The following is a 111,853-nucleotide window of genomic DNA, read 5'->3' on the forward strand; positions in this document are numbered from 1 at the left end:
TCAGAAAAGTGACCCAGTATTTGAAAATGACAAGAACATAATTAAGCATGAGTAAAAGGCTTGGAGTCGTTCCCGTTCTCCATAAGGGGTGTTCACCAGCGTGACTGTTATTTTTGTGACTATCGCTTTATCTACATTTTGACTAGCACAGGGAACACTACCTCTGGGCAACCTAAATGAAAGCTTGTTTTCCAGGATGAAATAAATTGGCAGAAATTTCCATTGTTCATCAAATCTGGTGTAAATGGTTTGCCTGAGCTGGATATTTCTGGGTCCTGGGTGCACTCCTGAAGAAATAACTGCTGCTGTTCCAAGTAGAAAATGGTCGAGGAGACAGCTATTCCACACTTGCAGCTTTTATTTTCTATCACTGAGATGTGAAAAGATAGCCTAAACTATCTGAGAAGGAACAGCATTCAGCTATGCTGGATTTCCAGTGCTCCCCAGATTTTGTGCTATTAGCTTATTTTTTCCAACACTGCTCTATGATAACAATCCCCTCCTTCCCCTGCACTCCTGGCCCCTCACGATGTTTTATTATGGTCCTGCTGAAAGAAAAGGTGTCTGTGCATACTGTAGCGATTCATCTGGCGTCAGGGATTTCCCTTTGATTTGGAAAGAATAATCTTTCAAATTCCGCTATAAAATATACAGGAGGGAGAAAGATTAAGCTGCAGGAATGTGCACGGGTGTTGACATTTGTTCAGATAATGAGCTGAAGGTCATTTTTCTTTAATACCGCTCAGGTGAGTGATCAATGGCTCTAAAGTCTGCATTACCAGCCGTGCTGTTCACCACTGATTTATACAACGTGGTTTAACTTGGTCTCCATCCTTCCAGATATTCAAACGTAGCCAATATTCAGCAGGTACCTCCAAGACATCACGAGCAACTCCCCGGCCCCCTCCTTGCTCTCCCCCTGGTTCTGCCCGGAATGTTTATGGTGAATAGTCAGCTATCTCCTCCTTGGCAACCGTCCATGCTTTCCTGTAGCTGGAATTGCCCACATTCGCATTTGCAAACAGAGGCTCACTCAAGTGTTGCTAAAGGAGAGGGGTGGAGCCGAAAAGCTTTAAAAAGGAAAGGGGAGTCACTCTACTTTTCAAAAAGAGAAACCGTGTTTGGGGAGGAATCGTATGTCCATATTTCTTCTTTCAGCCTCATGAAGGGTCGTGGTTGGAACTTTCCACCAATTCTTTCCTTTTTTTTTTTCCTCTCTCTAGCCTTGGCCCTGCCGCTTTGCCTGTCACAGTGAAGTCCGCGGCAGGCCTCCAGTGCATGGCTGTTAAACTCCGCGAAATTTGTCATAAGGGTGTCAGGTATTTCTTACCGGCTTCCCAAAAACTTCGATAAAGAAATCTTTCCTTGGAGTGTCCCCTTCAGGCTGCATTTTGACGCTGTCTTGAGTTGAAGGAGAAGGAACTCGAGGGCAACAGGGCAGCAGAGGAAAAGATGCCCCAGGGCTGCAGGCCAACCCGGGTGGCCACGCTGGGGGTCAGACATACCCACTTTGCTCGGGCTATGCTCAAGCAGAGTCAGCTTATTTTCTATTGAGAGTTCAAGCCCGTCGAGATTATGCTGCTGTTCCTTATCATTCTGTTGCCGGTAGTTTTTAAATTTAGTTTTGTTAGCCTCTCAGCACTGCAGCGCTGGAGCTGTCCTGAAGGCTCTCCCTCGGGAAATGGGAATTCTACTTGTGTGGGTAAGTAACCGCATCAAAAGGAGTTCGCGTCTTCCCGGGAACTGCCCTCAGATACCTGTTCATTCCGTTTTGTATACTTGGGCATTTTTTTTTTTTTTTTGGTTTGTCTGTGGGCGTGTATATTTGCTTCCTTTTTGTTTTCTAATGCTGGCTGTTAGAGCTAATCTGCTACTAACGATAAAAATTCATGGCTCTCAAATTGTTCTTCTGTGTGTGAGTGAATAGGTCTCATTTTTAACTAGCTGAACATTTCACATAAACCTCCGTCTTGATTCTGACATGAGGAGTGATTAAATACTTAGTTGATTAGCTTTATACGGGAAACTGGGGAAACGGATTTTTTTTTTTTTTTTTTTGAGACTGTTTCTTAAGCCATGAAGGAAAAAATATCTTCCTTCGGATAAATTTGTTTAAGAACTCAGAGGCTGCTAACACCCAGTGACAAATGGGAAGGGAATTGGGCACAAAAGTGATTCTATCATTGTGAAAGTTAAGCTAAGTTTCAAGTTAAACCTCTTCCCATCCTCCCTCACTGCTGTTTCTGAAGCTCTGACGCAGCTCCAGTTTTTAGTAACAGGTGCATTGTAATTTTGGGAACTGCTAAGAAATGGTAATATGCCACAGCCCCTCCCATATTAAATGGGTTTTTAATCAAGAGTGAGTGGGAATTCTACTGAATGTAAAATAGCAATCCTGAGTAAGGACTTTGCCTGAAAAAATATCTCTTCCCCCTGCCCCCTCCTCGATTCATTTAATTTAATCCTTGGGTGTGTTCCCAACCTGCTGCTCAAACAAGTTAGACATTTCCATCCATTACAGACCATGAACTGCCCTGATATTCCTTTCTTGGCATTTTGCCCTTCTGAGAAGAGGGCTAGTTCCCAGAAAGAGGTAGATTGAAGGAATACAGTAAATTTTCCAGAAGAGAAGCCTCTGGAATATAGCACGAAATAGTGGGAATAAAGGGAACACTTCTGAGGCAAACACCTGTTGTTGGGCTCCTGTCCTGGCCATCCCGTAAAGGAAGTTACCAGTGAGGAAGTCGGGGGCCCTGTCACCAGGCAGCATTTACTGGAACAGGTGAGCAGAGCCCTAGGGTACTGGAAGGAAGGACTGCGTTCTAGTTATCTCCATGTCCCCAGCACCTAGAACATTTCTGCGCTCGTAGTATATGCTCAATAAATTCTTGCTGAATGAATAGAGTGTGTTTCCCTGGTCTGCTAATCAAGGCCCTAAAGAATAGCAATGAAAAGGGAATGACAAAAGACAAAAATGACCTCATGAGCCTGTGACACAGCTGTTGGAGACATAGCTTTACACATAGTCATGTCGAGTGGACTGGACCGCTTTGGGGTGGAAGTAGTTGGCAAGTGACCAGAGTCAGGCACTGCCATCTGCATGGGATGAGGGGAGATAGTGGGAGCCACTCAAGAAGCAGAACCTGAGACAGCAAAAATAGTACAAAAATGAACTTTTACTCATGGCTTTAGAGTCTCAGGGAACAACCCGATCCCTGCTAGCAAGTGAGTCTGCACCTCAGGCTTCTTGCACCCCCACCCCCACCCCACCAGTGGCTCAGAAGTGTCTTCACTGAGGCTGGTTGAAGACATAAACTTGAAGCCCAGGATAGAGACAATGAGTTAGGGGGACTGTGTCACAGAGTGGAAGGAACAGAGGTTTTAGAAGCAAACATACCTCATTTCAAATCCATGCTACCTACTTAATACTTGATCTACAGTGGAATATTGCTGAAAAATAATAATGCCCCCTTTCAGAATTGTTGTGTGGATTCCATGAGATAACACGGGAAATGCACCTGCCACGGAGGCTAGCAGATTGTGCTCAATAAACGTCCTCTGGGCTCCATATCTTGGCTAAATCTCTTTGATCAAATCCTATCACAAAATGCCTTACTTGAACACTGCAGTGACATGGCACAGACCCCACGGAGGGTGGAATGTCTGGATGCCACTTTGTGACTCTGTCTCTTTGCTCCCTTGTTCCTCGCAGGTCACAGGTTTAAAGCCCCTATTTTATACTCCGGGTCTCCTGTTAGCTACTAACTGCCTGGGTCACACCCTATGCCCCATGCGTTTCAGATGACAGTATTTCTCCTCTCTAGATAGATATGGTACCATCATCTATTTTTCCTCTAATTAAGTTCTCCTTGCCCCTGGCACTGAGACAGACCACCTGTAGCCAGCCTGACCCAGCAGGAAGAATGCTTTGTGATCTGATTCAGCTACTTCATGCAATGTCGTCTTGCATGTGACTGTGAGCCAGAGAAAATAAGTGATAACAACACAGAACTGGGTTTTCTTCATTTCTTCCCTCCCCTACACCTCCTGCTTTTTTTTTTTTTTTTTTTTTAATCAACTGTGTATTCTGTTAGCTTTTGTTTGAACTACAGTACATAAGGAGAGCAGTAAGGAAAACTGCTGGCCAGTGGCTTCTGAACTTTCAAGCCTATTTGCCCTGGAGGAGAAATAGCAGTTGAAAAGGAACTGTTCCTGTTTTATATCTGTACCTGCATTATTTATATGAACTTTCTTGGTAAATAGAGTGAAGAAGAAGTACAGGTCAAGCTTCAGAGAGCTGGCTGCAGGCTGGATCCTGGGGCACTAGTTAGCCAACTGGGGAGGTCACTTTTAGCAGCAAACAGTGAAATCACTGATTTCAGCACCGGTTAAGGCTTGGTCAGCTTCCCAGTCAAGTGCAAACCAGAGGAACTCCATGATCAAAATCTTGTTTGTTTTTTCAGCCAGAGTTATGCAAAAGCTTTTTCAAAATAGTCTAACTGCAGAGAAATTACAGGAATGATCTTTTATGCATACCATGTGAATAAAAGCATCACCTAAATACTCAGTGGTTTGTGGTCTTTGAGGGGTAGTAGAGCTCAGTGGTAAAGAGCTTAAATTTTGGAAACTGCCTGCCAGGGTTCGAATCCCAGTTCTGCTGCTTGTGAACTGTGTATCATTTTCCTCAGTATCAAGTAAAGATAACTACCCTCTCCTCCAAGGATTGTTGTCAGGATTGTGTTGAAGTAGTTGTTTTCAATGCTGGCTGTACATTAGAACCACCAATGGGATTAGCATCTGGTCGGTGTGAGTGAGTCAGAGTCCCTTCTGGAGGTGGAACCTGGGCATCTTTTTCTGTTACTCTCCCTTGGTGATTTCAACAGGCATAATGGGCAGCCTGGGTTTACGGCCACTCAGTTAATACATGTAAAGTGCACAAAACAGAGCCTGGCATGTAATAAGCACTCAATAAGTCTTAGCTGCTATTAGTATTTTTATTGTTGTTAACATTATTTTATTGGTGGGAATAGTGGTAATATCTTCTAAATATGGCTTAGTTTCTTCTATAATAATTGAATTTCTTTTACACATGGAAAAATGCCACATTGAAAAACCCAATGACAGTTTTATAACATTACAATTTGTAGTCAAAATAATTTCAACATACATAACTTGTATTTCTGTGCTCAAAAGAAATGTTTATTAAAAACACAAAACTGTATCATACTGGTTTGAGTGAGTGCCCTTGCGGAACTGCAGCTCCAATATTTGCCTTTTTGTGACATCAACTGATAAAAAATTCCAGTGCAAAGTAAGTCTGCTTGTTAGATTTCTTACCAGTAGTGATTTTAACAACAGCAAAAACAAGCCACTTGAAAGTATTTAAATTTCTTATGTATTTTTCCTTATGTTTGGAACCAATTTCCCTAAGATTTGTAAAGTTGTTGAGGGCATATAAAGGAATGATAAATTAGTTCTTCAAATGAATTTACATTTTGGGGCTAGTTGGGGGTTGTCCATTTTATTTGACATTCAATTTAGAAGTTGGAAGGTGAGACTTATTTGCTTATTTCAGAGTAGAGCAAATAATTTTTTCCCATCAAAAGTAAATGGACTAGTAATTTGTCTTAAGTAAATTCAGAATCTTACTTTATCATCTACAAATTTGCCTTCATAAAAGATCCATTTGAAATAATTCCTTGTATAGAATAAATGGTTGGGCTTTTTTTTTAAACATCAGTAGTCTCCAAACTCCATTCCATCTGTAAAAAAAAGTTAAAATGTGGACATACGTTCCCAAAACACATGTTTATTTATCAGTTACTTACATAATATATATACTGATATTGTGAACATTATACAACACATAAGATTTCTAACATTTTCTTTCCACACAATAATGAACCATCTTACAATCTCGAAGTGGTTACACATCCTACTTGAGAGAGACTGTTTCAGAGAACTAGTAAAATGATGGAATAAATGCTTCATCCTTCTTCCTTATTAGCTCAGCTCCTTTCACTTAAGCATGAAGAGAAAAGCAAAAAGGTTGCTAAGTTTTTTATAAAGTAAAGGGGAATTATTTATAGTGAATGACTTTTTTCAGAATATGTAATTGTAGAAATAAAAATTGATCTCGCCAGTTGGTTAACTTAGTGCCCCAGGATCCCTCCTGAAGTAGGGTTGTGCTGAAATTCTGCCATAAGGGCCAGAAGAACAGACCACATCCCTAAGGATGGGTTGGAGTTTCATAAATTCTAAAGCTCTATGGCCTGCTGGGGTCATAGTATCTTAGGATTTTTAAATAAAAATGGTCTGTGTCTCCATCTCATGTTCTGGAGAAACTCATTGTCTCCCTCCTCTATCCTGGAGGATTGCTGGGCGGGGACGGTGATGTGGAAGGAAAGGCTCTGTGTCCATTTGGTCCTTCCACTGAATTATTGACTACTGTGTGCCTTGCTTCCCTCACGCGCTGTCCCTTTCCCACACTCCATTACCTCACACCCACACCACCCTGTTTCACTTCTCAAAAGAGCCAGTGCCTTGGGCTGTGAGGGTACAAACTTTAACTGAAGGCTTGTGGCAAAAAAAAAAGTTATGGTCGGGGCTTCCCTGATGGCGCAGTGGTTGAGAGTCCGCCTGCCGATGCAGGGGACACGGGTTCGTGCCCCGGTCCGGGAAGATCCCACATGCCGCGGAGCGGCTGGGCCCGTGAGCCATGGCCGCTGAGCCTGCGCGTCCGGAGCCTGTGCGCCGCAATGGGAAAGGCCGCGACAGTGAGAGGCCCGCGTAAAAAAAAAAAAAAAGTCATGGTCACATCCTGATCCAGCACATCAAACAACTAGAACAAAATGTTTTTCATTCTTGTACTTAAAAGTTAAGTAATTGTTTTGTGTGGAAAAGCCTTACCCACCATCCTCTCTTGAGCGCCAGCTTCTCGCCACATTTAGCCACCCCTGTTTCTCAGTGACCTTGATCTACACCTAGTCCTCTTTTTCTCGGCCTCCATCTGTTTCAGGCAACCACTGTAGATTTATTACTCCTCCAATTCTGTTTGCTTGATCATATCCTAGGCCTCTCTTTATAAATAATAATTTAAAAACCTTAAAAAATTTCTAAATAGTACACTGGAGTGTTTTAGTAAAAACAAAACAGTTGTTTCTCAGAAGAGAAATTCTGGCCACAGGTGAAACCAATCTTTTCGCTTGTCTTTCCACAATGGGGGAGTGTTATGTTTGAGACAGAAGAGAAGACCAGGTGGTGGGAATGCCACGTGAAGCGGAGACTTTTCCTGAACTCTCAGGCTAGGAAGGGGCTGCGGAGTTCCAGGGTTAGGGGAGCCGTTTCTCTGGCCCGGTGGACACAGGTCAGAAGTGAGGTGGGGCACTGCCTTGAAAAGAGGCCTTCATAAGTCTGGTCTTGGCCAGCCATTGTAAGGTGGGTTGTTCTTCTTTTCTATTAATCACTAGTCATTAAGGAAGATCTGATTAAAAGTTAAAGATTGATCTCACTTGCGCTGAGGAAAATGAGCAAAAGGCCAGTCCCATGTTTCAGGTGAAATGGTAGAATGAGTGGCGGGTAGGAGGGACTGTCTTCCACAAGCACCGTGACTCCACAGTGATGTGGCTGGAATGGGAGGAGGACGGATGAGAGCCACCAGTGGGTGAAGGTGAGAGAGGCAGAATATTCCCCAGTCAGTGGTCTGCTATTAGGAGAATCAAATTGTTTGGATTACGAAGCAATTACGATGTCTCCTCTCTTATTTTTATCATTGACCTGTAGATTCTATTGTACTAATTTATTTAGATTAATTTATATATTGTCTCTTAATCCAGACGCTTAAAAAATCAAACATTAGACCTCAGATGAAAGGAAACAAAAATGCCCTACCTGGGAAACTCGTCTTCTAAAATCTGTTCAACATTCTTAACCTTATAGTCACTTTGATTATAGTGGAGAAAAATCGGAAAAGAAACTAGTGACTTTCCAATATGTGTAAATTGCCTGATCTAAGATATTTCAGCAATTACTTTAATGAAATAGTTTTGCAAACCTGTTCTGAGGAAAAAAATTAAAGACTCAGTAGCTAGCTGCAATAGCTGGAGAACTTTTTCAGAATGTCCTGGTCAGTTTTAAACAATGTACTTTCTTTCAAGGAATTTCTCAGTATTTTTCAAGAAGTTCTCAAATTCCACAAAGCAGTTTAGTGTTTAGTTAAGTTTTAGTAGTAACTCCAAATTTGAGCAATCCTAGAGCTAGGGGAACAAAATGTTAGTTTCACTGTGTTATAGTTTCTAATGTTAGAATTAACTTTAAGAAAGAACCAGGAACAAAAACAACAACAGCAACAAAGAAAACCTTGAGCATTGAAACATAATTGTCCCCAGTGTCTATTTACTTCTTGCCTACAGGTGAATACTTTCATCTAGAACGCTAATACTACTCACCATGAAGGGAGTATTACCTGGCTATTAGGTGAACCAGGAATGCAGATTTATTTTGTAGGGATTCTTTATTAACAATAATGTTAATACAAATATTAGCTTTGCATACCATCACTCCAGTCATGTCCCCAGCTGTCCCATTTGCTGGGACCCACAACAAGAAGATGACTGAGATCCAGGCCTGAAAGGATGTGTAATGTTTTTGTCAGGTGTAGAAGAAGAAAAAATTACATTACACAGAGGAGACCTTTATACTTCTTGAAAGATCTAGCCATATCTGAAAACACATTGTATTTTATATGGCGGATGTAACTAACCTCTGAGGGCGGTTGTGGAATAATACATGTAAATACACGTATGTCTTTCTTTAGGAGATCTTTTCCTTAACGTCATCATTCAAAATTTTCCTTTGATGCTGGAAATTAGTTAATGTATAAGAACTGCAGTCATTTTAGCCAAATGCAAGGCAGGAACTTCTGCTCTCATCACCTCTTGACCTTTCTAAGTCTGAAGTTTGAATTGGTGTGTGCATCTCTTTTCACTTATGACCTTGATTTTCATATTCTCCCAAGCCTGGCCATGCTAATGTGTTTGGATTTCCCAAGTATTTCCCAGGATACTTAGTACACTGGAGATTGTGTGAGAATGACGGTGATTCATGGTGGGCACTGATTTATTTGCAAAGTACCCTCCAGTATAGGATAGACGAAGCCTCTCAGAGAAAGGCACTACCTTCTTCCTCCATTCCGAGACACCTATCAGGGTGCTACGGACTAGCTTTGTGTGTAGTAAGTGGATTTCATTCATGGGGTGGTTCTTTTTGTGAGTAGTTTGTTGCTAGGATACACAGACAGTCCTAACAACTTCATGGCAGCTGTCTTGTTCTTTAGCACACGGTGTGTCTGTTGAGAAATAGTATTTTATTTTGTTCACTTCAGTGCTTTTCTGGTTAAAATTTCAGAAGCTTGAAGAAGGATATTTCTTCTTCCATAAACTATCCTTGTATAAACAGGCCAAAGATGGAAGACCCCATCAAACTCAACACTGTCATAATATATGGCTGTTGACACGAATCCTCTCATTTTGGGTCCTTCCCTTATGAGGTTTCAAAACATGCCTAGAGGTAGAAGCTACCAGGGATCTTCTGGTGGTTTTTTTCCTTCCCCCTGAAGCATGCAATTGTTCTGTTTACTACAGGAATTTAATCTTTCCTTGGTTTGCAAGGAAATTGCAAAGGTTACTATCATTAATGTTAATTTACCCGGTGTGTGGAAATGTATATCTTTTAGATTGAGGCAATGTTGTTGAGAATTTTAAAAGCTCTAAGTGGATCAAAAGTCTTATTATGTTTTGGGAAACATTTGAAAAATTTCTGAAAGTTTTATATTTCTTGGCTATTCTAATGAGTCATGGCAAAAATTTCATGTAAGAGGAAAAAAATAAGGTATGTGAAGAAAACTTTCCATCGTGAATCTTAATGCATTTGAAAAGTACCCAGTAATGCTCATGAGAGGTTGATTGGAGACTGTCTTTCAACATTGATGTGTTATCTTCTGGAACAGAAAGCTAAACAGAAGCACCTTCTGCATGGATATCCGTCTTTAATGCACACTGTGTTGATGCCTATAAAATGACCGGGTCTTTTTCCTTCCAATAGACAGAATAAAGTGCCATTTTTCAAACAGAGGATATATTTTTAGACAGAGTGAATTGTGGTTGGTGCTTTACACAAGTGGACTGATCTTGTCCCAGGAAAAACTGGAGCTGTTTTGGACACAGTTCCAGTGTCGCACTTGCTCGTTGCCTTGCTTTGCATGAAGGAGTCCTCTCGCGCCTAGTCAGTGCACTATGCATGGCAGGTTCTGATAGGCTGAAATGGACAAGGTCCAATTATGCGGCTGATATGAGCTGCTAATACCTCACAGGATTGTCATGAAGACTAAATAAATTAATTCGTGTGAGGTGCTTAGGATCTTGCCTGACACACGGTGAGTTCTCAGTAAATATTAGCTATTGCTCTACCAAATACCATAGCTAAGACATATTAGAAACACCTTTGCTTTGTGTAATTTTTCTAATACCTGTTTCTTCAGATTGTCAGCAGTTCTTAGAGAAATCTGAAGTTGGTTTCTTGGCATGAGGCAAGTCCTAACAATCATCTAGGGTATTCTCTATGATTTGTTACTATCCTTGATGATAAAGTATGGTACAAAATCCCCAATTAATGAATTTTTCTAAGTAATTATTCTTAGGGTTTGTCACATTTGCCTTCAACATTCCTAGAAACTTATATGAAGTATTTTTCTCTGTATTTATACAGCAATGCCTACAGCTAGGGCCCAGAAATTAGCACTGGTCAGGGTGGTATAATAAGAACAATGGAATTGGACTCAGGAAACATCTGAGTTCCAATACTTCTTCATTTTCTTTTCTTTCTGTCTGTTCGTCTAGAAACATTCAGAATTCAGTACCTATAGGCGAATATTTGTTTAGCCTTGCTATATGAGGAACATGATTGTAAAGGTAGGAAAAGGAGAAGATAATTGTGTTAGTTATAAATGAGACCAACACCAAATTTTGTACATTGAATAAAATTTTTACAGATTTAATCAATTGATTAATTTTGTAGACTTCTTTCAGAGAGTTGAGCTTTTGGTGTCACTTGGGGCAGGTTGTTTGCTTTAGGTTATTGCTTTATTTCCTTTATTAGAGCTCATAATGACACATTATTGATTTGGTACTTGAAGTTTAGAGAAGCAGAGAGATGGAAACATTTCACAGAAAATAGGGGTTAAGATGAATAACATCTATTTATGAATTTACCACAAGCTCAGGATTCTTTCAAAAATGCGGCAAACAAGGAAACTATTGAATTCTATAAGACAGGCGGGTTAGGAATTGATAAATGTTAGATTAGAAAGGACCTTCAAAATCATCTAGCCCAACTGCCTCATGTTACAGATGAGAGGTTGAAATCCAGAGGGATGAAGTAACTCACCAGGTTCCTAAGAGAACTGGAATTCAGGACCCTCAACTCATTTTACAATATATACCAAGCACATGTTACCTCCCACAATTGATGTTGAAAACCCACCAATGTAATGATTTTATTACTTCTTTCGATTGAAAAGTATTAATAATGTTAAGTTAGTGTGGGGAAAGTCTCTTACTAGCTCTCTATGTTGAAAGCGCTTTGAAAGTAGGACTGAGATTTCCTTTTATAAATACACCAATTATACCGATGAGTTAATTCAAATCAATTCAACAAATATTTATTGAACATCAGTTATGTGTTTGGACTGACAGTGATGACATCACTGGTCCAGATGCCCAGGGTATCCTGAGGGACAGTGAGGTTCTCAGCTTAGAGGGCGAGGTGTGGGTGGGCTGCAGTTTACCTGATGCCTTATGGACCATATTAGTTGGTTTTATCAAAGCTAACTCTTACAAAATCTAACAAGTGACTTAAAAACCCTCCTGCAGAGGAGGTAAAGATGGCAGACAATGCTAATAATGCAAAGCCCAAGAAGATAATGAGGAAAGAACAGCGCTGACCCCTTATTCTTAGAATGAGCTCTTTGTTGGCTGCATAAGGGATAAGAACATTCAGATCTGACAAAAAGGAGAAATTAACAAGAAGGAAGCCTGAGAAATGGACTTATGCTTACTACTATGATTAGTGATAAATCTCGAAACAAGCAAAAATTTGCCTCAAAATGTTACAGCTAATGAAGCCATCAGGACAAGCAAGATGTTTAAGAGTAAGTATCCAGGGCTTCCCTGGTGGCGCAGTGGTTGAGTCCGCCTGCCGATGCAGGGGACGCGGGTTCGTGCCCCGGTCCGGGAAGATCCCACATGCCGCGGAGTGGCTGGGCCCGTGAGCCATGGCTGTGGAGCCTGTGCTCCGCAACGGGAGAGGCCCCAACAGTTAGAGGCCCGCGTACCGCAAAAAAACAAACAAACAAAAGAATTAGTATCCAGAATGTGAAGATTAACTCTTTATGATTTTCACAGTTGTGTTCAAAGTTATGATATGCAAGACTACATACCGTAAGCTTACTGATAAAAAGTTAGAAGGCTCCCTTGAGGTTTCTGACATTACAGCAAAAATGGTAAAGCCTCTATACGTTGAAATATGTAATAACAAAACTTTTGTGACTGTTGCCTAAGTTTTTCAGTCATTAGGGCTAATGTGGTCTCTGGAAACAGGAGTTATAATCATCAATGTAAAAATAAACTCCCCTCACAAGTCTGGACTGCCAAAGGAAAAAAAAAAAAAAAAGGTAAAGCCTCACACTGTTAGTGAAATACTTGTCTTCCTCTTCCCTGCTGTGGTAAAACATGCCTAAAGTAATACATGGAAAACCACATGGCGACAGATTAAATGTGTTCTTCTGTCAGCAAATACTACTGAAAACTTCACAGAAGGCATTACTGAAATTTTAAAGAAGTAAGTATTAGAAAAATGATACAGTTTGAGTGAGAGTAAAGGTGTTTCTGCTATATCTCAGCTTATGGTGTTTTCTAGAGACTAAGAGTGAACATTTATTGAGAACTCACTATATGTAAGGGAAAATTCTAAGGTCTTGGCATGAATTTATTTAGTCTTCATAATCTATGAAGTTCTATTATCATTTCCATTTCCAAGATGAAGGAACCTATGCACAGAGAGGTTAAGTAATGAGCTGAAAGTCACACAGCTATTATAATTAATAGTGGAGCCAGTAAAGAGTCATCATGGGTATTCTGTCTCCAGTGCCAGTGATCTTAGTCGCTCTTGTATTTGCCTCTCTGTTTCAACAATGAAATGCACAAAGAACTGAGATACTTTTTTATAAGCCAATAAAAGAAAGATGCATCAGAGAAGAAATTTTCTCAGTAGTCAATGACTTCTTTATATATTAACAAATATATTGTGGAAAAAAAATGGTACGCATGTACTCAGTGGCAATGGAGCCACTGCATTTACTGCAACATCAACAAAAAGCGTTCTTGGGTGAGATGACAGTATAGTCTCCACAGTTTCACAGGGAATCAGGGCAGCACAATCACTGAAACTGGAATTGCACAAAGTGCAGTGGGGCATCACTGATGTCATTATTTCTATAAAAACAAGACTAAACTAGATTCTTTGTAATACTTTGTGTTGAATGGGGAGTAACCATGAAAATATTTGTCCCACATGCTTCCTGCAGAGTATCTGGAAGCAAAGCACTTATGACAATGATCAAATGTTACATATTTTTCTTTTTAAAAAGGGACAAGTTTTTCAAATTTTTTTACCTTTTCTGTGATGATAAATTGGTGTCAGTGGTATGCTACTCAAAAAGTAACTAAAACAACAGAACTTTATCCCTTCCAGTTAAAGGTGACATTCTAACGAGTTAGAAAGTGACTTGCTGATTGTAGGAAATTTATGTTGAAGAGAGTGGTTTGAAAACTGATGTTGGGAATGTTTCTATTGTCATGTGATTTGGTTGTTGAATCAATGTCAGTATGTCACTTATTAAAAACTCTCTCATCTACCTCAGGGCCTTTGCACTGGCTCTTCTTTCTGGTTGGAAGGCTCTTACCCCACATATCTACTTGGCCCACCCTGCTCTTCTGTCTTTTCTTAAGGTCACTTCCCCCATGAGGCCTTCTCTGACCACAGTTCTAACCTGCTCCACCCATCCTGTTACTGCCCACCCCTCTTTTTCTTTTTCTTTCTTTTTTTCTTCTGTGACACCTATCTGACCTCTGGTACACAGTACAATTTACTGATTTACTCTGAAAAAACAAGAAAACAAAACAAAACAAAAAAACTCTCATGTCTGCATTCTTAAAAAAAATTCCTGTAAAGAGTTTTCCAAACTGTTTTTAAAAACTTCTAAATTAAGAATCTTTGTCCTTTCAATTCCACTTGCTAAAAATATAAAATGCAACACCTGGTTAGTTTGCATTTACTGATTAAAATACAGGAAGGCAGAATTTTGCTAGTCTAATTCAATAAAATTTGTGAATAATTGATAGATGTAATTAAAAAGTATATTCTGTGATTTTGTAAATATAGCCAATGAAGCATTTCTTGTATTTGACATAGATATAATTGTGAAATATCTATTTCGTCATGACAGTTATCAAAGACTAAATATCAAAACATATTGAACTTTAAACCAAATTTTTGAACTCCTATATTAAATTCAATCTTTTCAATAGATGCAAATGAACGTTGCATAAACTCAATTTTTTTTTTTTATTTTGCGATACGCAGACCTCTCACTGCTGTGGCCTCTACCGTTGCGGAGCACAGGCTCTGGATGCGCAGGCTCAGCGGCCATGGCTCACGGGCCCAGCTGCTCCGTGGCACGTGGAATCTTCCCGGACTGGGGCACGAACCCGTGTCCCCTGCATTGGCAGGTGGACTCTCAACCACTGCACCACCAGGGAAGCCCCTGCATAAACTCAATTTTTAACATGCAGAGGGACTTTTGGGGCTGTGTGACATCTGCAACTGGAAATGTCCAGCAGAAAGTAGAAAATACAGAGGCAAAACTCAGAGGACAGGTCAAGATAGTGATTTCCGTGTGTGTGTGTGTGTGTGTGTGTGTGTGTGTGTGTGTGTGTGTGTTTGTGAGAAACATCTGGAAAAAACTTTTAATGTTGGAGAATGCATTTTAGTATGGTAACATTAATCTTTAAATAAAATTGAGCATAATTCATGCTGACAAGCTGAGGGATAAACATGCTTACTTAAGATGAAGGATTACCTACAGCACAGGAACCTTTTGACAGCATTCACTGTGCTGCAAAACTGCATTATTATGAGTTTTTAAAAAGTTGTAGTGAGGAATTCCCTGGTAGTCCACTTTCACTGCAGAGGGCACGGGTTCGATGCCTGGTCGGGGAACTAAGATCCCATGTACAGCACGGCCAAAAAAAAAAAAAAGTAATAGTGAGCTGTGGTATAAGCTGAGTGATAGACACATAAATTAATGGAACAGACTAGAAAGTCCAGAAATAGACTTACATAAATATGGTCATTTGATCTTTGACAAAGGTGCAAAAGCAATTCAATAGAGAAAGGATAGTCTTTTCAACGTATGATGTTGGATCAATTAGACATCCACGAGCAAAATAATCTCAACCTAAACCACACACCTTATACAAAGATTAACTCAAAATAGATTATAGATCTAAATTTAAGATGTAAAAGTTTAAAGCTTTTAGGAGAAAACATAGAAATCTTTATGTCCTGGAGTTGAGTTCTTAGAAATGACACCAAAAGTATGATATATAAAGGAAAAAAATTATAACTGGTACCTCATCAAAACTGAAACTTTTGCTCTGCCATAGACAATGTCAAGAGGATGAAAACACAAGCTGTGTGCTGGAAGAAAACAATTGCAAAACAGGTATCTGACAAAGGACTTGTATCCAACATATATTTTTTAGAAACCTTTCAAATGCAATAATAAGAAAATAAATAACCTAGTTTAAAATGGGCAAAGGATTTAAACAGATATATTCAACAAAAGGATATAAATCGTAAATAAATCCATGAAAAGATGTTCACCATTGTTAACTGTTTTAGGCTGAATATGGCCCCCCAATATATCTATGTCTTAATTCCTGGACCTTGTGAATGTGACCTTACATGGCAAAAGAGACTTCACAAATGTGATCTTGAAATGGGGTGATTATCCTGGATTATCTAGGTGGATCCTAAATGTACTCACCAGCATCCTTAAGAGAGGGAGGCCAGAATGTCAAAGGAGAAGGAAGACGATGGAAACAGAGAGACATTTGAAGATGATACACTGCTGGCTTTGAAGATGGAGAAAAGGGGGCCATGAGTCAAGGAGCCCAGGGAATACATTATATATGGAATGCAACATATTATAGAATTAGATATAAAAATATCCAGGTGATGTAATTATAGGAATCCACTGAAAGAGACCCAATTTCTAATTAGTTCCTGGAACATGGATGGATGCAGAGAATCCAGCCTTTTGGTCAGCTTCCTGAAGTGGGTTCCTTGACGGAGCTGAACTACAAGACGCTAAACAATGAGTTCCTGATGAATTCAGTCTGGGATAAGCATGATGTTTAAAAGCTAAATCTGTGATCAGAAAGACATGGCTTTAAATCCCCAGTTGGTTATTTATTGGACATGTGACTTGTAGCAAGTTAATGGCTCTAAACTTCAGTTTCTTCTTCTGTAAAATGAAGATGCCGGGAGCATCTACCTCCTAACGTTACCCAATTAAATCAAATAATGCATTTAATGTGCTACCCCCAGAGATAACACTCAAGATGTTGGCTGTTACTATTCTGATGGTATTTACCACCCACCTTCTTGGAGAATCAAAGTGTGTAATAGCACATTAAAGACTCTGAGTGGCTCTGTTGAAAAGAACGATTTTCTAGAACTTGCTAGCCTCAGGTACTACCCTGAGCACCTGGTAATGGATTCTCTTTAGCTTGATAATGAGAATGTGGCTGAGGGTCAGGAAGGGGCTATTTTTTGCTCCAGATGACTCATTTCTACCACCACTCAGCGACTAGGGTGGCAATCTTCACATTTTTCAGAGCTTTCCTTACAGAATTAAGGTTTTGTAACTGAGCAGGACCCTATGGGGCCGTCCCATGACAGACCCCTCCCCCCTCCCCTCTGCTTCAGCTCCTCTTTGTAGGACCCAGATAACAGTATTGGATGCACATTTCCTGAGTTGTTTTACAGATGCTAATACCCCCACCAAATGGAAGCAATTAACTACTTGATGACCGTGAGCACACAGCACTGCCCCCAACACACACCTGTTGGAGCCTAGGGTTGAATATCGTTAACCCCTGTGACGCCGCCCTGTTACCTCGCCATCAACCAATCAGAGAATTGTGCGCGAGCTGATCACACAGCCTGGGATGCCATTCCCTCACCTTCCTTTAAGAATGCTTTGCTGTAACCCATGGGGGAGTCCAAGGTTTCTGAGCACTAGCTGTCCTGGACTCCTTGTATGACTCCCTACAATAAACGCTGCACTTTCCTTCAAATCACAACCTGGTGTCTGTAGATTGGCTTTACTGTGCACAGGGCAAGAGGACCCAATTTTGGTTTGGTAGCAGTTTAAGTTCACATCTCCTGGCTCACCTTTCTAGATGTATTATTTCTTATTTAAAAAAAAAAATATTGATGTAGAGTCGATTTACAATGTTGTGTTAATTTCTGCTGTACAGCAAAGTGATTCACTTATACATATATATATATTTTTTCATATTCTTTTCCATTATGGTTTACCACAGGATATTGAATATAGTTCCCTGTGCTATACAGTAGGGCCCTGTTGTTTATCCATCCTATATATAATAGCTTGCATCTGTTAATCCCAAACTCCCAATTGTTCCCTCCTCCCTGGCCCCCTGCCCCTTGGCAACCACAAGCCTGTTCTCTATGTGAGTCTGTTTCTGTTTCATAGATATGTTCATTTGTGTAGTATTTGAGATTCCACATATAAGTGATGTCATATGGTATTTGTCTTTCTCTTTCAGACTTACTTTGCTTAGTATGATAATCTCTGGGTTCATCCATTTTGCTGCAAATGGCATGATTTCATTTTTTTATGGCTAATATTCCATTGTATATATGTACCACATCTTCTTTATCCATTTATCTGTTGATAGACATTTAGGTTGTTTCCATGTCTTGGTTATTGTGAATAGTGCTGCTATGAACATAGGGGTGCCTGTAGCTTTTTGAATTATAGACTTGTGTGGATATATGCCCAGGAGTGGGATTGCTGGATCATACGGTAATTCTATTTTTAGTTTTCTGAGGAACCTCCGTACTGTTCTCCATAGTGGCTGCACCAACTTACATTCCCACCACCAGTGTAGGAGGGTTGCCTTTTCTCCATACCCTCTCCAGAATTTGTTATTTGCAGACTTTTTGTTTTTTTAGTTTCTGCTTTATAACAAAGTGAATCAGCTATACATATACATATATCCCCATATCTCCTCCCTCTTGCGTCTCCCTCCCACGCTCCCTATCCCACCCCTCTAGGTGGTCACAAAGCACCGAGCTGATCTCCCTGTGCTATGCGGCTGCTTCCCACTAGCTATCTATTTTACATTTGGTAGTGTATATAAGTCCATGCCACTCTCTCACTTTGTCCCAGCTTACCCTTCCCCTCAAGTCCATTCTCTACATCTGTGTCTTTATTCCTGTCCTGCCCCTAGGTTCTTCAGAACCTTTTTTGGGTTTTTTTTTAGATTCCATATACATGTGTTAGCATACAGTATTTTTTTTTCTCTTTCTGACTTACTTCACTTTGTATGACAGACTCTAGGTCCATCCACCTCACTACAAATAAATAAAGTTCATTTCTTTTTTTATGGCTGAGTAATATTCTATTGTATATATGTGCCACATCTTCTTTATCCATTCATCTGTTGATGGACACTTAGGTTACTTCCATGCCCTGGCTATTGTAAATAGAGCTGCAATGAACATTGTGGTACATGACTCTTTTTGAATTATGGTTTTCTCAGGGTATATGCCCAGTAGTGGGATGGCTGGGTCGTATGGTAGTTCTGTTTTTAGTTTTTTTAAGGACCCTCCATACTGTTCTGCATAGTGGCTATATCAATTTACATTCCCACCAATAGTGCAGGAGGGTTCCCTTTTCTCTACACCCTCTCCAGCATTTATTGTTTGTAGATTTTTTGATGATGGCCATTCTGACTGGTGTGAGGTGATACCTCATTGTAGTTTTGATTTGCATTTCTCTAACAATTAGCGATGTTGAGCATTTTTCATGTGCTTTTTGGCCATTTATATGTCTTTTTTGGAGAAATGTCTCTTTAGATCTTCTGCCCATTTTTTGATTGGGTTGTTTTTTTGTTATTGAGTTGTATAAGCTGTTGGTATTCAGTATTATTTCTGAGTCACCTGGCTTCTATCTCACCTGTCCTGAATTTTGACCCTAATGAGTAAGCTGAGAAGAAAGCCGTGATTGCTCAAAAAGTAAATGTGTGCCCTTTTAGGAAAAGGAAAAGGAATTGAAAAAAAGAAGATGAGGATAGCCCTTTAGAGTGAAATAAAACTTTCTGCACTTCATAAAACCCAGATATTATTCAAGTCAGCCCCTTGGGAGGTAGGAATAAATGACTCCTATCAGGGGCTTAGGTAGGAGCAGGTGAGGAGGTGTCAGGCTTTCTTACATCAGGCCCGTCAGTTTAAATCTACATTCTTTTCTCATAGTGTCATTGAATCTTGAAAGTCCAGAGTTCCACATTCTCTTTTGTCCTGTGAGCCTTCCTCAGTCGGCCTCCAGATTTAGAGCAGGAAACCTGTGGCAGTGAGGGCAGGTGGCAGTGTTGGCCTGAGAAGACTAAGTGTAGGTGTGTCTTGCTAACATGCTTGCCAGTATCCTTGATGTGTAAACCAGGTCCCACGAGCTTTTGCCCCCAAGGCCCAAAGATGACAGTCAATTTCTCTTCTCATTTACCTGGGTGGGGCTGCTTCTCCAGACTCAGAGCAGCTGAAGGGGTGATGGTTGTGAAATATTCTGTTTCTGCCACCCATATCCCCACCCCTTTCAATCAAAAATTGCTTTTTATAATTGATCTCTGTGCTATGGAGGCCCCAGATCTTCAATGTGCTCCAAACATTCTGGACTCCTTTCTAATTGCTGAAGATCCCCTACTAATCCCCAGGTTGAGAAGTCAGAGGTTCCAATTGATTTGCTGTGACCTGTTTGCTGTCTTTGGGTTTGTATTCCTTAGACATGATGTTTGATTTTCTATGCACTTCCTTCTCACTGAACTGCACCCAAAATAAATGCTGCGGGTTTTGACATGGGAAAGTTTAGCTGTTCAAACATGCACACCCTGCTGACAAATCCACAGATTGTACCACACACCAGTGTTTATAGAAGCTTTGACAGGTTTGAAAAAACACTAACTTATTTATCATTTCCAGTGTCCTACAGTCTAATGACTATTTCACCAGGCCTGATTCTCAAAGTCTTTAACTTTCTTTTAAATCATATTACAATTCATTTTCACAAATATTCATCCCAGGCCCTGGTTTACACAAAATGATGCTGACAATGTAGGAATGGTGTTTTGAGGGAGGTGGAATAAAAATCTGTTACAGAAGTAAAATGAAGATCGTAATGTCTTGACACATAACCCAGAGCAATGCAGGAAAGAGTACTGCATGGGGAGGATAGTACATGGGTTCTAATTCCAGCTCTACCATCAACTGTAGGTGGGACTCTGGGAAGCGTCGCTGAATTTCCTCATCTGAACTAGATCTACAATTTCCAAATTCACCAAGATATGAGAATCACCTTGATTGTCTGTTCAGAAAACAGATTCCTAGTCCTCAACCCGGCCTTACTGAAATGGAATTTCCAGGGAAGGGATCTGCAAACGATACACACACACGCACACACACACACACACGCACACACGCACACACGCGTGCGCGCGCACAGAGCACCCTGTGTGATTTTTTTTTTTTTTTTTTTTGCGGTACGCGGGCCTCTCACTGCTGTGGCCTCTCCTGTTGCGGAGCACAGGCTCCGGACGCGCAGGCTCAGCGGCCATGGCTCACGGGCCCAGCCGCTCCGCGGCATGTGGGATCTTCCCGGACCGGGGCAGGAACCCGTGTCCCCTGCATCGGCAGGCGGACTCTCAACCACTGCGCCACCAGGGAAGCCCTGTGTGATTGTTTTGAACAAACAGTTTTGGGAAACACTGAACTAGGTAATGTCTAGGGTCTTCTAGTTCTGAGAGCTATGATAAAACATTGGATGCTAGGATTCACCCGTGGATGAGAAAAATCTGAAGATAAAATTTATTCATTATTCATACTTAGTATTTTCATAAATATTTGTTTTTTGAAAAGCTATTGAAGTTAATGCTATGGTCTGTGTTTTATGGATCTAAGTGTTTTTCAGATTTATTTTTTCTCTTTGATTCATTGACTGTAATAGCTGGACTGTCTAGCCCGTGGTGTTGTATTAAGGATAAATGAGACCAGGATGTGAAAGTTTGTTATTATTATTGTTGTTGTTAGTAAAATAACCACCATAGGATAGATTCTGCTTTTATGAATTTGATAGATCTTCTAGGGTCTATGTCTTCATTCATATTGGTAAAAAGCCCAGACAAATTAAAAAATACAATTATTTCTTCATTAATTTATTGATTTAGGAAAAAATTTAGAGTACTTACTATGTGCAAAGCATTATGCTGTGTTCTGTCTAAAATGTTTAGTGCTTTTCATTTCTCCTTTTTTTACCCGAAATCCTATTTAGTAGTACTTTGGAATGAATCAGATGTTTTATTGATCTCATCAATGTATCAATGCATTAGAAAATTAATAGCATGTATTGACACATCTATTCAGTTTACACAGGATGCATGATACACATTTCAAAGAGAGGACTCCTGGCAACAAATCCACAGGCCCGCAGCAATCTGTGGCCCACAGATTAGTAGCTATTAGTGTCTATTTAGGGTGTCTTTTCCTATGCCTTCCTTTTCTCCGTGATACATTGCTATAAGAGAAATGAGTTATAGCGACATTCCAGTCCACGGGTTCAAACCTGAACAATGGTACAACCCTACGTAGGGAGACCTCGGTTGTGGGAATAAGTAATGGCAAATCATATCTGTGTAGTGCTTCCCAAATAATGAAATAGTTTCATATCTATAATTTCATTTTCTTTCCCCAGTAGTCCTCTGATATGGGCTGGGGAGGTCTTGTGAGATGTCCAGAGAAACTAGTGAGCCAGGGCTGGAAACCAGGCCTCCTGGCTCTCAGTTTAATGCCCTTTCCATTTCTCCTGTGATACCTCTGATTCTACAGCTAGAATGGCAATGGAGAACGGGCTGTCCTACACGTCTCTGCCAGGGGTCTTGTGCTGTGAAAAAGATATGGGAAGGGTGATTTGAGCCAATTCTTTTAGACATTTATGAAGGCATCTGTTTCAAAACTCTCACGATCTTACACTTCTCCCTTCTCTTGTATCTCTATTCCAATATATTTTCTAAAGTGGAGCTAATGTTTCTGACTCTAGAACATAATCCCCAAGTAAGAGGATGTTAATTCATCATCATTTGAAATCCTTAGAACAGTAAACACATTTATTATGTCATATTAAGTTATTAAGGTTTAATATTAGAACGGAGTCAGCCCAGCAGGGCAGTGAGAATGTGTTAGAATTCTTCTGCAATTCCCCACTCATCCCAGTGGTTAACTGGGATAGTTATCTAAAGGCAGAATGGCAGAAGCCTCTTCATCCTCAGTCTGGAAAGACCAAGGAAACTAACCCTTGCTAACCGTGGCTGCAGAGTATGACACGGTGCCCTGACATCGTCTTGGAGAATTGTAGGCAAGCTCCATGTGGACGGCCAATAATTTCTGCTGAGATTTCCAAAGAGAGGGATCAGGTTCCCAAGCAGGTGTTGAGTACTTGGGAGTCTGAGTGGGTAGATGGTCATCACCTGGAACAGGACGGGACCCCAGGCATAGGGTTAGGATACAGGGCAAGGCCTTGTAGGAATCAAGAGATCCACTGAGGTCCACTACTCAGATTTGGCAAATAAAAGTTTAGGGCACTCAGTTACTTGAATTTTGAATTTCAGGTAAACTGAATAATTTTTTAGGGTAAAGGATGTCCCATGCAATATACATGCAATTCAAATTTAACTGGGAGCTGTAAATTTTATGTGGCAATGCTAACAGGGACAAAATATTTCAGAGCTTTCGTGGACAGCATTTCAATTTTTCCTGATTCCGCTCAAGACCTCTAGGTTTCACCATGTTCTTCTTTGTCAGTAACCTGGATGCTCTGTTCATAAGGTAAGACTAGAGGAGGGAGATCCATTTCCAAAACAGTAATATCTGAAATTTTATTTCCAATTTACGTAATGAGATTTGACATTCATACAGACCCTCTTTACAATAGAATACAGTAGGTAGTTTCTTTTTGAACATAAAAACATTATTAAGCTAGAAAGTGTCTTTCTCTTCAAATATTTCTTTTTTCATAATTTGTCAATGTTCACTTCTTACAATCAATTTGTGGAGAAAATGATTTACAAAATTAATTGTGAACATCTACAGGAAGTCTTTATTATCTAAACAATGGTATTTATTTAAAATATAAAAGCAGGACTTAAAAAATTAACTGTGGGAACTCCTCTGGCCGTCCAGTGGTTAAGACTCCAAACTTCCAAAGCAGGGGGCACGGGTTCGATACCTGGTTGGGGAAAATAAGATCCTACATGCCGTGCCATGCAGTGCAACCAAAAAAATTTAAAAACAAAACAAAACAAAAACCTAATTCTGCTTGTGCTATTTGTCATGGGGAAGTATTTTGTCTTAATCAGATAAAATATCATTGAAAATATACTGTTTGGTGTCTTTCTTCCCATGCAGGTCCTGCACCCTTCTTAATTTTCTCACATGGAAACAGGATCTTTAGGATTGACTTAGAAGGAACTAATCATGAGCAATTGGTGGCAGATGCTGGCATATCCATGATCATGGATTTTCATTACAATGAAGAAAGAATCTATTGGGTCGATCTAGAAAGACAACTTTTGCAAAGAGTTTTTCTGAATGGGACAAGCCAAGAGGTAAAGTACCATTTCCCATGGCATTTGAGGGATTTTTGAACAGGCTGTCAAATATGATATAGCAAATTCATAACATATAGATAAATAAAAATTACATTACATTGCACATACGTGTCTGGCATATGTAGGTATTTATTTAATCTGCATTTGTGGTATCATGTTACTGAACAAGCCCATACACGTGGCATTGATATTTGGAAGTCCCCAACAGGAGAAAGTGAGGATGTCAATGTAATTTTGAAAAGATGTAAGTTTATTAAGCCAGATCACCATTTTATGGTTAAAACAGATTATTTACATGATTATTTTCTACTCCAGGGGTTCTCAGCTGGTGGCAATTTTGCCCCTCAGGGGACATTTGGCAATGTCAAGAAATATTTTTGATTGTCACAACTGGACAGGGGAGAAGAGAAGATGTGCTAGAGGCCAGGGATGCTGCTAATCTTCCTACAATATGTAGGACAGTCCCTCACAACAAAGAATTACCAGGCCCCCAATGTCAGTCGTGCTGAGGTTGAGAAACCCTGTCTCATCTGTTTAAAATCTCTGTCATGGTTTTTTGTTTTTTTTTTTTAAATTAATTTTATTTTTTATTTATTTATTTATTTTTGGCTGCATTGCGTCTTCCTTGCTGCGTGCGTGCTTTCTCTAGTTGCAGTGAGCGGGGGCTACTCTTCGTTGCGGTGCATGGGCTTCTCATTGCGGTGGCTTCTCTTGTTGCGGAGCACAGGCTCTAGGCACGCGGGCTTCCGTAGTTGTGGCGCGTGGGCTCAGTTGTTGTAGCTCGCGGGCTCTAGAGCGCAGTCTCAGTAGTTGTGGCGCACGGGCTTCGTTGCTCCGTGGCATGTGGGAACTTCCCAGACCAGGGCTTGAACCCTTGTCCTCTGCATTGGCAGGCGGATTCTTAACCACTGCGCCACCAGGGAAGCCCTGTCATGGGTTTTTGCACCTAATATTTAGGAAGAAAATCTTTCTTCTTTTTATCCTCAAGGTGTTCACAGTCTGGAAAAAAATAATAAAGCAGGTGATAGATATAAAATATTTTGCTTCAATCACATACAAAAGATCTTTTATCTTTCTTCTTAATTAGTAGAACCCTTAAATGAGTCCCAGCAGGAATGGTCTCTCCTGGGAGATGGATTACAGAGAGCGGGTGGCCAGAGAAACCTTAAGCATTTATTCCCAACACAAAGTGCCCGCTGTTTGTTTTTTGGGTTTTTTTTTAAACACAACTTTCTCCCTCCAATTATTCTTAAAGCCTTCAATTAGGCACTAATCTGTTTTATCACATCTCTAATGCTTACTAATCTCACTTTTAACAAAGATGGCTACTCATTACTCTCCAGCCATCTGTAGACTAGTTTCAAAATCTTGAGTTTAAGAATTTGGAGGGTTTCCTGTCAGAGAACAGGAAAAAAACATTAAATAGTTGTGGAATTTGTGGCAAGTCATTAGGAAAGGATTGGCCTGAAGCCTAAAATCCACTAGTATTAGTCCCTGCTTTGGGTTAAAACATTGTTTAAAAAGGACAACCATTAAAAGGCAAACAATTTACCAGGGTGAACTAATATATTAGCAATTAATTAAATGGATTGGCTAGATTACTTTGTATGGGATGTAGATATAGCACAGACTCCTGAGACTGATTTCTGCCCAACTCTGTGTTTGCTGATTTCACATCGGTAGTTGAAAATCAGTGATTGTGGGAATATTTCCACCACATGGAAGTCTGCCATGGTACGAATCAGGACTTCCTCCAATCTCTCACCCTCCGCGTACCTAGAGGACTGGTTTACCTGCACATGCTGGAACTAGGAGATAACTGAGGTTTGGTTAAGTTGTTTTTATCACGAGAGAGCATAAAGAAAAGCCCTGCTATTCAGATCCTGGGGACAGAGCCTGAAGGCACTGAGGACTTTTAGAAAGGGAGGGACCTGGAAGGTCCCTTTATAAAGGGAGGAAGAGGGACCAGAAGAAATGAATCTACTTCATGTCCCTATGCACAAACTCCAAGGGAATCTTGCCAGACTTTAGCAAAGCTTGGAATTGGGTTCAGGTGAGAACCTGGAAAATTCCGTTAGCAAATGGAATTGAATAAACTAACCTTAAGGTAGCATGGAAATTCCACTGTTACTATAGTTGAAATAATTAATACTTTATGGCTGATTGCCTAATGTCAATAAATATAGAATAAACTTTCATCTCAAAGCTGTGATATAAATACTATGCCCAGAAATATTCACATGGGAGGATGAATATTGCTGCATCTGAATAATGGCACGGTATCTATGACTAGTTTATCATTTAAATTTTGGGAATGCACAAAAATGACAAGAACTTAAAAGAATAAACTTTGATACATAACAATAAAAACAATTTTGTTGTGAATGGGGAAATATTAATAACAATTTTAAAATTTGATTTTACAGAAAATATGCGAGATAGAGAAAAATGTTTCAGGAATGGCAATAAATTGGATCAGTGAAGAACTTATTTGGTCAAATCAACAGGAAGGAATCATCACAGTAACAGATATGAAAGGAAACAATTCCCGTGTTCTCTTAAGCGCCTTAAAATATCCTGCAAATATAGCAGTTGATCCAGTAGAAAGGTAAATGCTGCTGGTTTGGGACATTGAAATATATTTCAAAATCTGAAATTCATGGAATCATAACATTTTGACTTAAAGAGACCTCCTGATTGAGACCAAGACTCTCTTTTACAATGCACAAACACCATTTTCAATAGGGCGTTTGCCTGGGTTTGAACTGAGGCAGGCTTGCTCTACCAGTAGCACTCTTGACTACCATGGTTTCCTGCTAGAGAAGCGTAATTCTCCTTCTAACTTGAAATCACACGGAATTGCCATAACAGGGCAATAAATATTTGTTGAATTGAATTTTCATTCAAAATAGTCAAACTCGTCCTGTGCAGACATCCGGGGATTACTGAAAAACTGAGAGAAGTAAGCCATTTCAGTGACCTTACATTCAATTATGTGTCTATGTGATGTGCTTGCCCTCAGGTTTATGTTTTGGTCTTCAGAGGTGGCGGGCAGCCTTCACAGAGCGGATCTCGGTGGTGTGGAAGTGAAGCTTCTGTTAGAGACATCAGAGAAAATAACAGCTGTGTCCTTGGATGTGCTTGAGAAACGGCTCTTTTGGATTCAGTACCACAGAGAAAGAAGCAATTCTCGTATTTGTTCCTGTGATTACGATGGAGGTGCCGTCCATTTTAGCCAACATCACACACAGTAAGTTTTGCTTTTGGTATAAAATAACACAATTGCCATTTGAAGTTTGTGTGATCAATGAATGTTACTTTTGTCAGCTAAACTGGTGTAGTGGTTTAGTACAGATTTTGGAGTCCAAAACCTTGAGCTCAAGTCCCAGATTTACTGTTTATTAGGTGAGTGACTTGGGCAGGTTACACAACTTCTCTCATCCTGTTTCCTTTAATGTGGGTGTCGGAGTAGGGAGGGAACAAAAAGTGCCCACTGAACTGAAATGGTATTTTGAGACTGAACAACAAGGCAGGTGGCCCCATATAAGCAATGGATCAATATATTATAGGGTAACTTTCTCAGAGGGTGGGATTGGGTGGACAGTGATCCAGAGCATTTGTAGCTGCACTGCACACTCCCAAGGGGCCACTGAGACAATTTTACAGTTAACTTAGGGTATGGGGATATGTGCTTGGAAACAGGAAGTGCATTCCTCAGTCAAGATTTATTCCTAGGTCTTGTGGGTGCTGGAAATATGGCAGTGAAGGTCTTCATCATTTTATGTGGACTAAGAGAGCATAGAGGCCAGCCAATCCTAATGATTATTAATCAATATCTATTATTTACAAAGCCCTTGACAACGGAGAAGTTATCTACTGCACAGTACAGTCCTGGGTAGGGTCAGCGGAAGGATAGGAGGAATTGTACGGGCCCAAGATGGCATCAGTTATGCTGAGAGCCATACAGTGGGGATAATAATAGGACCTATTTCTTGGGATTATTGTGAAGATTAAGTAAAGAAATAAAAATAATTAACAGAGTATTTGGCATATAATAAATTTTCACATGCTGGTTATAGGTATTCATTTTGGAATTACCATGTCATATGTTTTGTGAAGCATCTGTCTTTCATTTGACTTGCTATCTTGCCAGCAACTGACTCTAGCTTGCGGCAAGAGGCAGCAATTAGTTGTGCAAAACGGATACAACCTGAAGTCCACTCTTTTGTTTTTTTGCGGTACACGGGCCTCTCACTGTCGTGGCCGCTCCCATTGCGGAGCACAGGCTCCAGACGTGCAGGCTCAGCGGCCATGGCTCATGGGCCCAGCCCCTCTGCAGCATGTGGGATCTTCCCGGACCGGGGCACGAACCCGTGTCCCCTGCATCGGCAGGCAGACTCAACCACTGCGCCACCAGGGAAGCCCTGAAGTCCACTCTTATCCTGTTCCTGCTTTCTTCCCTATTTTATTTTCACCACACTTATGTGCTGAGAGGCAAAAGAATGAGAATGGATCTGGACCTAAAAATCGTATCCTATTAATTCAGATTATGGCTACATAAAGAAAAATTTAAACTTAATATCTGTTTCTAACCCTAAATGAGAAACAATTGAAAACGTAGGTGATTAAAATTCAGACAATAAATTGAAATGAAGTGAAACTTTAATAAGCCCAGAAGATATGTTCTGCCACTCTTTATGTGTTTTTCCTGTTGTTTTTAGGCACAATATTTTTGCGATGTCCCGTTTTGGTGATCGTATTTTCTATTCAACATGGAAAAAGAAGACAATTTGGATAGCTAACAAGTACACTGGGAAGAATATGGTTAAAATTAACCTCAGTCCATCATTTGTACCACCTGGTGGAATTAAAGTAGTGCATCCACTCGTACAGCCCAAGGCAGAGGGTGATCCTTGGGCACCTGGTGAGTCATCTTTGACCTCAAACAGAGTCTGGCATAGTCCCCAACTGCCTACTTGCTCAAGATAGATACTTAGGAGTCATCCTTGATTTCTCCCACTGCCTCACCCTCAATTTCCAATGTACCGCCAAATCCTTTCCATTCTACCTCCTAAATACATCTCAAATGTCCACTCCCCCCCCGCCCCCCCCCCCCCAGCTGCCACCACCATAGTCCAAACAGCCAGCATATCTTGTCTGGCCTATTGTAGCAGCTGCTTAATTAATCTTTCTGTTTTGTCTTCTTGCCTTTACATAGTAAATCTGATCTGTTAACCCCCACTGCTTAAAATCTTTCAAAAGCTTTCCTTTGCATTTAGATCGAAATTTAACATTTAGCCAGGCCTACCAATATTTGACCAATTTGATCCAGCATCTTTTCCCCCTCCCCTCACTGGACTCTAACACAAGTCTTCCTGGAGTTCTTCAGACATGCCAAGCTCCTTCATACCTTCGGGATTTTGCAGTCACTCTTCTCTCTGCCTAGACTTCTCTCCAGTTCTGAGCTTAACTGTCATGTCCTCAGGTAGGCCTTCTCTGGTCCTCCGAGCAAAGTAGGCCCCTTCACCTCCTATCTTTCTCTCGATAGATATTCACTGAACTCATCAAACGTGGAATTACGTACCACTTTGCTTTCTTTTTGATTTTCTCTCCCACTTGATTATAAATGCCATGCATGCAGGGACCATATCTGACAGATGGATGGATGGACAGATTGATGTAAACCACCCTATATTCAGTGGTTATTTATTTATTTATAAAGAATTAGTAAAATAAATGGATTAATTGAATCTAGTCATAGTTCCAAATTTCTACATTCAAATGCAGTCTTCTCTGAATTCTGTTGAAGGACGAAGGGAACGAAAAGTGCCCATTGAACTGAGGAAGCATCTTAAAACCAAAAAATGAGGCAGGCAGCTCCGTATAATCAGTGGATTGATTTATTGTAGAGTAACTTACAGGGTGGGATTGGAATTGGGCAGACAACAATCTGGAAGCATTCACAGCTGTACTCTGCACTGCCGAGGGGCCACTGGGACAATTTTATAGTTAACCTGGGGTATGGGGGTGCGTGCTTGGAAACAATGTTTATGAATGGGTCACTAGACTCATGGGTGCCAGGAATATGTCAGGGAAGGTTTTCATCATTGTTTGGGGACTAAAAGAGTATAGAGGCTACCTGGTCCTTATGATTATTACCTACAAAGCCCTTGATGACAGAGAAGTGATTCACTGCACAGCACAGTCCTGGGTAGGGTCAGCAGAAGGACAGGAGAAACTGTAAGGGCCCAAGATGACGTCAGTTATGCTAACAGGCATACAAATTCCTTCACATATAATCTTTTTTTTTAGGTAGACTGTCTTGATATGGCTTATATACCACATAAATTATGTTACACTAACATCTGCCTTTATGTAAAAATTTTATTTCAAGAGGGCTTTAAAATATATTTAATTTCATCTGCAACTAGCCTTGTGAGTTTCCAAAATAAAGATGGAATTGTTTGTTTTCTCTCCTTTCTACCTGTCGGATGCCACTAGGATTTGGTAATAATGTGGGACATGGTAGGGACTATAAGTCCCTCCCACAATTAGCGTATAGATGGGTTTGTACCTGCCCTCGACTTAGCTCCTGAAGAGAGCTGAAGGGACTGAACAGAGAACAGGCGTGAGACTGTCAAAGGGAGGTTAGAAGCTAGGGGGAATTGACATTGTTATTTCTTATATCCTCAGGCTGGTAACTAATAGTACAAATGCTTTTAATCTATTTCTTTAAAAAACTTAGATAGAAACTATAATTTCACTTGTGTAATGACTATACTTTCAATGCAAGAGATGAGAAACTGCAAGGACAAATTCCTAGAGATGAAGCATTTGTTGAGGCAAGTTATTTTTTTTAACTCACTTATTTGAATTTAAAAAGCAAGAGTTGTGGTAAACAATTCAGCTGTGGCTTGAGCACAGCATTAAAGAACAACAACCAAGTAGCAAGACTATAGAATAGATGGTGACCATATTCCACACATAAAGGCAGTGCATCTGATATACTGCCAGTTACCTTACATGGGAAATTTCGACTCAAGGTCAGATACAACTTATTGTCCAAGTGGTGATGACTCACAATAAAATTAGAACCAACAACTATAATACTATGAATAAATAATTATTGGTCTCATTCACAGTAGTTAGAGATATCATCATCACTATCTCTTACATTTATATGTAACCTCATAATTTCCAAAGTATTTTCTCGGGCATTATCATATTGGTTTGTCACAGCAACATTGTGAGACAGAAAGGTCCTCAATTATTGTACTCATTTCATAATTGAAAAATATGAAGCCTAGAGAAATAGAGTGACTTTTCCAGGATTACACACCTTGTAAATGATGGATTCTGGAAAAAATTCCTGTCTGTCAGTTTAGTGTTCTTTCTACCATAAACAGGTAAGCTCTTCAGAGTCCTTCACTATTACTTGGCCTCTTTGATGGGGAGTTCAAATAGGATATTGAAAGCATGAATTTCAGGAGAAAATCTACAATGATGCACTATAGAACAATGTGGCAAATAATAGAATTTGATTGGAAAGACGGTGCCAGCGGCAGAGCTACAGGCAAACCTGGAATCTAGAAGGCAGTTGGCACTGGAGATACTGGCTTTAGTTATTGATCAAAGGATGGGCTTCATATGAGGTCCAAGTGCAAAGGACTTTCGATTTCAAGAGCACTGTTACTTTGGCTATCATCAAATAGGTTTAAATTGTTTTAGTGCCATGTACAGCAGAAATTCTTCACCTGAGATTTAGGGTTGTGAAGCCCTTGATTGTATACGTTAGATGAAGATATGCAATTGTCCGTCTAGGGAGATGGTACCTAACTTCCATCAGGTTCTCAAAGTACCTGATAGCCTTCACATTTAAAGATGTACTTCTGGGCTTCCCTGGTGGCGCAGTGGTTGAGAGTCTGCCTGCCGGTGCAGGGGACGCGGGTTCGTGCCCCAGTCCGGGAAGATCCCACATGCCGCGGAGTGGCTGGGCCTGTGAGCCATGGCCGCTGAGCCTGTGCGTCTGGAGCCTGTGCTCCGCGATGGGAGAGGCCACAGCGGTGAGAGGCCTGCGTATCGCAAAAAAAAAAAAAAAAAAAGATGTACTTTTCTGGAGGCTGGTTAATTCCTGCTGAAGAATAGGCTTACAACTGTAGCTCTTCTGGCAAAGTGAACAGTAGTAGTACCTTGGTTTGCAAGGCATTTAGTAGAGAGACTACTTCAGTGAGGAAATAGCTGAGAAAAATCATGTAACTTGGTTGATATTATTTTTGTTATAAAAAATATATATTTATACAAATAATAGGACCAACAAACTTACCTCATGAAAAATGCCTAAACTATCATTTATCAAAATGTTCTCCAAACACTAGTTCTGTAAGGGTTATTTGGAAGGAAGAAACATTTTAGGGTCAGATGATTCAGACAGACTGGGTTAAATAAAGTTAAGCAAGTTGATTTTTTTCTCAAGTGATTTCTCAGAACCACTCGGACGGTTCTGTGCACTGTTAATCTCTAAGGGCCGTATAACCTGTGGCATTTTTCTATTTTATTTCCTATGGTGTAGCCTGTTTGACTCCTGAATATATTATTTGTAGTCCAGACCTCTTTCTTGAGATATAGACAAATGAAGGGGGGGCGGTAACCTGAGGCACAGTGAGAGCTAAGCTGCAGAAAAAAGTGATTTCAAACATTGGGGATTTATTCATAATATACAAAAGGGAGCAGCCCTGATGAAGACCAAGGGCAAGGGTGGGGCTTACAAAGGCAAAGCCACAGAGCTCCACCAGGAAGAGTAATGTGTCAGTTTAAACAAGTGCATGTTTGTCCACGGCTTGTCCATTGGGATTGGCTGGTTATAGAGGAGTTCGATGCAGATTGATGAGCCCAAGTCGAGGTAGTAGGGCCACAGTTTCAGCATCAGGCTGGTTTTCTGATGATTCTGACCTATTTCCTGAGAGTAGTCACTCTGGTGCCTTCTCTTGCAGTCTGCTTCCTCCAGGATCAGGGTCCTGCTGGGGCCACGTCGGATGTACACATTCAGGCTCAGCACAAGTTTCCTTCTCAAGGCCCACATGTTCACCTGCCTTCTGAGCATTTCTACTTGGATTTCTTGCAAGTGCTTCAGGAGCAAAGGAAATAACTGACCCACTCACTTTCCCCTCCCTTCTCCCCAGCTTCTCTCCCTCCAGTGTCCCTACTTTGGTGAGTAGCATTCTACCTCCACCTCGACAGGCAGAAATCTAGGAGTTGCCCTTTCCTCCCTCCTTCTCGTTCCAACACCATGAAATCAGTCTCCAGCTCCTGACAATTCTACTACCTACCATCTAACCACTTGGGCCCCTCTCAGAGCTCTCCATCCCTGGTGCCCACTTCATTTGTGTCCCCCACCTCCCTTTGCCATGCTGCAGGGAGTATAACCCTTCAAAACGAAGAACCCAATCGTGTCGTTCCTGGGTTAAAATCAGTTGTCAATTCTCAATTGCCAATAATAAAACCCAGTCTTTGTATCTAACTGGTTCACGGGGTACCCCGTTCATTTCTCAGCTTCCACTCTCACCATTTTCTGCATTAAAGTCTGGGCTGCAGCCATCCTCAAAGATTTGATTTCCTCCAGGGAGGCACGCTTGCTCTTTCCTCCAGCCTTTCGGCATGTTCTGGAACGCTCTTTCTTTTTTTTTTTGGCCGCACGGCTTGCGGCTCTCAGTTCCTCAACCAGGGATTGAACCTGGGCCATGGCGGTGAAAGCCCTGAATCCTAACCACGAGGCCACCAGGGAACTCCCTGGAAGCAGTCTTTCTAATTCTCGGCAGTGGCTTACTCTTCATCCTCTGAGAAACAGCTCCAATATCACTTCTTTCAGGAACACTTTCCCTGACCTCAGAGCCTCAGTAGCTATTTGCAGAAAATAGCAGATTTCCCCTGTCACAGGGCACTTATCATGTTTTGCCATAATCGTCTGTCTTCCTCAACTTCCTTTGTCCTATGAGGACACAGAATACAACTCTCCATTGTACTCCCAGTGCCTAGAGGACATTTAATAAACCATAGTTGGAAAAAAAAAAAAGACTGAGAAAAACACCCTTTGGTACCCTCTCCCTGCTAAATAATACCACGAGGAACAAGTTCCAAAGATATTTAATATCTGAAGACGTGTTGCCTTTCTTCCATGTTGTAAGCCCCTGCCCTTGGCCAGACAGTGTTCAGCGAGCCTGCTCCCTTTTGTATAGTTATGAATAAATCCCAGTGTTTTAAATCAGTTTTCTCTGCAGCAGATCTTTGCAGCTTAACTCTAAGGAAAGTCTTTTTCAGAGTCTTTTAGACTCTTTTATGCTTCAGTCTTTTTCTTCTTTCTTTTCATTAAGTGGTCTAGGTTTCAGGAAAAAGGTCTGGGCTAGAAGTAATAGATTTGGGAATCACATGGGCTGCTGTGTAGGAAATAGAAAAATGGCACAGGTTGTATTGCTCTTAGAAATAATAGTCATGACCGTTGACTGGGTGCAGAATGATCTGGTCTGGGCTTCTCCTACATTATCTCATTTAATCTCCACAGCAACCCTACAAATTAAGTGTGATTATTAGTACCATTTTATAGATTACAAAGCTGAGGTTCAGAGATGTCACAGTCGCTTGTTCAAGGTCACACTGGGGTAGACATGAGATTTGAACTCAGGCAGACTGACACCATGCTGCCTCCCCAGCTACCCTCTCACTATTGTCTATAGTTTCCTATATTAGGTTTGCCTTAATTGTTTTGGAATAAGCTGTCATTTGGCATATTCTTGTCTATGCATGGCCTGCTGGTGGTTAAAAGCTTCAGTTTGCACAGATTATGGGGCCCAAACCTTATTTTTTTTCTCTTTTAAAATTTTTTTCCACTTCAGGAACTCAGAAAATCAATCTCTCTCTCTCTCCGTCTCTCTCTTTGTCTCTCTCTCTCAGTCACACACACACAAGCATACACACACACACACACACACGCACACACACTCCTCCTCTGGCGCTCTGAAAAGAGACACAGAGTTGGTCTCACATTTTTGTTGTCATGATTTAACTTATTAGGCAACAGTGTTCTCCTGGCTGCCCTGACACCTATACTGTTAGAGCTGTCCCTCAGTATCCACGGGGATTTGTTCGGACTCTGGCCAATACCAAAATCCGAGGGTGCACTAGTCCCTTATAAAATAGTGTAGTATTTGCATATTACCTAACGTCCTTCCTTATACTTTAAATCATCTCTAGATTACTTATCATACCTAACACAATATAAATACTATGTAAATGATTGTAAATACTATGTAAACAGTCTCTGGCACAAGGCAAATTCAAATTTTGTTTTTTGAAACTTTCTGGAATTGTTTTAAAGAATATTTTTGATCCACGGTTGGTTGAATATGCAGATGTGCAACTCATGGATACAAAGGCAGACTGTGTATGAATCTCAGAGCCAGTGTGGGAACTTCTTTGTATACAGTGTTAATGGCATTATTTCAAGCTCAACATTTAGAGAATTTGCAACTATAGTTTTACTGCTCGCAGATGTTCTTTTGTAAAAGGTGCAAACAATTTTGCTTTCTTCTGTGATTCTTTAAAATGTAGATTCCAGTTTTAAGCTCATAAGAGAATTTCAAAAGCGTCTTCTTTGGAAAATGAAGCACATCTGTCATCAACACTGTTTAAAATACTTTGCATTCATTTCATGCAGAAAAATATTGCTGAATTTCTTTAATTCTGAGAGTTCCTGAAGGAGAACTGTCTCCACCTAGAAATGTACCTGCTTATGGAAATGACTAGTGTAGCTAAAACTGCCCAGGTGGGACTCTAATTCACTTTGATTACATCATTGCTGGGGTTTCTACTGTAAAACCTTGGTTTTTTTGATACGTCTAGAAAAGAATCATCCTAGATATATGAATATTATTTTCACATAAGTTTTTCTTAAAATGTAAATATTGTGGTAAAGTACCCATAACATAAAATTTATCATCTTAGCCATATTTAAGTGTACAGTTAGGTGGCATTAAGTACATTCACAGTTTTTGTGCACCCATCACCACCATTAATCTCCATATATCTTATCATCTTGTAAAACTGAAACTCTACAGCCATTAAATGAGAACTCCCCACTTATGCCTGTCCTCAGCCCCTGGCAACCACCATTCTCCTTTCTGTCTCTGTGATTTTGACTACTACTCTAACGACCTCATATAAGTGTAATCATACAATATTCCTCTTTTTGTGACTGGTTTATTTCACTCAGCATAATGTCCTCAAGATACATCTGTTTTGTAGCATGTGTCAGAATTTCTTTTCTTTTTAAGGCTGAATAATAACCCACTGCATGTGTAGATCACATTTTGCTTATCTGTTTCTCCTTTGATAAACACTTGGGTTGCTTCCATGTTTTAGCTATTGGGAATAATGCTGCTACAAACATGGGTCTGCAAGTATCTTTTTGAGATGCTGCTTTTAATTCTTTTGAACATATACTCAGAAGTGAATTGTTGGATCATACGGTAATTTTACTTTTAATTTTTTGAAGGCCCATTATACTGTTTTCCACAGTGGCTGTACTAGTTTACATTTACACCAACAGTGCACAAGGATTCCAATCTCTCCATATCCTCATCTACACTTATATTCTGTTTTCATCTAGTTTAAATTATCAGTTCAAACACCCAAAGCTCTGTTATTTATTACAGAAATCTTAGCAAATTATGGATTTCTGTACTTCCTAACATATTTCTAGTTATTGACATTTTCTCAATGATGAGGGTCACATTTACAAAGATACACGTCATTGGGGCAAGAATAGGACTGATTTGAGGCAAAGCTGGGGTTTTTTAAAAATTAATTAATTAATTATTTTTGGCTGCGTTAGGTCTGTTGCTGCACATGGGCTTTCTCTAGTTGCGGTGAGCAGGGGCTACTCTTCGTTGCGGTGCGCAGGCTTCTCATTGTGGTGGCTTCTCTTGTTGTGGAGCACGGGCTCTAGGCATGCAGGCTTCAGTAGTTGTGGCACGTGGGCTCAGTAGTTGTGGCTTACAGGCTCTAGAGCTCAGGCTCAGTAGTTGTGGTGCACGGGCTTAGTTGCTCCACGGCATGTAGGATCTTCCCGGACCAGGGCTCGACCCCGTGTCCCCTGCATTGGCAGGCGGATTCTTAACCACTGTGCCACCAGGGAAGCCCAAAGCTGGGTTTTTAATGCAGGTTTGCCCTGACACCAAATGGCTGCCATGGGAAGTGCCTTTTAAATACTTGGAATGGCTCTTTATCAATTTTCTATCTTTCTTGCTGTTGTCTCTTGCTTCTTGCTGGTTTCCATAAGCCTGGCTCTGGCCTCTTTAGTTTGAGACTTTTTCCTGCCATTCATTTGTTGAGGAACCCAGATCATTTGTCCCTTAGAGTTTCCCACATTCTGGAGTTTTCAGATTCTATCCCCGTGGTGTCATTTAACATGATTCTGTTTTTCCTATACACTGGTAGTTTTAGCCTAGAAGCCTTATCAGATTCAGATTTTTTGCAAGAGTACTTTATAGGTGGTACTGCGGGTAGTACCGCATGCTTCCTAGTGACCACGCCAGAGGGCATGTAGTGGCTGGGTCTCCATTCTTTTTGTGATGTTCAAGATTCATCAGTGGTTCAGGTGTTGCCAGCCTGGTCTGTCCATTATAGTGTTTCCAATCAGCCTTTTGTGTAATGACAAGTTATTAATTGTCATTGCTTAGAGGCATTTTTTCGTTAGAGGTTTGAAGTAATGACATTCTAATTCTATCATTGCTTATTAGTTGAATAACTTTTCCACATCAGCTCTATGATTTCCCTGAGGAGCATCTTTTATAGGAAAGGTAAATTAAATGCTTGATTTAATCTTTCCCTTAATTTATCTGTTTTCAGAATAAAGGGTTAGTGTATCCTCCAGAGGTGACCTTCTTTTAAAAAAAGCGTCTTTATAAATTCAAGGATGTAAAAAATATTTGAAATGTTTTTATTCATTGCAGTTATTATCATTTTCACACTCAGATTATGCCGTCTTTCTCCAGGAGGAGCCCTGAGATAAGACTTCTAGTTGTGGGAAAGATGACCAGTAACTAACCCTTGGTGGTCTAGAATGCTGGGCTGAGGCTGTGTCTGGACTCAGCAAGAAAGAACATCGAAATCATGTAGCCACTCCTGCTAGTGGGGAATGCACTGCGGATGGGGGTGGTAACAATGGGAGCGGAGGCCTCCACACCTTGTGTTTGCATCTTCGTGCTGTGGACTGGCCAAGCTCCTCAGAAATAGGTCTGAAATAAGGAAAGACTGAGTGGGCCTGAGGGTTGCATCTGAGAGTAAAAGGCATTTATTTTTTAACTGCTCAGAGGCTGTTGATTTGTTTACTTTCTTTTTGTTTTTAACATTTTTTTTAAGTGGTCCATTTTTAAAATCTTTATCGAATTTGTTACAATATTGCTTCTGTTTTATGTGTTGTTTTTTTGGCCACTGATGCATGTGGGATCTTAGCTCCCTGACCAGGATCAAACCCACACCCCCTGCACTGGAAGGAGAAGTCTTAACCACTGGACCACCAGGGAAGTCTCTATTTCTTTACTTTCTGATTCTTAGGTTTAGATGGATAAGGATACCAAGTAGCTAAGTTCTGGCTAAGTGATTTTTTTTTTTTTAACTATAATTAGGAATTCCAATAGCACAGAATAACCATTCTCGTTTCTTCCTTCTTATTTTCTATTAACAAAGAAGAATAAACTTCTATATTACACAGTTTGGGAAGTTTTTTGGGGAAGGTGAGGGAGTCATTTATTCAGGGAACTCACTAATGAAAAAGACAATAAATAAATAAAACAAAAATCATAGACATTTATAGAAAAATATATTGTATATATAATTTATATATTTTATTATACATAAAGTATATAGCATAACATATTAATGTTAATATATTAACTTTATTATGTATCAGTATATAATGGTCTATATTAATACATAATATGAATAATATAAATATATATTTCTATAAAAACCCATAATTATGTTTTATATATATACATAAGTATATACATATACACAAACACACATATTATATACCTTAAAGAGATGAGGTCTGTCATTGAAGACTCGAGCTCGAGTCCCACCCCTACCCCTTATTACCTCTATGTGATTCTTAAGATACTATTTCCTAATCTGTAAAATGGAAGACAACAATTACTCTGCGTAGCTCAAGGGCTTGTTATAAAAATTACATGTGATAACGTAAATGCTTTATAAAATGTTATTCAAATTTTTAACTATTGGGGGCGCTAAATATTTAGTTAAAAGAATGATTCAAGTGAATGGGTTCAAATGGAAGAGACTAGAAAGGCTTTGTTGATGAGGTGAGTCTGACACTGAATTTGAGGTAGAGAGAAAGGTGTGGTCAGCGGAAAGAAGCAGGCTCAGGAATCCCACGTGTGTTGTTTCAGAAGTGCGCCCGGGTGAAATCTATCGTTTGCTTGGCTATAGCAAAGCTCCTGAGAGCTTGTGAGTTGGGCAGTTATTGAAGGCGCAGTTGGTGGTGGACATTCAACTCCATGATTTAGGGGCTTTAATTTGATCTCAAAGATTATTAGGCTCCACTGCTGGGCTCTGGGAGGGGGGTTATCTGAGGTCAGCAGCAGCATTCTGAGTGCTAGCTTCCAGCCTCATTTGAAGCTAAAGAACAGCAGATTAAGGAGATTAAACAAAATACAGCCCTCAATCCTCTATGTTTTGCCTCTTCCTAAAATGACCTTTTAAGTGTTTAGTGTCTGAATTGGGGTCACATCATCAGCACAGCCATTCAGAGACAAATAGTGATTGCTTTCCTGCCTATGTTCATCATTGAATAGTAATGTATGTTGTTAATAAGTATCATTAAAGCCATCATCAGTATGGGATAGTGGAAAGAATACTGACCATCTATTTGAGTTCTAACTCTGAGGTTGACTGGAAATTCAAGGAGAAACCAAATAAAGGAGTTAAGTTGCAGGTTTCATGATCACAGGTTTTTGTGCATGTATTCCAGATGTTTGTAGCACCCCTGTGTTGTAAAAGGCACCAGGTTAGGTGCTATTGGGACTATGAATGTGAATGGGATGCATGCTTTATCCTCAAAAGCTTACTGATTAATGTACATGTATATATAGAATTATGATGATGTTGATAATAAGAACACACAGAAGAACAGGTAAGAGGTTGTAGAAAAGTACAAAAAAAGATAAATAACATTGGATCTAGATGAAGAACAGAGCAATCTCCTGTACCCTAGACACTAATTGTTTTCTCCATAAGTCAGTTTGAATCTCCATTAACATATCATAAGCAGGTATTAAGGTTTGAGAATCTTTAGAGGTATAAATTTAGAGGAATTTACAACAAACATTTGATTCTGTATAGAACCATATATTTTTAAGTGAGGGATCTCAGAGAATATCTACTTCAACACTTTTATTTCACGGAAACTGAAGTCAAAGGGATAAGGTGATTTTATGTAAAAGGCAGAACTCAGTTTCCCCAATTCTTAATGCAGTGGTCGTCTATCATACTGGGTTTGGAAAGATTTTTATAAGGGATATTTACAGGAAGCATAATCTCTCACTTTTTGGTTACCTCAAGAAAGTAGTAGCACTTTGGTGCTATTAAAAGGCTATTAAAAGGTGCTATTAATCAGGCCTTTCTGGATTTTTTGTTGTTGTTAATTTGTAAACGTTATAAAAAATACAGTTAAAACAATCACATGTTCTTTTTTAGAAATTTGAATTAGGTACATTTTGTCTCCAGTACATTTGTGAGTTTCTGACTTTAGTCCTTTAAAAATTGGGGTCATTTTGTTTTTAATTTTCTTAATTAAAATTTTGATATGTGAAGCATGTAGGAAGCATGTAGGAAGCATGTGAAGCATGTAGAAAAACAATGTTACTAAACATGCATAATTGGCCTAAAAACCATGGACAAGAAACAAAATGTTTGGAATCAATATCCAAAAACTATTCAGTGTAGGGCTTCCCTGGTGGCAGAGCGGATAGGAATCTTCCTGCCAATGCAGGGGATACGGGTTCGTTCCCTGGTCCGGGAAGATCCCACATGCCACGGAGCAGCTAGGCCAGTGCACCACAACTACTGAGCCTGCGCTCTAGAGCCCACGAGCCACAACTACTGAAGCTGTGCCCCTAGAACCCGTGCTCCGCAACGGGAGGGGCCGCCGCAGTGAGGGACCCGCGCGCCGCGGGGAAGAGTAACCCCTGCTCACCGCAACTAGAGAGAGCCCGCGCACAGCAACGAAGATCCAACGCAGCCAAAAATAAATAACTTAAAAAAAATTATTTTTAATTATAAAAAAAACTATTCAGTGTAAATCTTAACTGACTTAGTTGATAATATTCCAACAGTATTAAATAATTGCGCAGGTAATTCTATCAAGAGATCTGAATAAACAAGTTTAAAATAACTGAAGAAATAACACAGATTAGCTAAAAGGAGGCATACATAACTGAGGTGAAAGTGGGATATTCCATTAGTACTTTAGGTCAGTCTCTCTCAAAGTGTGGTGTAAAGACTCCAGTGTCAGAATCATTCCAGAATCCGGTAAAAGTGAGCCTTTCCCTTGATGTATCAAATCAGAATCTCTAGAGGGTGACGTGCCCTCCAGGTGGTCTCAAGGTACATTAGAAACATTTTCAAGGGGGCAAGAATACGTTTCTAATGTGTGATGCTTTGTCGGTCAAGAAAAGTGTTTAGTAACTTGAAGTAGAAGGAAAGGGGTAGAGTCAGAGTGAGGGGCACCTTTCTAAGTAGACAGAGACCAGAGAAACAGACCTGCATGGGGGACGGTCTCAGCCTCGTGCACTACTGTGCTCAGGCTCTCGCTGGCTTGTTTCTTGTGTCTTTCACGGCAAGGCTGTGTTTTTAGTGGACTCCTCCCCTTACTCACAGGCTCTCAGTGATCTCAGTTATGCCAGGTCTCCTGGTGCCTGACCCCGGTCCTCTTCCCCTGCCGTCACCTACTGCCAGAGCTCTGGCCTCCATAACTACATGCACCTTGAGAGCTGCCCTCAAATTCAAGCTTACCTCTGTATTTCCAGAGCATTTCACAAAGTCATTATTAAAATTGGCAAAACTGAGAAGGAACAAAATTCGAACAGGGATATATGTGTTACTAGTTTAGCCCTTGACTCTGGCTTTGAAAAGCAAAGGTACCAAGTTGGCCATCTGTTGTTCAATGTATTATTTGGCTAATTTCATCCAAGCACCTACCTTACTGAGCAGATTTTACTATTTGCCCTGGGCTATTTTGTCACACATAGAATGCCGGCAGCAATAAACTCAGAAACTTGGGGATAAGACATATGGCAGTGGTATACACTGTCTGAAAGAAGTTGTTCTTTACATAATGATCCTAAAAACATAAATATATAGATCTGACCTATAAATATTATACTTAAGAAGAGATGTTCTTCATTTTGCAGCCTTTTCTGCTTCTTAAACAGATATTTCGTTTTCAGCATTTCTGTTTATTGCCTTATTTATTTTTTAAATAAATAAATACTTTTGATAAAAGCAGGTCAAAAAGAAAAAGCTATTAAGTTGTGCTTAGTGTTCGTAACCCAAGGAACAACATCTCCAGGTAATTAGGACGTCCTATCCCGAGAGCTACTGTAGGAGAGATACAACTAGAGAAATAAATGGGCTTCGGAATGCCGAGTGATTTGGGCTAATGTTCGACCCTAGAGCAGTGCCACCTCTGTGAGGCAACACCCCTGCTGATGTCACGGGAAGATTAGAGTTCTTAGGAGCCGTGAGGGGATCGTGCACTGCCCCTGTCAAAACACACGTCCACTCCAAATTAACCGCCTTCTCTTTTAGATCAGAAACTCTGCAAACTGAGGAAAGGTAACTGCAGAAGCAGCACGTGTGGGCAAGAGCCTAAGTCCCATGTGTGCATGTGTGCAGAGGGATACGCTTTAAGCCAAGATGGAAAGAACTGTGAAGGTAATGTGTGGTGAGCGAACACAGCCCACCTGGGCCAGTGGCTGGTCTTCCGTGGGCAATCCAGAACCTCCATGTGGAACCAATTTCAAGTTGCCTCCTTTTTTCCCCCAGAAAAGCAATTTTATTTTTTCCCCAATTTTAAGCCCCTGTAACACTTTCAGGTCTCCTTTATATCTTGTGTTCCCAGATCAGATACTTTCAGAGGCTATTCAGGGATGGATATAAGGCAGGGATTCTCTGAGTGGACTCTATGGAGTTCTGTGGGTTTGACGGTGTGCAAAATGTCAGTATTGTCAGATTTTTTAGGGGAGTAGTTCCGTAGCTCTCATAAGATCCTCAAAGGGTATGTGACTCCCACATCTCATCCCATAACTGTTTGGTAGGAATCTTGAGAAACGGCACCTTGTCTGGTTATCTTGGGCTCGTCCTATTGTGAGACTCCAGGCCCGATGTACTTAACCCAAGGAGAAATGCCATGTCCTTTCTCCTGGGACGTCCAGTGAGTTACCGATGAAAAGAATCCAATGAATACATTGAGTGGAATAAGTTGGGGTGAGACTTCAGGTAAACCTGGCATCTGCCTGTTAACTGCAGTCCCCAGCTTACATGGGACCAGTGGGCGAGAGCCATAGCATAGAACAGTGATCTGGAAGCTAGGGAATGCTCCCATATTCAGGTGAGGGCCTCCTGTCAACATTGAGAAAGTGAAGAGCAAAGCAGGGGGATGTCCTGCCCTTGTCAAGAACTTTCTAGGGTGCTTGCCTTAAATGGCTATACCTTTTCAGGGGAAATAGTACTACTTTATTCCAGGAGTAATTTTAACATGAAAATCTGTATTTGAAAGTATAAACTGTGACAGTTTAAGCCATGGCTTTCATGATAATTGAACTAATTTCTTTCACTCTTTGTTAGAGTAGCAAAAACAGTCTTGCCGTGGTCAGTTACAGCAGATCGAGGTGTGAGATACCCTACTTTTTGCTGACTTATTAGTGATACTACAATTTATTTTCAAAAAACCCATCTGACTGTTTTACTGTTGTTATGGTGTAGATGTCAACGAGTGTGCCTTTTGGAATCATGGCTGTACTCTTGGGTGTGAAAACATCCCTGGATCCTATTATTGCACATGCCCTGTAGGATTTGTTCTGCTTCCTGATGGGAAACGGTGTCACCGTAAGTCACAACGAGTATTTATTGCATTATTTCCTCCATTTGCACTGATGCTTCTAAGGTGGCTGTGATCTGGGTTGGTGGTCCTCGATCAACAGCATGCATCAGGAGTACCTTGGAGTTTTATTTTGGTTTGTTTTTTTTTTTTTTTTTTTGGTTTGTTTTTTAAAATGTGAATGACCAGACTCTATCCCAGACCTGTTAAATCAAAACCTCCAACAAGCATGTATTTATATATTTTACTGTTTATTTATCCATATTTCATTATATTTCATTATATATCTCTGAAAGGTAAGCATGTAAAAAACATGATCATGATACACTATTACATCTAAAAAACTAGCTCGAATTCCCTAATATCTAATACCCAGTCAGTTTTCAGGTATAACCACGATACCATTATCACAACTAAAAAAAATTAACAATAATTCCCTAATAACATCAAATATCTAGTCAGTTTTCAAATTATCTTAAAAAGTTTTCAACAGTTGATTTGTTTGACTAGGTATCCAAACAAGCTCCGTGTGTTATGCTGATATTAGCTGATACCTCTCTCTCTTATCCTACAGATTCCCTCTCCTCTTTTTTTCCCCTTGCAAGTAGTTGCTGAAGAAACTGTTTTTTTCCTGCAGAATTTCTCACACTCTGGATTTTACTGAACACACTTCTAAGATGTCCCTGTCCTTCTCAAACTTGTAGTTAGATCTGCAGGCTTGATCAGATTAGGCTTTGAAATTTTGACAATAATACTTCATTGGTATGCTTATACTTCCATCAGGAGACACATAACATCTGGTTGTTTCTCCCTCTGTCATCCGTTCTAAAGTTCCCCAATGGTCTTCTTCTTTCTTAAAAAAACAACTCTGGACAGTTTTACTGAAGAAAAAATATGCACGATTTACTTTTCACCAGTCCATTCTGGCATTCTTCTAGTGCTGTCAGAATCACCTGGGTCAATATTAGCCAGTGTGCATGTTACTGACCCTTTCCAGTCAGTCCTCACAAGGGTCCTCCTGCCCGGCATCGCTAGTGCCAATAGGACGAGACCGAGTTTGGTTCAGAAGCAAAGGAAAGCTTTATTACTGGACCAGAGATTGGAGAGAGATGAGCTCACCTCCATAGTACCCGCTCCCCTGACAGGCCGTGGGCAGGGCTGCTTTATAGGGTTCTCCACAGCTGGGAGGGGGCGTAGTTCCCACTGGGCACACACAAGCGCGCTGCTCAGGCTCCAGATCGCAGTGCTGGGTGCAGGGTCTCTGCACACGGCTGTCGCTGCCATGTTGAATCGAGGTGTCGAGCACAGTGCTTCTGCATACAGCCCACTGAGCTGCAGTAACAGGTGCGGCAGTTCTGCGCTGGGAACTCTGATCCCATGTGTTAGATGCAAGGCCTCTGCACACAGCCCCCTACATGCAACTGAAACGAGACTAAGCCCAAAGAAGAGGTTAGACCTTATCACCTAGATTCCATCTTATTTTTCCCGAGGACCCTAGTGGGCTTTGCCAGTGACATACATACTCTAGTATTTTCCACATGCTGTGCCCAATTCAATATTATTGCCACTGTAGTGGTGGCCACCAGTTTGCGCCAACATGGTGTAGTACTCTATTTCAGATTTCCACAAGGCTGGGCATTTGTTGGTGAGGATGACCAGTTTCTCTTTGCCTTGTCTGAACATTTCCAGAATCTGCTTGTACCTGCAGCACTTACCTTCCACTTTCTATAATGAGTTGGAGCGTAGAGGTCATCAGGCCCAGCAACTTTTTCGTCTTCTTTTCGGCCACCATTTTTCTGCCTTAGGGTAGGACTGCCCCCAACCCAGAGCAGCTGCGAAGACTGCTGGGAGCAAGAAAGAGCCCAGTCATCTTTCAGGGAATGGTTGTAGTGGCCATTAACACTCATTTCCTAGATTCATTATTTCATCAGGGGATTTGAATGATGATATCTAGTTCTAATATTTCTTTTTAATCATGAATTGTAATACCTTTATAAAAAGAATGTTCTCTCATTAACTGTTTGGTGACTTCAAGATGCAATTCTTACAGTTAAGGCAGTATAAATGATGCACTGTTTTCTCCTTGTTTACTTATATTTAGGATAATGGGTTGTTTCTTTAACACCTTCCAAAGGTGGCCAATGGGGTTTTTTAATTTTATTTTTTATTGAAGTATAGTTGATGTGTAATATCACATTAGTTTCAAGTATACAGCAAAGTGATTCAGTTATACACATATATATGTATATATCTATATTCTTTTTTAAAAATTCTTTTCCATTGTAGTTTGTTGGGTATTGAGATATTGAATATAACTCTCTGTGCTTGTTGTTTATTTTATATATGGTAGTGTGCATCTGTTAATTCCATATTATGTCAAATAGAAGTGGTGAAAGGTAGGCATCCTTGTCTTGTTCCAGATTTTAATGGGAAGGCTTTCAGCTTTTCACCATTGAGTATTATATTGGCTGTGGGTTTGTCATAAATGGCTTTTATTATATTGAGATGTATTCCTTCTGTACCCACTTTGGAAAGAGTTTTTATCATAAATGGATATTGAATTTTATCAAATGCTTTCTCTGCATCTATCGAGATGATCATGTAGTTTTTGTCCTTTCTTTTGTTGATGTGGTGTATCATATCGATCGATTTGCATATGTTGAACCATCCTTGTGACCCTGGAATGAATCCAACGTGATCATGATGTATGATCCTTTCTATGTGCTTTTGCATCTGGTTTGCTAATATTTTCTTGAGCATTTTGCATCTATATTCATTAAAGATATTGGCCTGTAATGTCTCTGTCTGGTTTTGGCATCAGCGTGATGGTGACTTCAATGACTTTGGGAGATTTGTTTTTTGTAAGTATTATTATGAACTCCTGGATTTTTAACATTTTTTATATGTTTCAACCCATTGCAGTTATTATTCTTACTGATGAACAAGTTGTCTCCTCTTTGGCTGGTGGGAGAATCTTCAAATGGGTTCCAGACCCCAGTAGTCTTTGATAGTTTTCTCTTACCTGGTAGGACATATTTTCCAGGCTTGTCTTGTACATTCCATGTTCTAGACCTAGAATCAGCAATCTCTCAAGGCCACTGCTTCCTTTTTATGAGAAATTGTATTTAGAAAACATAACCTGCTTCAAAGTCAGTTATTGTTCTGAGTGTTTTAGGGCATCAGAGTTAGGAAAACACTTTTTAAAAAGAGAAATACATTATGAGTTTATATGAATATTCTCAGTTCAAATTTAGGATTACATACTCAGATACCTTCTTATAGGTTTCTTATTGAATCTACCAACATAGCTAAGTAGAAACGAATGTTTAAAATCATGTGGGAATTCCTTGGAGTCTAGTGGTTAGGACTTGGCGCTCTTACTGCCAGGGGCCAGGTTTCAATCCCTCGTCAGTGAACTAAGGTTCCACAAGCCACGCAGTGCGGCCAAAAAAGAAAAAAAAAAATATCATGTATATTGTCTAGTACTGCTTCACAGATGATGGAGAATATGTTAGTCTGGATGTTATATGTGCTTGTGAAACAAGGCACAGAAAAATGGATGGATGGTAATGAAGTTCTTGGAAATTACCCACTACCTTCGTGATTGTTTATGGAATTTGCCCTTCTTCTAATACCATGTGGTTTATCTGTGAGCAGATATACTCAAGTGCATGATGTTAATATGTTAGAGTCCATTATGTGTCAAGTAGGACACACATAATCTCACTTGATTGTCAAAACTGCTAGAACTTCTATGGTATATATTTTACATTTTAATATTTGATTTACTTGGAACTTATTTTGATGTGTGGTTTATGGTAGGGATTTAGCTTTTGCCTCAAAGCATTACTCATTTATTTCTCTACCATTTACTGGATGACACATGCTCAATGATTTAAAATACCTTTATCACATACTGTATTCTTATGTGTACTTGAGTCTTTTCTAAAATGAGCTTTCCAATCTTTCCTATAACTGTATTTCATTTATAAGGTATATTCTGAAAAACTTATAATAATACCTGCTTTAATACTATCAGGGAATATTTTGATGCAAAAAAAATCCACGTAAGTTTACATAAAATAATTTTCAAGTGCAAAAAATGCTTTCACAATAACTATCTTCCATTGAAATAAATCTTCATTTTTTTAAGGTAATGATGTAAACTGGAGCCTTGTTCTTTGAAAATAATATCTTAATTTAAAAAGTTAAAGAAACTGTAAAACGTTGTGCTTGACATAAACCTTGACATTTAGACTGGGGCAATCTGAATTCTATCTATAGCTGTCCAGAATCATAAGCAAATGAGTTATCAGATATCTACAAAGTTCCTGACAAACCAAACCATTGAGAAACTGTTTGGTAGATAAGTAAATTTGTTAGTTAAGTGCAAAACTGCTAATTTCATTTGAAATTGTGACAAAATAAATTTTACAAATTGCAAAAAAATAAAATGAACTTTCTGTCTGGTTCTATTGATATTATCCTCTTGGTCTATTCCTGTACTCATTACCCACTGTTTTAATTATTGCATCTTTGTGATACATTTTATATTTGTTTAGAGCCTCTCATTCTCTTCTTACACCTAACCATAGTTACACAATGTTTTTAGTTTTCTTACACATGTAATTTGTTTTCCAGATGAACTTGAGAATCATTTGCCCAAGTTCCATTTAAAATATTTTGGAATTTTGATGACTAATAACATAAAAAGTATTAATTGCCAGAGAAGAAACTTTGAGGAAACTAGAGTCATTTTCCAAAATTAGAACTCCTTCTTTAATTTGTTTTAGAATTGAAACTTTTTCTTTATTTTTATATCTCTATTACCACAGCAATTCATAAATGTTCAATCTTTATTTAATTTATGCTTTTCAGGATATCATTTTTTTTGTTAGCAACTGAATTTACCAAATTTCCACAAATCTGATTTAACACTAATCTTGACCTTATTTTTCATTAATTAGAATTAATTTCCTGCCCAAGCAATGTGTCTGAATGCAGTCATGATTGTGTTCTGACATCAGACGGTCCCATATGTTTCTGTCCTGAAGGCTCAGTGCTTGAGACAGATGGGAAAACCTGTAGTGGTAAGTTTATCTGCCTATCGTTTGCTTGAGTACCAAAATGTTCATTGCAGCTCTATTTACGATAGCCCGGAGATGGAAACAACCTAAGTGCCCATCATCGGATGAATGGATAAAGAAGATGTGGCACGTATATACAATGGAATATTACTCAGCCATAAAAGGAAACGAAATTGAGCTACTTGTAATGAGGTGGATAGACCTAGAGTCTGTCATACAGAGTGAAGTAAGTCAGAAAGAGAAAGACAAATACCGTATACTAACACATATATATGAAATTTAAGGGAAAAAAATGTCATGAAGAGCCTAGGGGTAAGACAGGAATAAAGACACAGACCTACTAGAGAATGGACTTGAGGATATGGGGAGGGGGATGGGTGAGCTGTGACAAAGTGAGAGAGAGGCATGGACACATATACACTACCAAACGTAAGGTAGATAGCTAGTGGGAAGCAGCCGCATGGCACAGGGAGATCAGCTCGGTGCTTTGTGACCACCTAGAGGGGTGGGATAGGGAGGGTGGGAGGGAGACCCAAGAGGGAAGAGATATGGGAACATATGTATATGTATAACTGATTCACTTTGTTATAAAGCAGAAACTAACACACCATTGTAAAGCAATTTTACCGCAATAAAGATGTTAAAAAAAAAAACATTCATTTTCTAACTGACACCTAAAAATCCATCTACTGACAAAGGAGAATAGATTTTCCAACATTACACATTGAAAGATATTTACATAATGGATTAACATATGGATTTAAATAAGATTTTTGTGTTTTCTTTTTAGATAGCATAGTGTAGTGGTTATGAGCAAGAGCTTTGAAGCTAGACAGCCCTGAGATAGCATTACCAGTTACTAGCAGTGTAGTTTTGGACTAGTTACTTGCCCTCTTTTGGTCTCAGTTTCCTCATCTGTAGAGGTTAATGATACCTGCCTCCTGGATTTGTGACCAGCATTAAACAAGGTGGTGGATGTGGAGCGCTTAGCCTGTTCCTTGCACCTATGAATACCTCCCTACTTTTATCTTCATAGAGACTTAAGCATATAGAGTGAAGGCTATAACTCAAAATTAGCAAAGAGTTATGTGTGACATTTTTTTAAATAAAAAGAGCAAAAGAAGTCAAGAGACCAAAAATGTGAGAGAGAAAAAAATATGTTAATCACTAGGAAGAATTAGACCAGCTGCCAATCTCATCAAAATGCACTTTTTATTCCAGCCAGCTGCCAGTGTGCTTGTTCACAAATTCAGTGATAGAACAAGAAGACAAGGGTCATTGGGATGTGAAGGATTAACACTGAAGCTGTCAGGTTATAGGGAAGTAGAGTATGGTGACATTTTCCTCCTAATCTCTGAAAAATAAGCTTGATTGTGACAGTATGAATGATTGTGGAAATGGTTTTAAAAAGCAACATATATTTGGTTCACCTTAATATTTTGATGAAAACATGATATTTTTTTAATACCATAGCATCATTACCAAGGAATTGTTTTTTGTAGGTTGTTCATCTCCCGATAATGGTGGATGTAGCCAGCTCTGCATCCCTCTTAGCCCAGTATCCTGGGAATGTGGCTGCATTCCGGGCTATGACCTACAACTGGACAAAAAGAGCTGTACAGCCTCAGGTTAGTGCTGTGAACATTTGAAAGTGTGTCTCTGCAAAAAAGATTATGTGAAAAACAACATTTTATTTAGAAAGTGTTAAATTGCTCTTGGCTTCTGCATAGAAAGTCTGATTTTTTAATTTTTGGAAATGGAAAACAAATCACATTATAAATATAAATAACAAATTAATATTATATAAATAATAATTCTGTGTTTGAGGAACATTTTGAAGTTAATTAGCGTTAAGCAAAGATTTACTATAACATCAGGTATGGCATTCCAGTATATGTGAAAGTCATAACCAGAATAGTCTTAAAACACTTTATAGTTAAGGGGCATTTAATAAATATTTGTTGATTGATTTGATTTTTATCTCTCTGGTGAATGTAATAATCATAATACTTTGACAAGTTCTGTCCTTTTCATGACAAAATTTAATATGAAGTTGTATGCTTCAACTATTTTTTCATCTTCTGATATTACATCTCATGTCCTTCAACAGCCTTGGAAATCCTAGATTTATGCCAAATTGATTTAATCTCTCCTGAGGTTCATTATGCCTGTAATCTGGGATAACATAATGATGAGCCTACAGAGCTTGCCTTAGACCCCAGTACTCTTAACTTCTCAGGGCCTTAGTTAATATAGCATAATCTGAGCTCTGAAAATTATCAGGGGTCTAGTTATTAACTCACATAATCATACCTCCATTTTAAAACTGTCCAGACCAGAGAAGGGTATTTTTTGGACATGAATTAATACAGTCTGCTAATATTAATGTTTCAATATGTGTGAATCAAGGAGATTACACAGCATAAGACTTACATCATTTAGTTAAGATGTTTGTTACTTAATACTGTCTCTTTCTATAAGTAATTTGCATTTTAAAAGCAGGCACCTAGACAGGGAGGAAACCAGCGATGAAATTCTGGCCGTATATCGCCTCATGGAAAAGGAAGTCTTCTTGCCTCTCTTAACCTACACCGTACTGGTGGGAAATTAAGAAACAAGTACTGCAGAAATTAAGGAAGAGAGTACAATGAACGGGAAGGGTCAGAAGTGCCTTTTGGGTTCCAAGGCATATTTTAAATGCAACCATATTTAAATTTGGTTATTAGGACCACCACCGTTTTTGCTGTTTGCCAATTCTCAAGATATTCGACACATGCATTTTGACGGAACAGATTATGGAACCCTGCTCAGCCAGCAGATAGGAATGGTTTTTGCCCTAGATCATGACCCTGTGGAAAATAAGGTACGGTTTTGCTGCCTGAAGAGATGTGGCTGTGCTTTAAGGACAGAGTAGAGGATTTTATCCTAACAGATGACCTGGGTTACTTGAAAATCCTCTGCTAAGCTCAGAACAATTAGGCAAAGAAAAATTTAAATGTAGATATTAAAACATCACTTGAGAAAGTTTTAAGGATGTTTCTGTTATCATAACCCTACCCTGTTCCTTGCTGTGATTCAGCCATTTTATTGGGGATAATTTGAACAGAATCTGAAGTTTAGTTTCCTCTTTGGAAATGAGAATAGGAAGCTGGCACAGTGCCATACACACAGGAAGAGCACCATAAATAGGTTTTTATTTATTTGTGTTTTGGGAGAAATAGGAGGTTGAGGTGCAGCATAGGAAGTATGGATTACTAATTTGCATTTAATACATGTCCTTAAGGGAGGAAATTCAGTGACCTCCTAACCATGAAAACCAAGAAACATAAGTTTTACAGCTCATGTGTGAATGGCAGTCTAACACAACATTATTTACATAATAATTTTACATGAAGATTTTTTTTGTATAAACATTAGAATTTCTAAATTATCAACCCAATCAGCTGACCATTTGGTCTTTAATTTCTTGTTATCTTTATGCTAGGTTAGAATGTGCTTGAAATGATATGTTACAGTAACTTCTGGAGATGAATCAGCCAATAATTATGAAGTTACATAGTTATTTATCTCCCTCCATAATGACTTAGTTGTTACTAGATGGTGCATTAATTCCTAGAATTTTAAAACTTGTGCTTTTGTTTCTTCCTGATTTGAAGCATTCTGGTAAATGGCCAAAAGAGATAGAGTGAAGCAAATTGATTGTGTGTTTAATTGGTCTGGATTGATAGGTGAATATAACTACTTTTGCAAATAGAAGTTTTGTAATTAAATACTAGCAAACAATTCTTTTTTTTTTCTGTGAACTGAATCTATTTGACTCCATAGAAGAATTATATTAACAGGAAAAAATTAATAGAATCAGTTCAAGATTCATTTATTACCAAATCAGTTTTTTCCCACACAGTCAGTATTTTTTACAACTAGGTGAATAAGGAAACCTAAAATGAACTTTAAGTCATGTGGCTTATTCATGGTTTTTCATTTCTCTGGTCAATGTTCTCATTTTCTTGCTTCCCAAACTGTGGTCCTTAGACCAGTGACATCAACATGGCCTGGAGCGTGTTAGAACTGCAGATTCTCAGGCTCCACTGCGACCACTGAATCAGAATCTGCATTTTAACGAGATTCCCAGGTGATTCAGGTACACATGTGAATTTGAGAAGCAGTGCACCAGCAGAGTATTTTTTAATATAAGAAGTGCCCATTTTTGTATTATGGAATAGAACCTTTTCTAGAGAGATGATAATCCTTTATTTAATTACCATTTTATGAATATTCTCATTATTGATGATAGGTTTATGTACATATATGTACTCACAGTTAATATTCCACATATGCTGTCATTAAATTGTCAGCTAACCCATAGCAATTTTTTATTCTTGTACCTGTTCGATAGTCTGCATACTAGACTGAAAAAGAACTTTGCATCTTCAAGGTATGTTCTGTTGGACAAAATCTATTAATTAAAATGAAATTATCTGCAGTTAGAGATGAAAGGAACTTTAGCAAATACCTAGTCTGACTTTGTTATTTTTATAGCTGAGAAAATTGAGATTAAATGACTTAACCATGTACACTGTTATTGAGAATGTAAATTGGTGCAGCCACTGTGGAAAACAGTATGGAGGGTTCTCAATAAACTAAAAATAAACCCAGCAATATAACCCAGCAGTTCCACTCCTGGGTATATATCAGAAAAAAACAAAAACACTAATTCAAAAAGATACATGCACCCCATGTTCATAGCAGAATTATCTACAGTCTCCAAGATATGGAAGCAACCTAAGTATCCATCAGCAGATGAATGGATAAAGAAGATGTGGTACCTACACACACACACACACACACACACACACACACACACATACACACAATGGAATACTACTCAGCCATAAAAAAGAGTGAAATTTTGCCACTTGAAGCAACATGGATAGACTTGGAGGGTATTATACTCAGTGAAATAAGCCAGACAGAAGAAGACAAATACTGTATGTTATCACTTATATGTGGAATCCAAAAAATACAACAAACCAGTGAATATAAAAAGAAAGAAGCAGACTCACAGATATAGAGAACAAACTAGTAATTACCAGTAGGGAGAAGGAAGTGGGGAGGGGCAATATAGGTGGAGGGGATTAAGAGGTACAAAGTATTATGTACAAAATAAGCTACAAGGATATATTGTACAACACAGGGAATATAGCCAGTATTTTATAATAACTATAAATGGAACATAAGCTTTAAAAATTGTGAATCATTATATTATATACCTTATATACCTTAACTTATATAATATTGTACATCAACTACACTTCAATTTTAAAATAAATAAATAAATAAAAATGATTTAACCAAGGCAATCAAACAAATAAGTGTCAAAACTGGGAGGGGCAGCTGTGTCTCCTGACTTGCAGCGAAGTGGAATCCTGTGGATCAAGCAGTAGAAGTTAAAGCTCAGCTTGCAGCCCCCATTAAACTGCTCATCTTTGTTCCCTTTCAGGCTGTAGAAGCCGTTAGAGTTCAAGTATGATGGCTTTGTTATTGACCAATGATCAAAGATAAGCAAATTACCCACAGCAATAGAAGTATGTGCCAGGCACAAGGCTAAGAACTTATATATATAAAACTAATGCGCTTCATAGTATCATCCCCATTTTACCAAAGAGGAAACTGAGCCTCTGAGACACTGATAAACTTGCTTAAGTTTACACATATCTGGGAAGCAACCGAGGTGGAGTTCAGTTCCAGGTGTGTCTATCTCCAAAGCCCAGCTCTTAACTATTGTACTGTATAATATAAAGATTTACTAACCTCATTTGTATATATTCCACATTAAGTTTTTAAACAAATCAAACTGAAATGCCTGTGTTCTCTTTTGTAGATATACTTTGCCCATACAGCCCTAAAGTGGATAGAGAGAGCAAATATGGATGGTTCCCAGCGAGAAAGGCTTATTGAGGAAGAAGTAGGTGTGCCAGAAGGTCTTGCTGTAGACTGGATTGGCCGTAAATTCTATTGGACAGACAGACGGTAGGTTTCCTCTTTCAGTTTTAAGCCACATGGGAGGGGGTGATTGGATGGGTAATACAGCTGGCTTCATCCTCCACTTTGAACACAGGAAAATATTGCTGGGCACCTGACTGGGATCGGAGGAAAGATGCCCCCAGTGCTGTCCACAGTCCCTCAACCCTCTCCCCACCACCAAACAGGACATTCCTCCTTTTAATCAAGACTATCTTTCATCAAGGTCTGTAGGCATGGGCAAGTTTTGAGGACCAAGAAAACAGCATGTATTTTTGCATTTCAGGCTTTTGCATTTCATGTATTTTATGTTTCAGGGAAACACAAAAACCTGTCTGGATATAATCAACAAGCATTCTCTGAGCATCTGCTGTGGATCAGGCTCTCTCCTAGGTAGCATGGGAGATACACAGGAGCCTGAGAAGCACTCCATGTTTCCAGTCACCTTACGGTTTAGCCAGGGAGATAAGACACATGTACACAGGGAAAACTAATACAAATGCTTGGTCTAAATCTCGGTACAAGAAATATCATAAGGTCATGCATAAATAATTGCCAAATGAAGGATGGATACTCCCAGAGGGGGCTCTGGAAGGGGCTTCAGGGATCAACTTCCCCTTCATTTTACAGGTGGGGAAACGAAGGCTCAGAAAGGCTAAGTGATTTATTCAAGGTTGCACAACATTTAAATGACAAGTCTTTCTAGAACCCATATGTTGGCTCTCAGGGTGGGAGAGATGGCCTGTTTCCCTCTGATGGGCAACAACAGGACCAGAGAGAAGTTGTGGTGTGTCTGTCCTCTGGGCACACTGCTCTTGGGGCTGCAGGAAGCACCGCTGCACTTGGTGTGTATGTGTGTGTGTTTGTGTGTGTGTGTGTGCGTGTGTGGCCTTGTCAGCCCCAGGAACGGGGTAGGAGAAGGGGGAAGAAGGAAGCGGCTGCATCCCTTGTGTGTGCTGATGAGAGCCCACTTCCTGCTTCTGAGCAAGAAGGAGCCAGCCACGGAGTACGTCACAGAAGAAGGTTAGAGATTCCGTGCTCTGGGATACTCTCTCAGAGTAACTTAGAGCTATGGCGTGACCTGGTGGCCAACCCAAACCTCTGACAGCTCTGCAACCTTGTTAAACTAAAAGAAGAGAGAATTAATTAGGGTTTCACCTCTGAAATCAGTGGTCCCAACATAGAGGAAGAAGTCTCAGGGAGTGGATTTATATGCTTGAGGGTAGGCTTTCTACGTCCCAGAAAATCTCTTCTGGTCTGGATAACCCGTGGGAAACAAACAGGCTTTTAAACATGAGCCAGATGCTTGATGTGGTGCCCAGTTATCAATAATATGGCATTTCTAGAACCAGAGTGAGTATATTTTAAATGATTCAATCATTTGTTCATTCATTTAACCATACCTTCATTCCATTCCTTTATCCTTTGGGTTTTTTTTTTTTCTTTTTTTTGTGGTACACGGGCCTCTCACTGTTGTGGCCTCTCCTGTTGCGGAGCACAGGCTCCAGACGCGCAGGCTCAGCGGCCATGGCTCACGGGCCCAGCCGCTCCGCGGCACGTGGGATCTTCCCGGACCGGGGCACGAACCCGTGTCCCCTGCATCAGCAGGCAGACTCTCAACCACTGCGCCACCAGGGAAGCCCATATCCTTTGGGTATTTATTCATTTATTGAATAACTGAAATGCACCAGCTACTGCACTAAAGCTTTATATCCATATTGACTCCCCAAAAGGTAAGTCTTCTTATCCCCAATTTAAAGATTAAAAAATTGAGAATCAAAGAGGTAAAATAACTTTCCTGAGGTCAAGCAGCCAGCAAGTACTGGATCTGGAATTTGAACTCAAGGATGACCATTTCCGAAGCTTGTGTTTTTCATAATCATAGTACGTACTGCCCTCTACAACCAGGGTCAGTTAAATGTCCTCGACCCAGTGTCACGTAACAAATGAAAGTCAACTTCAGTCATAACAATGCTAAAAATATTAATAATGGCCTTCTCTGCTTTGAACCTACTTAAAAGGACATTTAAAATTTTAGCTGCACATAATAACAGAGTTTGTACACGGCTGTTTTAGGAAACGTTGATTAGGACAGCAGATGTCTGGCACTTTGGGCCCCTCTAAGCATGCCGGGTCTCCTCATATTTCCCACATTTGCACGGCACCTCTAATTTCACGTGTTTGATTAATAGCACCATAGTACCTAATGCTGAGGCAATGCCTTCAGGAGATAGACAGGCACCACCGTATCCTGAAGGATCAGACCTCAAATTCTCTAGCTCACTGACTTGAGTAATAACGAGCCCTTCTCATGTTCTCGGCAGCTGCTAAGAGAAAACCCTTAATTTGTCTGGAAATGAGAGGTTTCTAGTTTGAAAACCTTAATATTAGCTAGAAATTGGATTTGAATAACTGGGGTTCCAAGCTTGTGATATTAGATTATATAGTAACTCTTAACCAAGTCAAAGAACCAGAATGGATGCTTACAGTTTACGTTGGCTTAGGAAAAGACAGATTCAGATTAACATCTAACTGTAGGAAGGAAGCAGATTGATCATTCCACTGGCAGTGCTAGTATTTAGTATTAAGGAATCCTGGTTCGCAAAGTCAAATGCCTAGTAAAAAGAATCAAGAGGGAAACAGTGTATCTGTTTGCTCATCCTTTTGAGGTAACAAAAACTACCATGAGGTAAAAAAATCACTCTTCTGGGGTTCTGGATGGACAACCCTTGCCCTGGAAATAGGGTGGGTTTAGAGGATCCCAGTGGTGGCACTGAGACCAATTAGATAACAAATATGAAGAGAGAGGTACTCCACTAGATTGAGGGTTACGCTTGAACTCACGTGAACCCAAATGTCCGCCCTTGTCTTTGCTGTCTCATGACCAACACCGGAGTTCAAGGTGTGCTTTGTGGCTGAATCAAATAGAAGTGTGTTATTGGGTGACCCCCTTGGGGAGCTTTCAGAGGAAATTCCAGCAATCCTGCCCGAGACAGCTCCAGAGTCAGGAGCTTATGTCGGTCTCAATTCTCATCACCTTACTCCTGCTCAGAACAGTAAGAATTTAGAGATGATGTAACAATGAGATCAGAACTGACAGTTTTATTTCCCCTGGTCACAAGCAAGTGGCTTCAGAATTCCTTCCCTCAAGGGAACAGGCACAGTGACAGTTGTGACTGAGTGAATTTGACACATTGAGTTCAAAAATACCTTCCACTTCATCTGGGAATAAAATTATCTTTTAAAAGTGGCGCTGGCGGCTTCCCTGGTGGCGCAGTGGTTGAGAGTCCGCCTGCCGATGCAGGGGACACGGGTTCGTGCCCCGGTCCGGGAAGATCCCACGTGCCGCGGAGCGGCTGGGCCCGTGAGCCATGGCCACTGAGCCTGCGCGTCCGGAGCCTGTGCTCCGCAACGGGAGAGGCCACAACAGTGAGAGGCCCGCGTACCGCAAAAAAAAAAAAAAAGTGGCGCTGGAGTATAAATGATTTCAAATTATCCACTGCCCTGAGTTGCTAGTTTGCAAAGTGTATTGGGCCCAGCCCAGGCCCTGAGCCAATTTTACCTTTATATCCCTCCTGCATATGGCCCATGAGGAAGAATAGATCAAGCCCCGGCCCCCAGTCTAGAAAGGGCACTTGAACAAGCCACCTGCAGAAGGTCTCCTGAGTGTTTTGTAGCACAGGGTGGAGGGACCGGTCTTGCTCTGTGTTTCTGGGCAGATGGCACGAGGTGGGGAAGGGAGGTTATTTTATTTATTTTTTTGCGGTACGTGGGCCTCTCACTGCTGTGGCCTCTCCCGTTGCGGAGCACAGGCTCCGCACGCGCAGGCTCAGCGGCCGTGGCTCACGGGCCCAGCCGCTCCGCGGCATGTGGGATCTTCCCGGACCGGGGCACCAACCCGTGTCCCCTGCAACGGTAGGCGGACTCTCAACCACTGCGCCACCAGGGAAGCCCAGGGAGGTTCTTTTTAATCTCCTCTGTTGTGGTCCTGCCTGCTCAGGGAACCTGCTGGGGCTCATCCAGTGCTTAGGTCAATCCCTGACACAGCCCTTAGGGGCTGAGGAAGTGTCTATTTGATCATCAAGATTTGTTTGACAAATAAATGGAAAAATTAGAAAGCAAGAATTTTCTCCCCTGCCAGATTCCAAAGAGTTATTATTATTTTTTAATGGAACGGGTAGCAAAGAGTATTTCAGTACTCCCATTTGTCTTAGAATCAGATGGAAGAAAATTAAAGCCAGTGTAAGTCTTCTCCTACTGTCCTTGTGTTGGTTGTCTCTGTGGCCCTTCGAGGTCTACTCTCCTTCCTCCCTGTGATCTGTGAACACCAGGCGGAGGCTTTTATTGGTTCCACCAGGAGCTGGGAGGTTGTGAAGAGAAGGGGATGGTGGCATTTGTACTTCCTGGCTTTATCCCTCCAGGCCACTGACACAGAACCCTCTTACCTTACCCTTTCACGGTGTGTTTTAATTGCTTGGGATAAATATTGGGAAACTAATTTAAACACTGTGTTAAAAAAAAAAAATAGACTTTGCGTAAGTGTTACTCCTGACGCGTGTGTGTTCATGTGCACACCTGTGATAGGGGAGTTTAGAATGCCTATTTTGCTTTTCAGTAAGCAACAGGGAAAACAAATATTTTTGTTTAAAAAGTAAAGTTGATATAACAAGCCCCTTTATATTACATGCATTTTAGGAAATCTCTCATTGAAGGGAGTGATTTAAATGGGAAGTATCGTGAAATAATCATTAAGGAGGACATCTCTCAGCCACGAGGACTTGCTGTTCATCCAATGGCCAAGTAAGTATTTGTGAAAATAAGGCCCTTTCTGTGGAGGTCATAGGACAGTTTATGTTTGATGTGCTAGTGTCCGAAATTTGTCTTAAGACCTCAGGTGGTCAGTGGAATCAGAAACCAAGAAAATCCATGAGATTTGTTCAAATGTTCAGAAATGGTATGGCTAGCATAACTTCCTCGTCCTTTTAATGTCTTTTGATTTGTTTTTCCTATAGAAAACTTTATTGTTTTGATACCCTTTCATTTTAAGCAAATTCAATTTCTTTTTGAAAGGAAGTGGGTTGTAATTCATTCATCAACGATGCATAAGCCCTTTACACTATGTACTTTCTTTAAAAACTATATTGTTTCTTGAGAGAGGATGATATTTGGATTGCATGGCTTATGAATTCTATTTAGAAAAATCATGAGTTCCAGTGATAGGTCATTCCTAGATTTAGGGAAGAGGAAAGAGAAATCGTGAAATATTAGGAGGCTCTCTGTTGTTAATTGTGAATTAGTGACAAATGTGGGTTTAAGTTAGAGAATTAAGGAGAATAATTCCTTCCTAGTTAAAAATCAAGGATAAAAGCTCATCCTATTTTATTTATAATGGAAATTTTATGATGGCCTGTGGGAAATAATAAACTGGTAGAAATAGATAATTAATTTGGAGCCAGCCACATGATTCAAACCATGAGAATGTAACCATCTCTAAACAAGCCAGTGAAAAGATACTGAACCATATTGAGTTCAAAAAATGTGCCTCAGCACCTGCTTTACAGAACTGAAAATGGACCAAGTTAACTGAGCACATAGTATAAAACAGGATAATAGATAAATATGCTCTTCCCTTTACGTTGTAATTTTACATATACAGCAAGTTTTACATATGCATATCAGAGGGACAGGCTAGCAAGATTCCATTGCCTTTTGTAGCATGAAACGCTGATTTAAGAATATGCACTCAAACACCTTTGATTAGTAATACACTACAAGTGTTTAAACTAAGAATTCCTTTCTTATCCAATCGTCTGAGCCTTAATTCAGCATTTTCTGTCCACGTTGCTGTACATAGAGAAGGTAATTTTTTGCTTTTGAAAATTATGTGTCCAATACTCAGTGCTCTACTTTCTCTTTCTGTATTCCTTGCTGTACCACTTTAGTTTATCCTAAAGTGACTTACATTGATGTTTTTAATAATGAAAGAATGAAAGAAGTGTTTTTCCTTGCAAGTTTTATTTGTTGTATGCTTTCTTGATTAAAGGAGATTATTCTGGACTGAGATGGGGATTAATCCACGAATTGAAAGCTCTTCCCTTCAAGGCATTGGCCGACTGGTTATAGCTAGCTCGGATCTGGTCTGGCCCAGTGGAATAACAATTGATTACTTAACTGACAAGTTGTATTGGTGCGATGCCAAGCAGTCTGTGATTGAAATGTCCAATCTGGATGGTTCAAAACGCCAAAGACTTGCCCAGAACGATGTAGGTGAGGCTTTGGAATGGGTGATTTCTTCAACTTGATTGAGTGTTGATGAGTGTTAAATACAAAATGTGTTTACACACACACACATACACTCACTCACCACCCCCCCACACACACACCCTTAAACATATGGTGAGAAAGGAATACAGACAAACAGACTAACAGATTTCTCCAGAGATTTATGAGCTACAAAGATTAACATTGGAATATTGGATAAAAAATAGTGATGCATAATCATTTCTCTTTGCCAAGATTTCTTAAAATCAGAATGAAAATATTAACCATTTTAAAACTTCTTTAAGAATAAGAACTTATTCAGCTACTACCATTTCTTACGTTTTCTCAAATGTCATTTTCACAAGTGATAGTATCATCTTTAGCCATTCATGTGCAAAGGTTAATACAGTTTTCCCTCCTATTATATTTTCAGATTTTGCATGGGGTGTCATGTATTTTCATAAAGAGTTTTGAAACACTGTAGCCTATGCTAACTGTTAAAAGAGAAGTACAAACTGTTATGACATTATATAGCAGTAGGAGATTCATTTTGACTCAGGGAATCTGCAAAGACAGTATTTGAACTGGGCCATGTGGTAAATAGAAGGTGATAAAACACTATCATTTGAGATAAGGCTGCAAAAATTGGTCTTTGTAGGTTAGTACTGCCAGAATATGTTAACTGAAATGAATTCTGAACGTACTAGGGAGCCATTGCATATTCTTAAGCAGGAAATGTATCTGATAATATTGGTATATCAGGATAACCACTTAGGTAACAGTGTAAGTGTTGGATTGGAATGTGGAGAGAAGGAAGTGAGTTAGGAGGTTATGACAATTGTTCAGTCAACAGTTAATAAAGGCCTGAGCTAGAAGATTACCATTTAAAACGTAGAATGGAGGATTAGAATATTACAAAAATCACTGTGAATGAAAAACCAAGAGGATTTGGTAACAGATTGGATGCCGAAATGAAAGCCAGGGTGATGTTAGAGATGCTTTGGGAATTTAGAAACTGGTTGGTTGGGAAGATGAAAAACATGGTCTCTCTTTTTTAGGAAGAAGCTAACAAACTAATAATCCATGTAAGGTATTTATTTTGCCCTTTCTGTTTGGTAATGAACTTCTAGGTTTGTATTATACATTAAATAGATCAAGATAAATATAATTAAAAATTTTACATACTTCCAAGCTTCTTTAAAAATTGACATACTTCACGATAAATTATAAACTTGTGTACAATTGTAGACTTTCATCATCCATGTACCATTATAGGAAGTGGAAATACAGTGGAGAGTAAAACAATTATGGTTCCTGTGAAGTTATGGAGTCAGTAGGGGAGACGTACATTGTTAAAAAATACATCTCCCAAATAAATGTAAAGTTATAGCTTTGATATTTGGAGGTATAAAGGGATTTGGAAATTCCTAACTAGAATGTAAAGACATCATATTCTAAACCAAAAAAAGCATAGGAGATATTTTGTAAATAATTTGTATTGCTATAATCTGTGACTAATGCAACTTACTATTAGATACAAATACAAATAATCTGGTATGTGTACATCTAAATAACCGTTCCCACCATTACAGTGCCATCTACTGGTAGTTCAACTGTGGCTCTCCTGTAAACAAAAAATAAGGAAGATTATATCTAGTGTGGGGTTTGTGTTGAAAAACGATAGCTAATTCTGACACATACTACAACATAGATGAACCCTGAGGACGTTTTGCTAAATGAAATATGCCAGTCACAGAAGACAAATATTGTATGATTCTACTTACTTAGGGTATCTAGAACAGGCACACTTATAGAAACAGAAAGTAGTATAGTATTTGCCAGGGCCTAGGGGGAGGGGGAAACAGGAAGTTGTTTAATGGGTATAGATTTTCAGTTTTGCAAGATGAAAAAATTTCTGGAAATTGGTTGCACAACAATGTGAATGTATTTAACATTACTGAAACTGTGGGTTAAGTCTTAGGCTTAGATGGTAAATTTTGTATTATGCGTTTTTTTATCACAACAAACAAAACAAAACAATAACTATATAGGAAATTCCCTTCCTGCCTTTATGGCTTTAATTTGGGACAAAGGCTAGAGACCCAAATGAATCTTAATGGCCCTGGTCAATAATGATGGGTGGAGATTCATTACACCGGGAAAAATCGTTTGAGTTTGCTGCCAGTAGGGGGAGACATTCACCCTAATCCACCAAATCCATTTTTCATTAGCAAAAAGACTGGCCTGGGGAATGTGACTGGATGTGATAAAAGCTTCCAAACCTAGGGGTCCTTAGCTTTGGCCTCTAACCACTTGAGATAGTATATTAAAACATTTCCCAGCTTACTAAATACTGGAATATCTTATCAGAGCAGTTTCAGTGGCATGGAGAGGCGGGTTTAGTTGAGGTAGGATCAGAAGAGGCCACTTAGGGGTTGATTGGAGCCATGAAAATGGAAGCAGCAGATAATAAATAACTTCCAAAAAACTTGTCTGAGAAGGGAAGGAAAGAGACAAAAAGAAGTTAGAGGGGTCAAGGGGATGAGGGAATTAAGATAGGAGAGACCTGAACATATTAATCAGCTAAGGGAAAGAAGCTGGTAAGATGAAGAGACTAGAAGAGAATTAATGTAAATGAAAGGAGTAATTGACAGAACAAGGTCCTAGAGAAGGCAGGAGCGCAGTCAATGGACTAATTTTAGTTAAGAGGAGAGATAGGAAAGGAAATGTATTGGTGGAGATGGGAATTTGAGGAGGCTGTTATTCAATTACCTTAGATTTTTTTAAATGTTGTAAAAATCTCAATTTACAGCAACCTGTAAATTTAGTCTACTACTTATTACTGCCATTCAAAAGACAAGGAACCTAAGACAAAGAGGGGTAAAATAACTTACCCAACTTACCCAGTCAAGTTGTTTAGTCTATAAATAGTGACAGAATCACTGAACATGGAAACATTCCTGCCCTGGTCGCCTTCTTTTTTTTGCGGTACGCGGGCCTCTCACTGTTGTGGCCTCTCCCATTGCGGAGCACAGGCTCCACAGCCATGGCTCACTGGGCCCAGCCGCTCCGCGGCATGTGGGACCCTCCCGGACCGGGGCACGAACCCGTGTCTCCTGCATCGGCAGGCGGACTCTCAACCACTGAGCCACCAGGGAAGCTCTGGTCCTCTTCTTATTGGTGGTATTATGTCAGTCACCCACATTCTCCCACTCTCTGAATGCTCGATGACCATGGGCTTTGCTAGGACTTCATACCACCAGGCTCCCGTTCTAAGAAGAGGTTCCCTCACCATGTGGATTCTCCTTGATGTAGGTGGCTCAAGGAAGTGGCTCATACATTGCTTAGCAGCTGTATTAAAGAATTGACTTAGTGTAGGAATTGGGTATATGTTTCAGGCCTTGTCCTTTTAAAACTATTCATGGCAAAGACAAGATGTTTATAATGGATCTCAACTGCTTCCAGGTCACCCATTTGCTGTGGCTGTGTTTGAGGATCATTTGTGGTTCTCTGATTGGGCTATGCCATCGGTAATAAGGGTGAACAAGAGGACTGGCAAAAATAGGGTACGTCTCCGAGGCAGCATGCTGAAGCCCTCATCACTGGTTGTAGTTCATCCATTGGCAAAACCAGGTACACTGGACACAGTCTTTCTTTGACTGGCATCTGCAACTATTTTAATTGTTTGACGGCAGGGAAGGGGGTGTGTGTTGCACTTCTCACTAATTTGGGTAGATGTTAAGATCTCCTGAGATTTGGATTTCGTTTAAACTAAGATAGTCTGGTAATAAGTTTGGGCTTTATCCCTCCAACCTCAACTTTTCTTCTCCTGAGTAGCTTTTACTTATTTGCTTCTTTTCAAAGACTTTTGGGTTAAAGGCACTAAGGGCAGGGGCAGGGATGGGTGGGGGGAGCGATTTAGAAACCCGCAGTGGAAGCTTCTGCCTACACTGGGCTTTTCCCCACCTCCTGAGAATGCAAGTGAGTGAGCTTCAGCCAGGAGTAGGTAAGCAGATGGAAAAGGCACTTAGTTTCCCACAATAACTCTTCTTTCTGAATCACCCTTTGTCAGTCTGACTAGATTATAAGTCAGGAAATAGGAGTCCTATCTTCCCAAGTAGCTTCTTGAACAAAGGTACTGGCTAAACTCAATACTCCTAAGGTAATCACATTCTGAGCTTATCTTAGAACCAGTGGCTCTTTATAGGAACTCTTCTGAAATAGCTCTTGATATAAACAGCTCCATTTAGATAGTTTCTTTCTCCCAAAGCTGTACACTGATTTTACACCTTTTCATCTCCAAGCCCATCTGTGAATGTACCTCCTCTCTGCTAGGAGCAGATGCCTGCTTACATCAAAACGGAGGCTGTGAACATATTTGCGAAGAGAGGTTTGGAACTGCTCAGTGTTTGTGTCGTGAAGGTTTCGTGAAAGCTCCAGATGGAAGAACGTGTCTGGCTCTGAATGGCCATCAGATGTTGGCAGGTAATATGATAAACTATGGCCATCAGATGTTGGCAGGTAATATGATAAACTATGGCCATCAGATATTGGCAGGTAATATGATAAACTATGTGGCCAAATTGTCCTACTTTAGCTCAGGAATATTGTCCTACATTGATTTTTATGCTTGTGCTAATTTTTAATATTTTGTATTCTTAAAAGCTCCCTTGCTTTTAGCGATGCCAAGCTGTCTTCCACCCCAACCCCCCGCACCGATGAGTTTGGCCTCCTCATTACAAACTAAATTCAATTGACTTCTTCTAGCTGTAAAATTAATGAACAAAAGATCATATTCCAAGTCTTAAGTTCCAGTGCTCCAGGCCCCCATTTTTGGTGGAGTAGCCCATCCTTGGAAATAAATGCCAGTATTTTACCAATTCAGGGAAGGTTCAAAGACATTTTGTTTAGAAGTTTTATGGCCTCGATTTTAGAGGTAGTCATATATAAACCCCCTGCCACATGACTGTCTTTATATGAAAAGCAAAGTCCTTTGTAATAAATAAGTTTAGGATACCAAACAGGTGTAGGGAATCCAGCTCGACAAGGCTTGTGATCCACGTTTTTAAAAACTAAACGTAGGGCTTCTCTGGTGGCGCAGTGGTTGAGAGTCCGCCTGCCGATGCAGGGCACACGGGTTTGTGCCCCGGTCCGGGAAGATCCCACATGCCGCGGAGCGGCTGGGCCCGTGAGCCATGGCCGCTGAGCCTGCGTGTCCGGAGCCTGTGCTCCGCAACGGGAGAGGGCACAGCAGTGAGAGGCCCGCGTACAGCAAAACAAAACAAAAAGCTAAACGTGACTTTGAGGGAAGAGATCTAATATGACATGTAAACAGTAGTACTGATTTACTTCCCTTGAATGTGCATCCAAACAGGTAAGTTGTATTTGGATTCATCTCTTGATACCTTATACCAAAGAGAACTTAAATTTTATTTTAGATGTTTTTTAAAAATTCATATTTATCCAATAGGCATGATATGTTAGGTGACATTGACAGCAAATAAATGGATTAATTTATCCATGGACCAGAATTGAATAGTTTGGATTTTCTGAACTTTCTACCAATGGTTGCCTTAGGATAACAGTTCTCAATCTTTTTGGTTTTGGAGCCTTTTTACACTCTTAAAAATGATTGAAAAACTCGAGTCTTTGTGTGGGTTATATTTATCAAGATTTATGGTATTAGAAATTAAGACTAAAAATTTTAGGATCTCTATTAAAGTTACAGTAATATTCCATTATATGGGAACATGTTTTTATGAAAATAAATGAAATAACTCTATTTTTCCAAACAAAACTATGTAGTAAGAAGAATGGCATTGTTTTACGTGTATATCTTTAATATCTGACTTAATAGAGGGCAGCCAGATTCTCCCATCTGCCCCTCTGTTAAAGCTGTTGGTGTGTTGTTTTGTTTGAAGTCTATGAAGAAAATCAGACACACATGGAGCTGGAAAAGGGAAGATTGCTTAATAGCCTTTTCAGAGGACTTTTTTGTATATCTTCTTTTGATATTATATATATCAGAACTAGACAGGTGGTAGTTTCTCAGAGTTAGTTGCAATGTTGAATCTGAAGCCATATCAATGAACATTTTGTCCTCTGCTATGTTAAAACCCAGTGTTCTGTTTTGTACTTTGAGTGGATCTTTCGCCATGCATGATTTTGTTGCATCATGTTTTGGTCATTTAAAAATATTGATTGACTGAGTTACACAAGTCTGCCGAATATCACATTAATATACCTACAATAACATTAACTAATTATTATTATCAAACTCATCAGCAAAGTCTTTGAGTGTCTGGATTTTGTTAAAATTTTTTTGTGGAAAATTTTCCAGAATTCTACTTTCCACTTGAAAGCTTAAATTTTATTACTGGCAACAAGCACCGTGAGCTAATTTTCCTTGAAGTGACAGCATCACTTCATTCATTGTTGAGAAAATATCAAATCCCCAAATGTTAATGACATAGTTTATCAAACATTCTTTCAGGTAAAAATCATATTCAATGAAAAAAAAAAAGAGCCTAGTTTTAGCTTGTATCTCTGAGAGTTCACAGGTGCCTTTCCTCCAGCTTCAGTGTGTGCACAGTGTTTTATGTGTTGCTTCCCATTTCATTACGCAGAAGATTAAAGAGCCAGGTAGTCTATGGTCAAGATTTTTAAAAATTAGTAATTTTGCTGCTCCATCATGGGCTTTTAAAGGTGAAACTGGAGTGTGAGAGTGTGTGTGTGTGTGTGTGTGTGTGTGTGTGTGTGTGTAGGTGGCTGTGAAGAACATGACTGCAGTAGAGAACATGCTACTAGTATCATGACGATTCACGCTAAAGCACCACACTTTCACCCATGTCTGCTTTTGCCCCATCGCTCATCAATGTTGACAGTGAAAATAACAATAGTTATTTGCCTTTTATGAAAATAGTTTTGACCTTCTGGATGCCATGCAGTGAGACCCCAGGGATCCATGGCCCACACTTAGAGGATACACAGTGTTTTAGGGGATCCATTTCTTCCATGTTCTGGGGAGTTGCATGGGTCCCATGCCTATGTTAAATTATAGCTTGTTTATGCCCTTCCACATTTCTAAATACTGGCAAAATCAGGCTAAAATAAATGTTATAAGCAGCTTAAAGGAGAAGGGGTATATAGGAAAGGCAGGTTGGGGAGATCATCTCACTAATTTGTCTTCAGTAATGGCGAGCAGTGATTATGAGCTGATTATGTTCATAAGGATTTTGGTATTCTACTTTGACTGTTTTTGCCAGTACAGAGAAGAGTCCTGTCTTTCTTCCCTACTGGCTCTCCCCACCCTCAATTATAAGTGCATGGAGTGAAGCTGAGAGGGTGTAGTGTAGCAGAGAAGGTTTTCTACGCCACCGAGACCCTGGCAGTTTTTCTGAATCCTCCGACTCTAAGAAAGAGTCTGAACTCACACAAACAGCCATAAATATAAATTAACTCAAACATTTCTTGAATCACAAAAGGTAAATTAATTGTATCCGTTGGCCTTCAATAGGTAGTGGAGCAGATCTGAGTAATGGAATAATACCGTTGGACATCTTACCCAGCAGTAGAGAGCTTGAAGATAATATTACAGAATCTCAGCATATGCTAGTGGCTGAAATCATGGTGTCAGGTATGAATAATGAGTTCTCCAATACAGCTTTGGTTCCAATAATTTCCATCCTACTAATTAGAAATTCTGAATGAACTCTCTAACTTAATGTTGACTAAATCTACACAAAGCTAGCGAAGACAGACTTTGGACTCAAGCTTCGGTCCTTCTCTTCTGAATGGTTTATCTGAGGAAGACGGCTCCATATTAGACTGGACATGAACTTTACTCATTGAGGGTCATTGGACTGAATCGTTTTTGAAGAAATCTAACTTGGAAAAAAAAGTGAAAAATAGGCCAGGACAGATTTGGGTGTATCCCCATCCATGCCTAGTATTTTTGGTGTTTGGCCCATTTAGCTTTACTTCTGTCAGTGTGAAAAGCAGATGGTAGCTGATAAGCAAATATAGGCTGGTTGCTTCAGCTGCTCCAGAAAGTCCACAAACAGCAAATGTTAGATTTTTTTTTCTTCTATAATATATTGCCCATTTATCAGCAAGATGCTAAATAATTTATTCAGTATGTAACGACTTTAGGAAACCTAATTCTTTTAGAGTCTGTGTTCACTCATGAAGCCAGTGGTTTTCAAACTGGGCTTAGCTCAGCCCTAAAGCTTCTGCAAACCCCACCTCTTCTTCATGCTAAGTGTCTGCCTTTCAATCAGTGCAGCTCTGCTTTGAAGCATTTTATTTATTTATATTTCGGAGTGAGACTTAATTTTAACACTATGTGGCTAAAAATAAATTTGAGAACTCCACATTAGGGCATTATATGCACTTAACCACAGCTTTTGTGGTCAGCAAACTACAATTTTCGAGGCCCTGGGACCTCTTACCCCTTCTTAGAGGATTTTATCAGTGTGATTTTTGATAAAATACAAAGAGGTGAATATTTTTAGTAATAATAATTTTTACAGAACTTTAGAGTTTACCAGGTCCTTTAAGTATATCCTCTAATTTGACCCTTATCACAATCATTTTACAGATTTGAAAACTAAGAGATGTGAAGTTAGTGACCCGACCAAAGATTTTGAAAATTATGACCAAGTAATTAATTCATATCAAGAAAAGAATGACTGGAAACATGGTCATGTTAGGAATATTATTCATTTGGTGACTATTTATTTGCCATACACCGTGCTAAATGCTGGTGATACCATACTTAGCTAAATATAGCCCCAGCCTCCAAGGTCATAGTCAGATGTGGAGACAATGTGGTCGAATAAAACAATATACATAATATATATTAGCAGTATAGAGAACCTTTTCAAAGTCACTAGGGATCCCTAGAGGTTCACAGAGGCTATTTTGAAAGGCTAATGTTTGGGGGACTCAAAGACCAAGGTGAATGACAGACAGTAAATTAGGCCACGTGGGTGGCATGGGGGGGGTGACAAAATGGCTAAAGATTTGGAATACATATATAACAGGCTGTGTTTGGCTTCATGCCTGGAGACGGTTCTCTGCCTCGTGCGGAATAAATGTCTTGGTGAAGATCACCTCATCTTTCCCTCCCTGGATTGTGTTCTATTTTGTCTTAGCCTGTAAAGTTTTAGTTCTACCTGTGTTAGGCAAAGGGGTCTTATTTATATTTTGTTGTGAAATTTCATTTCAAACAAGTATCTGTACTAAAAAAAAATTGAAAACTTTATGTTAGATTTTAGGTCCATATCTTTTTATTCTCCAAAGACACAGAGTCACATGGAGCAAGCAGATCTGTGTACAACATGGCAAAGAGGTTCAATCCTAAAAAGTTTCATTGTCAAATTCACTAAAATCACGAATTCTTCTAAATTCATGAATAAAATGTAAAATTCTTAACGTAGCCTGTTGAGCCCTGGAGAAACTAGCCTGTACCCACCTCACCAGCCTCAATTTGTGCCCTTCTATCCCCAGCTTTCTATGGCCTGCTTCCATTACCTGGGCCTTGCCTATAACATGCGGGTGTTGTTTTCTCGGCCTACAGTGCTCTTTTTAACCCCACCTCCCCAAGTCCTGTGTATCCTTCAGATCTCAGCTTAATATGCTCTTTCGCAGCAAGCCTTTCCTAGTCTCCTGACCAGGTGAGGCGAGAGTTGTTTCAGCTCTCTTGGAACCCAGTACTTTTTCTTGATTGTGCTTATTACACCTATACTTCAATAAATAATCATGTAAGAAAACAGAGCCCTTGTCTATGTGCTCCACCACCGTATTTTGGGCCCTCATAAGGCTCTGGCACATAGTAGGTACCTCAAAATGAATTAATTTTGTTAATTTTACAAACAGACCCTAGAGTCTTTTCTAGCGTGATAAGGCTAATTCTGATTCAGGCTGTCACAATACTCTTCTTCTTTATCATTTTTATCTAGATATGTAGATAAAATATTTTATAGTTCTCAAAAGATTCTTTTAAAAATCACTTCTTCAAGTGCTTACAACAAGCATGTGAAGTAGACCGGACAGAATCTGTCATCTGCATTTTAGAGAAGAGGCGCGTGAAGCATAAGCAGGCCTTCCTTGTGGAGCTTAGTTTGTGGCAGAAGGAGCTTTGGTTGTGGCTCATCCCTCCTGCAACTGCACATCCATTGCTTTTCAGTATGCAAAGCTGCCTCGGGGTTTGCAAGCTACCAAATAAATCCTGAATCATGTGTTAATTTAAGATAATTCCGCAAATGATTAAAAATGTCTTGGGTAATTTGATACTGTCCACCATATACTCTGAACAGGCCTTGTGATTTGGGAGCTCGTCTTCCAAATAAATGCTGAATCCAATGGATAATTGATTTGGTCTGAACTTATCCATCTCAAAGAGTCATGAGTGACAGGAGGTGACCAAGCAAACATGAAAGGCCCGTGTTCCCACAAGAAAAATCTTCTCACTCAAATAGCTAAACAAATCAAACGCCATTAGCTGATGTCTGCATTCACATGGCACCTGACTCCTATTTAGATCATTTAACTTTCTTTAATTTATGGGCAACTTTGGAGGGTTTCTTGACCTCTTCTATACTCAGATGAGCAAATTTACGAGTGAAAAGACAGAAGATAGTTTATGTCCTACTGTGGTATGTCAGGTACCCCCAACTCCAACAGAGAGGAGGCATTTGGAGAATGATTATATACATAAGTAGCTAAAGGAAAAAAAAAAACTTGCTCACGTTTATGGCTCAAAAGGCAACTCTGTCTTCTGGGGCATTTGCATTTCATTGGAGTACGAAATGAAATGATCCTTTTACAGCATTTAGTTTGTATGGTTCATGACTCTGTAAAAGTGCTTTGAGGTGGGGCTTCCCTGGTGACGCAGTGGTTAAGAATCCGCTTGCCAATGCAGGGGACACGGGTTCGAGCCCTGGTCCGGGAAGATCCCACATGCCACAGAGCAGCTAAGCCTGTGTGCCACAACTACTGAGCCTGTGCTCTAGAGGCCATGAGCCACAACTACTGAAGCCCACGCACCTAGAGCCCATGCTATGCAACAAGAGAAGCCACCGCAATGAGAAGCCTGCGCGCTGCAACGAAGAGTAGCCCCCGCTTGCCGCAACTAGAGAAAGCCCGCACACAGTAACAAAGACCCAAGACAGCCAAAAATAATAAATTTGAAAAAAAAAAAAAAGTGCCTTGAGGTTTGCAAGTCACGGCATAAATCTTGATAATAAACATACATTTTGACATATACATTCTATTATATATCAAACATAATTTTAGTAAATTGACAATAAATCTTTTTATGGTTAAATCTCTTTGCCATGTTGGTACACAGATCTACTTGCTACATATTAGTTGCGTATCTTTGAGAGGTAAGAATATATTGACCCCTTTTGTATGTCACAACGGTTGGGAATTCTCAAATAAAGCAATACAATTTTTGAAGTTTGAGTCCATTTAGTCCTAGAAATTGTACAGTTCAAATTTGCAAATGCTTTAAAAAATTATAAATAAGTTCACACGGGGGTCTTTGAACACCACATAATTCTTTAAGACTAAAGATTTGTTGAGAGCATGTAAACAGAAACATATGGTTTGTGGATCCTTTAATATAGATATAGCTTGCAGATCAGCACAGTGTTTCTATTTGGAGGTTAACCTGCCCCAGACCTTGAGAAAGGAAGTACTGGAATTTTCGGTAGAATGCAAAACATTGAAGTCCATTTTCTTCTCTGAGGTCTGGAAATAATCCTGTGGGGTTCTCGCTGTTTGCAGATGATGATGACTGTAGTGCCTTGGGATGCAGTACACAGGCTTGGTGTGTTTCAGAGGGAGAGAATGTCACGTGTCGGTGTTTGAAAGGATTTGCTGGAGATGGAAAACTGTGTTCTGGTAAGAGCAAAATCCAAATACACACAATATCTGGAAAATAGTGAATCAGAAACATTCTCTCAGATCATACTGATTCAAAATCTCCAGAAGGATTTATGTTACCCTCAGGATTGAATACATTATTTGATATTAGCTAAAAAGGTAATGGGTGTATGAATAGAAAATAAGAAATATAACATATTGTTATATTACATTGAGTTATATTAAAATTCCATGATATAGACAATTGACATTAAGGAGAAGAATTTTTTTAATATAATTGATTTTTTAAAAATATTTATTTCATTTACTTTATTTTTGGCTGTGTTGGGTCTTTGTTGCTGCATGCAGACTCTCTAGTCTTTGCGAGCGGGGGCTACTCTTCATTGCGGTGCATGGGCTTCTCATCACAGTGGCTTCTCTTGCTGCGGAGCACAGGCTCTAGGCACGTGGGCTTCAGTAGTTGTGGCACGCGGGCCCAGTAGTTGTGGCTCGTGGGCTATAGAGCACAGGCTCAGTAGTTGTGGCACATGGGCTTAGTTGCTCCACGGCATGTGGGATCTTCCCGGATCAGGGCTCAAACCTGTGTCCCCTGCATTGGCAGGCGGATTCTTCACCACTGCGCCACCAGGGAAGCCCCAAGGAGAAGAATTTATAATTAGCTTTAAAAGCATGAATTTGAGTTCAAGTCAAATTAGAAACTCCCCAATTCCAATAAAAACACAGCTTCCCCCCCCCCCCAAAGGCTTAGGTCATAAGTTTTAGTTTATTAAATAGGTTTTGCTGGATGGGTTACTATTTTACATTGATAGCCATTATTGTAAATGTTCTTATGGTCTGAAACTCTGGCACAAAGTGATTTACTTACACTAATGAAACACTGAGAAATCTGTAAAAATTGATTCAGAAATGAACTTTAAGTCCAAGATGGAGGGTTTGCATCACGTTTGCAAGCAGTACCTGTAAATGGCTGGATGATTGTATGTAAGATTATACTATCCTTTCCTACTCTTTTCCTTTATACCAGGATTGCCTATGTATTTCACTAGCTCATCATTTTGCCCACAGATATAGATGAATGTCAGATGGGTATCTCAGTTTGCCCTCCCACCTCCTCCAAGTGCATCAATACTGAAGGTGGCCATGTCTGCCGGTGCTCAGAAGGCTACCAGGGAGATGGGATCCACTGCCTCGGTAAGAGAGCTGTGTGCAGAGGGCCAAGGGTGAAGGCAGGCCTTGGAGAATCACCAAACACTGGGTGTGGCGGGCCAAGAAAAGACAGGAGAGAATTGCGCTGACACACATCACATGTTAAGACTGAAAGAGGAGTTGTGTGATCTGTTCAAACTGACATATTTCAGTTTGGGGTAAATAGTCAATTTCGTGCCCTTTGGCCATGACCGCACTAGTCAGCTTCTACACTCTGCAGAGGCTGTTTTCCCCTCTGCCTTTCTAATTCTTTCTCCAGGGGTTGAGTGACATCAGTGCCTCATCGATAACTCCACACCTCGAGCCATCATGGGGGGAACTGGGCAGCATTTTCTTTGTCACTGAATTTGGCAATTGAACCGTGGTGAACTGCAGGGCTGATGTGGGTTTGTTGGAGGTCACGGCTGTGTGTAAAGGGAAGGAGGCGTGGTTCTGTGAAAGGGCTCACAGCTGGCTCTTGATAAGTTCAAGCCGTTGACATTTAGAATCAAGCAAGGAATGATTAAGACTCTTTCATAATCACCATCCTCTGCCAAGGTCTGGGTGTGGCTTGCTGGGTTGGGAGTTCACCTAGTGGATGTCATGTACCATTCCAGGTGTAACACAATGTCACGGTACAAGTGAAGACCTGCCTGAAGCCATCTTGGCCCGGTAAAATAGTTATCTCAAGTGTTATGGGGCTTTAACATGTCTCTTTCAGTATTTTCCTTTCCTTCTGAAAACATAAAAATCTTTTCGCTGTGAGGGGCAGATGCCTTGATAACAAACTAAAATGGCATTGCTTTCTCGCACGTGTTGAGGTTAAAGATGAAATATCAGTCGTAACTACCAATTTTCTGGACCTGGTTGGTTTAAATCAGACGTTTATCAGATTAGTTTTGTGGAGTCCACAGACATCTGTAAAGGCTCTTTTCAGCACATATTTGGCTGTCAATTGGGAAAATGTCACTGCTCTAATTAAGCAGGCTCCTAGATAATTTAGACAAACAGGCTTTATATTTAATTTACTTTGAAGAAAAAGGAAGGTATACTTTCTTGGATGTTTAAACTCATTATACTCTGGATTCTCACTCTGTTACTCACGCATCTCAATCCATGGAGCAGAGTGTCATGGCCCAGCCTGCCTGGTTGGCGTGGCGTCTCGGGCCACATGGAAGCCCTGAGCTTGTTCTTGTTCTCCGCACTGCCCCCCAGCCCCATGTATATACAGTAGATATAGAGATGTAGTAGATACAGTGCTTTGAACCATGCCCGGCACACAATAAGTGCTATATAAAACTGTTGTTGTTATTCTTAAGAGTAGCTGTGTTTCTTGGCCAACAGTACATCATTTTTGCTTCTCTCTCATTCTCAAGGTGATGGTTCATAGAGATTGCAGTAGGATGTCAGTTTAAAAAAAAAAAAAAGACTCCCTTTGGGCTATTCAGGTTAGCGATTCAATGTGGCAAATATTTAATTGACCCCTATTAGTGCAAAGACACAGTACTGGGATCTGTGAGGAATGCCGAGATGAGGAAGGCATGGAGAATATGATCTAAAAGAAATGCAACTGTGATAAGGGGTGAAGAAAGGTATGCATCATACGAGAAGTAAAAACTAAGTGGAAGTTCAGAACCGGTAGACATATCTGTTTGAGGTATTGGGAAAGACTTCATGGAGGAAGTTTCGTTTTGGATGGAACTGGGGGCATAAGTACATTTTTATTATGCAGAAATGTGAAGGAGTGGGGAACACTGCAGGCATGAACATATCACAGGTCTTATTTGGGGGGGGTAGAGAAAAGCCTAGAGCCTTAAGTATAGACTGTGTGTCTATACTTGTGTGAAGGAGAACAGAAACTGGGTCTGGCAAGGTGATGTCTCCATCTGCTCTGGCTACCATCAAAAGTACTGTGTAGACTGGGTGGCCTAAACAACAGACATTTATTTTCTTAGAGTTCTGGAGGCCAGGAGTCCCAAATTAAGGTGCTGGCAGATTTGGTTCCTGGTGAGGACTCTTCCTGGCTTGCAGACGGCCCCCTTCTTACTCCACACTCACCTGCCCTTTCCTCTGTGGCTTGTGGAGAGAGTGAGAGAGGGAGAGAGAGATACCTCTGGTATCTCTTCCTCTTCTTAGAAGGACATCAATCCCGTTGGATTAGGGCCTCACTCTTATGACTTCATATAAGCTTGATTGCTTCCTTATAGGTCCTGTCTCCAAATATAGTCACTCTGGGGGTTAGGGCTTCAACATATGAATTTTGGGGAGATGCAATTCAGTCCATAACAGGTAAGTTGAGTTATATTTGTGGAAAACTAGAATCTGAAAGTCAGGCATTGGGGTTTTACTTCTCTAGACCAGCACCATCCAGTAGAAATATAATGTCAGTCACATATATAATTTTAAATTTTTTGTAGCTACATTACAAAAAGCAAAAAGAAACAGGTGAACTTAATTTTAATAATATTTTATTTAATTCAATATATATCCCAAATATTAACAGCTTAATGTATAATCAATATAAAAAAGTATCATCATTATTTTAAAATTGGAGTATAGTTGCTTTACAGTGTTGTGTTAGTTTCTGCTGTACAGCAAAGTGAGTCAGCTATACGTATACATATATCCCCTCTTTTTTGGATTTCCTTCCTATTTAGGTCACCACAGAGCACTGAGTAGAGTTCCCTGTGCTATACAGTTGGTTCTCATTAGCTATCTATAATATAAAAATTACTGATATATTTTATGTTCTTTCATAGTTGGTACTACGTCCACAAAATCTGGCGTGTGTTTTACACTTACAGTACATTTCAGTGTGGACTAGCTGCAGTTCAGGTGCTCAGTACCTACATATGGCGATGGCTACCATATGAGGCAGCACAGCTCTAGGAAACAGACAACTACTGGCAGCATCTGAGTCGAGTGGTGCAGTGACGGGAGACGTGGTTCGGGAAGATTAATGTGGCACTGGTGTTTAGGAGAGAAGTGGAGGAGAGATGGGATGCAGGGAATGTTGTAAGGCTGCTCCTCTTACAGCAATGGAAAATTGAAGAGAAGAAGGACCTAAAGGTTAGGGTGGTGGTAACTGAGAAAATAAAAGATGGGTAGTTGGGAAAAAAGTGATGACTTTGTTCATATTTATGTAAAAAAGGCAAAAATGTTGAATTTGATATGATCTGAACTACTAAATGTTTACCTAGAGATAGTTTACCATCTCCAACTTTCCCACTGAGCTACATGTGCTGGGAAATTTCCTTTCTTTCCAAGCAGTAGGAAAACTTCCAGCCTCATGTCAGGAGTTTACCTGCATGGGCAAGGAGCCAAGGGGCCCAGTCCATCTCTCTCTCCAACATTTATAATAGAATTTTTGAATCTAAAAATGTATAGAGCTCTGAGAACATGTGGCATGACAGAAGTTGAAGATGCTCCCTTTCCAGAATATTGGAGTTTCCAATTATACCACCCTCTGTCTCCTCTGCACCCTACTTTTCTCTTTCCTACTCCCCTTTCCTGACAGATATTGATGAGTGCCAACTGGGTGTGCACACCTGTGGGGAAAATGCCGCCTGTACAAATACGGAGGGAAACTACACCTGCACATGTGCTGGCAACTCATCTGAACCTGGACGGATTTGCCCTGGTAGGTTGGTGGGTGGTCCAGATCCAAGGGGAGGGACTCGATTCTGAAAAAATCAGTACCCAAGTGTATTTCCATTAGAGCTTCTAGAAATCATTCAGTTCAATCAGGCTGGTGAGTTTACTTTCCTGATTAGATTGATGCTGTGGTTGAGAATGTGAAATGGCCCAAGTTTTCTTAATTTAATAGCATCTGGAATAAATCCTTTTTTATTATTCACAATTCAATAAAGGTGGGAACACAGGTGGTTCTCTTTAACTATGCAGCTAATGTCCTGATTTGTAGTGTTGATTTTGGGGGCTGCTGGGAAAGCTCTGCAGGGCTAGACAGGTTGGGGAGGATGTCCGGACTCTTAGCATTTTGAATCACTTTCAAGGATTTTAAAATAAGCTTTTTCTGAACTTAAAAATTTTAATCTAAAGATAGAATCCCATTTTTAATGAACTTAAAGAAGTAGCAGAATCACTATTTTTTTTTTCCCATTCCTTTAGGAAATAGCTGTTGCCAAAGTGAAGAGGTAGATACTATTTCGTCTTGTTATATAAGGGGGAATATGGTTTGCAGAGGAATTGTTTTTTTAAATAAAGTTGGAGTTACAAGGGATATCAGTGTTCATCTATGCCATCTCTCCAGTTTCAAAATGGTCCTATTCCATTCTAGAAATTTGACATATGTCATTTGAAATTCTTAATAAAATTGCATTTAATTTTTTTTTAAGTCAGTATTTCTTGATCTGAATCAGAACTTCAAAAATGTTAATAATTGTCGCTTCCTTCTTCCTGAACCCTCCCCCATAACAGCAGTATCTTCTTACCATCAGCACCCAGAAGGGGAGCTGGCTTCATAGACCCTAGAAGCCAGGGTCAGCTAAGTCATCGCCAGCTATTTACCTGTCTCAGCTCTGCAAGCAGAAAACATCCTGAGAAAGGAAGGTTCTGCACTTGCTCGGGTCTCTGTTTTTTTAGCATATTATTTTCTCAAATAATTTGCTGTTCTTAAAGGTACTGAAAGACTCCTAATATTTATGTAGTCAGCTACACACCCTAATGTTTTCCTTTTCAAGAGCAGCAAACCATTCAATAAAACGGACTTCCCCACTTTGGCATCCCCTCTGTTATGGTAACATTTCCTTTCTGTCAAAGTTGCTAATCTTGTCTTTGAGGGCTCCCCTACAACTTAAATAGTTTTTAGAAGAAAGTCTCGTGTGGGAGAAATTTTTGAGACTCCCAGGAAACTAGTGGTAGTGGACTGTGTAGCGGTAGGTGGTTTATAAGTCATCAAGAGATACTGTTGTTCAGTGAGACGCTCTTAAGCTAACTGCTGTTTTTGGATGATGGATGTGCTTTTATAATGAGATCTGCACTCGGAATTCATATGGTCTTAGGATTGACCATTCTCTTACAGCTTCCAACATGCTTTATGTCAAATAATACTGAACCTAAGGAAAGAATGGCTGGCTCCATGGTGAAGGACACGAGGTCTGGTTAAGAAAGTGAAACTATTGTTCTCTATCACAACTATTGGTCTATCTCACAAATTGTTCACGGAAACTACTTCCTGATATCGATATCTGAAAGACCCCGATCACTTCAGAAAGTAAAAGAAATGCCTTTGCTTCTTCTAGACTCAACTCCACCCTCTCATCCCAGGGAGGATGGCCGCTCTCCTGGGAGAAATATTTACCCCGAATGTCCCCGGTCCCACGATGGGTACTGCCTCCATGGCGGCGTGTGTATGTATCTTGCAGCGGTCGACAGCTATGCCTGCAAGTAAGTCAAGCTATTTTTCTGATGGCACAGAGATATGATATCGCAGCCCATAACTTTTAGCAGATTCAGAAAACTTATACTGCGATTTTTCTATAATTAGGCGTTTCCATAGGGAAAAATAGATAATTTATACATGTAACCCTTTATTTACATATATAACTTCTGTGTGTGTATTACACCTTTCCTGCATATTTCACCAGCCCCTGCCCCTAACCCGGTGCTAGTGGTAAATATTAAATGTAAGGAACTGGTTATTTTCCCTCTTATTTAAATAACTTGATGTTACTACTGGTATAGGCTGGGGATTAAACTGAGAGAATTTCTTAAAACTTTGATTTATTTTCTGCCAAATAGATGGAGCGCATCAATGCTATGTTTCTGAATTTTAAAAAGTGTTATATATGTTCACACTGGACTTCTTGCCTTCAATGCTCAAAACTAACATATTTTTTCCCTCTTTACTTCCTAATAGTTGGCATTTACTTTTTTTTTTTTTTTTTTTTTTTTTTGCGTTACGCGGGCCTCTCCCGTCGCGGGGCACAGGCTCCGGACGCGCAGGCTCAGTGGCCATGGCTCACGGGCCCAGCCGCTCCGCGGCATGTGGGATCTTCCCGGACCGGGGCACGAACCCGTGTCCCCTGAATCGGGCAGGCGGACTCTCAACCACTGCGCCACCAGGGAAGCCCGGCATTTACATTTTTGTTGTTTGGTAACAACTGCTGGATGCAGCCATGGCTGCCTTTGCTCTGCTTTTGTCCCTGTGATGGTTTCAGTGGGCTAAGTGTCAACCTGAAGAGAGGGTTCAAGGAAGCCCTGGAACTATGAGGTGTTCCCACCGCACTCACTCAGAAACCATGCCCCTCAGTTTTTAGTAAAAACCACACCCAGAAGATCTAGTTTTGTATCAAATCTTACTTTTAATTACTTTCATAATTTGAAGGCAATCGGAGGGAATTGATAGATACTGAAAAATGAATAGGTCTCCTATGGCTGGACTCCTGACTCATTGATAATTTTCTCTGTGCCTAGTGAAGGAATGATGAAATACTTCGATCCTCATGAATAGATGCTATGAGCTTAGAGGCTTTGATTATTTTATCGCTAATAATCAGCGGAAACATAGTCTAAATTATAAGAAGAGTAAGTTATATTCTGTGACAAAGTAATGGCCTTGCATTATAAATCACATCAGCCTGACACAAACAGTGAAAAATGCTCATGAATATTAGCAAAAATGACTCAGTTCTAATAGAAATCTTCTTTCATAGTCATATTTCATGCTGTGATTTTCTAACCTAAGATAAATTTAGTACTTAATGATAATCATCCTTGATTTTGATAATAAGAATCAAATTGTTTTTACCTGTTCCTGGCTTCTTATTGTTACAGATAATGGAATTATGAAAACAAGTGTCCTAGCAATGGTTTGTGTTTCTCTCTGATACTTTAACCTTGGGTTATTAAAGACATTATAGACCTAGAGTCTGTCATACAAAGTGAAGTAAGTCAGAAAGAGAAAAACAAATACCATATGCTAACACATATATATGGAATCTAAAAAAAAAAAAATGGTTCTAATGAACCTGGGGCAGGACAGGAATAAAGACTCAGATGTAGAGAATGGACTTGAGGACATGGGGAAGGGGAAGGGGAAGCTGTGATGAAGTGAGAGGGTGGCATGGACATATATACACTACCAAATGTAAAGTAGATAGCTAGTGGGAAGCAGCTGCATAGCACAGGGAGATCAGCTCGGTGCTTTGTGACCACCTAGAGGGGTGGGATAGGGAGGGTGGGAGGGAGACGCAAGAGGGAGGGTATATGGGGATATATGTATATGTATAGCTGATTCACTTTGTTATACAGCAGAAACTAACACACCATTGTAAAGCAATTATACTCCAATAAAGATGTAAAAAAAAAAGAGGACATTATAATAATAAGAAGGGTACTGCAGGGTTGCCTATTGCAGTCAGCACGTTAATTTCATTTGGCCCTCATAGCAGCAATTCATTAAATGATTTGTGAACTCTTTAGCACACTGCTTTCCTTTCTGTCATTAAATCCTGATGAATATATCATATTCCCCTAATAATGTTTCAAACACGAGTTGCTCCAAAATGACAATTAAGCAGGATCTAACACTTAAATTTAAGGACCTTTAATCAAAAGCAGCATTTAAAATATCACCAGAGTTCCCATTAATCTGGATCATAACTTTGTTTTTGAATTCTATATTTAATAAAAGTGTGGTTTAATCAGATGTCCAACCCTTCCCTCCTTCCCCGCCCCAATGACCTCACCTTGTAGTTTTTTAATTCCATCATAACACATCTCTAAGGAGTGCTTCCCAGTCCAGCTTTTATTAGAAACACTTCACAGGCATCATTCCACACAGAGTGTTCTTAACGTTGTGAGCACGTTAATAAAGGAATGCACTTCCTTCCTTGTTTGGAGGCAACGAAAGCTCCCCTCAGATGCAAGACCCGCTGGCTGCCCCGGGGATGCAGAGGATGTGGGAACTGGAAGTCTCCACACCCAAGGTCCTCCTCACAGATTCCCCACTCTGGGGATTCTCAGAGGACCCCAAACCTCCTGAGCACAGAAGAGGTCCTCATTCATTCTGGTTTGTCTTTGAACCAACCCACACCCTATGGGGCAGGTCTTCTTCAGCCCAAGTTCTCCCAACAACAGTGCTGTGAAATGTTTCATGAAAAAAGGGTTGTGAATGGGCAGAAGACCTAAACAGACATTTCTCCAAAAACGATATACAGATTGCCAACAAACACATGAAAGGATTCTCAACATCACTAATCATTAGAGAAATGCAAATCAAAACCACAGTGAGGTATCACCTCACACTGATCAGAATGGCCATCATCAAAATATCTACAAACAATAATGCTGAAGAGGATGTGGAAAAAAGGGAACCCTCTTGCACTGTTGGTGGGAATGTAAATTGATACAGCCACTATGGAGAACAGTATGGAGGGTCCTTAAAAAACTAAAAATAGAATTACCATATGACCCAGCAATCCCACTACTGGGCATATACCCTGAGAAAACCATAATTCAAAAAAGTCATGTACCACAATGTTTATTACAGCACAATTTACAATAGGCAGGACATGGAAGCAACCTAAGTGTCCATCGACAGACGAATGGATAAAGATGTGGCACATATATACAATGGAATATTAGCCATACAAAGAAACGAAATTGAGTTATTTGTAGTGAAGTGGATGGACCTCAAGTCTGTCATAACAAAGTGAAGTAAGTCAGAAAGAGAAAAACAAATACCATATGCTGACGTATATATGTGGCATCTAAAAAAAAAAAAAGGTTCTGAAGAACCTAGAGGCAGGACAGGAATAAAGACGCAGATGTAGAGAATGGACTTGAGGACAAGGGGAGGGGGAAGGGTAAGCTGGGACAAAGTGAGAGAGTGGCATTGACATATATACACTACCAAATGTAAAATAGATAGCTAGTGGAAAGCAGCCACATAGCACAGGGAGATCAGCTCGGTGCTTTATGTCCACCTAGAGGGGCGGGATAGGGAGGGTGGGAGGGAGGGAGATGCAAGAGGGAAGAGATATGGGAACATAGGTGTATGTATAACTGATTCACTTTGTTATAAAGCAGAAACTAACACACCATTGTAAAGCAATTATACTCCAATAAAGATGTAAAAAACAAAACAAAACAAAACCTGAAGAACTAGTGGAGTGTGGCCTGCCCTTGTGAAATTCTGGCTGATTGCTCTGGACCTTATAAGGCTGAGAGGCTTTGATATTGCAGCCTCCTTGGCTCCCAGTTCTCCTGTCACGTGCGTGGCATATTCCTTGAGACCCTAAGATCTATGAGAGGATTGGAAGTGTGGCCTATTAATATCCAACAGTTTAAAAGTGGCTGCTAGGGGCATCCCTGGTGGCGCAGTGGTTGAGAGTCCGCCTGCCGATGCAGGGGATGCGGGTTCGTGCCCCGGTCCGGGAAGATCCCACATGCCGCGGAGTGGCTGGGTCTGTGAGCCATGGCCATTGAGCCTGCGCGTCCGGAGCCTGTGCTCCGCAACGGGAGAGGCCACAACAGTGAGAGGCCCGCGTACCGCAAAAAAAAAAAAAAAAAAAAAGTGGCTGCTAGGCGTTGATAGTAAACGTCTGTAACCAAGGACAGCTAGAATTAAAACAGCATACAGGAAAGCCGGGAATAACCTGATGGTCCTTTATACTTCCTACACTCAGATCCTGCATTCTCTGGTAGGATCACTTCTAGAAGAATAGTTTTTCAGAGGTGCCTGGAACTTAAAACTCTTTTTGGAAGTGGCCCAATGTAGTAGAAAGAACACAGACTTTGAAATCAGAGAACCATTTGAATCAAACCTGCCATTCACGAGCCGTGTGAAAAATTTACTTAACTCCTTTGAATCTCACTTTCCTCATCTATAAAATGGGAATATGCCATCAAAAATAAAATGAATAAAATTGCCTAGTACAATATCGGAAACGTAAGGTGCATAACAAACACTAGTTACTTTCCCTCCTGTCTTTGAAAGTGACTCGCCAAAGCTCCTATAACCAACTCAGGTAGAACTAGGACTAGACTTGAGACCTTCTGGGCCTTCAGCCATGATGCATGCTTCGTCTAATGCTTTTCCCTTGCTGCCTCTTCCCCCCATGGGGACTGGTATCAGTCCTCTGTGTATTCATTCCTTTACCTCCTTTTGGAACAAAGTGGGGACATGGATATACATACAGAGAGTGGATCCAGAGCCAGGGTGAAGAAATTCCTAACAAGTGAGCAACACAAAATTTCTAACAGAATATTTTTAAAGTTTATGCTCTTGCAAAGAATAATAGAATGTAGTTCTACCCAAGCTCCTGAGAGATTCTGGAAGCGTGTATTCCCAGTAGATGGCAGCATTGTTTCATTTACTTTCATCTAAAGGTTCGCAGGCTGCGTTGCCCGCTGGTAACTCCAGTAACAATTTCACTAATGAAACAGCAGGATGTTGGTGAATGCCTCTTTTCCTCCACTTAATTCTTCTCCCTTGAAGAAGTAGGCGAATGCTTGTGTGTCACCACCGAGTCCTTTTGAGTCTGTGATTTTAAAAAAGAAGGAAAAATGGTTTCCTCTGCAGACTAGTCTATGCTTCCAGTTCAGAGACTACTCAACATTCTTTTACAACCTGGTCTCAAGTGAAAGACTGCTTTGAATTCTTCTTCCTTCCTCTGACCTATACTCATTGCAGTCTGGCTGAACATTTGTTCGAAAACTCCCTTGGCACTTAGGGCAGGGTTGCTTTATGTTGGTCTTAGAGGAAGCTTCACAGGATTTTAGCCTAACAGAAATTGATCTTTAATCAATGTTCTGCAGTGCCTTATAGAGGCGGTATGCAAATAATCCCCCATTAATCCCAGGGCCAACAGACCAATGGGGGAAGTCTGTGTTGCATTAACTTGTAAATTAGAGTGCTTTCAACTGACCCCTGATGGATTTTCCATATGTCCAAAGAGCTGAAGCTGAAATGCAGAGGTTGAGAGACGGCTGGATATTGAGTGCAAAAATATAAGCGTTTTCGGCCTTGGCTCACTGCTGACCTCTGTTTGTATGTTGTCACAGCTGTGTCGTTGGCTACGTCGGGGAGCGATGTCAGCACCGAGACTTGAAGTGGTGGGAACTGCGCCATGCCGGCCACGGGCGGCAGCGGAGCGTCACCGCGGTGGCTGCCTGCGTGGTGGTGCTGCTTCTGCTACTGCTCCTGGGGCTGTGCGGGGCTCAGAAATACAGGTGACTTTGCTTCCATTGGAACTTTCAACCTCCTTCTAGCTCCTCCCAGGGGCTTCTTGAGATGAGCTGCTTCTACACACTTATTTCATTTAAAAACTGGAATAACAGTAAAAGAAAACAAAAAACGGTCCAGGATTTCATTGCTCTAAAACATCAGTGGATTTATTGTTCCATTCCAGACTTTGCCCATAAACCTATGTAGTTTACTGGGTTGTTATTTAACCTCACACGTTTTTTGTTTGTTTGTTTTGTTTTGTTTTGTTTTGTTTGCGGCATCCGGGCCTCTCACTGTTGTGGCCTCTCCCGTTGCGGAGCACAGGCTCCGGACGCGCAGGCTCAGCGTCCATGGCTCACGGGCCCAGCCGCTCCGCGGCATGTGGGATCCTCCCGGACCGGGGCACGAACACGCGTCCCCCGCATCGGCAGGCAGACGCTCAACCAGTGCGCCACCAGGGAAGCCCCCCTCACACGTTTTTATATTCCACTTTTTTTCTGTTAGCAGCATGTGCTTCCTCTCACGCCATCCCCGGCCTGTATAACTATAATTTTCATGGGTGCCATCCATTGAGTTGATTTCCCAGAAAGCATTAACTTCTGTTCAAGAAACTCAGTTATCTTCTCTAACTTGGAAGGAAGTTTCGGGTCCTTGGAGTTTATGTTTTTAGTCATTTCAAGTTAAAAGTTCAGAACTGTGGAACGATGATATTTACACATTTATTTAAAAAAAAAAACCCACTACATTAGGGTGAAGAAATGGGCATCACATTGTTTGCTCATTTTCCACTTTCTTAAAAAGTAAGCCAGCATCCTCCACCATCCTCAATACAGAAAAGCATTTTAGGCACTGTTGTAGTTTGTCTGGCATATATGACTTAATAAGCGCTTTTTGTTATTGCTATGATTTTCCATGAACCGTAATCTTCCCCAAGGAGTCACACGTTCCAAATCCTTTTCTATCTTGAGACACAGGATTCTCAGGCAAAAACTTGAAATTTTAATTCAGTGGTTCATCAGTAACCATTGTACTTTTTAGCCTGGTGTTCAATCAGCATCTTGGATATTTGTAGGAAGAATATTGAATAATCAGCGTTTCATCCCATTGGACAGAATCCCAAAAGGAAAGTAGATGATTGGCAAATAATGTAGAAAAAAATGGAAGGAAGAAACAAGTCCAAGTGTACTGTAATTATTAGGTGTTTTTTCTTACTCTATGGACTATGACATAGTAAGTAATATGCTGCTAAGTTCAAATTAGAACTGCCAGTTTAAATATTGCCACGTCACTCATGTACACCAATAAATACAGACCTAGCATTGGGTTTATCAGTTAGGTGTGTTTAGCAATTTTCTGTAAAGAGTTAAAATCAGTTATTCCTCCCTTCGTGTCAATCTGACCTGTTTTGTCTAGATTGACTGTCCGACACTATTTGTCCTGTGTATCTCTGAAAAGATTGTTTGTGGAGCTAAATAATTTTAAAAGTATTGTACTATTATTACTTCATAAAACTTGTTGGGGACTTCCCTGGCGGTCCAGTGGTTAAGACTTTGCCTTCCAATGCAGGGGATGTGGGTTTGATCCCTGGTCAGGGAGCTAAGATCCCACATGCCTTGCGGCCAAAACATAAAACAGAAGCAATATTGTAACAAATTAAATAAGAAAGACTTTAAAAAATATAAAAAAATAAAACTGTTTCTTGGAAGGACCGCTTTGTAAAAAAATCAACAGGAAGTATTATGTCACAAACTATAACTTGCAACTTTGGAACTGTTTATATTAACCACTTCAATTTTTTTCCTTGATGCTTTTGATTAAAAATAATAACCCACACTGTTTCCTGATGGGGTTCCATCCGTCTCATGGAATTCACAGCTCCTGGGATGGGGCTTCCACAGCAGCCCCTACCTTCCTTATTGCCCTTCCTCTGATGGCCAGACAGGCCTGTTTGACGGAGGGTTACACTCCTAGAGGGAATTAAGATGCCATCTGCCCCGAGATAGCAGCACTATTTTGGAATCTTGAGGCTGGCTGGTGGTCTCCCCACCACCTTTCCTTCATTGGTTTCCCTTAAATGGCTGCTCAGTATGTGATGTACGTGTCTCTCTCCCTCTCAAGGCTATGCTTTGAGGACAGGGATCCCACTTTCATGTTAGATCTCCCTCCCTTTCACCCCCTCCCCCAGGGCATGACACCATGCCTTGCATAGACCTGGAAGGAGCCTAGGCTTTGCATCCGTCGACTGAAAAAAAAAAAAAGCACAACGTGAGAGTTATGAGTTAAGTTTATTTGGGGCAAAATGAGGACTATAGCCCGGAAGACGGCATTTCAGATAGCTCTGAGAAACTGCTCCAAAGAGGTAGGGGGTGAGGTCAGTATATATGTGACTTTGGTGAAGGGGCAGTACAGGCCATCAAGCACATAGTTTTTGCAGAATGTTGCTGCTAGTCTCGTGAAGGTTACTGCTACTCATGAGGGGGAGACGTCAACGTGAAGGGTTTTAGTGCTTTGCTAGATACAAGGAGATGCAAGAATTGGGCTCATAAAATCTTTTCCTGAGAATATCTAATTATCTGAAGACCTGTTCTGCCAGTTTTTCGCAGAGCACAGGGTGCCTCATTCCTGATCTCCGCACTGAACTCCTTTCAGTGGGTGTTGAAGGTCAGCAGCTGCTGCAGCTTGTGATATAATCCTTGTAGAGGTAGACGGCAGGTGCCAATACGTAGTTGGCACAGCATTGTGACCCGGCTCCTGGGCTGCCCTTGGTAGCTGTGTGCCTTGGGTTCATCACTACTATCTTCCAATCCCACTGGCTTCACTTGTAAAATGAAGCTAATATAGTGTGTGTCACACAATTGCTGTGGTACTATTTCCATGGGCACCCCCTCCTCACAAATTCTAAGTCCATTTAGGTAGAGATTTTGTTGTGTTTTTTTCCATTCCTATGTCTCCAGTACTAGGACAGGGCCTAGGATATAGTTAGTACTCAATCGATATGTCCACGAATAAATGAATGAATGCATGCATGGCTTCCCGCCCACCCCATGCCCTCCTACCCCTTGTCACGGTACCTTGGAAAGAGTGAAGCATCATCTGGAAAGTAATGCAGGTAAGGATACCTTAAAACCCAAAGTTAGGCTCCTAGTTTCCTTAATACTTCTTCTGTCCCATGCATTTTAAGTACCAAAATTTCAGTAGCAAAAGTAGTTGTCCTTGACCATCACTGAGTAGGCTACGGTTTTATTTTGTTTTGAGATTGTGTGATATTTTGGCTCTATGGCAGGACTCAGAAGCTGCTATCGAAAAATCCGAAGAATCCGTATGAAGAGTCGAGCAGAGATGCGAGCAGTACCAGGCCTGCAGATGAGGAGGCTGGGATGTCCTCTTACCCCCAACCTTGGGTAATGTGACCACAGTACATGAAGCAAGAAATTAAATACATGAAGCAAGAAATGTAAAGCAATAAAGCTTTACGTTAATCCCAGTTCATTTTTTTTTCTCATTCTTCGCTGAGTTCAGAGAGACTGGAATCTATTATAGCTTCCAGCTGGTGTTAATGTTACCTAACACCACAAGAAGTGGGAGGTCCTGGGTGGGCAGTGAGGGTGGGGGAACTGTGTCCTAAATTAAAGTAATCAGATAAGCTAAACTAGTGCCATAATGTAATGCACGAGACATTTATGGGATCTTTTTTCTAGCATGTACTTTCTTGCTATAACTTAGCTTTTTATGTGTTTGTGGAAAGTCTTTCCCCATTTTTCGGCGATCCCTTTCAGATGGATGCCTTAAAAACCCAAGATTATGCTCCTAATTTTGTTAAAATTTCTTTTCTCACACACATTTTAACTCCTTAAACTTCAGCAGCAAAACAGTTGCCAGATTTAGCCAATAAAAATACAGGACACCTAGTTAAATTCATGCTAATACTGAAAGTTCAATTTTAAATTCAGATTTTACTGGGTATCCTGTATTTTATCTGGCAGCCCTGTATATTTTCCAAAAAGCATAGTAACTGCGAAGTTCAAAATGCTTCATAGATCATCCACTTCAGTAATTGATCTTAGAACACTAGAGGGCAGACTTGGGACAGGCTCTCTTGAAATTGCTGGAATTTCCATTTTCAGAATCCCGTCAGAGATAATCTGACTGGTTCCGTGTGTGTGTGTGTGTGTGTGTGTGTGTGTGTGTGTGTGTGTGTGTGTGTGTGTTGTTGGTATCATTTGTGGTATATGTTGTGGAAGAGGCTGGACTATATGGCAGATCCGTGGGGAATTGAAACCTGTGGGCACATAGGGAAAAGGCTGTTAGGGAGAGGTTGTCAAGGGGCAAAGGTATCATTTGGGGTCCTTCACACACCACTTCTCCCACTCCCCAGCCTCTACTTCATGTGCATTTCAGAGAACAGCTTTCCTGTGGCTATGCTTTTGACTAACAAGTGAACATCTGTCTCTGCTTGTTGTAGGCATTCAGCGTATACTTATTTTTTGGTGGAACTTGAGTACAGAAATACAATAAGAAATGTGAATTCTGGCTTTACTCTTCTAACCAGTTGGCTAATTTTCAGCAAGTCACTGAACCCTTGTTTCTTCATCAGGACTCCAAGGCGTTTGGATTACATGAGCTCTAAGATCCCCCCTGTCTCTGGAGATTCCCTAAGTGTGTGGTTCTGGGTGGACTTAGTTATAGAATGTCCTCAGTTCTTTGAAGCTTCATGACTTGTGGACTTTTTAATTTTCCAGATCTCATTGTCAGCCTGTATGGTACTTCCTTCAGGTTTTGGGTAGCAAGTTTAGTTCATCTTATTTAAATCATGGGAGAGAAGGAGAAACACAATCTGTATCTTATTTCTTAAAAAATCAAAAACACTTGCTGCTGTCACGAGCAGCATGCTGTCTCAGGGCTGTGGTGAGAGGCTCAGTCTCCCAGCCGTCAGATCTGTCATTGACACCAACTGCTGCTGCAGATATCGGTGCGAGTGGGAGAGAGCTGAGCACCCAAGCTAGGAGGAGAAGCAGCAGAAACAAATTTGGTTCCATCAGCTGCCTTCCCCAACCCAGGCCAGAATCCTGGAACCTATGTTCTTCTGGCAGAGAGGCATGTGGTTGGAAAACTGGCAGTGCGGTGGGCTGGATTTTAACTTGAGCCAGAAGAATGGGCCTGTGCCCATAAACAGTGGGTCATGTATTAGTTTTGCAATGAGTTACTTTGGGAGACCATCAGTGAGGAAGAGGTGGAGAAGGGTGATTAGTGTTGTAGAAAATAAGAAAATGAAAACATGTTCAGAGGATCCACCATTCTCTCACCAACATTTCTCTCCCTAATCGACTCTACTCATTTTTATTCCTATACTTTTCTCAAGGAGAAATATGACCAAGGAGATTTTTTTCTATTCTCTCTTCCTCATTGTATTTCTCAGCTATGGGCTCTTTATGTGGAGGGTACGTTTCTGAACCAGTAGAGCATTGGTTCAGAACCTTGGGGCAGTCTCTCTGCTGGGTTACTGATTGGCAAGGAAGGACTTCCCCAAACTGCATCCTTCATCCTGGGGCATGGGGTCACTTCTTTTCTCTCCTTTTATCTTTGATCTGCTTTAATCTCTAATCTATCTGGTGTGAATGTGAGCCAGTGAACTCTGGTTAGCCTGCATTGCAAGTACCCAATCGAATGTGGACAGTACAAACAATGACAAAAATAATCATTTTGTTGACCGAAGAGAAATAATGTTGTTTTCTGAGCCTGCCTTTTAGAATTCTGGTTCCCAAGCTGTTCAAGCATGAAAAGACATTTCATGGATCCCTGCAAAATAGTAGTTGCATTATTAGTTCTTATTACCCACTAATGAGCCCAAATTATTCAGAACTTGATAGCATGTTTAAGTGAATTTTCCTAATTAAGCACACACACATATTTGAAAAGTTGGAGCACATACATGTGCGAGATATTATTTGTCTGGCCTGTGGGCAATGCTTAGAACACTTGTGGATTCATGTATGGGTAGTGCTAGTTGCTTTAATAGAGAGTAACAGAAGCTTTCTAACTGAAAACTGAATCTTTCATTAGCCAGAGAGACAAATTTGACAGGGCCTTTCTTTTGGCTTTTACCTTCTATAAGGTGGACATGAAGCCATAGATTTTATTTAACGTATGTTGAGATAATTCATGGATTTTAACAATGTCCTCTCTCTCCCTTTTGTTTGCTGCAGTTTGTGGTTATAAAGGAACATCAAAACGTAAGCAATGGGAGTCCACCTGTAGCCCTCAAGGACGGCCTTGTGGCAGATGTTGGCCAGTTTTCTTCCCTGGAGCCTGGTGAATGATTATCTTTCCCTGGATCGTGAATGTTTCCCTGAATGTGAAAAGTCTCATCTACACACAGAAACAGTGAATAGTGAAATTGTATAAGCTGTGTGAGCAGCTGGCTGTATTGGAATGCCATAGAACTTTAGAGAAATATGTTTAGACTAGATTCCTGTTTACCTGAGGTTACCACATCCACTCAAAACTCTGGTCACATAGCAGTCTTCTAGGTCCGCTTAAGCAAGCACACAACAAGTCACTCCTTATTTTGATTTAGGTTGGGTTTTGAGGTCATTCTTGGGGTTCGGGATCTGTATGGGCAGCTGTAGGCATGGTTCCAGTGAAATTGCAAGTGGCTCCAAGAAAACGTGTTCCATGTTTTGGAAGGAAGGATGCTTGTGAATTTAAGTTGATCTGGGGGTTCTCCTAGGGATTTGGGAATATTTAAGTCTTATCAGGAGCTAGCCCTCAACCAGATGCCTGGCCGTCTGTGAAATCCAGCCAGACCCCTGCGACAGGGGCTGTAAAATCAACCCACATTTTCAGGCTGTTTTGGAACTCAATCTGCTTCCAGTAGAAATGGAGTTACGTATGATTCGACATAATACTTTTGTCAAGAGTTGTATTAAGATAAATTTCTTGGGCTTGGGTCTCAGATATCATAGTTGCATTTCCTAACTCAGAGGATGAGGTTGAATATGCTTTTTGTATCATAAACCTTCAGAAAGGTTCAGAGAAACTTTGAGCCGACAAAACCAGTTCCTCTGCTAATGAGAGGTGCTTCAGCTCCACTTATACTTTCTGATATTTCTCCTTCATAAATATGCTTATTACCATTCTCTTCTCCTCAGACTTCCTCGTAGAGAGAACATAGGCTTCTTGTTTTGAAAAACTCACTCCAAATCCCCCTCTCATACATGTGTTGCCACGTAACCCAAATTCAGTATAACTTTCTTTCCTAATTTGAGGAAGGCTCTGGATATTAAGGTATACTTCAGAATTGAATATTAAAACTACAATAAATATTATATATATATGTATATATCATTACAAGTGTTGTTAATCGGGATAATGAAAGCATTTAGCATTTTCAAATGTTGCGTGGTTTTTTGTTGTTAGTAGTAGCATTTTTTGAATGTAATGGAATATCTTGTTTTACATAGTACTTTTTCTTGAGGAGCTAAAAGCAAATAATTCTTTGTTATGAAAATAATCTCCTTTAGAGGTATATATAATGTAATTTTGTAAGATATTCAGTAGCACAATTAAAAGAGTATGGTTAAACTCAGACAAGAACTAAGGACTCAGTTAGCTGAATACTCAGGAATAAATTAGAATCTCTCTCTTTTTACTCATTCTATTGCAAACAGTTTTTGACCAATTCTCCATGAGCTACTCATAATACCTGTCTCCCAATATGAGTGATCATATCCCCAGTCATGTCCAGCCATCTCATAAATGCCTGTTGTGAAAGTGCATGTGGAGATTGGAGGTGGGGAGGTAGAGTGGGAAATGAGATAAAAGATCAAGATTGGCTCTGAGCCAATTCTTTCTCTACCCTGGAAAACCCATTAAGCCACAGGCTATACTAGTGGTGCCCCCACAGAACCATATTCATTGACCTCAGCCAACATCAACTGGTGCAAGTTAAGTGCAGAGTATCATGCTAGGGGATAAGAATGCAAGTGCATTTAAAACCCGAGCTCTGTTCTCAAGTCATTTATGGGCCAAATGGGGACAGTGGAGTTACACAGAGAAAGCTAAGTAGCAATGTCAGGTAGCACAGTCCTTTGAATCATCTTACTAACCAAAACTATTTAAAATTTTTAAAAATTGGGTCCAGAATGGTTTAAAAATGGGTTCATTTGTGTCTCATATTTCAGGTCTACTCTCCAGCCACTACTATTAGGGTCTGTCTTGCTGGACATTGTGAGTGATGTGAATACTGAAATGTCTTTTTTCTCTTGTATAGGGTCATTGCAACCAACATCATGGAGAAAGGAGCCCCAGATGTATATGGGCACAGAACAAGGATGCTGTGTTTCATCATCCAGTGATAAAGGCTCTAGTCACCAGAGAATGAAGTGTAGCTTTCATCTCCCCTCCTATGGGGCATGGCCCATTGCTGGGGGAGTTGAGAAGTCCCATTCTCTCCCAGCAGCTTACCCATTATGGCAACAAAGAGCTCCGGATCCACCACACCAAATGGAGCTGACTCAGTGAAAGCTGGAATTAAAAGTAAGATCAAGAGGAACAAACTGTATTGATGGATAGTCATACTTCATTTCAAAAAGTAGAGGAAAAAATACAGATTTTCATTCTACAATCTCTACAACTAATCACCTACTCAGCGTCGGAGACAAATACGTATTGTGCTTTTGCTTCTTCCTTCAAGCAGTCTCACTGCAGATTTTCAAGTAAAAGTGACCTGGAGAATCACTGGGTAACTCATTAGAAACTAAAATGGGGAAAGTAGTGCTTTGTAAACTGTGTTGTCTTCAATATTCAATACAGACAGATTTTTTTTTCCTGCAGCCCCAGAAGATATTTGGGGTTAAAACAATCAATCATACAGGTTGGGTCAGTTATAAAGTAATTTCTCTTATCTGGACAGAACATTTAGCTAAATTTTATGAAATGGTTAGAATATTAAAATTATTGTTATTGATATAATACATTGGTAGGCATTTACCTTATCATTGGTGTGGTCCATGCTGGGAATTTTGCAGAATGAATTTTGATAAATTAATGAAAAATGTACTAACTTAGAACCAATTTGGATGGCTTATTTTTTCTTTAAAAATCTTTGAATGAAAACATTAAATTTTTAAAACATTACCCAAGAGACTTCTGTGTTTCTGACATTACTATTCTTTCCCCCACATATTTTTTTCTCTAATGAAAATGGTAAATTCTCCCTTTGTATGTTTGCACAGAATTTTTACTTATTTTCAACATATGAGATTGTAAGCAAATTGCCTGATTTATTTTAATTTTGGACAGCAATCAATTTCTTCTACTTATTTAAATAAAATCAGCATAAACATTTTATCGTACACCTGGTTAAGTAATAAATTATAGTTTAAGGGGATGTTAGAGTTGAAGCAAAGTGATTTTCTAAGCTTGCTATTGTTACTTTACCAAAAAAAATCGTATTTGAAATCTTTCTAACGTTATAAAGTAAATTTTCACAGTGTTCCAATTAAATATCATTCTTGCAGCCAAGACATTGTTACTACAAATTACACAACCTAATACTGTAACTGGATTGTTTGGGGCTTTGGATTATTCAGTTTATGCATTAACTAGTCCTTTTGCTTATCTTTTCTTTCCTTTCTCTTGAACTCCTTGGACTTTGGTTACACCAGAAGTCAGCATGAAAAGGCGTTGAAGCCCATTTCAAGTAGATACTTCTTAGAAGTTTTGGTAAAGATGTTGTGGCGGAGTTAATTCAGATTTTTCTGTATTCAGTTTTGCTTTAATTGGTAGTTGATAACCTGGAGGATCAGAAGATCTGTCTTTTGTTTCTAATGAGTGAACTGACCTCAGAAAAAATGCAGTCATAATTCTCCCAATGATGGGAAAATTATATTTGTAAGTGTGAATATTTTTTCTTCTTCCAAAAGTGGACATGTTGGAAGCTTTAAGTATTTAGATTACGTTTTTGTATTTTGGCACCTCGTTTAGGATTCCAGCGATAACATGAGACCACCATAGCCCATAACATAGCATTATCTTTGAACCGTTATCTTCAAGCTGTGCAGTGAATCTGATACCTCATAAACTAGGACCCTGTGTCCTTGATCAGGATCTAACACTGTCTCCCTGGTCAAAGTAGAGAGAAAACACACTTTGTGTCCTTCGCAAGTCACCCTGAAAGAGTATTTTCCTTTGCTGAGGCTCCCACGTCTCTGCCAGAAATATCCTCCTTTAAGAATCTATTTTTTTTAAAAGAGCATTTTCATCTAAGATATTCAGTTTGGAAAAAATGCAAATCAAATATTTTTATTTCCTAAATCTCATGGTCTCCTTGTGCACAATGCCTGATTGTGATCCTATTGGACTAAACGTCACCTGCTACATAACATGAGCATTCTGCCCTCTTTTCTAGCACCTAATAGAGGGCTTAGCATACTCTATTCTTTTGAAACTGTATGGTTCCAGTTCCACCTATTAACCTGGATTTCCAACTGATATCCTCTTCATGTGAATAAATGATTATCGTGTGATCACTGAAAATGTGTTAAAAACACTAAATAAATTATTTAAAAACATACAAACAAACCAACAAAAAGGCTGGGAGAAAGGGAAAATATCGAGTTAATTTAAGCAGCTGTGACAGGCAAGATTTTGTTATTGTTGTTTACTTTTTCTTTCTTCTTTTTTTTAAATCCTTAAATGAGAAACCCTCTCTGCATTGCTTCCTCCTGAGCTGTTTCACTCCAGACACGCCTGAAGCAGAGTTCTTTCCCGTTTGGAACTTGACAGGGTTTCTGTCGCTAGTAGCATATGCTTACAACAACGTAGCTCAGTAGGAAAATAATGTGATGGACGTGGATCCTTAGTTAATCACTCACATATCTGAACCAGAGACTGTAGGAAGCACATAAATTACCAAACAGGAAAATTTCCTAGCTGGTGGTCATTTCCTATTTTTTCTCCTCTACAGTGAATATTTGACCCTCTGACATAGTTCAATTTCCATTTCTGGTGGGTCAGAAGGAAAATTATGATGTGCCTGACTCAACAATTAAGCCTTCAGAGTGCATTCTAAACTAAGAGTTGTCAATCCCAGATTGATGCCTGAGTTATTTGGGTTCTTATTTTTCATTTGTACCACTCACCTGCCAAAATAATAAAGTATAGTAAAACTGTATTATTCAGAATTTTAGGGAGTCATTTGAACAGTGAGGCAGGTGCTTGCACCGTGGTTTCTTTAGCTCTAAAATGAGGCATCTTTTGTATGGACCAACTTAAAGTAACAGCAACACCAACACAAACTAAGGTTTTATTTCCACCACTGAGGTATTGAGGTAATCAAGGCCTTACTGCTTTAAAAACCAAATATTCTTTTTAAAAAAAAAATCAATTTAAGGTAGCACTCTTTCTACCACTCTATGAAACACCCTGCACATAATTACACATTTTCTTGATGACATAAGAACTTCATTACACACCAGGCATAATATAATGCTACAGTTTTGTGACAGTCAGAGCTTCTTTGCCGCTTACAGAGATCCTTAGAACTTGAGTCCAAACACTTTAACCTGTTATTTTTTTATTACTTTTATGAACTTTTAAGCTGTCAGCTCTCATGGCTCTATCTATTACCTTCCATAGATGCTCCTTATCGCTTGCTTCTGTTTTGTAAACTTGGTGTTCAGATTACCAAGCAAGTTAGCACTGTAAGTAAAGTAAAAGTACATGTATAGTACTGGAGGAGAACTTAAGTACATTTCCTGTGTAAAGTACTTGAGTTTTAGCCCTTAAACTTTTTTTTAATATAGATTTATTTATTTTTATTTATTTATTTTTGGCTGCGTTGCTGTGTGCGGGCTTTCTCTAGTTGTGGCGAGCGGGCTTCTCATTGCAGTGGCTTCTCTTATTGCAGAGCACGGGCTCTAGGCACGCGGGCTTCAGTAGTTGCGGTGTGCGGGCTTCAGTAGTTGTGGCGCACGGGCTCTAGGGCACGTGGGCTTCAGTAGTTGTGGCACGAGGGCTCAGTAGTTGTGGTGCACGGGCTTAGTTCCTCCTTAACATGTGAGATCTTCCCAGGCCAGGGATCGAACCTGTGTCCCCTGCATTGGCAGGTGGATTCTTAACCACTGCACCACGAGGGAGGTCGCAGCCCTTAAACTTTTGACATGTTGCATCCTTTTATTTTTTCCTTAATCTTCTCAGCTGCATTCTCAGAGTGCAGATGCATCGATTCCAGATAGAGGAGGTGGTGTGGGTACGTTTAATGACAATACAGAATGTAGTGGTTATGAAGATGGTCTCTGAAGTCAATAAAACTGAATTCAAATCCCATTGTGTCACTTAACTAGCTTTGTTACCTTGTTCAAACTACTTAATCTCTCTCAGCTTCAATTTCCTCATCTGTAGAATGGGGAGAAAAACACTACTGTTGTCAGAGGACTGTTGTGATTTTTACATGAAATAATGCATGTAGATTTTTACATGAAATAATGCATGAAATAATACATGAAATAATGCATTTTACATGAAATAATGCATTTTTACATGAAATAATGCATAATACTTAGCATAATGCTTACCATAAAATTAAATGGTATTATTATAGTTATTATTTTGCCCTTTCCTGAGACCACTGTTTTAATAGCATTAATTTACATTATGGTGACCTTGTTTTTTCCGCTTCTAATCCAGGCAATTTGCACATGAAGATGGGGCAAAGAGCAGAACCCTAAACCCCTGGGTCAAAATTTTAAGAGGCATTATGCACAAATATCAAGACAGACTAAATATTCAATTTCATTTTTACATTAAAATCACTACCTTAGACATATACATTGGGACATGTTGGTCATTTATTCATCAAGTTTTATGCATTGGATAAAGAAATTAATGAGAATATTAATTCATGACTATATTAGTATGAGACAACACTGTGCAGCTTATCTGTGCCTTAATAGAACTGGGAAAAACATTTTTTTGTTTTTATCTATGTTTTAAAGGCAGGAAGCTTATAAACAGAAGAGGTCCTTGAGAAACTATAATAAGGCTTCTACTGAAAAATCTCAGATGGTAATTAAATATCGCATGTGTTTTAAGAATAACCCTTTGTATATTATAGTGAGATATTTCTCTAATATTTGTTGACAGCTGCTAAGCCAAGCAGAAATACACTGTAGAATGTCAATATTAGTTTTAAATACTTATTAATTTGTTAGAGCTGGAGACAGCAGCACAAAAGATGTAGGTGGTAGCTTCTAATGATCAGTAAGAAAATGTATAATTAGACTTCCAGAACCACTTGATCTCTGTCAACAGCAACGTTCCAAATTTTTCACTATCATTACCTGCTTTTAGTATTTATACCTGTTGCCTCAATGATAAGGAAATACCATTTCCCCAACGAAATTAAAAGGAGAAATAGATGAATCCACAATTATAGTTGGAGACTTCAAGACTCCTCACTCAGTAACTGACAGAATTAGTACACAGAAAATCAGTAAGGCTATAGAAGACCTGAACAGCTCTATTAACCAGCTTGATCAACCTGACATTTATAGAACACTCTACCCAATAACAGTAGAATATACCTTATTTTCAAGTGGTCATGGAACATTCATTGAGATAAACTATATTCTGGGCCACAAATTTCCTTAACAATTTTTTTTAAATATACAGTTAACCGTTAAATAACATGGAGATTAGGGGTACTGACCCCTCACACAGTCAAAAATCCACATACAACTTCACAGTCATTTCTCTGTATCAACAGTTCTGTATCTGTAAATTCAACCAACCATGAATGATGTAGTAATATAGTAGGCATTTATTGGAAAAAATCCTCATATAAGTGGGCCTGTGCAGCTCAAAGCTGTTGTTCAAGAGTCAACTATATATCATACAAAGGATGTCCTATGACTACAAAAAAAATTAAACTTGAAATCAAAGGTAGAAAAATACCAGGAAAATCCCTAAATATTTAAAATGGAAAAATACACTTATAAATCACCTATGGCCCAAACAGGAAGTTTCAAGGGAAATTAGAAAATATTTTGAACTAAATTAAACTGAAAACACACACACACACAAATAAATAAATAAAAAATAAAAACCATGGTAATGACTGGGCTGTGATTGAGCTTTTAAACCATTTATACCCAAATCTCATTTAAGCTACCTAGTCCCATAGATGTGGGTATATATGATAGTTTGCACTGGGGTCAAAAAGCCTTTGTATCTGTGTTATTAAAATATTTTTCTCCAGAGTTCTATCATACATTTGCACTGTGCTTTTTATTTATTTATTTATTTATTCATTCATTTATTTAATGATTTACGTCTTTTTATTTTTTATTTAAGTATAATTGCTTTACAATGTTGTGTTAGTTTCAGCTGTAGCATGGTGCTTTGTAATTTAATAAGGATTTTTGTATTCATTATCTTATTCAACCTCATTAATTCTCACACCCAAACTATAAAGTTAGTGGGCAAGATATTCTATCCATTTTACTTATTCTTAAAGATAGATTATGTCCAAAACTGAAGGAAAGTGAAGATGAATAATATAATATATTACTAGAGATAAAAACTACTTCATAATGATAAAATGTTCAATTTGTCAGAAATATAATTCTAAACTCATGTACACTTAATATCCTGCCTCAAATATATAAAGCAAAAAATTGACAACTTACAAGAAGTATTGAAGAAAATACTATCACAGTAGGAGATTTTACCATACTACTTTTGGTAGTTAATAAACTTAGGAGACAAATTAGTAAGGATATAGAAGACTTTATAATTTTTCCAATTGGATATATATAGTACACATAGAAATTCATGAACGTTAGTATTTGCTAGTCCATAATGTATCTTCAGCAAGTTTCACAAGACCACATGAATGTGGTGGTATAAACCATATTCTCTGACCATAATGAACTTGAGTTAGAGTTAAATGATAAGTGATAATGAGAGTGCTTGGAAATTACAAAAGCACTCCTAAATAACTTACAGGTGAAAGATGAAACCATAATGGAAATCATAATCATAATGGAACTGAACAATTGTGAAAATTCTGTATACCACAATTTATGGTGTATAACTAAACTGACATTTAGAGGGAATTTTAAACCTTTATATCTTATATAGGAAAAAAGCCTGAAAGCCAGTGAGTTAAGAAGCACCCAACTGAAGAAATTTTTAAAAAGTAGAATAAATCCAAAGAAAGTATAAGCAAAGATATCATAAAAAGCAGAAATTAATGAAATAAAGAAAAAATATAAGAAAATTAAAAAAGCCAAAAGTTAATTGTTTGAAAAAAATTTAACAAATTTATGACGAAACTATTCGGGAAAAAATAATGAACAACTATATAATGTTATGGATGAAAAGAACATAAAACTATAGACATGGTCATGATTTAAAAAAATAAGAAAATAGTATGAATAACTTTGACAATAAAATTTTAAATTTAGGCCAAATGGACAATTGCCTAGGGAAAAAAAAAATCAGCTTACCAAACTTTCAGAGAAAGAAATAGTTTTAAACCCATTAAAGAAATTTAAAAATTTAAAATTCTTTCCACAAGGAAAATACTAAACATTACATATTTGGTAGCTTTGCATTGTATCAACTGGGTAAACTGGAACTGTTTCCCAGAATTTCCTCCTTGTATGTTTTTTTTTTTTTTTTTTTTTTTTTTGCGGTACGCGGACCTCTCACTGTTGTGGCCGCTCCCGTTGCGGAGCACAGGCTCCAGACGCGCAGGCTCAGTTGCCATGGCTCACGGGCCCAGTCACTCTGCGGCATGTGGGATCTTCCCGGACCGGGGCACGAACCCGTGTGCCCTGCATCGGCAGGCGGACTCTCAACCACTGCGCCACCAGGGAAGCCCCCTTGTATGTTTTTGTGATACAGTTGGTCATCATGGTTAGATGCAGTGAAAGACATGCACAGGTGCCAGTGAGTCCTCACTCTTCCCCATAGTGATTGCTGCCAGGTTGCAGATTGTTCTCTCTCTCCCTTATTTGGTGTTAATCTCTTTTTCCTGACTGTTGACCCTGATGCACACCAGTGATCCCAGTTCCACCACTAGACACAGATGCAGACATCTTCCATTGACCTCCCCACCAGCTCTGCTTCAGCTACCACTTGAAAGGTAAGAGTGCCTGGTGTGCAGATTTCTCTGTAAATGTCACCTTATCCATGCATTCCATTGCATCAAGAGTGCTGATCAGTGACTTCTCTGACCGTCCAAATCCCTTCTCTGGATCTTACTTTCCCAGCTCCTCCTGCAATTAGGTAAGATATAATTTCTATAATAACTTCTTTATTCCATATACCTAGTTGTTTGCTTCCTTGATTTAATCTTAACTGACATAACAGTCAAATTCAACCAAATATTCAAGATATAGCTAATTCTTATATTACACAAATACTTCCATAGAATAAAAAAGGAAAATGAGAAGATATGTTGATGGCAAATAAGCATATAAAAAGATGATCCACACAATTTTTAATTTACATTTTAAAACAACAATGAGATACTGCTACACGCCTATTAGAATGGCCAGAATCTGGAACATGGACAACACCAAATGCTGGCAAGAATTTAGAACAACAGGAACTCTAATTCATTGCTAGTGGAAATACAAAATGGTACAGCCACTTTGGAAGACAGTTTGACTACTTCTTATAAAACTAAACATACTCTTAGCATAAGATCCAGCAATCAACTTTTTGGTATTTACTTAAAGGAGTTGAAAATTTATGTCCACATGAAAACCTGCACATTGGTGTTTATAACAACTTTATTCATAATTGCCAAAACTTGGAAGCAATCAAGATGTCCTTCCATAGGTGAATGAATAAACTGTGATAATCCAGATAATGGAATATTATTTAGCACTAAAAAGAAATGAGCTATCAGGGGTTAAGGGAGAGACATGAATAGGTGGAACAAGAGGATTTTTAAAGCAGTGAAAATATTCTGATGATACTCTAATGAGGGATACATGTCATACATTTTTCCAAACTGAGAGAATGTACAACACCAAGAGTGAATCTTAAGGTAAGCTGTGGACTTTGGGTGTTTATGATGTGTCAGTGTAGTTTCATCAATTGTAAAAAATGTACCATTCTGGTGGGGGATATCAATAATGGGGGAGGCTATGCATGTGTGGGGGCAAGAGGCATATGAGATGTCCCTGTACCTTCCTCTCAATTTTGCTGTGAACCTAAAACTGCTCTAAAAAAATTAAGTCTTTTTTTTTTTTTTAAGGAAAACACTCCCTACCTCATTTTATGGTGTTAATATAACACTTATTTCTAAAGTAGATAAGCATAGCACAAGAAAGAATGATTACAAGCCAAAGTCAATTATGGGTATAGATGTAAAAAGCCTGAACAAAATACTAACAAAAGAATTCAGCAATTTATTTAAAAGATAGCATATCATGACCAAATGGCAATTATATAATAAATGAAAATTTGGTTAAGTATTTAAACCAATAAGTATAACAGTAACAAATAAAGAGAGAAATAATAAATGCAGAAAAGGTTTTCAATAAAATTTAACATCCATGTATGGCAACAATCTTAGCAAAATACAAAGAAAAGTGAAGTTCCTTACTTTGGTGAAGGAAAATCTGCTAAAATCCCATGGCAAACATTATATTTAATGGTGAAATGTTGAAGATCAGAGCCAAACCAAGGATGCCCTACTAGCATCACTTCCACACAACATAGCACTAGATGTTGTAGACAGTAATTTGACAGCACCATAATATTCCAAAAATAATGCGATTAAATTTTTTAAATATGTAAATATTGAAAACAAGGAACTTAAACTCTCATTATTTTAATATGATACAGTTGTTCATAGAGAACACAAAAGAATCTACAGTTAAATTGCAAGAAGTAATACAAAATTATACCTCAGTAATACTAATTAGAAAATATAGTTAAAATACATATTAATTACAATAGTAGTATAAATATGAAGTAACCATGAATAAGTCTAACAGGGTCCAAGCTATGTTGGAGAAAATTTAAAACTTGATGAAAAGATACAAAAGATACCCTAAAGAAGATATACCATGTTCATGGATAGGAGGTCTTGATATATCTCCTCAAACAGATATTTAGATTCAATAAAATTTTAATAAAAATTTCATGTTTTTAAAGTAAAACTTGACAAACTGATTCTAAAATTTAAATAGAAAGTTATAAAAGTCTAGCATATCAGAAATTTCCTGCTGTGAATAATTAGAAAATTGCATAAAATACAACAATCTATTTGAAGGCATCAGAGAGCTACTAAGGCAGTGAGAATTTGAAGAGTTAAATCTTGGAGAGAAGGAATGGAAAATGCAAAGAGATGAAACTGACATTTATTGTCACTTTTCTTCTTGAGGCATTTGCCAACTTCTAAACAGAAGACTAAAAGGATAAGAGGAGAATAGCAGTCAAATGAAGAAAGGTTTAACAGAGCTTTCAACAGTTTTATGGGGCTAGGAGAAAAAAATCAGAGTTTAGGGCCTGCCAAAGAGGAGTGGCCCTGATAACCAATGCAAGCTTTCATAAAGGATCTTTGAATGCTACACCCTAGGCAAAACAGCTAACTAGAAACAGTCCAGTGCTTACAAAGAAACACGGATTCAAATTAGCTCATTCCCAAATGGGATTAAGAGCTAACTAGAAACAGTCCAGCTCTCACAAAGAAACACAGATTCAAATTAGCTCATTCCCAAATGGAATTAAAGTGATCTTAACTTTAATTTTGCTACAGGCAAAAAGTGAACCCTCTCTATAGGAACATAACATCATTGAAAACCTCTGATTATTTCTTCAATTTTGTATATGCTATGTCCGGCATTTAATAAAAAATTATTAGGTAACCCAGGAGATAAACGATTGACCAAAAGCCAGGAGAAGAGGAAAAAAGAACTACAGGCAGAATGAACAGATTTATAGGAGATTCAATTACTGAAGTTATTAGACATGGATTTAAAGTTAACTTAGGTTTACATGTTGAAGAATATAAAGGCTGAGAAAAAAGAATTCAGCAAGAATTTGAATCTATTAAAAATAATCAACTGGAAATTACAATAACTGAAATAAAGAACTTAGTAAATGGGTTTAACATATTAGACACAGCTGAAGAGAAAATTAGTGAACTAGAAAATTAGGTCAATAGAAAATATCTATACTGAAACATGAAGAGAAAGAGAAAAAATGAAAAATACAAAAAGCACAATACATGAGACACACAAAAAAACTTCTAACACACACCAAATATATATATTTAATTCCAGAAGGGTTGAAAAGAGAGGATGGGAGTAAAAGCAATATTTGAAGATATAATGTCTGAGAATATTCCAAAACAGATGGAAAATAATAAACCAGATTAAAGAAATGCTACAAAATTAAACAAGATAAATATTTAAAAGCTTAAATACAATGAAAATAAGAACATTTTTAAAGCATTCAGAAATAAGAAACATAATTTCAAAAGACATAACAGAAATGATGTAAGGCAGAAGAAAATAGAATAATATATTTAAAGTGTTGAAAGAAAATAACTAGATTTCTACAGCAAAAAATATTGTTAAAAATGAAGGCAAAATTAAAACTTTAGATAACAAAAACAGAAAATTGGACACCAGAAGACATGCACCAATAGAAATACTAGTAATTTTTCAGACAGAAGTGGAATGATATCAGATCGAATCATGAAAATATAAGAAAAGAAGGCCAACTGAAAGAGAAAATACGTGGGTAAATTTAAATGAATATAGGCTGTTTAAGAAAAGTCAAAAGTTATCCATGAACAACCTAAACGCTCTTCAACTGATGAATGGATAAAGATGTTGTATACACACACACACACACACACACACACACAGACACACACACACACACACACTGGAATATTATTCAGCCATATAACAGAATGATATAATGCCATTTGCAGCAACATGGATAGACCTAGAGATTATCATATTAAGGGAAGTAAGTCAGAAAGAGAAAGATAGGGCTTCCCTGGTGGCGTGGTGGTTGAGAATCTGCCTGCCGATGCAGGGGACGCAGGTTCGTGCCCTGGTCCGGGAGGATCCCACATGCCATGGAGCGGCTAGGCCCGTGAGCCATGGCCACTGAGCCTGCACATCCGGAGCCTGTGCTCCGCAACAGGAGAGGCCACAACAGTAAGAGGCCCGCGTACCGCCAAAAAAAAAAGAGAGAAAGAGAAATACCATATGATATCACTTACATGTGAAATCTAAAATATGATATAAATAAACTTATTTACAAAAAAAAGTTACCCATGAAGAAGAATTAAATAGGAGGACTTGATCTAGCAGGTATCAGAAATTATTATAAACCTATAGCCACTAAGAAGTGTAGTGTCATTGTAGAAATATAACAACAATGGACAAATGGAATATAAAATACCCACACATGAAAACTTGAAAGATGATAGAGTAGGTAATGCACATCGGTGGGATAAGAATGGAGTATCAGCAAGTACACCTGAGAAAATCAGTTAACTGTGCAGAAAATAATGAAACAGATCCCTACTTTACACATTTACAAAAAAAATCTAAGGTAGAATATAAACTTAAATGTAGAAAGCAAAACTAGAATGACTTTAGAAACATAGGAGCATATTTTAATAACCTTGGGTTAAAGGAAAATTTCTTAAGACCTCAAAAAGGAAAATATCAATAAATTATCATTAAAATTAAGAACTTTTCTGTTCCTCAAAATACACCACAAAGAGAGTAAAAATACAAGATGTAACTTTGAAAAGAAGTTTGCAATAGATATAACTGACAAAGGATGATATAAACGTAGAATATATACATACTTCCTAAAGGGAACAAGAAAGAAAATGCAGTAGAAAGGCAGACGAGGGAACACAAATATGCCCCCAAAAACCACATGAAGAGGGACTTCCCTGGTGATGCAGTGGTTAAGAATCTGCCTGCCAAAGCAGGGGACACAGGTTCGAGCCCTGGTCTGGGAAGATCCCACATGCCGTGGAGCAACTAAGCCCGTGCGCTGCAACTACTGAGCCTGTGCTCTAGAGCCTGTGAGCCACAGCTACTGAGCCCATGTGCCACCACTACTAAAGCCTGCGCACCTAGAACCCGTGCTCCTCAACAAGAGAAGCCACTTCAGTGAGAAGACCGTGCACCACAATGAAGAGTAGCCCAGGCTCGCCGCAACTAGAGAAAGCCCATGGGCAGCAACAAAGACCTAATGTAGCCAAAAATAAAATAAGTAAATAAATTTATACAAAAAACAAAAAAAAAACACATGAAGAAATGATTAATCACATTAGTAATTGGGAAATTCAACTGCAATGAGATATCATTTCACACTCATTGGCAAAAATTTTAAAGTCAGACCTGTCTAAGTTTTGGCAAGAAGTGTGGAACAACCAGTACTCTATGCTGGTGGGGTGTTAATTGGTATCACCATGTTGGCATTACCAAGCAAATTTGAACATTGTTCATATTTTACAACCTAGCAATTCTAATCTGAGGTATATATCCTAGAGAAACTCTTACACCAATAATATATCTCAAGGCACATACAAGAGTGTTTACAATGGCAAGAAAACTGGAGCCCGTATAAATATCCATCAACAGTAACGTGATAAGAAATCAGTGTATAGGTTTATTATGGAATACTGTAGAGCAGTTAAGTGAATTATAGCTACGCACATGAAAGTGGATTAATCTGAAAAACAATATTTAAACAGAAAAGAAGAAAAATTTATGTACAAAAGAATTCCATTATATAAAGTTATAAGCAGGTAAAGCTAAACAGTATATTGTTTGTGGATGTAGGCTTACATGGTAAACTTATAATGAAAAGCAAGGGAATCATTGACAAAAAATTCTGAAGGGTAGTTGTCTTTGGCACTAGGAGAGGAGACCTTCAGAGACGGGCATCCAAGGCTTCTGAGGTCCTGGTAATGTGCTATCTCTAAGTCTTAGTAGTAGGTACATAGGTATTTCTATTGTTATTATTTCTCCGTAAACTACCCATATATCATAATATAAAAGTGAAAAAAATGTGCGTTTCACAGTTGCCAGAAAAAAAAAGGGTGAAAAGAACACAAAAGATATTGTCCCTAAATTTTACTGAGCACTTCATGGATTCCAAAGCAGAATTATTCACATTCCTTGCATTTGTCTGGGTTGGGTCTTCTGAACTCTGGATCCCTGAAGCCATGGAGCATGTATGCCGGATTAACACGTTTCTGAGCTGGGAATTTTCCTCCACAGTTGGAAGTCTGAAGAGAGGCAGAGAATGCTGTTTACCACACATACTGAACGCTTGGGCAAATAGAGGTATAAAAAAGAGGAATGAGATAACGGAGGTTATGAGGAAAGAAAGGCTGTGTACAAACTAGGAGGCAATATAGAGAAAAATAGAAAATTGGCATTTGGAGTCTCATAAGAAATGACTTGGTTGGGGATGGTAAAAAATGATGTTCATAAGTATGATGAGAAGAGTCATTCAAATTCTGCTGCTTTGATTTGCTTCATTCTTCTATTAACAAATCTGACCTGTAGCAATTGGTCGTTTAGGTTTTCCCATTAACTTTAAGTTTTAACTTCTGCTTTTCAAATCCTTGTGCAACTTTCTGTGTTTGCTAAATTACTCAACAGATTCATACAGCATCGCTTGCTTGTGTTTGCTCTGCGCTGGAAATGATAATGAAATTATCTGTACTTCCTGCTTTCATGAGCTAGTTGATACGGATAATTTTTTAAGCAACTAAAATAGAGAGGAAATAAAGATAACAAATGCAAGAAAGCAGAAGCTTCAAGGTCCTCTGCCTCTAACAGCTCTTTTAACCCCCTGCCATATTAGAACTCTTGGAACCAGCTTTTGTTCCTTTCTCATTCCAAACTCACAGCTTTCTTTCAATTTCTCTCTTGGACTCCAAATGACTTTTTATTCCTTCACAATTGTTACCATCTTGTTATTCAAAATCTGTCATAAAACTCAGCAGAGTTCTTAGAAAATAAGGCAAATAGAAAAATCTGGACTTCGGTGATCACTCGGATCACTAAAGCAGTCACTCTACCTGCTCAAGAGTGAACGAGGGAAAAGAGCCTTTATAATTCTAGCCCTGTAGCTGGACAACCTTAGAGATACAACGTATCTCAAAGGTCTTCTAGTTCCATGCTCAAAGTAGAATTTTCTCTCCCAAGTCTCTGAACAGGGTCTTTTGGCTTCAGCTTTCGACTTAAGACTTGTGGTCACAGGGAGCTTGGTACTTCAAAAGACAGCTTGTAATGCCGTTGGAGTCGTAAGAAAATTTTTCCTTACAATGAGCTGTTCACAGCCACCCACTGGGCTGGCTCTGACATCTAGAAAGATCAATTCTTTATCTAATCCTTAAAATATTAGAAAATAGTGTCTCCTTTTTCAAGATGTATCTTGAGAATCTTCTTTTCCAGGAGTCAAATACCCCTGCTTTTGTTGCCCGTTCCTCTATTGATTATATTTTCAGACGTAGTTCAGACTATGCCTCTTTGGGGGTCTGACTCCAGGGTGTCAGTACCCTCAGTATCCTTTTCTTCCCCCGCCTAAATATTTATTTATTTATTTATGTATTTGGCTGCGTTGGGTCTTAGTTGCAGCACGCGGGATCTTCATTGCGGCACACAGGATCTGTAGTTGCGTCATGCAAACTCTTAGTTGTGGCATGTGGGATCTAGTTCCCTGACCAGGGATTGAACCTGGGCCCCCTGCATTGGGAGCACGGAGTCTTAGACACTGGACCACCAGGGAAGTCCAAAGGTGCCAGGATCCTTTTTGACATGAGGTGTCCAAACTGAGCTCCACACTCCAGATGTGGCCCAGGTCCTGTGGAGAACTAAGTGATTTATTTCCCTTTTTGCACTCAACTTCCCAAATCTTGTTAGTTTCGATAGCAACTACATCACACAGGAAAATCACATAGAGATAATCAGGGATTAGCATCAGACTTGCCCTAACGAAGTATTAAATGTAAAGTTGCCACAGATCATAGGGTATCCATCCAAGATTTGAAGGGAGAGATCTCTGGGTCTGAGGATTGGGCAGGAACGTAAGGAGCTGGTATAGTTCTCTCAGTCCCTTGTCCCAGGGTCTCTCGTCTCTGCTTCTCTCCACTCTGCTTTTCCTCTTCCCTTGACAACATGGCCTCTTCCAGCCATTTCTGTTTCTGTATAACTTTGGCTTTCCTCTGCTCCAGTGTGCCTTGAAACCAGCCTAGCCCAAGTTCCATACAACTTTTCATTTGAAGTACCCACCTCCCCAGCATCCAGCTCAGTGTCTCTCAAATTTTTGTGTCCACAAAATCACACAGAGATCTTGTCAAAAATGCAAAGAATGGTTCCGTAGGTCTAGGAGAAGGAATGTACATTTTTAACAAGTTCCCAGCTGATGTGGATGATGATGGCCCACAGAACACACTTCGAGTAGCAAATCAATCAGGATTGAGTTAAGTTAAACTTGCTTCTGACGTTTGACGCTTATGTCTGTTAAGTTAAAATATTCCAGAAAAGAAAAAAATTATCTTCTTAAAATAGGTTTTTTGTTTGTTTGTTTGTTTGTTCAGTACGCGGGCCTCTCATTGTTGTGGCCTCTCCCGTTGCGGAGCACCAGCTCCAGACGCGGACGCGCAGGCTCAGCGGCCATGGCCCACGGGCGCAGCCGCCCCGCAGCATGTGGGATCCTCCCGGACCGGGGCACGAACCCGCGTCCCCTGCATCGGCAGGCGAACTCTCAACCACTGTGCCACCAGGGAAGCCCAGGTTTTTATATTTTAGATTCTATTCGTCTGTCATTTCAGTGAGGTGAAAGAAAAGAAAGACTTGTTCTCAATCAGATATCTTAAAGGAACCATTTACGTTGCATTCTTTATCTTTGTACCAGGCCCTGAACTAGGTGCAGACTTGCAATTACAAATGGTCAAATGCCCCTTTTCAATAGCTTCCCCAGGTGGGTCTGTATGGCCCTTCCAGGGATCTGTGAGTGTGATTTCCAAACTGTGCAAATGATGTCTAGAGGGGAAATATTGTGGTTCAGAACTAAAACCTATACCCGACACCAGAACCCACAGACCTGCTGCAGGATGCCAACTTCCCCACGTTACGGATACTGGGAACCATGTCAGCGTTTTATTATTTTTACTCCCTAATCTAGATGCTTACTCCATCGTAGTGATACCTAGTCCAATTAGCTTCAATATTTCTTTAGTTTTAAGCACATAGGTAGTTTCTGGAGACTGAAGTATTTGAGTGAGTGTGCAATGGAGAGGGGTTGACGGGGATATAATGAGACAGGATAATGAGAAATTTCTCTGGCAGGAGACTGGGGAGGGTAACGAAGTGATTCTACCTGGGGAGCCTAGGAAGAAACCCTATAGCTGTTCATTTCAAGCCTGGCTTGTCAGAGTTGGTCCTATCATTCATTCAGTTTTAAAAAACTAGTCCTAGAAAAACCACATGATCCATTTGGGGTTGGCAAGAGGTCTTCTATAATTCAGCAAATGGGCACATTAATTTAATCAGAAACTTGGCTTCCTTTCCATCTCTTCGATTTTGCCAATTAAGAGGCATAGCCATGATGGATAGCTTCATTTAGGATGCAAGGAAAATCAAAGTACTCTGGGAGATTTGTTAAGCCCAAAATACACTCACCTGGGACCATTGTAGAGATCAGTTTTCAAGCCCATGAAAAATAAATGGAAGTGTCTTTGTGTGAATCTGTCAGCATCTGTACCACTGCATTATGCATGATCCCAGTCATGTTCGTCTGTTCATCACACGGTTTCAACAAGGGTTTTCCATTTTACCAAATGGGAGAGATCAAGACAGAATCCATAGTTTCCTTACTCTGGTTTTCTTGGCAGGATCCTCTCTTGTCCTTTTTTTTTTTTTTTTTAGCGATCTGTAATTTATAT

The 111,853-nt window shown here is 39.6% G+C and overlaps 1 protein-coding gene and 1 pseudogene across 1 annotated transcript; one reads left to right on the top strand and one right to left on the bottom strand.

The window, feature by feature from the left end:
* The first annotated feature begins 1,213 nt into the window (after positions 1-1,213).
* EGF (epidermal growth factor) lies at positions 1,214-95,506 on the top strand. Its single transcript, XM_004269572.3, has 24 exons — positions 1,214-1,702; positions 23,878-24,077; positions 26,507-26,688; positions 27,103-27,330; positions 28,802-29,004; positions 42,960-43,085; positions 44,136-44,258; positions 49,218-49,340; positions 50,840-50,965; positions 52,064-52,200; positions 55,219-55,367; positions 60,054-60,158; positions 61,402-61,625; positions 65,085-65,252; positions 65,955-66,104; positions 69,136-69,255; positions 73,413-73,529; positions 74,577-74,702; positions 78,214-78,336; positions 79,958-80,102; positions 85,725-85,892; positions 89,171-89,288; positions 92,091-92,196; positions 94,157-95,506. Exons 1-24 carry the CDS (start codon positions 1,576-1,578, stop codon positions 94,405-94,407), a joined length of 3,645 nt encoding a protein of 1,214 aa, XP_004269620.1. The 5' UTR covers positions 1,214-1,575; the 3' UTR covers positions 94,408-95,506.
* Positions 45,154-46,170, bottom strand: LOC101283905 (60S ribosomal protein L30-like; annotated as a pseudogene).
* Positions 95,507-111,853: the final 16,347 nt, after the last annotated feature.

Source organism: Orcinus orca, chromosome 4 (assembly GCF_937001465.1).
Source record: "Orcinus orca chromosome 4, mOrcOrc1.1, whole genome shotgun sequence".
NCBI lineage: Eukaryota > Metazoa > Chordata > Mammalia > Artiodactyla > Delphinidae > Orcinus > Orcinus orca.

Excerpts from the sequence above, each read along its gene's own strand:
- EGF (XM_004269572.3), top strand. The coding sequence starts at position 1,576 with ATGCTGCTGTTCCTTATCATTCTGTTGCCGGTAGTTTTTAAATTTAGT. Across the intron at positions 52,201-55,218 it reads ATGACCCTGTGGAAAATAAG|ATATACTTTGCCCATACAGC; the intron begins GTACGGTTTTGC and ends TCTCTTTTGTAG. Across the intron at positions 89,289-92,090 it reads CCTCTTACCCCCAACCTTGG|TTTGTGGTTATAAAGGAACA; the intron begins GTAATGTGACCA and ends TGTTTGCTGCAG.